Raw genomic sequence first — 103,464 nt, forward strand, 5'->3', positions numbered from 1 at the left:
ATCTTCTCTATATCATCATGTTTATCATCTGCTCCATCTTTACCTTATTCTCTGTCATTTTGCTTGTGGGCTTCCTCCTCCCGCCCCGGTCCTCTATCTCTTCCTACACTTCTACCCTCTCAAATGCTTGAAAAGGATTCCGACTCAGATGGAGATCAACCCTGGGTTATGATGGTTACATTCAACGATGCACCTCTCTCAAGAAACGCCCGTTGTTTGTGAAATCAACATTGAAGAAGCCACCGCTCGCAAATTCGGTTTGATTGATCTCCTTCGTTGTGTGAGTTGGGAAAAGATGATCCATTTTGGTGGCGATGTCTATCCTATGCATGTGCTCAATTTCTATGCTAGTGTGACAGAATTGGAATTCAACCCTCTGTCTCTCGTTGTCACCGCATTCCATCTTTGGCCGTCTCTCCACATAGTGGTTACCCCCCCATGTCATTGGTAGATTATTAGGGGTCCCTGTCACCGGTGTGCCCATGCTTGAGCCGGAGTCTGACTACTCACTTCGATAGAACCAACTCCAACAAGTGTTAGGTTGTCCCACCACTCGACTTCGTTGGTCCAAAGATGGCGGTCTTCACTCGACAAGCATACTCACTCCCTTGTGGATCTTGCACAATATTTTCCTGCGCAACTTATACCCTCGCGTTGAAAATACAATTGAGTTATCGTCCCATCAATATGATTTGGTGGCTTAAGGCATTCCGATGTGTTACCAACACTTATCCTTTAATACATCGTCTTGTCGACGTCTCCAAAGTCTAAGAAGTGTCTCGGCTTTGGACATCTCATATAACATCTCACTTTTGAGTGTCAGCTTTGTGCCAGTCTTCCCCGTTTGATTCTAGCCAAGACTTTTGGAGACTCCAATCTGGCCAACATGCTCAAACCGGTCGCCGGCCCCTCCATTCCGCCTCAACCTCCTTCCTCCCCGTCAGATAAGGAGGCCCCAGATGCTCAGGTGCCTCCCCTTGACGACCTTGACTAGGAGTTCGACATTAAGGCTCGCTTGTCCGATCTTGAGCACCAACAGCAGGCCTTTGGCGAGCAACAACATCGGATTCTCCAATCACAGGAGCATTTATAATAGTCTACTGTCTGGATTGAATCTCGTTTGAAGAAGATTCAACAATATCTCCAGTGTCTCGTTCAGTCCTGCAGCCCTATGGCCCCCTCGCCTGACGCCAGCCCCGTTACCTGGGGTAACCTCGATGATGCTTAGGTCTCGCTTGTATCTCTTAGGTAGTTAACTTGTTCTTTATGTGTTGTAGTATGTTGTTTGTCTGTTTGATTCATGTCCATGAATGATTGACTCTCATTTTGTAATCTAGACAGTTATGTATGTTCTTAATAGTAAAATCTTTTGCTTTTATCTCATGTGATTATGCTCGTTCATTTGCATATCCTTTATATTGTTTTGCACACATTTGTATTTTACTACCATGAGTCATTGAGTAATATCTTTATGTGTCGTTTATCATGCCATGCTTATGTTTTATAGTTATATCATTTTTAACATGTTTCTATTTGCTTCCACCATGCATTTTGCTCTGATAGTCATAATTATTGCTTGCATGTTTATTTTTCCCTTATGCTTATTAGTATAACTTATGTCGATATTGGGTTGATTATGCCCTTTGTCAAATACTGACAAAAAGTGGGAGAATATTGTTTCCACCCATGTGTACTGTTCCAATTGAATCTTACAAGTACACCATTCAGGGGAAGCAAAGGAAGCAATACCTAAGGGGGAGCAAAGTAGTTAGAATCTTAGGTTTTTATTTTTAAACACTTTTGTAAGATTCTAATCGGGTGTAAGTGTGTTGGTCATTTTGGGAATGTTTCCCAGTCTATTTGGTCTAGATTAGGTTTTATTTTTTACTTGACAAACAGGTTGATTGTTAGTTCCACATTTTGTCAATACCAAGACTTAAGTTGTATGTTGGACCGATTTACAATTGAAGACATGTGAAGACCTTGGTAAAACCACTCAACCTCAAGCATGTTGACAAAACGCTCATAATATGTGTGCATAAAACCTAAAAGGTAATGAGATCACCTAGACCATTCCCCAACACTTAGATGATTGTTAGTTCGACCCATATTGGTAAATACCTCGACCCAATCATTCATCGAAGCTTTTGGGAATTCGAAATGGTCATAAAGGGTATTTTGATAATTTGACCACCCTTAGACAATCACCCACCCTTGGTGAGTGTTTGGGGATCTTATGTAGGCCAGATACACTAAATCCTTGAATCGTTTAATCACCGGACTTCTCGAGAGCTCAAATTGATCCAAAATGGCTAAAAGGGTATTTTGATAATTTTACCCACTTAGATCATGATCTAGCCTTTGGTGAAAGTTTGGGGACCTTCTATTTAGTGAGATCTACAAAATCCCCAAACAGTTTGCAAATCGAAGCTTCCGGAAGCAAGTTATGATCAAAATGACCCAAAAAGGGCATTTTTGTAATTTACCTGACGCCACCAGGTTGTTCATCAAGAGCTCTGGCAGCAAGTGGCTTTCTCTACCTACGGGTGAGTACTCTAACGGTCCAAAAAATTCAAAATATGACCATTGGAGCACCTGGCGCCACCGGTAGGTAATTTTTGTGATTCAAAGGCCTTTAAAACTTGCTTCCATCTCTCATTCATTGGAAAATCTTCTCAAGCCAAGGAAGGTCCAAACTTATGTTTAACCCATCTTCAACCTAAGCCTTCCCTAGTTTGACCCACTTCATCTCTTTACCCTAACCTTGCACACATATTGGAACACAATGGAGCTTGTAGCATCCTTTTGAAGCAAGGAGTAGAAGTGATGAAGAAGGAATCATCAAGGACATGAAGAACTCAATCAACACATTGGAAGATCGATCAAGTTGAGTCAAGTCCTTGTAAGTTTGTTTTCATTTTACCTTCATTATCTAAAAGGTCTTGGTTCCTAGTCTAAACCAAGCTCTTGGGAAGAGTTGATGACTCTACTCAAGATAACTAGGTTGTGGATTTCTTAGGAACAAAATCCACAAGTTTGAGGAAGCAGTATTCTTCTCAAACCATAGGTTTAGATTTAGCCTAGTGAAAAATTTGAGTTATAAGGTTTTGAGGTGAACCATAAACCTCATTTGTTAGTGGAACCCAAAACCCTAGAATAGGGTACTTGGTAGTGGATGCAGGCAAGTTACCGAACCACTATAAACCTTGCTTCTTCTTTACGATTATGCTCTCTGCTATATTTTGAATGAATGACATGAATGCCATGATTTGCATATCAAATGTTTGATAAAATGTCTACATCATTTTTTAGAGTTGTATGCTTTGTCATGAATGATTTAAGTTGAGCTTATGCATCTCTACGTATTTATTTGCTTTAGCATAATCTTGAGACTTAGGTTAGCTTCTTGGGTGGTGAAATTATTTTGGTATTTTGATCTCATCAATTAACTATCTAGATAATCTAGGAGAAATAAAAGGATTTTTATTTTTACTATTCACCCCCCCTCTAGGTTTAGACATGGTGCAAAGCCCGAAATTTCATCAATAATGTTCCACTACATGTACATCTAAGTATTTTAAAGTTCAAGAGTGAAAAACAACAACATTCTACGTGGACATGAGAATAATAATGTCATATTAACTACACATTGATATGTAAAATGCTTACTTAAGGAAGGAACTATTAAGTACTATTTTCGTCATTTTCTTTTTAATTTTTTAAATGTGTGAATATATTACAATGTATCCAACTAATTAAATATGGAAGATTATATCTGATTGTTTATTTGAACTTTAAAATTTCAGTTGAATACGTAAAAAAGTAAATGATATGTACCTAAATAATTTTAATTCATTTATTCTAATAATTGAATATTATGTATATATATATTTTTTATTAATGACTATTATTACTGTATTAATTTACAAATCCTTTCTACTAGCAATGTTTAAAATTTTGGGTAAATTTCACGACGGACCTTATGGCAATTGAGGCATTTTGATCAATTTTGTGGAAATATGTCAAAATAAAATATTACAGTTCAATTATACATAAAGATAGATAAAATGGCGAGGATATGATACTAGAACTAGTGCCAGTGGATACAATAAAGGAATGATTGTGAATTGTATTATTTGGGTTCAATTACACAAATATGAATACCTCGGTGAAGATGTGTCTCATGGAATTAGTACCGGATGGATAAAGTGAAGGAGCAGTTGTAAATTCTAAATGAAAGAATTTACAAGACAACATTAATGTTAGACATGATTTATGCAATTTTGTGTTTTACTAACATGTTCATAAAACAAGAATATTTTAGATGGATGGGTGGTAAGACTAGGAAAGAAAAAAAAAATTAGACAAGGAATACCTAGGGGATGTCCAAGAGTTGAACAAAACATACTGTCGACATGAAGTAGCAAAGGAGGGAAGACTGACCGAGATAGGACTGTACAGATGCTCCTGCACTTGAGTCCGCTTCATGCGTGCTTTGTGTGATTAAGTTTTAAGATAGTGGATTACCCATCTTCTCTGGGGTTGCTATCAATATGAAGGTTTTGAGTCTATAAGGAACAAGTTCCATTATTGAGGGACGAGACTTGGACAACATTGTAGATTATAGGAAAACTTAGTAGTGCGATATGATTCTAGATCTAATAAGTTATTTTGATGAAACGTATATAGAGGAGAGTATTTAGCGAGGAAAATCAATTTGAAGGTAAGTCTGCGAGCCTTGCTAATCAGTTAAGAAAAACATTGTTGTAGTGTTTGCTAAAGGAAACACTATTTGGCCAGTCAATGAATGTGATAAAATAAGCTGAAATAGTGCCAGAGGTTTGAGTAGTCAGTGTCTTGGGGATACGACAATCAAGGTAAAACAATCAGTGAAGCTAGAAATAATGTCTTGGAACGTAAGAGTATGGGTAATAGTTGGGATGCCAGCTAACTTAGTTGGTAAAGTCTTCGGGTGATGAAACTGAAAGTCACAGAACTCGTTGAAAACAGGGTTACCAATTAATAAAAAGAAGAAGAAGAAGAAGAAGAAGAGGAAAAGAAGAAGAAAAAGAGTATGGGTAATGGCGTAAAAAGGATTATCGTAAAACAGATAGTAAGGAAATGGAAAGGGTGATGGGGTTTGCTTTCAGAAAGATTGTTCATGCAGATGGTTCAATTTTTAGATTTGTATTAGCTTTCAACTAAAAAAGCAGTCACTTCAAAGCTTTCTAGTTTGGTCAGCTACCATGAGATCTGGGACTTTGGTTTCAAAATAGATTCAATGATTCGAAGAGAAGATAAACAAACCTCGTTGGATCATTCTCGGTTAGATTTTGCTATGCCATGTTTGATCATTTCCGTCTTACCACGTTTCCATTTCCATCCATTGGGTTTTCCAGAATTCCTTCCAAAGTGTATTGCTGCTTTAAGCAATTTTGATGGTTTACCATCTTATCACTGTTAGAAAGATTATAGTTGACCTTTGGCTCTATGTGTAAAGCCACTAGATAAACTATCACTAACCCTATGATTATTTCACTTTAATGACTAGTGTCCTGGAGATGGCAATGCCAACCTCCAGCTCTAGAGATAGGGGTCCTTTGGAGAATGGTTCTGTTTGCTGTTTGTTGTGGTCCTTGGAAAGGGCTGAATATGATCATGCAAGTTGGAGCTGCTACCAGCCATCCATGTGAGGCCTACCAAGCCCCAGACTGCTGTTATTTTCTCTCTCAACCATCATTCCTCGGGGTTTTTGGGAAAGGTAAACTTTCGTTAGGCAGGACAATGACCCATCATCGTATGAAAATCTTTTGTCTTGAAATTTACAATTTAGTTATTATGGTTTGTTTCAAAATAAAATGGCCCTGATTAGTCAAAGGCCCCCTCTTACAAGATTGTTTTATGCTATATGCCTCTATGATACGATCAAAATCAACATGGAGACCACACTGGAAGTACTGACTGAAACCTGTGGCAGACTACTTGAAACCCATTGTGGTGAGATGGTATGGGTATGGCCAACTGGAAATACGAGTATGGTTGTGCAGTCTGGAGAGTTGTTTGCAATGGCACATGGCTATTTGCATATTACTCCCCATAACCTGTAATTATAGTCTATTCACGCAATAATAATTACGTATGAAGTACAAAATCTTACTCTTAGTGTTTCAACAACCTTGTACAGTTTTAATTTTTTGAGTCTTGAGCTGATTGAATCAATCAACTGAGCTCAAACTACACGATTTTTTATGGACAGTTGAAGCAAACTCTTAGCTATAAATGCAGTATTATCGTGGATCATCATCATCATCGTTAAAGCCTATCCCAAACATTTGGTGTTGAGTGAATGAATCTTGTCCCTCATTTATCATCAGAGCTCCCTGTCCCAAAAATTATCACTTAAATGAAAATTTAAATACAAGATATAACAGAAAAATAATGACAGTCCCCAAGCATTCTGTTACATGCAAGAGGGAATGAAGAAAATGCTAAAGGTGACGAATTTCTTTAACTTGTCCTACAATTTCTGGAGGAAATGTCTTTTTACAGTTTCTATATTCATGACTCATAGATAGAAAAGAAAAGTGACAAAATTACAAGTCCACTAGAAATTTTAGTTCTGCTTTTGGGAATAGAACTTACTAGCAGTCACAATTCTAGTGATGCTGAAAGCTCCAAGATCCCCCCGACTCCTTATTGCCTCCTTTTCTCAAACCGGAAAGTTCGTTCAATTAGATATTCCTGAAAAAAAGCAGTAGCTTCCACCATTATGGAATTTCCATGATATTGTGAATGCTTAACACCTCGCCGCCTCAATTTTCTCTGAAGTCACAAAAATTAGGAAATACTCATTCAGAACAGGGGAAACTTGTTTCTTTGTCATCATCATCATGAAAGGTTAATGAAACTAAGGTATGAATCCTCGAAAGGGTTTCTTATTATGAATTCTCAGCTTAGTAGAGGGAATCTTCTACCCTGTATACCACATCCGCACTGTAATCCTACCCTGCTCCCTGCTTCTGGTTATCAAATATCCAGTTTCTGATGATGCTCCCACTTCCTGGCTCTTCTGTTAACTAAGGTTCTTCGTGATATTCATCTCGGCATTACTTAGGAAAACTTCCAGTTCACTGCCATCCCATATATGTAGTCTACAATATAACTTTCAACATGCATGTACTAAAATCCAGCTTACCTGCTCCATGTATTACTAATACATACTTTTGCTAACATTTCTTTAACATCTGGCATCCCATTAGGCTGTAATAAAACCTTGTTTATCATCTTCATGGCGGATAAAGAATTCCCTGGTGTTAAAGGCCTATATTCTGGTCAGTCTTGGTGCTTTACTCATGAACTGGGGATATAACTAAAATTCCTTGCTATGTCACATTTTTTGCCATTCGCTGGATAATGCCCTAACTTGCAACATTCTAGCATTACCATTCGGTCAAGGCAAACGAATTATCTTTTAATGGAATAATATTGAACACCGTGCAGCTTTCAGAGCTTCTTCCTAATTCCGCATGCACTTTTTGTTTTGGGACTTCTTCTGCAAGTGTAAACACAGAAGGGATTAGATTATGGCCGTGGCTGGTGCAAACAACATAACATTGTAAGCAAGATGACAGGATTTGAACTTATTTGGCATTACATCTCTAGGCTCCTTTATCTTCCTGGTCTCCTCATAAATTCTCATATGTGCATATCATTGATCAGTCTTCATGAAAAAAGAAAAAACTCCAAAACCAATCTATACTGCAAGAGTATCAATACTGAATCCTTGGTAGCTGGTTTGTACGATTTTATGGATCAACTTTGATGTATAACATAGCCTGAGAGGTCACTATTTAAAAATGTATTTCAATGTCAATCTAGAACCCCAAGAACATTACTGTAAGACAAGCATCAGTGGCTCTGAGAAACCAATTTGGTCACATCAGTACTGCGCAAGTATACAAAAAACACTGGATGGTGATCAAAGATATCACAAATGATCCTTACACAAGGCACACTCCAACTTGTGCAACTTATCCATGAAAAGTGTGAGTTATGTTACACTTCATCGGAATCACTAAAGGTGGTTGTTTTAAAGGGAATACCTTTCACAATTAGTATTCAGAAAAGTATTGGGCTTTAATCATCATTCATCAAAATGCCTTTTTTCTCAGATTTGAATGCAAAAGAACTTATGGTAAACAGTAAATAAAATAACTTATACTAAAGTGATCCTCATAGTTCTTGAAAAAAGGATCATTATAGTACTTCAAACTATCACTGTACCTGTGATGATGCAGTTTACACAAACTAGGGATAAGTTGCATCTAGTGGGATATTTCACATGTGCGAGTTACCTTTCATGTATCTATTGATATCCATCCATAATGTTTGATGTGTTTGCATGGTTGTGTGAACAATAGTCTCTAGTAGATGATTCTATTGACTAGTTCCATCGATCTTGTTTTGATCTTTTGTAACTTTCATTCTTCCTCTCTTTAAGGATTTTTTTTGGTTTGTTACACCATCAGAATTAGTCAGAGCGATCCTTATTTGGTTGCTAGGGAATTTCAATTCACTTTATTGTTAAATGAACTGAAGTATTTCTTTTAATTAAATGAAGTCATTCTGGCAGCATACTTTTGATGGTTGATTACTATCATCAGTAGGAGAATAACATATACTTCAGAGCTTTGTCCAGGATGACCTTGCAACTCATTTTCCCTAGATATGGAAAGAAATATTGTATTGAACCATCTAGAGTACTTGCTTATGTTGCTTGTTTTCACCAAAAACATGTGCATTAGCTCTAGTTTATTTCACTTGCATACCTTAAGATAAGTGGTGGCAACAGGCCTGCCCATTGGACTGTGAGCAGCAAAAAAATATAAAAAAGTATGTATTTATATCCTGAAACATCTAGGAATAGGTAGGCCTGAAGTGAGATTGTCACTCTTAGTAGATGATTCCTAGAATTGTAAGCAAGTGAATACTCATGAATAAACTAAAACCCAAATCAAATGTCAATGTTCCAAAGTTCATGATTGCCACACAGTTGTTCATTTATTCCATTAAAAGATAGTTCGTTTGTCTTGGCCGAATGGGAAGCTGGAATGTTGCAATACTAAGCATTCTGTTCTTACCAGAAGTGGTTTGTTTGTCTTGGCCGAATAGGAAGCTGGAATGTTGCAATGCTAAGCATTCTGTTCTTACCAGAAGTGGTTTGATTCAATCAGTCAAAAAAGCTTTATCCCAATTACTTGGTCAGCAACATAAACTGATACCTGGTAGATATTTCTGCACTTCATGACCACATATTGGGAATGGTAGTTTAGTATTTCTAATTGAGAGCAAATTATTTTTTGGATGGATGTCTTTCTGTTGGGTGGTTGAGAATGACAAATTCCTTTTAGCCATTGACTTGTATTGCTGTTCCAAAGCCTTGTGATATTTTGGCTTGATGTTGTAAGGTAAGAACCACCACTTGCTTAGCTAACTCTTCAAAACTTAGTTTTTGCAGGCTACATTGAAGAGTGGCCATTTATTCAATCCTCTCTCTCTCAATCTACCAAATTTGTACATATATTACAGGTATCATCATTGACAGTGTTAGATGAAGAAATCTGATGATGACAACATCATATAGATTGGAGAAATTTGTTTCCTTGACACATCCACCATGATTCAATATTTGACTTGTCACACTTACCCATCAATCATCACAAGATCCTACACTAATAGGTTTCGGTTCCAACCTTTGCCTTAACTTACTTTTTTCCATTCCTATGTCTCTGTAGTTTTTTCCCAAAAGGGGAACCAAGGGAAGATTATGAAAATTCCTTCTAAAATTGCAGTTCACGAAACTCCTCTTAAGTCCAAGAAATGTTGATGCCTATAAATGTCTCAGAAAAATACCCATTGCTTGTGTTTAAAACTACCTACCACTTTTGGCTCAATCAAGTCTGAAATTTGGTTCAGCTTAATCACATTAAGCATATCCCTTACTTGATGCCAGTAAGTTTTGGCCCCAGCCAAGCAGCGTTGACTCAGAAATCCTGCATCAGTTTGCTGCTTTCAGGCTATTAAGCAAGGTTGATATGAAAGCACAACAGACAGGAATTTGCAACTCTATAGAAATTTTCTTTTTTCATCCATGGTGTAAATATCGGCATACATGCATAGGACTTTTACCTGAAGATACTGTCAGTGAACTCTTCTGGATGCAGACTATAGTTATCAGCCCCAGAGATCAACAATCAGGTACAAACATTTTCCATAACCAACTAGCAGGTGGAATTTAGTTAAATGTTGCTATAGGGAGTTAATTACATGTTGGTTTAGCAATAAATAAAAGTTAATCATTTCATTCGTACATGCTACATACCAGACAAGGGCTTGCCTAGGCTATAAAGTGAATAAGATAGACACTTTCCATGCCTTAATCTTCATGCCATGAGTGAGACAACAAAGAAAAATTAATAGGTTTGGTTCATACACACCCCACATGCTAGCTAATTACAATATAAATTTCCCAGGCCCTAATTTCTAAATACAGAAGGACATGATCTTATGGAGGTTTGAACTGGTATTGATATTAGGGTATGAATAAATGTATCACAATATTTCGCCGTATTCTTTTCATCTTGAACATGATGGCAGGAAGGCGATATCCCATTGCTAACTCCATATTAGGAAATCATTAAGCTATTAGTATTCATCTAGAACAGTAGTAAACAAATAATAAGAATAGGTTATTTCATACATTTATTAAAAGTAAAAATGGATTAACATCAAATCATAATTTATTTACAACAAATGTGATGTTTGTCAATAATTGTAAGTAATTCTGCTACAATAATTGAAATATGATATCTAAAACATTTACTTTGATGTATATATGACTACAACTAGTGGGCCTCACATGTCAATTTATTATTTAAGTGCATCTCAATAAAATAAAGAGATGTACCAGTCTGCTGTATTAATGGTTGTTATGGTACTATATCCATAACAAGGTTGTGATTCATATGATGCCTCTAAATCAGTTGAAATAAGATCACCAGGAAGTAGTATTTTCAGAAACATTTTATTGTTACAAAAATGTTCAATATTTATGTTTAGCGATAATTGGTTAATTGGTTTCATGTTAGTAGTTGTGTACCTTTTTGACATTCCTTATTAGTCCTTTTTCCCCTTTCTTAATCTATTTGAGAAGTTACTGTTTTCTAGTCATGTGTTTGTATTATATAACAATTATTTTAATGGTCCATTTTTAATTACTGACTACTGAAAGGATAATCTATAATCTGACATATTTACCAGAACTACAACAAAATTTCATAATCATACATGTCTAGCATGGACATAGTGATGGAATCGGTTATTTGGTACCACCTAGGAAATCTTCTAGGAAAAAATTAGACAATTTAATCCTCCAACCTAAGTGCTTTCCCCCTATCTTTCACCTTACTTTTTAGTGTCTATCAAGAAGAACACCATATCGTATAGTTGGAATCATCTAGTGCAGGGGCAACTTGGTTGTAGCCAAGCCCAACCCATTATTTTGACCAGCCAACTTAAGACCAAATCAACCTGAGGCGAGGCTTGAGGTCCTCATCTGATACCTAACCTTAGCTATGCAACATGCAATCCAAGCCCAACTTGGATCAAGTCTGGTTGGCCACAATTCTCAATCATACGATAAAATAAGAGAATTGGGATGAAAGGAGATCTGGGGCTGTGGTCGTGGTGGTAGTTGAGATGGGGGTTTTGGGAGGGTGGGAGGAGAGGTTGGGTGCACTTTATTGGGGGTTGGAACACAGAATTGTAGAGCACCGGTGGTGAATGGTGATTGGCCAATACTGTGTCAGATTTTTTATTAACCGAAACATTCAATCGATACCATATTTTAAATCCCTAGGCTTCCTTTAGTAATTATATATAATAGAGGCTTGGCTCAGGTCGGTCGGATAGGCCAAGACCTTGACCCAACTTTTGGGCAAGCTCAAAAATCTCAGCCAGAGCCCAATGTGAGATCTAAAAACTCTAGCCCAAGCCTTGCCCATTGTGTGGTTGAGCTTATCCAAGTTGCACCTCTATCATTTAATTAGGTCAACATTTGTTATATATAGGTTATGTTGGGTAAGATAGCCATTGAATTGTGAACAATCCCTGTGCATGTAGTCCACATATGACTTTGCTGTTTATAGACCACAGATATAGTAACTCTCCGCATGATCATACTTAAATTTCATTATTATTGCAGAACAAACTTTTCAGAAGAAAACTGAGCAGTAATTGAAAGAATACCTTGACTTCTGAAGTTGGATTCGATTGTTGATAGTGTTCCTCTTTTGATTTGTTGTATCGTTCGGTCACTGATTTCATGCTGATAATGGTAAAAGGTAAACACTATCAGCTTTGTTTTTTTTTTTTTTTTGATTTCATCATGAATGTTTCATGGTACATGGAACACATAATTGTCATGCCATCGTAATACAGAAAACAGAAGTCATAAAAAACTGATCAAAATATCCAAAAATAATTGAGTGCACCAAAATATCCAAATAGTTCATTCAAGTCCTTTCCTGAATGCTTTCAATTGTAGCATACTGGTCAGCAGGTGCCATCTAGCTTAGTTGATAAAGTCTATGGGTGATGATACCATAGATCTGGATTCAAGTCCCACCACTACTGAGTGACTGATCTGATTAAAAAGAAGGCTTACCGATCTTAGAAAAATAAGAAACTGTAGCATACTGGTCTTTCTGCTGCATTTGTAAGAATGTTGTTTCATGCAAGAAGTTGACAATTACCTCTTATTTCAGCCGAGTGTCCACCATTAGTTATTTTTTGAGATCAAATTTGAAATCCTAGATCTGAAAGGGACAGATCCTGACTCATTTTTTCATGTTGTCAAATTTCAAATATGTTTGATTCACATAAAAAACTGTCTACACTAAGAGGTGCAACAAGTGTCGTACACTATTTCCATTAATGGAACAGACAAAATTTTCAGAGTCAAAATGAGAATTTATCTTTATTAGCAAGGTTTGCATGGTGCTTGGGATTTTGTTGGATTAAAGCAAATACATTAAACATGTTGTTTCGTTGAAGTATAAGCGCAAGTACTATAATATTTGCTAATCTTGTCAGTCCAGTCCCAAAAAAATACATAGACATTGGTTGTCTGATACTTCTACCCAGGCCCTGTTTCCTTCTTCATTGTCTTGTTCTTTCCGCAGCCCTAGTTTAGTAGCCTCCTGTCCCTGCCAGTGCAGGTTACCACTTAACACTACGTTGATTCCGTACAAGATAGCTTAAAGTTGTCAATAGGGGAATATATTCAACTTTGATCAGACTGTTGCCTTCCAATTCTTTAACCGTTTTTGGTCTTTTCCCCTAGTGCTAATTAGCCAAATGGTGTATTTTTTTGGAATTCTGAACGTATCAAATTGCCAAAACATCTAAGCAGCAAATGAATCTTGGGAAATCAAAAGCATAAGAATTTAGACAAGATCAACTAAGAAGGGGATACATTATTGTTTGTTATAGTGGTGGACTATGGTCGAGCTAATTGTCACGGTATTGTTGCGCAACTTAGGAATTTTCCATTCACCAACTCTTAGGGAATCTAGAGAGTTTTGGAAAGTCATCAAAAGTAATGTTGTTAAATAGCAAATGCGACCAACATATGCTGTTCGCATATTGCATATGTGCTGGCATATGCTGCAAGAAAAAAAATATGCCATCGCACACAAAAATATGCCATTGCATATTGGCATATAGCATAATTTGGGGTATGCAACTGTAGCATATGCCAATGTGCAACTGCATTTGACAACACTGGTCAAAAGCTCTACAAGGTGATAGTAAAGTATATAATATTCTAGAAGAGTCGAGAGGATTCTTGGACTGTCTAGATTTACATATTATATATTCCATTCACTTAGATCTCTTCCATTTTATCTATTTTGTCTGAATCCTCCTTTTCTTCTGAACAAAGAAAGGGGAAGGGTCTTTTTTGGTGGATCTTTATTTTATATCTATCATGGGAAAAATTTAGAATAGGAATGCTCCAGAGTAGGTCTAGGATAATTATGTGTTGGGAAGATTCTGAAAAATGTAATTAATAATAGAGTTTTTCTCTTTTAGAAAAATCTTCCCTTACTCCGTGTAATCTTATCTCTTGGGATTGCCCAAGCTTGAAGAGTATGAGTATAGCTTCCAAGGTTAAACTCTGAGTTTGTGAGTTCATTTGAGTAGGCGGGCGCTTTGCTGAGTTGAGGGAACTCCTAAGATTCTTGGGTATGCCTTATTTGGTTTGCATTAGGGAGTTAGTTCAAGTGCCTCACAAACGCTATGTAACGAGGGGCTAGGTGAATGGCATTTGGTATCAGAGCCAGTTCAAAAGTACCTAGTCAATAGGAAAGCCATCTTCATAGTAAGTTCCATCAAGGATAAGGTTTAGGGAGCTTGATTTAGAGGTTGGCCAGTACTAAGGGGAGTTGGTATCATAGTCGGTTTAGAGTAACCTAGTTAAGAGGAAGACTTTCCTCAAAGGAAGTGAAATTAAGGTTTAGTTTCAAAGGAGCCTGATTTAGAGAAATGCCAACCCCAAGGGGAATTGGTATCGGGACCATCTTTAAATAGGAAGTTGATTAAGAGGAAGGCTATTTTTTAAGGTTGTTGGTGCACAATCTTCGAAGGAAGTTAACAGCTAGTTTACACGTAAGAGGAAAACAAAACTAGGAAAACAAGGTGGATAAGTAGGTCAGGGTAGGGAAGGGCTAATGGGGGCTCAAGGAGGTAACAAGATAATAAAAATGATACCTAGCATGCATGTTTAGTTCAGCGAGTAATGGACGAACCTTGTAAGCGACTCATAGGGACACATGTTGTCCCCAAGACTAAGAAGGAAAGGTGAATGGGTTGGTTGGACTAGGCGAGGAGCCGAGGACCAAGGAGGTGATATAACAAATGCAATGATGCACTACATGCACCCGATATGGGTGATGGATGGGGGATCCAAGGACGTGATTTGGAGAAGCAAGATATTGTGGAGCGATATGACAAGGACATCAATACATTTAGGTTTGGGAGTATGTCATGGTCCTGTTGTAGTACTTGGGAACATGCACCAAATCTTAGGGAAATCCCATTAAGTCTTGGAAGGCTCTAAAAGATGGTAGAAAAATGTAGAATATTATGAAAAAGTTTAAAAGAGTCGTAGAATCTCGGGGCTTCTCTAATGTATTGTTAGATTTGTATAATCTTGTAAAACGTAAGAATAATCATGATTATGGATGTATTTTTAGATTTGTAGTCTTGTAAAAAGTAAGAATAATCAGGAGTATGGAAGTTTTAGAGTAGGTCTCGGATAATTATTTTTTATGAAGATTATGAAAAATGTGATGTGTGGTTTTGAAGAAAATTCTCCTGTACTTTGATGTAAGGAAGAGAAGTTTTCATTTGGAATCATCCCCTTTGAAATCATCTGGTTCAAAGATTATGAGTAAAGCTTCCTGAAATGAAACCAGTTTATGAGAAATCTTGTGTCAGTGAGTTGGGGGAACAACTACAACTCTTTGAGTAAGTTTGACTTGGGTTCAATAGTGGCCTACCACATAAGGTCAAGCATGGCTGGAGCTTGGAAGTCAATAGATCATTAAGATTAGTTGGTTAAACCGTCAAAGAACTCTTCTTCTCAAAGAGATTTAAACAAAGATCTATAAATGGTCCTTTGAAGGGGTCATGGCTGAGGCATAGTTTCAGTTTTGCCGAGCTTGGAGTGTCCTGACCAAAGATGAAGGTCTGAAAAAGAGCGTCAGCCTTGGCTTAAGAGCATCTCTTCTCTAGTTTTTCTCTTGCTCGAGCTGCTCAAAAGTGATACATCAACAAGATCTTTCGCTCATCGACTGCGACTATTTTTTCATATTTATAAAAATTATCTTTTTTGTTGTTAATGTTGGTATAGGATGACTTCTATATATATATATATATATATATATTGAGGAAAGGGGTTCTGGACTTGTAGGCCTGAGTAGCAGGGGCCGAGGTAACTGGGTGGCCAAGGATACCTCACAAACCACACATAGCAGGTAAGCAGGGATAAATCCCTGTGGGTGGTCAAGGAGAGGGGATTGAACTCAAGACCTCTCGTTTTTTAGAAGGATGCCTTAGCCACTGTGCCCTACGAGGGACTTCAATATTTGGTCCAAGGCATAGATGATGATGGTGAATATGCTCTTTTATCGTTGAAAATGAACCTTATAATTACATGTGGTGTTTATCTCGAGACTTTGTCGCTGCTACTCAGGTGCCGTGTGACATTAGAAACCTGGATATCAAATCCTGAAGTCCGAGTTATCATCCTTCATGCTCTCAATAATCACACGTTCCTCTCCTTCATTCCTTCATTGTAGTCACGCCCTACTAACTACTTTCATTGATTGTCATTCGTGTAGTACAGATGAATTATCCTCTGAATGGCTTTAATAATTTTATAGGCAGATATATGTACTTAATCTGGTTTGTAAACATGTCACCTCGAGATTTGCACTAAGCAAGGTGATAGAAAATCCCAAGCAAAGAGATATGGCAAAAGAAGTGCCGTACTGCAGGATGGGAGTAATCCTTGATTCAGGAACTATCAATTCTTGCCCAGGGGCTGGACAAGGGTGTTCGATCAACTCCTTGGGGGTATTGAATGCCTGCTGGGATACAACTGTCATGATCATTTAAAGGTATAACCAATAATGAAAATCCAGTGAATGGATAATGAGGAATTCTTGTGATCATGGAATCAATCTAGGGAGAGACATCAAAAGGAAATTGCTAAATAGAGGTCAAGCTAAGGAACACTATATACATGAGAAGGGAGTTGTTAGTTTAAGGGGACTTTTGGGATCTGTTTACTAACTTAATTTTCGCAAGTGTCTAGGGTAGGAATCAAACTGGTGCTCGGTGGTGATGTCAGAATCAGCATAAGATTCGAGGAAAGTTCATAACTAGTTGGTGATCTCGATGTGTGATTGATAGACAGAAAAATCACTTCACAATAATTCAAGAGAGATTCCACCTCATGAGTTATGATGCCATAGATCTTCAGTCAACTACATTTATAATTGGTTCATTTCCATACTATTACACTATTGATCATGAATGAATTTCATCACCATGCTTTGGCTTATGAAGATGGGGCCTTCATTGATGTATCAACTAATATCACTGCTTAACTAATGATTTGGCTTCTATCCCTTTGCTTCTCATGTACTTCCATCCAACTTTAGTCATGGAAGGTCAATACTCACCCAATCATCACACTTACCATCCATTTGTTCACTTGCTATGATTCCATTTCATCAAAACCAAAATTTGCTTATAATTCATGAAGCCAACCCAACTCCCTTTGGCATGCTGTTTTGAGGAAGAATTAATTGCACTGGAACATGATATAATATATCGGATCTCACTCATCAGTCTAAAAAAAATGGGCATTGTTATTATTTATTTATTTATTGTTTACTATTGCACTCTGTTCGAGAAGGCACCAAACGTCGGCCAATGAAAGTGCTTGTTTATTTTGTACATAAATAGTAGTCTCTGAGGAAAAGAAAAATTAACTTCTCAACTAATCTCTGTGAATTTGTTGCTCCCACTGATTCCTTGCAACCCAATTCCCTATCACCTCTCTTTCCCATGTTGTAGTCATTTTTGTCCTAATTTGTTGGCCCAGCAGTAGTAAATTTTCATCACATTACCACAACAAGCACTTTTCAATAAGCAAAAGGCCCATAATAAATAAAATGATTTACTAAAGGCTGGGCTCTATGGGCTTATGTCGGTGAAACCTAAACAATATACTGCAACTCTCGCATAAAATGGTTGGGACACCCAATAGCCCATGTAAGTAGGTCCAGGCGACAGACGTTGCCAAGGTTCCTAAAGATTGTGCCCTAACTGCCTAGGTTGATTGCAACAACGCCACCCTGTGTCTGAATTTTGTGTTGGGTACCTATGATGGCCGCAACTCCAACACCGAAATGTGGGATTGGTTGCACTTAATATTAGTTCTATTTCTTATTGATTGAATTATTGAGGGATGATAGAAAACGTATCGTCATCCTTGATGACCAGATCCTTTTGTTAAGGGTGCTGCTCCTACTCTTAAACCTCGTTCTAATCACTTCAGAACACGATCCTTCTCCAAATCTTGCTCCCAAAATGTTGGATTCCTTTTCTCTATGAAAAATTGTGTTTCATCTACCTTGCTAACTGTTTTTCTTTACAATAAATTGTTAAAGATATATTAAACACTTACCATTAATAAGCAATAGAATCAATCAAAAACAGTTTTGTTATAATTAGCTGGAAGTTGAGAGATCAACGTAGAGGAACAATATTGGTTAATGTAGGCTATAAGGCTCTGTCTACACATAACGTAGATAAATATAATTAATTTATTTTCTTGGAGACATTATGATTATTATTATTATTAGTAGTAGTAGTAGTAGTATTATTATTATTTATGACCGGGATGTCTGGACCTGTAGACTTGAATAGCGGGGGCGAGGCAACTCGCCTCTAAGAGCGCCATATTTTGCCCAAATCCCTTAGCTACATGTAATAACCTCCAAACAATACATAACATATAAGCCTAGATAAATCTCTTTGGGTAGTCAAAGAGGGGACTTAAACTCGAGACCTCTCCCTTTTAGGAGGGAGGCCCTGAACATTACTTCCAACACTCGTTGCTTGACATTATTATTGTAATAAAGAGAGAATTATGTTGTCTTAGCACAAAATAGAATAAGTGATGATGAAGTATGGAAAATAAATGACTGAAATTTTGTTTCTAAAAATTCAACAATTTAAAATATTACCAAGAGTAAAAAGCAACTAGGGATTGAGTATTATAACATCACTTTGGATCTAACAAAAACGTGTGGCCTACTTGCCCACCTCACTATATATGTATATATATATATATACTAGGGAGTCTTTGTTTAGCTTACGAGCAGTCCATCCGAGAGAATGATTAGCTCCATGCATCATCTCCTGCTTTGATGGGTATGGAAGCCATCTTGCCAACTTTCCGTCGTTACAAAATAACTTTTGCCTTGGATAACACAAACCAACTTTTCTCCTTTTTCAGCTTGTTAAAGTTTTAAGTTTGATAGAGCCTTTCATTTTTATTAAGGTCTGTATGATTGCGTGTAGAAAATGAGAGGAAAAATGATTTCCTCTAGAAAATGCAATTTTTCAAGTGTGTACTAAGATTATTCATTTTTCTGGAATTTAATTTATTGTCCAAAGCGCTTTTCCATCTTTGGAGGGAAAATGTTTCCCAAAAATGATTTTCTCACCTTCTAATGTTGTCAACTCTAGTCCAAAAACTAAAAATTAACTCTCCTTTTGATATTTTCCTTGGTGCAGTCATACATTAGAGTTAATTTTCCTTCGGAGTTCATTGATTTTCCGATAAATTCATATTCACTTGAAAATGAATTCCCTGTAATCGTACAGATCCTAAAAGATGAAATTAAGGGAAAGCTGTACCAAGAAACTGTACAAAACAGTTTCCAAAATTCTAAATGCAATAGAATCAAGCCCATAGCTCAAATGTGTGACTAAATATAAACTTAATCTCAACTTGGAAGTATTGGTTTCCTTCTCTTTTTCTTTTGTTTTCCATTTTTACTATCAGTAAATTTGGGCAACTTCTCCTATGCAATAAAATCCCTACCAAATGCAAAATCCTCAACATGTACACTTCTAAGTTCAGGAAAATTAATTTTTACATTATTTTAGCTCTCGAATCCAAGAGGGGTAAAATTCTTTAACAGCTTAGGGACAAGGTAACATTAACAAACATTTAAGGCTACTTCATGATGGTAGGAGAGGTTCCCACAAAGGCATTGGTTGAGAAATGTCACAAAGTAAAAAAAGAAATTCCGGGAATCCCAAATTAAATATTTTTTTTTCTAATCAATAAAGGACGCGGGTTGCATATAGTTGTTAGTTGGTGCAAAAACTCCACCACCTCTTTGACAATGTAAAATACATATTCTCGTTGATATATTCTAAATATATCATTTTCCATCACAAATTACCATGTGGGATGAGATACAATGACAAGGATACAATATATCTCATGCATCTTGATACAATGAATCTTATTCTCTAACACTCTTAAATATGAATCCTGATCGTATATTTTATCCTATTAGACTTAGCTTTGGACAAAGTGGAATAAAATTCGTTTAGCTGACCCAAATCCAATCCACCACCCCCTAACATTTTTTGTTGTTGTTGTTGTTGTAATATCCTTACAAACAAAAAGAAATTTAGAAATCTAATATAAACTCAAATTTCAACTTTCCATATGTTTTCCCTCAAAGAAGCATCTGATGACACCATTAATATAACACAAGGGCCGTGAATTTCTGACGCCCCTCTGACACATGCCCCCTGATGCAGCATTGGTTAAAACAATAGATTTTTTACCTTAGGATACACAATTGTACATCCCCATAAATATGTGCAGTATGTATCATGAAGTGAAGAATCTATGATTCTAACCACATGCCATGTCAGGGGGGTGTAGGGGCGTGTGTCAAAGAGGGGAGTCAGAAAATCATTATTCATAACATAATCAGCAATTATTCTTCAATTACTTTTAATGGTGAGGCAGAAGAGATCCATGTAATCCTCAATGGTCTGACCATTGTGGCATGAGGCTTGCCCTCAACTTGTGGTTTCCCTAATATGAAGATAAAAAAATAAAAAATAGTTGTTAACATCAAAATGCCCTTAACAATGCTTTCAATTGAAATTTTCAATCCTCCTAAGTTTTGAATCTTCCCCTAAAATTAGACATGCTAAACACTAATCTAAACCCTAGATGATTTCACACAAACTAACTAAAAATAAAGATCTAGGGTTTCCAATTGTGATCAGGGTCACGTAATTGTGAATTTAAGGCATATAGGTGCATGATAGAGTGCGAACGCATGCAAATGACAAAGAGAGAAGCAAGTTTACATCAAAGGGTCACAAATGGTAGACAATGATAGCTAGCACGCAGTACCATGCAATGCATGTTGTCTATCTTAAATACTAAACCAAAATTTCAAACACAGACATAAAATATCTACCTCTCTCATTTTTCATGAAAATCAATATTACATTTTCAAGAAAATAGAACAATAGAAGTAGAACAATAAGAAGCTGATATAATACGAAAATTAAACCATAACAGATATGAACAATGTCCTGTTTGGATTTTCATTTCAGTGCAAGAAAAAACAAATAGAAAATAATATTTTCTACGAAGAAGCTCCAAAGCTTCACCAAAAATTAAAAAACAAGGTTCTAGATGTTTGATCGTCAAGGACAAAAGCTAAAATCAAGAAATAATAAAGACAGAGAATCGTGAATTCTATTGACCTGGTGCTGGAGAAATCATAGAGCTTTCCAGTGCTGGAGAAGATCATCAAACCTACTTCCGCATCACATAGGATTGCTAACTCTTTGGCCTTCTTCAGCAATCCGTTCCTTCGCTTCGAGAAAGTTACTTGCCTGCTTGTCGAGTTATCGATTCTTCGGATCACGATCTTACCTCTCCCCATACCTAGCTCTTCAGATTCTAGGGTTTCAGAGAGATAGATATAGAGAGAGAGAGAGAGAGAGAGAGAGAGAGAGAGAGAGAGAGAGAGAGAGAGAGAAGAAATCAGATAAATCCGCGATAAATGGAGAACATTTCGAAAAAAAAATGAAGATCATAGAGGAGAGATCGGATAATATTAGAGGAGATTTGGAAAAAAAAACACTTACTTAGTGCAAGTGAAGCTTTAATGGAGGATAATGAGAGTTTCTTCCTGAGACGAGATTCGATGTTTTGGTTTACCAGAAATGTTTCAGTTCCTGGTGTCTTTTTTTCCCTCACATAAGTCTAACATATATACTACTTTATAAGGAAAGCTTAGTAGAGTATGTTTTAGGAAACTTGAGCGGTTTTGTGTTCCAAAACCACTTTCTGATTCTACTAACTGGCTATTAAAGGTGGACAAATACGCAGAGTTCGTACCACCAGTTTGGAGATTCCGCTTTTGAAGAATTTGGTAGTTGAATTGCCACTAGTTTCTTTAAATGGCAAATATATCCTCGGTCCCTTGAATATTGGTTCCATGAACTTTCGACCTATGAAAGTTCATAGTTCAAACCATCTCTTGATTCCTAGAGATAAAAAATTAACATGATTGTTAATTTCAATGGATTTCAACATTTTTATCTTTATTTTATAAGCCTGCTGAATCAATGAAAAAAAATGGGTTTCAATTCCTTCATAAAAAATAAAAACAAAATATTCAAATTCAACGTAGGAGGGTAGAGAAAGGAAGATATGAGAGGACCTAGGGATTACTTGAAGAAGATCTCAAGAAAATAATTAAAATCCAAGAAAATGTAAATTTATCTCAAAAAAAACAATTCTTCTTCAGAACATATGGTCAATTTACTTAGAGAAGTATTCAATATAATTAAAGAATAGGATACCCGGCACTAACCTATTATGACTAATCTTTGGCGCTAATACATATTGGAGCTTTGTGATACATAGCGATTGTGATAGTTTAGTTCCCAATCTGAAAACATCATCAACTCTTTCTTTATTACTTTTGCCAATTGGTAGTAAAATTGGTCCCTTGACCTTATATGATAGAGAATTTATGATTTTTTAGAGAATTTTGTGACTATATCCCTAAATAACCAAAGTCTATCATTTGTCTTTCCTCATACATAAATCTATTCCTCATTATTAATTATTACGTATGGATCCAAGGTATGAGAGGTGGGCATGGTGGTGTGCATACAACAATACTATCAATTTAATGTAATATCCATATCATCATTTATGATGACATGGAACTGTGACTAGGCATGCATGTGATGTTAAGTCGACAAACTTGGCATGTTTGTGTTGTGCCATGTGATGTAAGGTCAATTTTGAAGATTCACCAAAATCACACATCCCTCTTGGTCCACGTAAATCGAATGACATCTGCCTAGCTTTTTACTTGATTTTAGATCTTATGTGTAGCTATGCATACATGCCTATTGGGGTCAACGACGAGTGGTATCGAACCTAATTTACCTCTCAAATGTATATATTTGTGCAAGGGGCCAAGGGCCAAGAAGTCAATTCTGGGAATAGGATGCATAGGTCATTACAACAAAAACTAAAGGCAGAATAGTAATTTGGATTCTACCGCTTTTTCAACCTTTAAGCAATCGCGTCCGTTAACTCGTCGGTAACCTGACATTTAAATTAAATGGGAAATGACTCTAAGTCCACGTGTCAAATATAATTAGTGGGATCCAAGCCCAAGAAGAAGAAAAAAAAAAAATGGAAACAAAAAAGGGTTTTGTTTTATTTAAGGTTTCTAAATAAGGCAATGGGAGGATCGCCCACAAAAATCAAAATAAAAAGGCCATCTTCTCCCATGATAAGTTGGTTCAACTCGGAACTGTCAACCATCAACCCATAGAAAAATCTTAAATAATATGATATTTTAATTATAATATATGTATTAAACCCTTTTCAACACTTAAAAGAAACATATAATATCTATATATATATTCAAAACATCGCTCCTATTCTTTGGAGAAAATGTAGAAAATAAATGAACTTGTTCTTCCTTCAATGTTGTTTATTTATAAATGATTTTGTTATTTTAATTCAAAGTACTATGATTCAAATGATTGTAATTGCACCTTACAAGGTTTTTTTTTCCTTACTTTGGTCACGTGATCGACGACTTGAATCATTACGTAGTGAAACCATTACTATTTGTCTGATCATTTACATCACACAATAGTAATATACTTAATATAAACACATTAGGACCTAAAGTGTTATTCCATAAACCATGGTTAATTTTAACAAGGGATGAGTGTTATATTGTGTTGGTTTTTTAATTCATCAAAAGACTACAATTTTGAAAAGAGGGTAATGGATTCTTAGAAAATATTAACTCAGATAAAATGACAAAAAATCAACCATAATTACTAGTAAAAGAATAAAAAAGTTGATTAAGTTATTAAAATAGCTAGATCACCTTTGATTAAACAAATTGTCTATGGTAGACGATACCTTTCTTCAAGGTTGTTGTTACAACTAATTACCGATTTTCCTTTCTACTATCATATAACTTAAGATACGTGCGCATTGGATGCCCATCCATTCAAGATCCAACCACGAGGTCCACCATTTGTCGCAATCATCGAACAACCCCATACCTTATGCCGTCGGATATGGTGCGCATCGTGCAGGTCCACAAATATATTTTATTACAGATTACATAATTAAATAATATATATTAAGAGACTTAGAGAGAGAGAATATTATGACTTTAATGATGCAGCACCGCAAACTGTAATGAAAGACGAGCATTAGCATTATAAGCCATTATAATGTCTCATAATGCCACTAATTTAGGTTCATTACATCAACGACTAGTAGATCGTAACATTTGTTACATTGAGGTCTGCTATTTTCATTGGGAATATTGTAGTCGAGGATCCTCATTGTGGATAACATTCTAGTAACGCTGTTATAACGGCCATTATATAATATTATAAAAGCCAATATTAATCATGGTATGATGTTATAATGGATTTTATTAAACCATGAAGGCCTTTGCAAAATACTTACAAGAACCAAAAATGATTAAAAAAATGTGGATATCTTTTTTACTCGGATTTCATAATAGGTTCGATTAGATACGCACAGAAGGATTAAATTACCTTTCATATATGTTAAGAAAAATAACCTAAGCTTTACAGAAGATTGGAACAAAACACACACACGCATCAAATATGTAGTTTGTGTTTGGTTGTACTAATTAAAAGCATTTTGTATAACAATTAGTTTTTTATTCTTTATTGAATCAGTATAGCTCGTTAAGGGAATTATAAGGCACGTGTCAAGACTTGACTGCCTGACAAGCACGTGAAGGACACAGTAACCCTACGCCAAGCGAGGGAACTCTTCACTCACTTTTATCGAGCTTAGACCAATGCCCAACAGTAGTACAGCATACACGCGTGTGTGAGTCTTACCATGGCCAAAAGGAGTAAGTCACTAGGAAAGCACGTATTACTAAACATTATCTACATCTCGGTTTAAGAGTCACTTAGGGAGCTCAATTAATTAGTTTATCAAGTTATATCTAATATATATTCCTAGGCTTTTAAAATTTGGCATCCTAAAGTCCAGACCACTGGGTGGTTCTCAAGATCCATAAATGGAAGAATCACAAGGATCATCAAATGGCTTGGATTATGGGTAGACAGGCTACCGATGCTAAGGTGTATTTTCGCCATCTCAAGATTGGTCAAAGCCATGCGATCAAGATTTGGAAGATCAAACTAATTTTGATCTTAACTGCAAATTTTTGTGTATGTGAATATCCTTGTGAAGTTCACTTAGTAATTTGGTCGAACACATATTGGGTACTTAACTAAACATCTGATACGCTACACCTTTCAAGACCTTATTTTATAATGGCAATAAAGGGTAATCCAACTAATAGTAACAAATGCAAAGAAGATAAACAACTACACAAAAAAAAAATAGTAAGAATATAATATTCACAACACGAGATTTTACGTGATTCACTCAAAGGCTACGTCCACGGAAGTATGAACATTGGAGTTCGATTTCACTATGAAGAAAATGAGAAAAATCGATATAAGGAATCCCTTTATCATTTAGATTCACCTTCTTCTAAATCTCAATCTTCCCAAATCTTTCAATCTTTTCTTTCTTGAATTTCTTTCTTTATCTATTTTCTTCTTTAGAAAAGACTTAGACTTGAAGTTAAACTCTTTACAATAAAAGAAAAAAAATCCTTATTAGAAGCACCATATAAATGAGTCACTTACATAAGTTACAAGACCAACCCAAATTACTTAGATCGACCAATACATATACTTGGACTGGGCCTAATTGATTTTTGAGTCATACTTCAACTCAAATAACAAATGGTGGTCCTAGGATTAAGGGGAGATCATAAAATTATTACTTATTCAATTGTAATAATATAATTTATATAACTCCAAATAGGAGATTGGCCAAGTGTCAATCAATGATAAATCATAAATATGCTAAGACAAAGAAGAAAAGTAAGCTCCCACTAAATTTCTATTAATTTAACAATGGATATGCCTCTTTACTTGGTCATCTCACTTTGAATGTTAAGTTCTTTGTTGTTATGATGTTAGTTACATAGTAATCAAGATAAGTAAATTTTTATCTTAATCTCTTCGTCTTCTCCCTTTTTGGGAGAAGGAGAGGCATCAATTTGATTTCTCTGACCACATGAACATGATAAATAAACTTTTTGTTGGTATTTGTTGAAGTCTCCATTACTAATTAATACACAAGTTAGGAGAAAATATTTATAGCGCTCTTTTTATAGAAAACACTGATTACACTTTCAACAAATGCCCAATTAATGTTAGTATTAAGTTTAGTCCCACATCAGACGCTCATTGCCTTCTTTCTCTCTTTATAAGTTCTTGAGCCTCTCCATTCATTTTCAATTGTTATTGAGTTGGACCCCAAATTTATCATAGTATCAAGTGGGCATTTCTCTCCTCCACGTCATGTAGTTCATATCTCCAAGTGGTTTAGCCCAATCTGGCCTACATGTGCGAAGGCATGTTGAGTTTAGTCCCACGTCGAACACTTATTGTCTTGTCTCTCTCCTTATAAGCTCATGGGTTTCTCCACTCATTACACATTGATTTTGAGTTCGAGCCCCCAAATTTATCATGGTAATAGAGTAAGCCTTTCTCTCTTTCACGTCACCCAGTTCATATCTCTATGTGCTTTGACCCAATTTGGGCCACACATTGGGGGGGGGGGTCATGTTGAGTTTAGTCCCACATAGGACACTCATTGCCTTGTTTCTCTCCTTATAAGCTCCTGGGCCGCCCACACGTGTAAGGGGGTGGGGGGGGGGGGGGGTTGTTAAGTTTAGTCCCACATCGGACACTCATTGCCTTGTCTCTCTCTCCTTATAAGCTCCTAGGCCATTTCACTCATTGCAAATTAGTTTTGAGTTGGACCCCTAATTTATCAGTTTGGGTGATGACTGTTAACTTGTTAGATATTAGAGAAATCTACACACAAATGTACACGTGTATATATACTAATTCGATTATGATGATTCATGAAAAAACATATGATGTCATTTTTATTAAACACGAAATCCAATTGTTGGGATAGATCTTCGAGCTCAGTAACCCCAATATATGTATGCTATGTGTTGTATCTTTTATCTCAACCATTGTATTAGAGTTTAATCTAACGGTTATGATAAGTTCCTCTTTTGGAATCCTATAAATAATAATTTATGAGATATTATAAAGAATTTAGGGTTTTAATTTCTTCTTCTAGGTTTTTGAGAGAGAGAGGGAAAGGAGTATACAAAGGTTTTAAGGCTTGGGTTTGGGATTAAAATCTGAGTGGTTGTTATTCTTATTATTCTCCTTTGATTTTCTAAGTAAATAATTTGGATTTATTTGTGGATGTAGGCATCGTTGCCAAACCACATGGTGTTCTTTGAAATTTCTTTATTTTCTCCTTGTATTGAACAGGTATCCCCAAAGTCACAACAATATATTTCCTTATATATATGAATCCCAACCATCGGATTTCATATTTGCATACGGATCATGTGCTTTTTCTTGAATTACTGGAACATACACAAGTAAAATGTCGCTCTTCTAATGTTAATAAAATGGAAAGTGCTGAACTGACTTAATTGAGCACTCAGTTCAATGCTGTGCTGACATAGCAGTGCATAGAGAATCGTAGAATTTTTTCCTTGAATCTCAAGGAATGAAATCTATGGTTTCTATGGTTCCTGTGCACTACCACATCAGTGCAATGTTGAACGCAATGTCCAACAAAGTCAATGTAGCATGACTCTAATAAAATAAGTAATGTTGATTATCCATTGTTCCATATGGATGCATACATGGAAGATAAAAATTTCAAGAGGTGAAAAAAAGAAGAAGAGATGGAGACAAAAATCCTTGATCTTTAAGAAGAGAAAAGCTTATGATAACGTACAAAAATGTATGGGATTTAGTATTTATTTTACTAAATAAACATAATATATTGATCTCAAAATTTTACATTTTAATTTATGGGGCATACCCCCAACTTTGACATTAATTTCACTGAAGGAAGATTTAGTAAATCACCAAAGGACTTTTTGACCTGTTGAGAAGAAATTTGGTTGAATCACTTACGAAAGATCAGTGATATAAAAGAGTACTAATTAGCTAACACATCAACTACCAAACTCAATGGGAGTGGAGATGCCGGCGTACACTAATACACTTTTTGATCCATCGTTAGCTAAACTCAAAGTGAGTTAGTTGCTAATTGTTATAGATAGATGTTTTCCTTCTTATAAAAGAAAAAGAAATTCAACAATCATAGTTGATACTAAAAATATCTTATTCTACCAAAAAAACAATTTTTTTCTTTTTATAGATACTTCTAGGTGGGAAATCTGATTGGTAATGTGTTTTCAAAGACGAATAATGCTAAACTGACTAAAAAAACACTTAAAGCACACCACTGACGTGGTGGTGTGGAGGAAACATTTTTTTTTTTTGTTCTTGCGTAAACGAATGAAGCAGGAAACATATTAATGTAAGATAAAACGAAAGTGCCAAAAAAAAAAAAAAATTTGAATTTAAAGATATAAATACTTATAAAATTCTGGGTGATGAGTTGACGCTCTTTTAATGTTACAAGTTAGGTAACTAGAGTAGTGAAGAAATATATAGAATCAGGATCTTATACTCCAAGAGGTTGATTAGTTATGTAACTGATCAAGGTCCCCTGGCAGGCCATAATGGTAATTTTAATTCACGGGATTTAACTATTTTATTAAAGACAACTGATCTGAGTCTCTCTATCGAACAAATGAGTGTGATGAGAGAATATTTCTTAGGAAAATGCTTAAGTAAGATTGAAATTGACATTGTTTCAGACATTGCCGACATGGATGTGTGTACTGATCACCAACAATAGATTTTTTCATAGTGAGAAGCATCTATGATTCTATGCACACCAATGTGTGAAGCGATGTAAATTTCAATGCTACTCCAGCACGATTCTATTTCTTAGGAATTCCAAAATGAAACAGATCCCTAAAAGACAAGCATGGATATCTAGGGAGCCCTTGTTTTTGTTTTCTCGGCCCATCTCATGGTATTGATCGAGGCAATGCACCAAATAAGGTTTGAGGTTAGAAAACTTCTTTAATATTGAAAACCAACACCAAAACTATATTATATAAGATCAATTGAATCCAGTGACTATAATTCACCAACTACTACGATGCCCGGCAAATGGTCGGGTTTGAGCAAGACATAGATGAGTCCTAGCCCAATCCTAAAGACTTACACAGCCCTAACCTCCATCGAGCCTACGTCAGCTGATCCCAAGTCCGATCATAACATGCTTGCTCCAGCTTCAAGTTGATTTTTTGATTTTATATGAAAACCTAGATTCAGATATTTCAAAGTTATTTAGGGTCATTTAATTTTATTTTTCATCAAAATAGTGGTTCAACCTCCATCTGTTGTATTATTATTAAGTCATACATATCCCAACCTCGGTGTAATGGGCTAAATCTTTTTTGACCTAGCCCTTCTTTAATGATCTCAAGATCAACGCTCTGGCACTTTTTTCAGTCGGCAGGCCCAGCAGACCAAATTCACAGCCCACTTCATGTTGACCAGATGATGTGATATATTTTTAGTCGTGCTGGAGTGACCTCAAGCTAGAATCTCATATTGTACTTCTTGATGTGAAAGTTGATAGGAATCATAGGTGTTTTTTCACTTGTATCTCGACGAAAAACATCTATAATTTCTATACACTTTCACGTCAAAAAGTACGACATGAGATTCCAGCCTGAGGTCCCTTCATTATTATTATTATTATTATTATTTATTTTATTTTTTCCTTAATATGCTCTAAAAGAGTGTCATATGGTGTGAAAAAGAGGGATGGGCACTGGGTACATATCTAACTCCCAAAAACACATAAAGTGGCACTAATTTCTCAAGTAAACTCCATAAGCGTGGTACACACAAGCACATAGTGCATTATTAAGCCACTAGTAGGGGGCATCCTCATTAGCAATCACCCGTTTAATTCTTGAAAATTTCATGAACTTTTCGTTTTTTCAATGAAAGTATTATTCCCCGGATTTTTGAAGTATTTTGGATAATTCACAAATTTTAAGTTTGAAAAAATTCAACACATTTTTTACTACTTTTACGAATTTTTATAAAATTCGGTGGAAAAAAATACTATTATAACTTGTTGTATGTTGCAAAGTGTAAATTTGTAAGTTGTGACATATAACACAAATCAACTTTGAAGCGGCCATGCTTCAAAATTTTGGAAGAATCCACATTTTTACGTGACAAAGGTCATTTTTATCTTAAAAAAAATAATGACATGAATCTCTACATTTATTTAAGATTACACCTTAATTTTTCAAATTGATGATTTGTCCCTTGACTTTGGTCTTCTTTTAAAAATCAATGGAATAATATTTCATCATTATCACCACTATCATTATTACCATCACCAATTTCATCATCACCATCACTATCATATGCCGGATTTTTTATTTTCAAAATTTTGAAATGAAACAGATAATACACATATGAAACATATGCCGCATATTTTTCATTTATCGAATTTTTGCAATCTAAAATCGAATAGAATTCGAATTTTTCACGAATCAAATTTTTTCCGTATTCCGTATTGCTAACAAAGCGTGGCATGTACAAGGAAAAATATATTACAAAAATTAGGATTTATGTTTGATTAAATTTTTTATAATTACTCATAAATTACCTAATTTTATTTTATAATTTATTATTATAATAACCTTTTTGTAATTTAAAATAATTAGTAAAGTGATTTAAAATAATATAGTATAAATATATTTTATAATTTTAGAAATTTAATTGATATGGTTAAAGTTATTGTAGGACTGGTTTTATTTAGTAAAAATCTTTTTATAATTCAAAATATTAACTATTGAAAATAACATCACAAAAGAATATTTTTATAAGGGTCCTGTTAAATAAAACCCTTTTCATAATTTTAAAAAAGAACTGTACTCAAGTGACCTCAAACTGACCTAATTTTGCACTTTGCTGATGTGGAGAAACTGGATCGGACCGGTCAATCTGACCAAATTCGACTAAGACCTGTTAGCTTTTATGGTTGAGTCAACCTAAAAATTCCTATTTTATAAAAACCAATTGGCCCACTTGATTCTACCAGTTTAACTAATGACTTGGCCGAGTCTGTAAAAAGATTGGTTCAATTTTTGGGTGAATATAATCAATCTGGTGAATATTTGAGATGTCCCTTGTATTTTGAAATTAATTATATACCCCTTGACCTAAGGTATTCTCTGGTAAACTAATGGAAAATGGTCAAACTTAGAAATATTTTAATTAATGAGCCCATATGGATTATCACATTGGAAAAAAAACATTACAACTCTCTAAAATTCACGTTTAGACCATATTTAACATAAATAAATAAAAAATTAATTTGGGCTTGATCCATGCTTTGAAAGTCGATAACCACTAAATTCTTAAATTTCATATTCAAATCCAAATCCAATGGTAAAAAATTTTTCTTTTTAATTTTTTTTTAAAGTTATTAAAATCTTGTAGTCTACATTCATTCCATGACATTGGATCATGTTTTTGAAGTTGAAGTTACTTGATTTTGAGAAGAAGTAAAAAATACTTACTTAATATTTTATTTTTGAGTTTGATTGGTCAATAATACAGTCAATAACTGATCTGATTTTTAAAAGATTGATAGGCATAGTATCAAAGTTTAGATTTGGTAATGATAAGGGTAGGCTAATCTTTTATATAATAAGTACATTTATTATATCATTAAAAATGCATTTATCATATTAACATTGATTGTTAAAGTATTTATTACAACAAAGACTTTTAATTCAAAATACTAAAATGCTCGTAACATTTATTTTGTAAAAGATTAACATAGTCTTGTCTTTTTTACTAAAAGACAAAACAAATAAATATATTATTGATAAATATAAAAAAAGTATTGGATAATGCTAATGTCCCCATAAAGTATTGGACGTTAGCATGCTCTTTTAATAATATATTATTAAAAAAATATTTATTGTACAAATAACAAAATATCATTTTAATTGAACTTAAATCTTTGGGATTAAATTTTGAATATTGCGATGAAAGAGAACATGAAAGAATCATCTTTTAGCAGCACTACGAGTTTGTGATCAAAGGACTCATCTCTTAATGAATAGTGCAATTAATTTCACTTTTTTTTTAATATGTAAAATTTAATGTAATGAGTTGAGATGATCCCACAACTCATGCAAAAATTTAATGTAAACACAAAATATGATGGTTGGGATTTATACACAAATTCCACATTTGCATAGGTTCTTATGGTGATCTTCGTGTTCTTCTTTTATCGTTTGGCATGTGTTACCTAGGTAGGGGCTTGAAACGGGTTGGGTTTGGGTTTGGGTTATATCTATATGGGAAATGTTCAACACCCAACCATAAAAAACTTCTAACCCCATGTTTACAAGTTGAAAAATCATGAACCGTCCATTTTTTATAAATTATTTGTGATAGGGTTAGAAGTTTTGGAATGGACTGATTTTTGGTGAGGATAATCTCCTCACCATAAAAATCATCCTCACCAAAAATCAGTCTATTCCGAAACTTCTAACCCATGTATGACAAAACATGTTAAACAAATTGTTGGATAAATGATTGTGCCAAACGGGGCCGTAGATATATAAATAAAAAACAAGTCTTTTTCTTTTTCTTTTTATTATGTAGGTCCATATCTTTAAAAATAGACGACTACTGAACTTCCCAAACTTTAAATGTGAGATCTTATTTTATTGTTGATGTGACTCTCTTCCAACCGTGTGCCACAGAGGATCGTGTTCCGGTGTGACCTATCATTAGGACAATTGCGTGTAAAAGAAAGTCTTCACAGTGAAATAAACGACTACTGAACTTCTCATACTTTAAACGTGAGATCTTATTTTATTGTTGATGTGACTCTCTTCCAACCATGTGCCACAAAGGATCGTGTTCCGGTGTGACCTATCATTAGGACAATTGCTTGTAAAAGAAAGTCTTCACAGTGAAATAAACGACTATTGAACTTCCTTTACTTTAAACGTGAGATCTTATTTTATTGTTGATGTGACTCTCTTCCAACCATGTGCCACAGAGGATCATGTTCCAGTGTGACCTATCATTATGACAATTGCGTGTAAAAGAAAGTCTTCACAGTCCCACTCACTCTCTCCACGTTTGTTTTCTTATCATTTACACAATCAACTTTAAAGCAGTTGCGAATTCATAACTGTAGACGTACAATTTGTAACTCAGAAAGTCAAAAATAGGTTTCATATTGAAATCAGTACATATTTGGAAACTTGTAGAAATATGCTTTCCATCTTAGTCGTTTGTTTAATAGACTAAGGCGGTGTTTGTTTGCATTATTTTTCAGTGCTTATTGCAGAAAAAAATTAAATTCAGCACTTTTGTCAAAATAGCGCGTTTGTTTGCTTTATATTTATAGTGCTTATTGCTGAAAATAAGTGAAAAAAATTCAGCACTATTTTGATGCTGAAAAAAAGTGCTGAAGCAGTAAGCACTTCGCTTTTTTCAACACGGACAAGTATGTCCTTTGTTTTTTTGAGCATGGACAAGTATACCCTTATTCTTAAAAGGATATTACCTCTTATATCCCATGGATAAGTATATAAACATCCCACAAATTAATAAACCCACACCATAGTTAAATTATTTTGTCTTATATAGGTTAAAAGTTTTGGAATGAGTTGATCTTTGGTGAGGATGATCTCTACAATGAGGAGATCATCCTCACAAAAAATCAACACATCTTGAAACTTCTAACCCTATCAAAACAAGTTTAAGAACCGTAAATTGTCTTTTTTTTTTTTGAAAATTATTTTTAACGAGTTAGAAATTTCAAAATAGACTGATTTTTGGTGAGGATGATCTCTAGATCATATAGACCATCCTCACTAAAAATTTGCTCATTCCAAAAACTTTTACCCATATAAAACAAAACTAAAAATGGCTATAGTGTGGATTGCCCTTATTAATTCATATGGTGCTTTTATAATTACACATCATTCATTTCCATCGAAAATTATTCATCCAAAATTAAGTTATTTTAAAGTTGATTTCAAATTTTTGTGACTTGTATGACATTATTATTTTTAATTTGAAATTTGTGGGTTTTTATAAATAAAAATTATTATTTATAAATTGAAAATTTGAGTATTATTTATTATTTAAAAATAAATTGTATTTTAATTTTATAAGAAATAATATATTTTATTGTGTTTGATAATAAATAAGCATTTGAAACATGCAAACAATGTATAATATGATTGTAAGGGTAACAAAGATAATTTACCAGTTTCAGCAATGTATAACAAACATGATTCAGCATCTAAATAAACAACTTTTTCAGCACTTAAATTCAGTGCTTATAAGTTTCAGCGCTTAATACTAATCAGCACTTATTTTTTTTCAATTTAACAAACAACACCTAAGATGTTGTAGTAACTTGAAAAATGAAAAATTAGGAGAGTACATGTGGCAACAGATAACTAGAAGAACTTTCAAAATAAAAATCGTTCGAGTTTGGTGGTGAATGGTGATCCCATAATAAAATTCGGAGATTCTCTACCATCTAAATGAGTAAATGATTTCCCACCCTCCCTCTACTTCGTCCACTATTTGTCTATATAACGCATGTTAGTTAAGAAACACATCCTCCATCTCTCTCTCTCTCTCTCACTCACAGTGATACTGCAAGAATAAACAAAGAAAAAAAAGGAGGAAAAATGTCGAATTGCCAGCAACAAGAATACACAAAAAAGGCCTTTGGATGGGCAGCAAGAGATTGTGGTGGAATTCTTGCTCCCTTTAATTTCAATAGAAGGTATATATATATCCATCTCGATATTGTATAATCAGTAATTCATATTCTTTTTTTCTAGTATTTAATGAGAAGAAGAAAACTAATGAGTTTGGTTGGAAATATACGTACTATTGTTCTTTAAATTTGCAGGGCTACGGGCAAAGATGATGTCACGATTAAAGTACTATATTGTGGAATCTGCCACACCGACCTTCACTATATCAAGAACCATTTTGGCATTTCTTCTTATCCTCTAGTCCCTGGGTTAGTAGTTTTTTCTATGCAATTAATCGGTGACTTCCACACTATTCTGGATGACTAAGGAGGGTAGTGTTATAAATTGGGGATGTCTTCAATACACACGATTTCGTGTGATTGGTTAATTCGGAATTTTGTGAAATTCCGAATTAACTTTTATGCGAGCAAAAAAGTTTTTCAAAATTTTTTTTTTTTCTCATACTAAGATCTGTTCTTTACTCAGGCATGAAATCGTGGGTGTAGTGACAGAGTTCGGACACAATGTAACAAAAGTAAAAGTGGGTGATAAAGTGGGCATAGGGTACATGATCGAGTCTTGCCAGAGTTGCGAAAGCTGCTCTAAAAGCCTTGAGAATTACTGCCCTAAAATGATAACAACCTGTAATGGAAAATATGATGATGGAAAGACGGCCTATGGTGGATTCTCTTATATCATAGTAGCTAACGTGCGCTACGTGGTACATATTCCAGACAACCTGCCACTAGATGGGAGCGCACCACTATTGTGCGCCGGAGTTTCAGTGTACAGCCCAATGAAATATTTTGGACTTGTTAGTGAGCCCAGTATGCATTTGGGTGTGGTGGGACTAGGTGGGCTCGGTCATGTGAGTGTGAAGTTCGCCAAGGCCTTTGGAGTGAAGGTTACTGTGATCAGTACCTCTTCCAACAAGGAGGAGGAAGCGAAACGACTCGGTGCTGACTTGTTCTTGGTCAGCCATGATCCCGAGCAAATCAAGGTGACAAAATTTTACTTAAAAAGTTTCTATGTTGAAGAAAGGGTTAGGATTTGCTATCAGCACAAATGAAAGTTTTAAGCTGTTTAAAGAACATAAATACATAAGCATTGGAACATATCATTCCATCTCTCTTAAGGAGTGACCTTGACCCGAAGGTCAGAACCTCCTGGATCCCAAATGATATCATTTGGAATCAATTACTTCTATTTTAATTTTTTTAACATCTATCTTCCAAGCTTCTCGTATCGTGGAACTAATTAGTGAAGGACCTCAGGGTTTCACACATTCTTATGTCGTATATCATCAGAAGTTTTGCATTTTTGAGGATGTATCATGGTATTACCGTCATTTAACAGCTTAAAATTGTAAATTCCCAAAGTCAGATCAAATAAACCTATGACTTTCCTAGTTCCCAAATGATCAGCTCAAACAGGAAATCTTGAAATCCGTTTCTTAGAGCTGTATTTGTAAGTGAAAGGTTTTCTTTGTGTGTGTTTATATGTTATTATTGGGTGGTGTAGGCTGCTATGGGAACGATGGATGGTATCATCGATACAGTCTCTGCTTTTCATCCGATCCTACCATTGATTGATCTACTGAAGTCTCATGGGAAACTGGTTATGGTGGGTGCACCAGACCGACCGCTCGAGCTACCAGTTTTTCCTCTGCTTATGGGTAAGTAAACAACTTTTTTTTTTTTTTTTGTTGAAAATTGGTCTAGATCATTAGTTTTCTAGTGATGGAGGATTCCACCACCACAAGTTTTAGCAACAGTTTGGTACCTCTATAGTCTAGAAATTTTATCTTGAAGTGTTTGATTTAACTTTTATTAATGAGTCGTGATAATCTGATTTACCCACGTGTCATACTCAATTGACACCGCTGACGTGACAGGCTTGGAAATTGTAGATGTGTTTTTCTCGGGATACAAAAATGTGTCTTTTATGGGAAACCGTATTTCTATATCCCGAGGAGAGCAGATCTACAATTCCCGAGTCTGTCACGTCAGGGGTGTCGATTGAGTATGCCATGTGGGTAAATCAGATTATCATGATTCTTTATTAATATACTATACTAAGGGTACAGAATTAGGAAAATATATTAATTTGTGGCAAATGTGGTAAGCAAAAAAGTGTGTTTGATTTGGCAGGAAGAAAAATTGTTGCGGGAAGTTGTATTGGGGGAATGAAAGAGATGCAAGAAATGATTGATTTCGCAGGGAAGCACAATATTACAGCAGACATTGAGGTTGTTTCATTGGACCATCTCAATGTTGCTTTCGAACGACTTGCAAAGGGTGACGTTAAATATCGATTTGTTGTCGACGTGGCAAATACCTTGAGTACCGCTCAGCCTTAATGCCAATCCATGTTTTTCTTAATCAATATCACCCTTACGTACAGCTTACACCTTTAGGAACACAATAGCCTAATAATATGAGGTTTAAGTTGAGAAGAAATAAGAGTTCCTACTTATGATCTTTCAGTTGATGTGTATATTAAAAGATGTTATGTATCAAACGCTGTTTGAGGTTAGAAAATCCATGGTGATGATTTTATATCGATAATGGGTTGTAATCTTTCTGTATGAATTCGGCTCATTTATCAATCCACTACTGTGTACTTTACACTACGTTTAATTTTAGAGAAAATTACTGAATAGACCCACTGGAATAATATGCTTTCACACTCTGCTAACGTGGAGGTGGTGTATGGAACCATAGATGCTTTTTATTGAGATATGAGTGAAAAGTAAGTCACTTATGCCTTTAGGGCACACACTAAAAACCCCCCAACTGTAAATATCATTAGGAAAGCTTAATGATCACTGTAAGACATGTTTTATTTTTAATTTTCCCTTCTATTTTAGCTTTCAATTTGACTAACATCTAATGTCATTTGAAGTTTGGGAAGTTGTTTTTCCCCTAATGTGTAATAGGTAATCCTATTATTAACTGAGATCAATAATTTGGTGACAGAGAATAGACCCATATCTAAGTTATGGCTCGAACATTTAGAAAAGTCCTTCATCTCTAAAACGATTCTTGTAAGTAGTTTACTTCAAGTAGATTCAAGAGTTTCTTTTTTTTCTTTTTTTCTTTTCTTCTTACGATTCAATTTATTTTAATTTCTTTTTAAAGATATGAACTTCACTTGGATTATAAAAAAATAAAATAAGAAATACTTATTTTCTTGAGAATTCCAAATGGTTCATCGAGACATAAAACCTGACAACATCTTTCCCACCAAATCAGGCAAGATGAAACTGGCTGATTTTGGATTGTCCAAGAGAATTCCAAATGGTAACGATGTAGTTTTTTTTTTTTTTTTTTTTTTCTTGAATTAATTTGTTGAGAAAAATTGAGATAAGAAATACTTCCTTTCTTTATTATTATTATTATTATTATTAAAATTTTGACACAGGTCAGAGCATATGTGGTTATACTGGTACTCCGGCCTACGTTGCTCCTGAAGTTTTGGTTGGAAAAGATTCAAATAAGGTGGATATTTGGAGTGCTGGTGTTATCCTCCATGCTCTCTTAACTGGTCACCTCCCATTTGAGCAAGACTCTTGGGAAGCACTTTTTGAGGCAATCAAGGAAGAAAAGCTGGATTTCAACAGTGGGGTGTGGGAATCAGTATCTGTACCTGCTCGAGATCTAATGAAAAGAATGCTAACCAAAGATGTTTCAAGAAGGATAACTGCAGTCGAAGTACCAAGTAAGCTTAATTTGGATATGTTCCTCTTTTTTTCTTCTACTTGTTTGTCTTGTTTTTCCGTTCTTTAACCACCATATCTTTATTCACATCCAATTGAGTACTATTTCAGGACATCCATGGATTTTAATCACTCGGTACTGTCAAATGAAGAAGTTATCTATCAAAATTCTAATCTTAAAAAAAATAGAATATAAAAAAAAAGAGGAAGAAAAAAAAAAAATCAAAAGGAAACCCATGAAGTAAAAAAATCGGTGAAGTCAAGGTGAAAAAGGCTACCAATTATTAATGATTGGTGTGAAGCTGCTTTGGTATGTTTTGAAGAGAAGGCCGCCCAATCCTTGAAAGTTGGTGTGTTACATCTTTATCAAGGATTTTAATATCATTTTCCTAAGTCATTGTTTGGGGAGGAGGGGGGGGGGGGGGAGCGTAAGGGTAGAATAGGGTAACTCCGCCTATGTAATGTTTTCTTTACACCACATTGCCGGTCCCAAGCCCAGATAAAAGAGGAGGGCCCAATGCATTTGGGGGCAACCTTAGAAGAGGGGTTTGATGTTTAATTTACATGCATTAGAAATGTTTGTATAATTTAGATGTTTCTTCATCATCTTACTCGAAGATAATGAATCTGCTTGTCCTTGTCCATTTCAGTTAGAAATTTTGCTCATCATTCTTGACCGATAGAACTGCTCTGTTGTTTTATTTCATGGTAATCTTCACTACTGATCAAAATATAACTGCATGTTATCTTGACAGTGGTTACTTAGTTGTCTTAGGATTAGATAGGAGCTATTCTCAAGACATCAACTGACCTGTTAAGTGAGCAAGTGATCGTTAAACTGGTTTTCCATCTCTATATGATACATATATGTATGTCAACATATTTAACCATTAACAATGTTGTTTTAATGGGGATGTTGTGAGTAGTTGACTGGTAGTGGTAGAGGAGAAATATTTTAGAAAATGGATAACTAAAAGATGTACAAATATGATTTTTTTTTAATCAAGTGTAATGGCATTTCATTCAATCCCAGAAGAAAAATGGAGGTTGTGAGGACCTAACAGGAAAGAAAATTACTTAGGGAGCCTTCAAACACGACCCCATTAAGGACCTAGAAACTGTCAATTGTTGCCTCTTTTGTGACTGCAGGCCTCACTACCTTCCTAAAGTTGTTAAGTTCAACACTGGTTTTTGATTTTATATGGTTGTGACCGATCTGTATTTGTAAAAGCATTTTCCCATTCTATTTATACTTTTTTTTTTTTCCGTTCAACAATGAGTTCTTTGGATGGGTAACCCAAGATATTGGGGATAAGGCTTTGATGATGATGAGTCCATAACATGTAGAAAAGAAAAAAGCCATCTAATTTCACATTTCATAAGTGTAACAGAAACCAATAAATATTATTTTAGCAAAACTCTCTTAAAGATTGCAACACGTGCACCAGTGCTATAAGTTATAGCAAAGACATGACAACAATAACTAAAAATCAATGGAGGAAGTTTTAGAGGAACCAGAGCAACTAACAGATTTGCTGTACGAGCTCCCACTTGAACCATCAATAGGGGCTTGGTTTAGACGTTCTAAAACCAAAGATCTTCGTCGGTGTAACTTTATCGACAATGTGCATGCTTCTAGAATGACAGGAACCTGTTGAGAAGTTCAAATCACAACAGGGATTATATTATGGTAATCAATGTCAAAGAAGATTGAGAACACAAACAAAAGTATTTGCTATTTATATAAAATAAGAAAATGCAGGTCTTAAGATGCTGGTATTGAAAGGGTAGATATTAGAACTTGAATAAAAAGAGGGGGGAAATTCAACTTTTTTAGGACTTAGCAATGTAGGTAATTGACGAATTCAAGAGTAAGGCTATCATTTATGGTACCTGTGTATTAATCTGGGCCACTTTATGAACATGAAGAAGGCCAACCATATCCTGATAGCCGGTGAGGAGTTTCGCCAACTCCTTATCCTCATCTGATTTGAGAAGTTAACACAATTACAGATTACCTTTGAGACGTTTTCAAGAGAAACAAATGCAAATTTGAATGCAAAGACTGGAAAGTACCTGGGACTGCTCTTACAGAAAGCAAGGTGTCTGCCATGTGCTGCAATCTCTTAGATAAAGATGGTGAAAGAAGAGAAGGTGGAAAAGTTATCATAGCAACTGCATTTGAAGATCGTATAAGGCTTTTCAGAGATCTGATGAAGGACAGCATATCCCATTCCTAGAATAATAATGAGTTGACAGTGCCCGTTAATTTAGCCAAAAAAAAAAAAGAGGGGGTTAAAAACTAAAAAGGGAGTACCAAAGACTAGTTCCACTCTCAAGGAACCTGTTTAACATGTAAAGTTCACTTTAAAGAAAAGAAAATGTTCTAATTTAACGATTAGGAGGTGCCGGAGAGGTCATGGATTTATTGGGGTGCCTAGACAATATTCCAAGAGTTTCTAATGGGGAGGACTTGAGGTGTTAGAGCACTAATAGTAAAAGTATTTTTTCTGTTCAAGACTTTTACAATGATCTTATTAAGAGTGGGGACACTACCTTCTCCCATATCGCAGTGTGGGGTCCAAGGGTACCTTCGAAGGTGGCATTCTTTATGTAGACAGCTATCCAAAATAAGATTCTTACACTGGATCATCTGAGGAAGAGGGGTTTTTGTGGGCAGAATGTTTTTTGTATGTTCATGCATGGCGAGGGGACGTTGAAACATTTGCTAGTCCACTGTGAGGTGGCTAAGGAGGTGTGGGCTAATTTTCTTGCTCGTTTTGCTGCGGAGTGTTGTCTTCAAGGTTCCGTGAGAGGCGTGTTGATTGAATGGTCTCAACTGGGGGGCAAGTTTTTGCTTGTTGAAGTGGTTGTTGTGGATTCTCACCCTTCTTGCAGTCGCTTGGGGCATTTGGAACACAAGAATATTTTTAAGGAAAGTAGAGATCTATTCAAGACATTTTCTTGGAGCTTATGGGTTTATTGTTCTTTTGGTGCAAGATCTTCAAAGAGTTTCAAGTGATCTTTTTTGAAGACTTTCTAGTTCGTTGGGAAGATGTTTGTAACCTTCCAGTCTCTTAGTATCCTCTTCTTTTTTTTATTTGTTCTTTTTCTTTTTGTTGTTTTCTCCTTGGTTGGTCATCACTACCTTCCCTTAATTATAAAAAAAAAAAAAAATTCTAATTTAAAAAGAAAGAATGTTTTTTTATAACTGAAGCTGATCGATGGGAACACATTTTTTTTCAAGCTTTAACATCTCTTGGATATGTAAGGTAAGTGAAATTGAGAAGCATCATAAACTAGAAAACATATATGGATGTAATGGAAACTGACCATGTCAAAATATCCACATTGTGGAGCGCAGAATGACTGTATGGCAATACGGCCTGCACATCCAATGTTGCCATCAATTCTGGAAATGAAATTGAAGGAAAAATAATGAATAATTGACTAAATGAATAATTAACAGATACTGGTATTGGAAATAATTTAGTTGTTATTTTAGTTCTAGTTGTTTTCTGGTAATAGCTTTTTTACTTATTTCTTATATGTAAGGGCAATTTTATCTTTTGACTCTTTTATTATTATAAATTCATGCCAAGTTCTCAGATTGAAACTTGACAATTACTTTTCTACAATTCTTCTTAGTATCAGAGCCTTAAAGGACCCATCGACCCCCTCTTGGGTTCCCCTATTCGATTCTTAGGATCTTGACGTTTCTTCTCTTCTCTTCTCTTTCTCCCTTCTTTAATACCTCTAGATCTTGAGACCTAATAACCTAGCAGCAACTTCGTTAGAAGGTCTCCCCTTCAGGAATTTTTTTTTCTTTGATTCTTTTTTTTTTATCGATAAAATTAAATTCCTTTAATCACATGTTGCGATAGGGATTTTATCTGTTTTTCACATGCTGCAATAGCTTCTTGCATTGTGTTTTTTTTTTTTTTTGCCCTACTATCGAGTTTTTCTAACTTTCATAGGCTGTTTGGTTAAATTTCTACCCTACAATAGGGTTGCTCCCCTTGCTGCTGTGAAGCCCTGCAACAACAACTAGGCTGTATGTTTGATTGTGTGAATCCCTGCGACAACACCTAGGGTATTTTTTGGGGGGCTTGCGGTAGCAGTTAGGTTGAGTTCTGTGGCCTTCAACAGTAACTAGACAGTTCTTTTTGACTTGGGACAGCACCTGGGTGGTCTGTGTGGCTTGCAACAACAACTAGAGAGGTATTGGGGGCTTGCGACTGCAACTAGGGAGTATTCTAGGCTTGCGACATCAACTTGGATGGTCTTTGTGGCTTACGACAACAATAGACTATTATTGGGTGGCCTGCGACAGTAGCATAATTTTTTTTTGACTGCCTACAACTGGGCTGGTGGTTGTTTGGTAGTCTGCACAACACCATAGCCGTGTTTGGTGGTCTGCAACGCCAGTTTGAAGGATTGTAACAACACAAACCTATTGTTGTTGGGAGATTTTCAGCCCCTATTGGAACATTTTTCAGCTCAATGACAATGATAGGGGTGCCATTAGGAGCCTATTGAAAACTTTTTTGTCCATCAACAACAACAAAGGTGCTGTTGGGAAGGCCTGCAACAACAATAGATTGTTGTCCGGTGACCTGCAACCACAAGAAAGGTTTTCTTGGCGACCTGCAATCAGATTGGGTTCAGATTTGGTTGCCTATGAGTATTTTTGGTCCTCGTTTGGTGATCTGCGACTGTGTTTATGGACTAAGAGTTGTGTTGTTTGGGCTTTTTGTAGTCTTTCTACACTTGATTATTGGTTTTCCTTTTATCTATTTGTCGTTGAGAGTTATGATATCATATCAGTCTTGATCTCAGTTCGTAAAACTCTATTGGGGAAGAAGAGGCAAATCTGAGTGGCTTTTGGGTACTTTTACTACTCGTTGTGGCCGTAGTCTTGGTCGAGGGAGTAGTTTTATTTGCCATCTTTGTGGGAAGACAATCCATGAGAAGATCCGATCTTTCCGTTCTATCCTCATTTGTTGAGTTGCACTGCCACTCCTTTGTTGCGGCATTCTATTCCCCGTGCTGCCACTGTGGATTCCTCACCTATTTCCACCATTGTCTCTTCTAATGCTATTGATTTACAATAGCTTTAGACCTAGATTGCCACTTCTATTTGTGATTAGATCCGTACTCAGTTATCTTCGACTGTGGCCTCAGGTATATCTTTCGCATTTCATGTCACCCAGTCTGGTCCAGATCCCTTGACATGGGTTATTGATTCTGGTGCCTCTAATCACATGATCGGTAAGTCTAGTCATTTCACTTCATCTATTTTTCCTGATACTCATAGGGAGGTTCGCCTTGTTGATGGGTCCCTTATACCTATTCACAGCAATGGTATTATCCCCTTATCATTTGTTATTTCTCTTGACTATGTGCTCCATGTTTTTCACTTATCTCTTAACCTTTTGTTTGTGAGTAATCTTACCAAATCTCTAAATTGCTTTGTAACATTTTTTTCCTACTCATTGTACTTTTTAGGACCTAACTTCGAAAAAGATTTTTGGCAAGGGGTATGAGAGGGATGGACTGTACCTATTTGGACCTCTGCAAACTGCTGCTCCAGCCTTTGTGTTATCCTCTTCTGGAAGTCATATTTTTTCTTCTCAATCCTTAGATTTGTGACATGCTCACTTAAGACATATTAATTTTTAGTACTTATGTTCTTTATTTCTTACTTTAAAAAATTCTAATAGTGAACCTAAGTTTCAGTATTCTGTGTGAGCTCTCCGAACATACTCGTATTTCATATATCCCTCGCATGCATCGACTTAATATTATGTTTGATTTAGTTCATTCTGATGTATGGGAGCATTCCCCTATTATTGTTTTTACGGGTCATTGATATTATGTTACATTTATTGATGACAATTCTCATTGTATTTGGGTCTACTTGATGCGATCTAAGTCTAAAATGCTTCCTATTTTTGTTAACTTTCTTAAAATGATTCAGATGTAATACAACATCACTATTAAAGCTCTTCGATTTGATAATGGAGACAAATATATTTATGATGGTATTCGCTCTCACCTTCATGAGCATAGTATGCTTCACCAGTTAACCTGCCCCTACACCCCTGAGCAAAACGGGGTGGCAGAACGCAAGAACCGTCACCTTATAAACATTGTCCGATGCCTTCTTCGAGGCATACATGTTCCTAAGTTATATTGGAACGTGGCGGTCCTCACTACGACTTTTCTTCTTAACTGTGTTCCAAGTTGTACCTTAGGGGGATAGGTGCATCTTCATGTTCTTCGCCCTGATAGCACCATTTTCCCAATTACACCTAGAGTTTTTTAATGCATTTGCTTTGTTCAGGATTGTACCCCTTATCACACGAAATTATATGACAAAGTCATTCGGTGTGTTTTCTTGGGCTACTTATCCATGTCAAAGGGGTATCGTTGTTATGATCATATTCCTCATCGTGTCATACATTCTATGGATGTCACTTTTTGTGAAAATGTACTCTACTTTCGTGCCACATCTTCTTTTCAGGACTCTTCTTATGCTCCTTCTCCTATAGAGAAGCCTTCTCCAATCCTCGATCCAACATCACCAACACTTCAAATTTACTCTCGTCACCCTTGCCCCTTTCCAACCTTGCCAACCTCCTCCTTCGACCCAGGTATATTATCTCTTACCCCTGCTCTTATCCCATTTGTTTCTGACTCTCACTTACCTATTGCATTTCGCAAAGGTAAGCGGGGGTGTGTTACTGATCATCCAATTGTCCAGTTTGTTTCCTATCAGGGACTCTTTCCTTTTTATCAAGCCTATCTTGTTGCTATTGCCTCTATTAATGTTCCCTAGTCTGTTTCAGAAGTTTTACAAGATCCTCAATGGACTGCAGTCATGACTACTGAGATGGATGCTTTGCAAAAGAATCATACATGAGAGTTTGTTCCCCTTCCATCTTGGGAGCGAACTATTGGTTGTAAATGAGTTTTCAACGTCAAGTATATAACGGATGGCATTGTTGATCGATACAAAGCTCGTCTAGTTGCTAAGGGATTTATGCTAACTCTAGGAAAGGATTTTAGTGTTATCTTTGCTCATGTAGTTAAACTTTCTACTATTTGCTTTCTTATCCCGTTAGCTGCATATCACTTGTGGCCTCTTCACTAATTCAATGTGAAGAATGTTTTTTTGAATGGTGATCTGATTGAGGTTATCTATATGAGCCCCTCTCCTGGGTTTCGTTTTTAGGGGAGTATTCTAGGAAAATATGTCGATTTCTCAAATCTTTGTATAGCCTAAAGTAGTCCCTACAAGTCTGATTTCAACGTTTTTCTGAGGTTATTTTATCTATGGAGTTCTCCAAATGCCATTAAGATCATTCTTGCTTTGTTCGTCAAGGATTGGTTGGCCGTAACACCATTGTTATGATTTATGTGAATGATATTATCTTGACTGGAGATGATGCACAATGGATTGACAAGGTAAAAATGTTATTGTGTTGTACTTTTAAGGTTAAGGACTTGGGTCCCCTCAAGTACTTCTTGAGGATAGAAGTAGACCGTTCTTGCCATGGTATTTCGTTATCTTAGTGTAATACACATTGAATCTTCTTCAGGACACTGGGATGCTTGATTGTCGTCCTGCTTCCTCCCCTATGGATCAGAATCATCGTCTCCATGTTGACTCTAGTGATTTTTTATCGGATCATTCTTCTTATAAGAGACTTGTAAGTCGTCTAATTTATCTGACTAACACTAGACAAGACTTGTCCTTTACGGCAGTATGGTCAGTCAGTTCATACATACTCCGGGTACTTCTCATCTTGATCTTGTTTATCGTATTCTTTGCTACTTGAAATCACGTCCTGGTTTTGGACTTTTCTACTCTTTCACTACTTAGCTGTATTTGTCTTGCTTTACAGATGTTGATTATACTAGTTCCCTCACAGATAGAAAATCTACCTCTGGTTTCTGTACTTTTTATGGTGATAAACTTATCTCGTGGAAAAGTAAGAAACAGAATGTGATTTCTCGTTCTTCTGCTAAAGCTGAGTATCGTGCTATGGCCCTTGGCACATGTAAGCTAATTTTGCTTCAATCTTTACTAATAGAGTTGAAATTTCCTATTTCTAGTTCTTCTACTTTGTTCTATGACAACAAATTTGCTATCATGCTTGCTTCTACCTTAGTTTTTTACGAAAGAACTAAACATATTGAGGTTGATATTTATTTTCTCAGAGAGAAAGTTCGATCTGGTGATCTTCAGACAGTCTTCGTCCCTTCTTCAGATTAACTTGCCGACATACTTACGAAGTCTGTTGGACCTTCAATCACTAATTCTCATATTGTCAAGTTAGGTTTAATTGATATATTCGCCCCAACTTGAGGGGGAGTATTGTAAATAATCTAGTTGTTATTTTAGTTCTAGTTGTTTTCTAGTAATAGCTTTTTTACTTATTTCTCATATGTAAGGGCAGTTTTGTCTTTCGACTCTTTTATTATTATTATAAATTCTTACCAAACTCTCAGATTGAGACTTGACAATTACTTTTCTACAATTATTTTAGTAGTCCAAACACTGCCTCACACATACATAAAATACTTTAATTAAACCAAGTAAAAAAGTGTCATCGACAAATTGCATATAAGAGATCACCAAGGCCCCATCATCTTTCCCCAAGGCCTTGATCAATATATCAAAAGGGAAAGGACATAAATTCCCCCCAAAAAATAGTTTTCAGCTCACAACACCATGATCCTATAGTTCATGGTGTTTTGAGCCATGCTGATGTAAGCAAAACACTTGTGATGTTTAAAAATAAGCTCAACCGCCAAGATTGTGTAATCAACAAACTTAAATCCCACATGACCACATTAAAATGATAGCAAGTTATTTAATGGCATGATTATTTGCATCTGCAAGTATGCAAGTGATGAATTGCATATTTAGATATCTGAGCAAGAAAGCATGCAACAAACCTTGGAAGTTGAGATAAAAATGTAGAACAACTATCACGAAAAATGCCAAGATTTGTGGAGTCTTGAATGCTAATACAATCAATGCACTGTGGACTAAGTAATTTCCTCTCCAGGGGCTTCCGCAAGTCAAATTCATTGCAGTATTCCTTCCTTGGATCTGCACAACCATAACGTGTTAGACCCTTCCATCTTTGCAGTCATCCCTGCTTTAATACTTCATAACCTACAACATGCTTTATTTTAAAGAACAAAAAATAAGTAAACAAAGTAAAGGATTTAGAACAGTATAAATGATGCAATTGACATAAACAATAATGACTAGAAATAGTTTCTTCAGTCACGAAGTCCATGCTGTTGTAATCATTTCAGTCACAATCACATTCAGTCCCGGTATAAAATATCCCAACATACATCAGATTGTTTATTGTTTATTCTTAATTGGAATTTGGAAATGTTAACGTCCGTTACAATACAACGAAAATTTAAATTTTAGTTTCTGACAAGCTCAGCAGTATACTGGTATGTAATAACAAGAGTTGCAAGGAAGCTAATCACTTATGTTACTAAAAACTTTTGAACAAGGGAAGGAACAAGTTCATAAATTAAATTAGAGAATGGAAACAAAATATGTTATAGCACTTTTACCAGGATTCCTCTGATGAGATCTACTAAAATCAAGTTTTAGTTAACCTCCTGATGCGTCCCCTACTGCCCCTATGCCTCAACTATGCTTTAACACTTATGGTAAACTTTGGGCAAATTAGTCAAAGTGGGGAGACAATTACGAATCTTAGATTTCTTACGGCAAAAACTTCCTAAATAAATGCTTATCTGGATAGCAGAATCAGATGTATTCCACAGAAAACTTAAGAGAGAGCTCTTCTAAACAAATGATTCCACAAAAACTTAAGTAAACCTGTGTGCATATAATGGATCGCACAAGGTATACCAGGAATAGTGCAAACGTTTTGCAGGTCATGATATTTAAGATTTCTGATTGAAGTTGGGTTCAACAACCATGCACAGCGCTATACAGACACCGGTATGAAATACCAGGAATACAACTCTTCATTTCCCGAAGTATAGGACAAGGATACAAATACTTGCATTCTATCAAATATTGTGCTTTAATTTTAGTTTTTTTTTCTTCTAAGCTAAGTATCAATTTCTAATATTGTTTGTGCGGATTCGGATGTGCTGGGCATATTTAAGGGCACGGGTATCACAGGTTGTTTACATTTATACATAGGCAAGTATTAGTTCACGTCAGATTTTCAACTACAAGCATGTTTTCTGAGACGATATGATATTAATGATAATCTTTCACTAGGCTTCTCCAAAATTCAAATGCAATAGATAAGCAGTCCAAATATAAAAAAGTTAAGGCTTTTTTACCAAATTCTCAACGAAGTGTTCATACACAGAGATTTTTTTATTTATCTCATAGGACATAACAAGATTAATACCAAAAACATGGAACTTAAGTAAACAATATTACCTCTATGATTCTCAAAATTCTGCTGATTTTCACCAAAATATTTCTTGTACTGCCAAGCAATCCTCAACCCCTTTTCCTGCAACTCCACAAAACCCATTTTTTCTATTAAAAATTCTTATTAATTACTCAAAAACAAGAGAAAATAGAGAGAAAGAAAGAGCAGAAGTGGAGAACCTTTTCTGAGTCAGTATTGAGCCCTTTCTCATCCTTGGAGGAAACTGGACTAGGCAAAGTACCCAGAAATGATCTGGGGTCTCTCGAAGGGCTAGCATAGAGAAGGGATTGGTGGTGAACCAGTCCTTGCGACATGAAATTCCTCAACAAGAGCAGATGGTGTGGCGCTTCTGCATCCTCCATCACCATTACTAAGCTTCCTAAAGGAAACCCACCCCCTAAAATCTCTAGAAATTGAAAAAAAATTAAAAATTGTTATAAAAAAAAAAAAAAACTGGTTGCAGCGGAAGTTAACAGAAGGAAGATTGGAGTTTTGGGTAAGTGAGAGAGGGATTACTGTCAAGGTCAGGGATTCCAGAGGAGACGAAGGTGGTTCCGTTGGGTCCGTGCTTCACGCCAGGGATCTGAGCCAAGGGTGCGCCCGGTAGGCTGCGAGAGAAGCTACTCGTCTTGCTCTTCATGGCAGCCATGGCTGCTAATTCTAAAGAGACATAAGTCGAGAGCTTCTATGTATTTTATAGTTTATACAGACATACGCCTTTATCTTTTAGTGATAATTGAGATAGCCCCCTGTGTTTTCAAAATGATGATACACCCCTTGACCTCGGTCTTCTATAATAGATCCATAAAAAGAACGATTCAACTGCTAGTCTTCAACCTGTACCAAAAAAAAAAAAAAAAAACCTTTTCCAAACTAGTCATCTTCAAGTTGTTTCAACCTGGTAAATTATTTTTAATTTGTTGAACCTCATCTTCAATTGATGGTTTTCAACCTTGCCTTAATTTTTTGCTGAAGTTTCTGACAGTCATTTAGATGACAAATGGAGCTCTCTGTATAGACTTAGGTATTGGGTCGTGTGTGTTATCACACCTTGTTAGCAATTCGGAATATGGCAAAAATTTGAGTTCTATTCAATTTTGGAATGCGAAAGTTTGATAAAACATTTGATAAACGGCAAATATGCATGAAGTTAACGGTGATGGTAGTGATAATGAGGGTGTTGATGTTATTTTTCATTGATTTATAAAAGAAAATTAAAATTAAGGGCAAATCATTAGTTTTAAAAATTAAAGTAATGTCTCAAATAAATGTTGAAGGGTGTGTCGTTATTTCTGGAAAGATAAAAAAGGGGACGCTTGTCACTTGAAAGGGTGGGTTTCTCTTGAGAATTTTTTTAACCAAATAGTATTTTATATTTAAAATACATGAATTATTTTGAATAATTCAATAATTTAGAAGAATAATGCTTTTTTCGGAAGAAATAAAAAATTCTCAAATTAAACTAAGGATTGCTAACAAGGGGAAAAAACTTTTAAGCGGGTATCACGCCCTCTCCATTGGATTACATGTGGCATTTCCAAGGAAGTATTCCAATTTTGGCGGAAATGTAAGGGCGTGAAATAAACTCAAAATGTCGCGTGTCTTCTAACGACCACAGTTCCTTAAAATTTTTGAAGAGCCTGCCCACTAACAAGGTGCTCACATTCACATTTCTATGGGAGAAAATGTTATGTGAATCCTTTTTAACGGAGAAGCGGGCCAGAATTCATCCTTATTTAAATACAAAAGAGAGAGTCCCTCAGGATTCAGGAATTCGGAAAGTCCCACTATGAAATACTACGAATTTTTTTTTCTATTCGCGATTTTTCTTTTTAACTGAATGCATCCAAAGATGCGTGTACAGTTCCTGTGGCGTGCAATTTTGTTCTAATCAAATTCTTAGTTCTTGGGACAAGTAATTTCAAAAGAAATGCTGATTGATTGATTATGGCCATCTGTATAGGTTAATTTTTAAGCTAAAAGCAATACGAATAAATAAATAATATTGCTAATTACAAGTAAAATATACCAAGAGGGGATCCAACTTCTTTAATTTAGAGAAATTCTTGAATACTAAGCTATCAATAACAAGTTTTGATTTTTCAAAGATGAGAAACTTGCAGTTGTAATAGTTATTTATACAGGAATTACAACAGAACCAGTAATTAAAACCGCAGGCTGTGCTTGGCAATCCTACAAAATCCTTTCAAGTCGTCATATCAGTGGCTTTTCTGATGCCGAAAGAGCGAAGGTTTGGTCAGTCCTCATCTTCTTGCAAGTTTGGACCACAGGTAGACCATGAAGAAACAAAATAGTGCAAACAAGACCACATGGAAGACGTGGTTCGAGCCCTGCTGGATGATGCTTTTGTTCAACCTCCTCATATTGTTCTTCACCCCTGCCTGAGCTTTGATCAGTGTCATTTGCTGTTTTAAGAATCAGAAGCACCAACTGTGTCAAAAGGCAACCCAGCTTTCCTTAATCAAGAAGAGGAGTTATTAGTAAACTAGCACATAATACACTATCGATCGTCATTATCATCAACAAAACCTGATCCCAAAAATTTAGGGTTGGGCAAACAATTATTGTTCCTCAATTCAATTATGTCTAAAGCCATACCTTATATTAATTCTTGTTTTTTCATATCTGCTCTAAATCACTCAATCCACATTCTTTTTGGTCTTCCTCTCATTCTTTTACAAGCTTCCTAACTGGATTTGTAGCTGGCTTTTGTTGCACACACATACGCAACCCATCTCAACCGACTTTCCCCTAGTTTATGACCTATTGAGGCTAATCATAATTTTTATTTATTTTTTTAAGGTGTTCATTTGAAATTCTTCCACTAATCCATCTCCGCTACATCCATTCTATGAACCCAGAGACTATAGATATACATATTTCATTGTCAGTAACTCCATATATAAGTCGGCGTGCTTACAATTCAATATCCAATATTTCATGTCTCTTAGATGACTACTTCCAAAGTAGATATATTCTTTGACGTGTGTGTAGAACAATCAGGCTCAAAAATCTCCCTAGGCTTGGTTAAATTACATGAAGAATCATCGTACATTATTTAGAATAACTTATTTTAACTAGACATATTATGATTATGGCATGAACCATTGATTTCTCCAATCAGAGTGAAAAAATTCCAAACATAAAAACAATTAAAACAATCCATTAGTAAAGAATATGTTTCAAAATCTTGAAACCATAAGACATACGCCGGTTTATTGCATCAACAGAAAAGATGCATAAAGTTGGAAGATTACCAGCTGAGTGATAAAGTCATTTTGAAATTTTGCTTCTGATTCAATTTCTTGAGCTACCTGCAATGCCACTCTTGAATAAGAACTTGTAGAACAGAATAAATAGAAAGAGGAGTCACTCTAATAGGAGTGATAAGCTAAGATATTCACAAGAGCTGTACTAACTATTAGAACAATATTTATTTCATTAAGTTCCCAAGTAATCACATGTACTACATCAAAAAATCCCAACCAATAAACAATAATGGAGAAACCAACAGAAAACAAATTGTTCCCTGTTGACAGAAGCAGAGCCACTCAACTATAGGAAGTTTAATCAATGTGCATGAAAAAAAAATTATTTACCTGCAATACCTCAATGAATTTCCCATATTCTTTTTTTTTTTTTTTTTTTTTAATAACGAAGGGTATCCGGGCCAGCTTGCGTGCATCCTGACTAGTCTCTACACCCCGCACCCAGGCTATGGCTAGTGCCTGCTTGGTCCAAGCCAGTGTGTGGCCACCACAGGAATATAGTTGGGATTCGAACTTCAGACCAACTAGCGAGCAAACCTAATGATACCCAAGTCTACCACTCAACCATCCCTGCGATGGTTAATTTACTATATTCTTCCCAGTTAAATTAAGACATTCTTAATTATAAAGGCATTAAATATGTCTGATGAGACTCTTTCTGAATTATTAAACAAAGACTTCGACTCATTATCAAATATATAACTACTACTTAGGTCAAAATTATATGAGAGAGAGGGGGAGACAGAGAAGGGTGAATCACAATGTGAACTTTGCATGTTATACTGAAGAAGATCAATCAAAGACGTAGCCCATAAAGGATGAACTTCATAAATCTCTGTGTTTGCATTTTCTTCTTTGTTTTGCATTGCGTGTTTGCAATTTCTTGTCAATTTTCGCCACAATTTAACATATTGAAATGATCATCTCCAATTAGGTTTACCAAAATTTACTAAAACAAATACGCTTAAGATCTCATCAAAAATAAAATTCACAGAAATTTTTGTTGTGGTTAGCAAAGCATAAGCTGCCTTCACAGAAGAGGGTTTTATATCTTTAAACCCAACAATTATACTGTCTAAAAGATTTAGTAGGTTTTCAAGTCTTGCAATTGTAAAGATTGTTGTGTTTAGTAAAACAAATTACCAATTGAAACGCTCCATAGATTGTATTTTAAAAGACTTCGCAAGAATTTCCCAAATTCCACATCCATCGAAACTCCAAATTGAATCAATTTTTCAATGAAATATACATCGAGTCCGCCCGATTCAATCAGAGTAATAAAATTAAGCAAAAAATAAGATTAAAATGTAAAAAAAATTACGCTTTTGAGTCGGGTTATCTTTCGATGGAGTCCAGTGATCTCTTCGTCCAGATCACCGTGCATCGGATCGATCCGCAACTGGATTTCATCTGAATTAGAAATAGCTCTCGTGCTAAGGCCCTCTCTGCAATAACCAATTACGAAAGGAAACAAAATCGATTTTCAGGGGAAAAACAAGAAAAATAAAAATTCAATCGATTCGTCAATTCTGCTATTTTAGTAGAGAAATCCAATACCTTGATCTGTAAGGAGCCGAACCATACAGGTCACCTCTCTGAGAATTCGCCATCAAAGGAGAATCAAAAGAAAACTTCAAAATGCCAAAAGAGATCGTATCACACAACCCTTACTTTACGAACCGAAATATGACTGTTACCGTAACAGTGTTACGACCCCAAAAGAGAGATATGCTCACATTTCACGTATTTTTTGGTATATTGGTTTTGTCTGTATCATTTCGTATTTAAGCCAACAAAATAAAGCCACCAAAGATAAATAGAATATTATTAACACCTAGGAATTTTTATTACATTGATAGGGTTTGGATCAAAATGTGTGTGAGAGAGAGATTGTTCATCTCCTGAATAAAAGTCAAATAAGACATACTTTAATACCGTTGCTAAAATTTTTTTTAATAAAGATCAATTAAAGATTTCATGACCATATTTAGTTGCTCAAATGTATTTTGTGGGAGTAATTTAAATTGTATTATTTTTCCGTATAAAGATTATTATTGTAAGAACCAAAATCATTCTTGATTAGTCCCATACATTTTCGCTACGGATGCAACTTGTTACAGGCTAATGATGCAAACTTCAACATTTTTCCCAATTCTAATTTGTATGAATTAACGTTTGAAGTACAACGAAACTTTAATTTATAAGAACTAAGATTTGGATTGTAGCACACCTCACATTTGTACGAACTAATGTTCACAACTCTAGTAGTTGTAGTTTTTTCCTAGAAAAAGTCTTGAAAGTATACTGGGAAGTCCTCATTTAATCATCCTATTGGGATCATCTAAATCTTTTAGTGTGAGTAGTACACATTTTCTTCTTAGCTTATGTGTTCTCGAGACTAGATTATTGTTTTATGGAGATGACATAATCCCAATGATCAGCTCCAATGCCGCCCTTGACCCAAGTTTGGGTCGAGTTTGGGCTTAAGTATGTCTAAATACTTGAGAGCCTAATTTATACTTAGGTTGGGCCCGGATTGATGCCTTGAGTTAAGTTATAATTGTAAATTTTGTTCTGATTTTAGAGTCCCATTTTTATATACTCGGTAAAATATTTGCAAGGAAAATATGAAAAATTTACAGGTAACCAACAAATATACATATCTAGATTTCCAAGAAAAATGTTTCCCTAGAAAATTGTATATATCAATGGGAGAAATATATTTTCCCTCCATGTTAGTTGGTGTACATTTGTCACTGTTTACAAATAATAGTTAAACATTCCAGCGAAATCAAGCCTTCAGGTTTTAAGTTCATGCAAAATCTTAGGATGCTCCGTTTGGAAGCAGTTTGATGTGTTTTTGCAATATGAGTAGTAAAATAAATTTTAATATTTTCTAAAGAAAAGAATTGTATTTCTATAAGATCTTTCCATCAATCAAACATTTCAAGGCATACATTATTTCCACCTATCTCAAATATTCTCTTTTTACAGCATTAACATGGCACTTGTCAAAGAAAACTCCATCTTAGGAAGGTGTCGAGCGGATACATCATCAATTATTCAATTACCCAGAGCCTTCAGCTATTCCAAAGGAGTGATGATGAGCGCACATGTAGAACTTAGATATGTTCTTTTGTTATTGCATGTTACCTGGAGAGAATTATTTTGATAGTTGTGGATGTGAAAATTCAAAATATATTTCGAGATTTGTAGCTTCTTGAATTTTAAATACTTTATTAGCTCTCAACTATTCTTCTATCCAAAAAATGGTGATGATTCTTTAAGAGAAAGAATAAGAGAATTGTGATTTGATTTTGTTTCATAATCTTGTGTGAAATAAAAACACTACAAAATGTGCGGTGCAAGAAATTGGGAATTGGCTGATAACTTTTGGAGGTGAAGGGAAGACAACACGTGTGAAACTAAAAGGTTTTAGTTGTGAAACCTCTGTGTTGGTTTCAAAGCTGTCATTGGTTTTTTTCTTTCTTACGCCTTAACCAACAAAAAAGTGAAGGTTAGTCAACTCTTCTCCAACACCATCCATCAATCTAGAGCAATAAAAAACTAACCGACATGAAAAACATCTGATCTTAATCTATAGAGGGGAAATATATTTTCTAATACATAATCTTGTGTGAAATAAAAATAAATCCAAAAACTATTTCATATTCTTGATTTTTTGGGATTCAACCTAATCCACCGACCTGAAGTGGTTCAAACTCATTGAGCCAAGTTATGGTAGGAGATACTGTAGATGCAAGAATTCGCTCTACACTTTTCCTCTCTTTCAGATCGGGTGGATCTGCAAATTAGTCAACTCCGACGATCAAGTTATACAAGTTGATCAATTGTAATTTAGTTTTGAGAGAAGAAGAATTCGAACCTCTTTTACCTATAATTCTCTTCCTTTTATAAGCATTAAACTTGATCGTTTTCTATGTCATTTTTTGAAATGACCTAAGGCAGTTAGCTCACTCCCTGACATGTCAGCTACAGGGATTGTTGCAACTGCCTTGTCACTTCTGGAATAATCAGAGTTGATCTGACATGATGTGAGTTGTTAGAGCTGTCCATCAATGGCACATCTGTCATATCCGTCTTTCCAACCTATATTGTCATTGTCTGGACTACTTAATTAGTCGGTGGCACAGGTCTGAGTTGGACATCCGTGCATCCGACAAGTTTAATTAACTAAGCCAAAGTTGCAGCTTATCCAAGCTTAAAATCATTAATTTCGGACTTCACTCAAGCCATGTGTCCATGCTTAAGAATTTCCCCCACAGATACCAAGTTCAAACCATCCTAGGGTGTCTCCCTAAGACATTACCTTAATATAGTCGGATACATTGTCCCCGACCTGAAGTGGCTCCAACTCATTGAGCCATAGTCATGGTAGGAGATACCAAGTTCAAACCATCCTAGGGTGTCTCCCTAAGACACTACCTTAATATAGTCGGATACATTGCCAGTACCCAATCCCAAGATGACACATGACATCATCTTAGGCCATCCCTCTACAGTAGATGTGTTGAATCTAATTGATAATTAATTATTGGGAGATGCATTGTACACAAATAACCAAATTAGGAGTCACATGATTAGTTTCAAGTTAAATTAATAACAATCTTTGAGGATTGTCGAGTGAATTCTAATAGGGATATTAGGATATTTTGGTGTTTGGGAGTGCTGCGCAAGAAATAAAAAAGAAATTGGAAATGTAATTTCTTAAGTTATTGAATGGTTCTCATGTCAACTAATGAAAATGTTAATATGTTTCTTGTTTAATGTGCTCTTTTCTTTCTTCCAATTTCATTGTAATTAAGGGTTTATATGGGATTTTGACTATCACAAGAATGATTATAAATGTTATTATTTATAAAGTAAAGCAAAGTGTAGGTCCCACTCCAACAATAGTTATGAGGATAAACGTCACATCCAACTATAATTTTGGAGTAGGGTCCACACTATATATTCCATTTCTTTTAATTCTTCATCAATTTTATTGTCTTTTATTATTTCTCATCTTTTCATTTTTAATAATATCCCTCTAATTTTATTTTTTTTATTTTAGATTTTAAATTTTATTATTTTATTATTGTACTTCTTTTAATTTTATTGTCTTTTTTCTACTCCTTTTCAATAATGACGCTTCAATTTTACCATCTTTCTCCTTTTGACCTATTTTATTACATTTTATCTTCTTTAAAGTGAAGTTAACAAAAATGATTTAAAGACCATTACTCATGAGATTCAGAAATAATCTCTTGATTTTATTTTATAAATTGATGAAAAATATTGGAATGACACAAGGTATTTAGTGCGATTCTCACAAATCGGACATGACATAACTATTAGATATATTTTCTCATGATACGAATAAAAATCATTTACGATTATATAAACATGTCCACGTCAGAATTGTGAGAACCACAGTATCCACGTCACCAATAGTGAACCCTTGGCCGAAGATAGTCGCGTGTGGCGTTTGGCTGTCTTTTTCAAACTTTATGTAAGGGCATCTTTTACCCCAAAACAAATTGGATCAGAAAGTCGGTAGCCGTTCTAGTTGTGATTCATTGCGGTAGTATATGCAGCCTAATCTTGACTTTGATCTTTTGACAGTCAACAAAAATCGCATGGACTTGTTTATTAAGAAGCGACGTCTCACTGCTAACATTCAAACATTGAAGAATTGAATCTCAAGCTGAGTTGACTCGTTTTACAAGCTGATTTAACCGATTTAATTCGGACTGATTTCTTCCTATTCTTTATGAATTTTTACACCAATCCCAAAATTACAAATTCAAAAATAAAACAAAAAATAAAAATCTTTAAAAAATAATGTAAAGCTGACTTATCAAACAGGAGGACGAGCGCTTGAAGACGGCTCGCCATCGTCAGGTTTGGCTCCTATACAATCAAACGGCGACTTAACGGAACCTTCCGTTTTCTTTGGGGACCTAACAGAAGATGTACGCCACAAAAATGGCGGAGCCATGGAGAACATCCAACGGTCTGACTTCGCCGCCCCGTCCAACCTCTCGAACTGATAGTTCTTCCCTCGACTGCTCCCTTCACCGCCGTTCCGGTAACCACGGCGAGAACTCCAACGGGAAACTGATCCTTGTCCAGTCGGTAAAGTGACACAACTCGTCGTGCGGTTCAACTTACTTTCAACAATCTTCTTCCTCACCTCTTCCGGCAACTTTAAAGTAAATCTCTCACAGTTTTCTCCCGGTTGAACCAGCGAATGCCCCGTCGAGTGCGAACGAGGGAATCTTCCGAAGATTCTTGGTCTCGTAGATCTTGATCTCACCGGACGATTCTGGATTGGAATCTGAGTAGGGTTTATAACATCAGGTACTTGTGAATCTTTGTTCTGATCTTCGATCACACGGACCGAAACTTGATGTTGCAGATCGTTGACCTCCGATGAAACAATCTCATTTTGCGATCTGATGTCAGAATCCGGGGGTTGTGCGATGGCGATGATACTGGTTTCTTCGCCGGGAACCGGTATGAGATTTGCACGACAGACGGGACAGGTTGTGTGAGAAGACAACCAAGCATCGATACACTCAGGATGGAAGACATGATCACATTTGGGTAACAGTCGAAGTGTTTCGTCGTCTTCAAACTCGTTTAAGCACACAGCGCATTCTAGCGTTCCCTTCCCTATCTTGAGCCCTTTAACAACTGAGTAGATAAAGGTAGGAAAAGTCTCGATCACGGCTGGATCGAGGCCGCGCACGGCCCTACGCGACCGTCCGCGACCGAATGTTTGGCGTACGCTTCCGTCTGATTGAGTTTGAGAGCACTGACGGATGTAGATCGAGAAGAAACCCATGAAGATGAAGGCGCCTATAAGCACGGCTATAGTGACACCCATTGAAGGTTTAAAGCTCGAATTGTTTCCGAACGGGTTCTGTGTCGACGTATCATTGAAGTATTGTGCAGCAGCGTAATTAGGGTTTGCTGGCAATAGGAGGAGAGAGCAGACGAAGGTGATGATTTCATTTGTTGTTGGTGCAGGGTAACCGTACACGTGGAGGATGGGACGGCTGTAATGATTGTTGTTCTTCGCCTTCTTCATTAGCTACAAAATTGCAGATCATACCTTTAGTTGCTTCTGAGAATTTTTCATGTACGAAAGGACTGTAAAGCAGAAGCAAAATATAAGAGAGGCGTGTGAAGATTGCTTATGACTTTATGGGGTTTATGATACAAGCATTTAGTCATCATTTCTTGCCTAACACGAGATGTGAATTCTTATTATTAGCGGTTTTTACATTGTAAGATAAATAAAGTTGCTATTGCTGCGATGTACTGGATAATTTTATTAAATCTTCTAGATTCTGCTCTTCTGTGGACACGGTCGTGCGTCCTTTCGTGACAGATTAATCATTAAATACTGGAAAATGCTGAAATGACACAAATCATTTACTGCGATTCTTACAAGTCTGACGTGGGATGTACATATAACTATAGATGTGTTTACTCGCGATACGAGTAAAAACCATCTACTGTTATGTATGCATGTCCACGTTAGAATTGTGAGAATCACAGTAAATCCTTTGTGTCACTCCAGCACGTCTCATAAATACTACAGCATTAAAAGCCACGTGTCACGTTCCTCACATTCAATCCTTGTAATTGACCAATCAATTTTTTTGGGGTCCAGAAGGTACATCCCTAATCATTTTGATGGATTATTTCCATCCGTTTGATTTAAACATTTCCAAATATTATTAGGACAAATAATAGGCGGCTAAAACTACACCACGTGGCACTTTAATGCTCATGTCAAGACTTCAGAGTATCGTTAAAAAGCATGCGTTCACACGGAACTTTCTATAAAAATCGTTCTTGGAAAAATATTTGAAATTCCCATACTAATTTCCTTTCTCTTGTAACCTTCATTATAACCGAACAGAAACGATCCATATAAATTGATATATGTATTCACGAACCCAACCCTATATATATCTACAACGTGTTTTATCTTTTGTAACTAATTTTTTTGAATTTGGTTGATTTTTTACGAGGATAATCTCTATGATAAGAAATTCATTCTCGCCAAAAATTAGTTTAATCCAAAAATTTTAACCTCATAAAAAATAATTTATAAAAAATGAACAATCCATGATTCTTCAACTCATAAATACGATGTTAAAAATTTCATATTGAACTGATTTTAGGAGATCATCCTTACTAAAAATCAGTTCAATTCGAAATTTTTAACTTACATAAAACAAAACACGTTGTAGATATATGAGTAGATATGTGTGTACACGGATCCTGATCCATATATATATATATATATATGAGGGCGGTTCAAGGGCCATATGAGAAAACATATGAAAAAACTTTCGTTTTTCAAAATAAGAGTTAGAGATTTTGGATTGAGCTGATTTTTTGCAAGGATGGTCACTATGATGAAAAGATCATCCTCATAAAAAATCAGCTCAATCAGAAACTTCTAAATCCATCAAAAGTGATTTACAAATTAGTGATAAAAATTGGTAAAAAATCGACGGTCCACATTCTAAATCACTTTTAATGGGGTTAGAAGTTTCAGATTGGACTGATTTTTTTTTTTTTGATGATCTTCCCATCATAGAGATCATCCTTACAAAAAATCAGCTCAATCTAAAATTTCTAACCCATATTTTAAAATTTTATTAAAAACAAAAGTTTTTACATATGTTTTCTCATATGGCCCTTGAACCTGACCCTATATATATATATATATATGGTGCCACACATTTTTTGTAAATTACTTTTGATGGGGTTACAAGTTTTGGAATAGGCTGATTTTTTGTGAGGATGATCTCTATGGTGAAGAGATCATCCTCACCAAAAATCAGCTCATTTTGAAACTTCTAACCCAAGTTTATAAGTTAAAGAATCGTGGACCATCCAATTTTTGTAAATCATTTTTGATGGGTTAGAAATTTTGGAATAGGCTGATTTTTGGTGAGGATGATCTCATCATAGAGATCATCCTCACAAAAAATTAGCTAATTACAAAGCTTTTAACCCATATTTAAAAAAATGCGTGGCACCATAATGGGGCTACTGAATTGTTCCCATATATATATAAGAGCGGATCAAGGGACATATGTAAAAATAATAGTTATTCAAAATATGGGTTAGAGATTTTGGATTGAACTATTTTTTGTGAGGATGGTCTCCACGATGAAAAGATCATCCATATAAAAAATCAGTTCAATCTAAAATTTGTAAGTCCATCAAAAGTGATTTATAAATTATTAATAAAAAAATTGACGATCCACATTCTAAATTACTTTTGATGGAGTTAGAAGTTTCAGATTTGACTAATTGTTTTTTTAGGATGATCTTCTCATCATAGAGATCATCCTCACAAAAAATCAGATCAATCTAAAATCTCTAATTTATATTTTAAATTTATTATTATTTTTACATATGTCCCATGATCCATCCTCATATACATATATGTATATATGGAAAACGAGAAGACACGGATAAGTATTCCGCTACGTCCTTGCCTACGTAATTGGGGAGAGATAATTAGATCTAAGCGTGTGTACGAGGCGTTCTTATCCAACAACCAAGTAGTGGACCCATGATGTTCCACGTGTCAATCTCTCATTGAACGGTTCAAACTTTGGACAACGTAGTAAAAATGGCACTGGATGTTGATGGGAGGCCGCAATCAGTGTAGACTTGTAGATGGCTTAGAAATACGCCATGAAGCAACCAAACTATTGTTTATGTCACGAATCATAGTCAATCTTTTGACCTTTTAAGGCATCCACCGGCTACTACCTACTTTTATCATGAAGTTTTTCCTTTATATTTTATTTTGGGCAAATTATACCTTACCCCCTGTGCTTTGGCATAATTCCATGATGACTAACATTTTGACAATTCTACTTACCTCACCTTTCACCTATGTTGTTAAAGTTCATTGCTATTTCACAAATAAAATGATTTATTTTTACATGGATAATTTTTATTTATGAAAGAGAATAATATTTTAAAAAGAGTAAAATGATCTCCATGAAAAGTAAAAATCTTTTTTTAACTGTTTGGATATGGCAAGTAGAATGAGGGTAAGTGAACCATTAGATAATTATAGGGGAGGTAAGTGTAATTATCAAACATCTGTCAACATGAAATTATGTCAATTCAATGGGGTCAAAGTATAATTTTCCTTTTTTTTTTTTTTCTTGCAAATACTCCTCAAAATAATATCATCTTTGAGTTTATTTTTTATTATTTCCTCTAGAATTAGTCATATGGAATAAGTTTATAGAGCTACTATTGACACCCCAACTTTTACTTATTACACCCTAATTTCTTAGACAATTTATCACACCTTAATTAAATATTAAAATACACCATTCAAACATTACTAAAGTTTGATTCAAGTTATTATTTCAACATCACATTGCATTATAACACATTCAAACAACTTCAACAATTGTTTACAATTAGAATTAGACTCATATAAAATTCTAAATCAATTAAGTAAAATTGTAAGAGAGAGAGAGAGTTTCTACTCATATTACTTATTCTAAACCATTGATTTATTTTTTAATTGGGTGTAATAAGTAAGAGTTGGGGTGCCAATAGTAGCTTTCTAAGTTTATGATAATATTTTATGATTAAGGTAAGCTTGCAAAACATCATGCAGATATATTTGTTTATGAGTCATGATAATCTGACTACCTCACGTGGTATACTCAATTGACTCTCTTGAAATGACAAGGTCGGGAATCGTAGATTTGTACGCCTCGGAATACATGATTCCCTCAGGATACACATTTTTATGGAGAAGTGCAGTTTTTTGTATCCTGAGGTGTACAATCTAGGATTTTCGATCTTGTCACGCCAGGAGAGTCGATTGAGTGTGCCACGTGAGGTAGTAAGATTATCATGATTCTTTATTTATATAATTTTTTTATGATATTCCTATAAATTAAATGTTTCAGTACAAAAAATGCGTACATTAAATATATATAACTGTGTTCAGTAGCCAACGTTAGAGACCCAAAATAGAGCCAATGCATTTGTCATATCTGGCTAATTTTTTAAAAATTGGACTGTTTTAGTTATTTATTTATTTATTTATGGGGATGACCTCTATGCCAAGAAGATCATCCTCACGAAAAAAATCAGTTCAATTCAAAACTTTTAAACCATATAAGACAAATTTTAATTCCCTAATGTTAACTGTCGAGCGTTGTCAATACATATATAACTCTTAAAACTAAAAAGAAAATAACACATAATATTAATTAGGTAACAATAACTTGAGGACATCGAAAGCCGAACCTCTATAGCACACAATTCCTATCGCAACCCTATAACACACTTTAAACGGTTGGAAGAGTGCCACATCAAAGATAAAATTATATCGCACACTTAAAATCTGAGGGATATCAGTAGCTGTTCATTTTGAAAGACATGGATCTGAATTAAAAAATTTGTTTTTTTTTTTTAATAAATTAGAACCAAATCATAATTTCAAGAGGTTGAGATATTAATTTAAAAAAATATATATCTCTCAACCATTTAAACCATATAAGACAAATTTTAATTCCCTAATGTTAACTGTCGAGCGTTGTCAATACATATATAACTCTTAAAACTAAAAAGAAAATAACACATAATATTAATTAGGTAACAATAACTTGAGGACATCGAAAGCCGAACCTCTATAGCACACAATTCCTATCGCAACCCTATAACACACTTTAAACGGTTGGAAGAGTGCCACATCAAAGATAAAATTATATCGCACACTTAAAATCTGAGGGATATCAGTAGCTGTTCATTTTGAAAGACATGGATCTGAATTAAAAAACTTGTTTTTTTTTTTTAATAAATTAGAACCAAATCATAATTTCAAGAGGTTGAGATATTAATTTAAAAAAATATATATCTCTCAACCATTTAAAGTGTGCCACAAGGTTGTTACATGAATCATGTGCTATAGAGGATTTGCTTCCTAGGACATGTAAATTGCACATCGATTCATCTGAATCATGATCAATGACTTTTAAGAGTTTGATTTTTATCATAATGAAAAAATGGTTGAATCTAAATGGTCTAATCTTGTGGTGAAATTAAATTTCATAGCCAATATTTGGGTGATCAAGCAATATGATTTTTTATATTAGAGGAATGCATGTACCATGCACCTTTTACTTTAATAATTGCATTATTTTTATTTTTTTTATTTTTTATTTTTTTTTGAAGATTATGTAGTAATTCCTTGGGTACACTTCCCTCGATTTTTGAGTCAGGAACACTTGTCTTTTCCAATTTTTTTATATTATCAGTAGACCTTTTTCAAGTACTTGACGTCTAATAATATATCATTATCTTCAAGGATCTAAATAGATCAATCCCTTCTAATTAATTCAATTCTAGGATGAGGTTAATTATGAAAAATCATATTCCAAGATACATTTTTATTTCAAATGATCTTATTTAACCAAGATCTTGGATTACGCATAATCTTGAGGTGACACATGACATCTTATAACTAAAAGTAAATTTTTTATTGTGCAATTACTACGTCACCATTTATAAATCATTCTAATCATAAAGCTCTAGATAAAATCAAATGGAGGAATATAAGGCCCATTTAGCATAGCCCAAATCATTCTGATAAAGCGTTGAGATTGGTGATGATGATGATGAGGACAACAACAATGCTTTTAATTGTAAAAAACAAAGAGCAAAGGGCAATAGAATAAGATTTATTCATATTAAATAAAGAACTTTCCTAAACTAAAGGGATTTAAACAAATCACTAAAGTATGAGAAAAATATATAATTAAATTTAGTGATCAGTATTCTTAAAATAGGATATGTTTTAAACACATGCGTCATGGTTCCTTACATCTTGGGGTTGTAAATATCAAAGTTTCACCCATTGTAGTATTTTTTTTTTTCTTACCAATTGTTGATGCTAATACAATGTGAAGAAAACAATCCAAATTTAACTGACCAAGGGGTTGAATTGGTGTCAAATTTGTTTCAAGATGGGCCGAAGTCATCAAATTAATGAAGAATGAGAGAAATTCAATGGCCCTAAGCTATCGAATTTGGGGAACATCAAGAACTTTGACAGTTCTACACTGTCAAAATTCAGTTTCTAGAATGTGAGGGCCTTAGCCCATTGAATTTTTCTGTGAAATCTTCCATTTTTCACATGGTGTAAGTGGTAGTAAAAAAGATTTATACATGTTTCTCATGATATTTTGCATGGATTAAATATATCATGATCAATTCCTCACGTAAAAAAAAAAAAGGGCAATTATTTCACCTTGAAATCCAATAGTGAGGTTTTGAGTAAGTTTTCAAAGAATCTTCTTCTACAGGAAGAAGTGCTTCATTGATATAATAATTTGTCCATTACATTGATTATTTTTCTAGTGATCAATATAATTTTCGAGTGATTGATCAGAATCTGGGTATCCATTATGAAAAGCCTCAGACGTTGGTTGAGGTCAATTTCTTTAGGTTTTGAAAACTGACTCACAGTATTTTGATGAATCCAACAACAAATCTTCTTTAAGAGATGGTTAAAAAAAAGGAGACATTTTAAGATGCATTTGTCTGAAATATCAAACAACTCTCCAAACCATAGCATACTTCTTCAACAATAATTAAAAACCTAAAAATTACTGATATCATTTCTAGTAATTATAAGTATTTTGTTGGAAAATTTTTGGTCAAGAGGTTATACGCACAACCATAGATGATGCATGCTGGTGGACTAAGTTTCAATTTTCAGGGAAGAACACTCTTAATAGTAAAAGTGATTTATCGAAACCTCTAACTCTATCAAAAGTGATTTACAAATTAACGATCCACAATTCTTCAATTTGTAAATTACTTTTGATGGGGTCAAAAGTTTTAGAATGAGTTAATTTTTTGTGAGGATGATCTCTATGGTGAGGAGATCATCCTCACAAAAAAATAAAAAAAAAGCAACTATAGATTTTTTTTCATTTGCTGTTGAAACTGACCTATATATATATATATATATATATATATATATATATATATATGGACAGAGGGACCAAATAGAGCATGGACTAAGGTTCAAATTTGAGCCATGTGGACTACCATATTGGTCCAAGTGACACTTTATCCCTCTTAATTGAGTTTGAAAAAAAATATTTTTTTGGATTAGATATTGAGTTTGAAAATGGATAGGTATTGAACTCTCAAATGTAAAATATATATCCAATGTAAAAAAAGATCTATTTTTCTATTTTGTTTTAAGAACGTTTATAAAATTTCATGCTCTACATACAAGTGGCACATGATGGTGGTTTTGGATGTGATGTTGTCATGTGGTCCATAGAGATAGATGGTCCTTTGGTCCATATATATATATATATATATATATATATATATATATATATATATAGGGAGGGTCCCGTTCGGCACCCTAAGTTTTACCACACACTTTAACAAACGCGTTTTGTCCTACATGGGTTAGAAGTTTCGGAATGAGCTGATTTTTTGTGAGGATGATCTCTATGGTGAGGAGATCATCCTCACCAAAAATTAGCTCATTCCAAAACTTCTAACCCATGTAGGACAAAAAACATTTGTTAAAGTGTGTGGTAAAACTTAGGGTGCTAAACATTTCCCATATAGGGAAATGTTCAGCACCAAACATTTTGGCAAAACATGGGTTAGAAGTTTCGGAATGAGCTGATTTTTTGTGAGGATGATCTCTATGGTGAGGAGATCATCCTCACCAAAAATCAGCCCATTCCAAAACTTCTAACCCATGTAGGACAAAAAACATTTGTTAAAGTGTGTGGTAAAACTTAGGGTGCTAAACATTTCCCATATAGGGAAATGTTCAGCACCAAACATTTTGGCAAAACATGGGTTAGAAGTTTTGGAATGGGCTGATTTTTGGCGAGGATGATCTTTACGGTGAGGAGATCATCATCACCAAAAATCAGCCCATTCTAAAACTTCTAACCCCATCAAAAATTATTTACAAAAAATGAACGGTCCACGATTTTTCAACTTGTAAACATGGGGCTAGAAGTTTTGGAATGGGCTGATTTTTGGTGAGGATTATCTCCTCACTGTAGAGATCATCCTCACCAAAAATCAACCCATTTCAAAATTGAGGAGATCATCCTCACAAAAAATCAGCCCATTCCAAAACTTTTAACCCATGTAGGACAAAAATGGTTGGCTAAAATGTTGGCCAAAATGTTTGGTGCTGAACGGGACCCATATATATATAATGACTTATCGTGGGTATCCCTACCCTTCGGGTGAGACTAATCTCATGGTCACGCATCGCCCCTTGAAAGTCCTATGTGTCATTTGTTGAGTCGAGGGTCAACCAGACCTGGAGGGTGGCCCCAAGGAATTCTTTGCTTTGTGAGGTTTCAAATTCTTCAGCCACCCTTTGTGAGGAGAGCTTATCTAGGCTCAACTTGTCACTAGGCCCCTGACGTTCAACAACTAACGTTTGTCTTATATGGGTTAAAAGTTTTGGAATTGGCTAATTTTTTTGTAAGGATGATTTCTATAGTGAAGTGATCTCATCATAGGAAATCAGCCCATTTCGAAAATTCTAATTCCATCAAAAGTAATTTACAAGTTGAAGAATTATGAATCATTGATTTTTACCGTTATTTGTAATCCAATTTTAATAGGATTAAAAGTTTCAAAAAATCAGCTCATTTTGAAATTTTTAACCCATATGGGACAAAGCATTAGCTGCCAAACGGGACCCTATATATATTATCATAGAATTATAATATCTTATTTCAATTAAGGATAACTTTATATGATATTATTTTAATAAAATTGAGTTAAAAAAAAGAAAAAATAGGAATCATGATTATCTGACTATCAAACGTGACAAACTCAATCGACTATCCTGATGTGACAAGTTCAAGAATCGTAGATCTATGCTCCTCGAGATACACAGCTGCATTTTCTCATAAAAATATGTATCTCGTGGGAACCATGTATCCCAAGGAGCTCAGATATGCAATTCCTAATTTAGTAGATATATCACTTCTGTTATTATCCCCCAAAAGTTACTTAATTTACACAACATTAATGCCCAAGTATTTTTTGTACATGGGGGTACCGGGAATTGTCTCAAAGTTGCACTAAATTCATCCAAGAGTATGGTGTGGTGTGTCAACTAAAGATGCACTCAAATATTAATTTTGCTTAATTTATAACAAATTTCAAACGATTTGGGGAGTGGAAACAAGCCAAGCTATTCAATAGTGATTCAGAGTCTTGTCTTCTCCATCGATTTTGATTTCTTCTCCCAACCAAACCAAGGCCCCATGTGGGTGAGGCGCAGAATCACTCTTTTAAATATGTATAAGTGGTTTTCCTCTGCCGCGGTTTCCAAAGGATCCTCACTTCACTGCACTGCAGTGCAGCAGATCTTTGGTGAGGACTCCTGCCTATCATTGCATGACACGTGTATAATTAAAATAACTTTTTTTTTTTTTTCTAATCTCAAATTACGTCCCATGCACGGCGTTGAGGCATACGGCCAACATAGGAGCAAAAGGACAAATGTTGGAAGTCCAGTCTGATTCATCAAATCAAAATTTTGTCTCTTTTTACAATTAATTAATGTGAGGGAACAATGATATTCTGTATATGGATGTACATAAAAAGAAGAATGTTGGCCGCTTATTGAGAATTTGAGTAAAGAGATAGAAATTTGTGAGTCTTGGTCAACCAGTGACCCAAAATTTGTTCAGTATAGAATGGTGATTCAATTGCTGCCATTAATATATGGAAGGTGCCAACTTAGCTGAGATGGTGAAGACTTGTAGTCCAAAGATTTTATGATGGAAGTAATAATAATTAACAATAACAAAATACTTACTAATGAGATGGTCTAAAGTCAAAATATTATCAAAAACTAGCTCAAATGAAAAAAACGCCTTAGATGATACTCGAACGCCCCAAATAACTGAAGCAGACAAATATCATCTGCATAAAAAATGACTTTATCGAAGACGGACTGTTCATATTTTTCATCAAAATCATGTATATATCCTCAATCAAAAGGTTAAAAAGACGGTCGGCCAATTAATATGTCTAAATTTAAAAAGAATAAAATTCAGATCAGTGTTTTGATGAGATTATTAATTTTAAGATTGACTTAATAAATATCTTGATAATAGTATTCATTTGATAAATTATGTCTTAGTTGATTTTGGTATAATTTTTATGTCTAAGCACATAATTATACCAAAAATCAGTATGATCAGACAAATTCATTCAAGTCTTAATAAAATGTAAGTTTTCATTTTTAACAATAATCTCAATAAGATATAAAATAAAAAAATCTGAATTCGGGAAAAAATTTCATGTATATAAAAATCTTGTTTTGAGGGGATTTATTTTCTCACAATTTTTGTTTTTTTAAAAACCATTTCTATTCAATAATATTGATCACTTGAAAATATTTCAAATGCTAAACTAATAATTTTCGCAAAACAATATAAAAAAGGACAAGCAATTTTTAATTGTAGGCTTCTATTGTAATATGTGACTAATATTGAGTGGAACACGTATATAGAGAAAGCGGATTGAAGTCGGAGCGGAACGACAACATTTACTTTTTGAGATGTAATTTACTATTTTATTGTCAGGGACGATTAATAGGTTGGGGATGCGGGGACAACGCTCACGATATACGATACAAGGGTATTATTAGAATTTTTAAATATTTATTGTACGGTCAAGATTTACTATAAATTCATATGATATAATCATAATTTGACATATAGTGAAAATTCAGCCTTTGTTTCTGTGGATGTAGTTATGCCGTCGAATCACGTTAAATTTATGTGTTCATATTTCTTTCTTATTTATTTTTTTTTTCTTTCGTACTATTTATCATAATTGCCGCACGTAGCACAACAACTTCAAATTAGATTGATTATCTTTCGAGTTTCGACGACATAGATTTGTAGTCATTAGAAGACATCATGGAAAGGGGTTTAATAAAGACAACCTTTTAACTTGATTTGATTAGTAGCTTTTAAGGTTTAAAAGAGACTTAAGAGGGTTCAATTCATTGTAGCTTAACTCTTATGTTTCTCAAAAACTTGATAAGTAGGCACTCTACTCGTCAAAATCTAGATTTATTCTATTCGGTGAGATCTCCCGAAGAGTGAAAGAGAGAGGTTCAACGCATCTAATCGTTATAAGCATATTTCAAGACAGAGACATTGCATAATTGTTGAAACACACCATCTATTCCTTAACCCAGCCAAAACGCTACCCATGTGGTGCGCCTACCAATAGAGAATGTCTAGCCCATTAGATATGGACCAAACTAAGCAACGTCACGCGCTACGTATGTTTTACATGATTATGCATACAATGTTATAACAAAAAAATAATTAAAATATATAATACATCACTATTTTTAATTAAGATGGAGATTAAATTCTTATTATGATGAAAAGTAACATTAAACAATTTTGAAAGATGTATGAATTTTTATTTTTTTACAAAGTCCAAAAATCAATCCAAACCCTCCAAGGTTGGGTTTGGGCTTAAATAACCTAACTTCGATGAGGGTTTAGGATTGGTATAAGGTGCAATCCACCCGTTTAGGATTGCATTAGTGCTCATCCAAACCCAACAAGAGCCCACTAATTGATACATAGGTTCTACTAAACCAAAAATGTGGAGGGTCTATATCATCATATTTAACGTCATCAATAATTAGATATGTGTTCATGACCAGCATCTCATTACCTCAATTGAAAAAAATCTTCTTTCGTGGCATGTTTGACAAGTGTTCTTTGGTCTTCTTTGATTACTCAAGCTAATAAAGAGTGGGTGTCTGTAATTTTATTCCAATGTCCAAGTAAATTATCAAATCAACCTGATTTAGACTTTGATCAGAGAAAACATTTTGAACTGAAGCAAACGTTGAAAATGAGGCCAATTCCGTCATTTGCATTGTCTCTCATTAAAGACCAATATCGAAGGATGTGTCATCAGTAGGGCTGCAACTCAAATGGGTTAGACCAGGTTGGACATCAACCCACACTTGACAAACACCAATCTATGCCCACAATGAACCCGACCTATGACATGAAATGCTCAACCCAAGTTGGGTTGGCTCATTCCTCATTAATATATGTTAGATAATTTAGAAATGATAATGACATATATACAGATAAGTAATATGTACAAAATTATAAGATTTACAATTTTTTTGTCCTAAAAATATATTTCAAAGTTGATATACATGAACTTATAAGCAAATGTTAAGAAAATTATGATGATAATTCACTAAAGTTTGAAATGTGAATTTTGAATGAAAACCATATATATTAAGTTCGAGTTGAGACAAATTGGGCTTCTCAATGTCTATATCGGAACCCCACCCGATTTGATTTGATCAAAATTTGTTCAACCCGTACTCGGACCTGACTTGAACCCATCAGGTTCGGTTTTGGCCTGCCCAAGTTGCAGCCCTAGTCATCAGTGGTTCTTCAAATACACATCCCAAAATAAATGGTGTGGTTATAAAAACTTCAAATGATGTGAGTTTATAATAGGAGTTACATGTAGCTTACTTATACTAGACAGAGTCCAAAGACTAATCTGAGTCACAAAAGTCGGCCATGTTGAATCAACTCGAGGACTGAAGAAAAAACACACGAGATTTTGATTCGTAAACTCGAAATTAATTTAACAGAGTTGGGATAAAGGTTCTTAGGAAAATCCTTAGGGGACTTTATTTTTCACTATGATTCTCAGTGCATTGATGTGCCATAGATGTCTTTCATCCAGATATTAGTAACAAGCATCTATGGTTATGTGGCCACCTCCACATTAGAAATGTGAGAATCACAGTAAAACCCTGTGTCACCCCAGCATTACTCATGTTCTTAAGATATGCAAATAATCTTTCCCGTTTGATTTTGTATTTAGACAGTCTAGATCGTGTGTTTTTACATGATTCATTTTTCTCAAATATAATTCCCACAATGTTTTTTTAACCTAAAAAAAATAAATAAAATACTCACATATTTGATTTTTTGTCTTTTAAAAACAAAAAAAGCAACAAAGCTCTACTTTGCATTGCATCTCCCTCGATTTTTTTTTTTTTTTCCGTTAATTAAAATGAAATTCATCATTGCCATGGGGTCTCCTACCAAATTTGTCATTTATTTGTTGTTACCAATTTCACACGCAACTAATAAAAGACAATTGTATCAACTTTCAGGGATCATTTTGGAGGAAAATTTAAATTGTGGTCAGTTGCATAGTAAGATAAAAAAAACATGTGAGCAATCTTTACAAAGGACATTCTTTTGTCCCTAAAAGAATGGAATGATATGACATTAACATGTCCCATGCATAGTAATTTTTTGCTGACATTGCCACAACCGTTTGATATGTGGCGTACAAGTCAATATCAATAGAGAGAAAATTTCTCTCTGATTCCCACACGTCCTCTGTCCTGAGATTTTAAGCTTAAGATTTCGAATCTTAAAAGAGGGACCCACATGATTACCACATCAACAATCTAACATCACAAGTCTTTTAGATTTCATGAAAAAAAAATTCGAATGCTTTTTTTTTACTTAACTTCATCCAAGGTGTTAAAAATGCACATTTACTGAGCACCTAAATTTAAAATTAAAATTTAACATTTAATAATAACTTATTTATTATTTTTTATTTGTATTTTTTAAATTCATAAATTTCGTCCTTTACAATCCTGTGACATCGAATCATGTTTTTGAATGATGTAAGGCAATGCAATAAGGGAAATTCAATTTTTTCATTGAGGGTAGGAGAGAGAAATTTTATTCTTTTTAGCCGCATGTCAAACAGCTGTGACGCTATGAGAAAAAAAAAACACTCATCCCATGCATGAAGTCTTGGACGTTAGTTTTCTGACATGAAACCAAAGCAAGTTTCATTTGGATTATATATGGACTAACATATGGCCCAAATGACACTTCAACTTGTTAGGATTGATAATTTATTCTACCTTTAGGAAGAAATAAAAAAAACATGAAAATACATGTTTTACTTGATTAAAGACTTTGAAAAAGGATGATTACTGAACTCCAAAATTAGAAATGCATTAATCAACCCGATCATGTTTTTGGAAAATAATTCATGTAAAAAAGATGTGATCCCAATGATGCATGTGTTTTTTGTAAAGGTTATTCCAATTTTTTCATGAGAAAATAACTTTCTCTTATAAAATTCTTTTGTTTGCTTGGAAGAAAAATAATTGGCTAGGCAAGAGAAATTAGTGCTAAGTAATTAGTAGATGAAACCGTGAAAGCAGGTTATAAAGTCAAAAATTTTAATATTAAAATGAATAATTTGAATAGAAATTAATTTATATGTACATGTCCCAGTTCTTTAAGCCATGACTTAAGTGGGGATCCCATTCACACGAGGCGGAGATTTGTCTTCATTTTGTCTTAAGCGATGAGTTGTGATTAGGACGTCAACTTTAATTTGATAGATTGAAGAGACAAAGGACATGTTCACACTTCCATTATTGACAATGGGGCCCATTTATGGATTCCTGATGGAATTCAGGATTGCGGGTATACATTTTCAAGAAAAAAAAATTCTTAAAATTTTTTTCTTGAGAAAATAGATTTGTTAGAAAACATTTGTCCATATTTGAATGCAATTGGAGAAATATCACCAATAGAGTTAGTTTCTTGGAAATTGTGTAGGGGAATATTTTCCAAACAAAATATGAGAAAATCATTTTTTCAAGAGATACACTCATCAATTTTTCTTTGTACAATCATACCGAATCTTCTCGATGATATTGTTGGAAAGATGACAAAATCCAAGGACCATGCATGGGACCATTGATTTTGTTTCATTCATTTTACGGCTCTTATCGACCTTTTGAGTTCCCTTTAAAACGCATAAATAAATTTTGGGTCTAGATTCATATAAACCATTTCTTATACTTTTGATAGTACCCTTTTTTTGAAGATAAATAAAAGTTAAATATATTTAGATTTTTTTTTTTTTTGAAAGATCAATATGACTAAGGCAAATTCAGACTAGCTACAATCGAAGAATCGGGACACCACAAGTCTCTTGATAAATAACAAAGACAAGGTTGTTAAAGAACAACTCACAATTTAATTCAGTACTACCTAAATTATTCTGATAGGAAGCAATCATGTCGACAGTCTTATTGACCTCTCTAAAGCATCTTGTTGTAATTAAATTCTTAAAAAAATTGTACTTCTCATTCAAATCTCTAAAACCACAACTTTTTATCAACTTACCTTCAACATCAAAGCCCTCTCCAAAAAAGACTTGAGTTGGTAGAAACTAATTGTGTTTTTATTTTTTATTTTTTCATTTAAATTTGTTTAATGCCACAAGTTTTACATCGACCATCACTAGTATATATAAGTGGTTTTCCTATATATGGATTGATTTGATAATTTATTTGTTAAAATACAATTAATATTACTGTAGACGTAAATGTACGACAAGCTGTCCACTGGTGTCTTGTGATTCCTCAAGATACAGCAATGCCCCCATGTGAGTGCCCCCATGTGAGTGATGAGGGGATGGGACAGCCAATACATCCCAAGTTGGCTCAAGAGAATAAGGACCGGTTGAGATACATGTTATCAAAGTTGTGGTGGCAATTGTGTGTGCCTCAAACGAAGACCCCTACAATGGGGCACTGCATGGATAAGGTGGATAAAAAAGTCTTGAAAATGCAAACAGGCATCCACATCATACACTTGACAGAAAGCAACTATTAGACTGGGCCATATTCTAATAAGACGAAGAAATAATGAAAGTCAAAGACAATAATAAGTTAAGAGAGTTCAATTTAAAATGAAGACATAAAACTTTAAAAATCATATCTATCATTTTGTCAAATTATCAATTGATTTAATCGACAAAATCATGTTGTCAGAACTGACTACATTACTAGGGGTTAGAGGACATGATTGATATTATTATGAGAAGTTAACAATTTGGATAATGATAGACAATCTATTCTCATATTTATCAAATCCAATTGAACCAATTTTGGATGGTTAAACACATTAAATTTTGAATCAACTCAAACTTGATGAAAATATTAAAATTTAAAATTGTCTTAAAGAACTAATTAAGTTGTTACGAATGTGTCAATGGGTTGGTTCTAGTTAAGTTCCTAAGAAAATTAGAACAATAACCATTTTTTATTTTTTATTCTAATTCTTGTCAATTTCAATTGAAAAGTAAGTGGAGTAGGAATCAAAATCGGAATCACCAAGAATTATGGGTATCCATCGGTTCCAATTATTAAGAATTGAATGAGAAAAAAAATGTTTCAAAATCATTATAATTTTTTTCTTCTAAAAATTAATATATTATCTACCAAGTATCAACTTAATTATAATTTGTTCCTCTAAAAATATGATTTAATGATTTTTTTCTTAAAAATTAAAATTCAACTTCTTTTTAAGTAATAAACTTTAAAAATTAAAGAAGGACCACTTAGCTAAGTGGTAAGACCTTGTGGAGATTGGTCCCAAGGTCTTAGGTTCAAATTCCTTCTTACGCTAATCATTAACTCCACCTAGTAAAAAAAATAAAATTAATTAATTTTAAAAAGAGATGACTTATTTTAAGTTTCAAATACTAATAGATGTCCATTGGTAAAAATCTAATGATTTTTGTTCTTATCAGTTCCATTATATATTAGATTTGACTCTAATCGATTCCATTAAAAAGAAAATTAAAACCTAGGTTTTCGATTTGGGTTGAATTCCGGGTAGATGGGTACCCATTAACACCCCTAGAATTATGATGAAAAGAAAGATTACTGACAAACAAAGAAACCAGAGAGTTGATCGAGGAGGAAAGATAAGGGAGACAAAGGATGTCTTTTCCATGGAGAAAGGTTAATGATATAACGTTATTATAATATATTAAGAACTGATGCAGAAGTTGGTGTTAAACACAAAAGATAACACAAATCTAGGGAAAAAAATAGTGTTGCTTTTGCTTACGGGGTTTTACTTTACATGGATTCCCTCTGGCACATGTCCGACATCCAAACGAAGCTGCGCATTCTGACTTGTTGCTGCCTCGCTCTCTCTCTCTTTCTCTCTCCCTTATTTGTTTTATTTTTTTTATTTATTTTTCTTTGTCAGACTTTTGAAATCTCTCTCTCATTATCGGGTTTTACGTCGAAAAGTCATTATTACCAAATGAAACGAAGAATGCAGATCCTCTGCCACGCTTTCGGACCTTTATTTTAAAATTTGTCGGATTGATTTGGAAATTGTGCCTAGTTTGATGCAATTCGATTCTACTTTGAGTTGACCCGGATCAATAACTCAATCGAGTCACCTAATTAAACTAATAGAAATAAAACTAAAAGCATCCACAACAGAAAATTCTGCACCTACCCTTGTTGGATTTATTCTCCAACAAGTCCATTAATCTTTCCTTTACAAGATGCCTCTAAGTATAAAAATTCCTTCTCCTCTCCTCATTAGACACGTGCCACTTTGAGTTTTATATAACTTAGAGATTTGAAGATAGAAGTTGGGAGATTCAATATTTTTTTTTTAAATGTTTTCTCTTGGGAGGGACCATGCATGGTTGGGTCAGAATATCTCCCAAGAAAACAAATTAACTCTAATTAAATGTGGTACTAATGACTCATAAAAAATAAAAAAAAAAACACACACACACGATCCTAATCATTTAAATATAAAATTGAGATGTGTGTTTTTGAGATATATATTTTAACGACATAAAATACATCTCCAATAAAGACAACTAGGGTGGGAAAATTTCTCAAGGTAGTTTATGGGATGTAGATAATCCTATTAATATTGTACTAAATACATTGAGTACAAAGATGTGTGCAAAGGTCGCAATCCAAAATTAGAAAGGTTGTTGGCCATTAGAATATGACATGTAGAGATAAGAGAGAATCCCTTGCTTTTAAGAGAAAAGATCGGAGACTAATTTTTTCTTAAATTGGCGAAGGATCTATAAATAAGACCTCAGATAAGGGAAAATGTACGCAATTTCCATTACTCACGATATTACTTTGCATAATTATTCACTAACTCTGGCATCAGAGAGTTTCCTTAACAGGGTTAGAGCATTCAAGATTGATACAAACTTGTTCAAGGGCCTTAGGAGGAACTAATAATCCCCACACACATGCAAATCTCAATCACTGAATTTCATGTTTACATAGTTAAGATCAATTTTTTTTCTCACAAGTCATTGTGATTGGTCTAATTTTTAGGTTTAAATTTTAGAGTTTATTCAATAGATATAAAATAAAACAGGAATTTACCAAATGATTATAAAGTTTTTAAAAATATATTGACAAGTACTTCTAAAAATATTTTCTCAAATCGGTAAACTTATCTATTAAGAACTACAATTTTTGAAAATGACATTTACTCATTGATCACAATTTTCTCTTACACATTAATGAAAATTGTCTTAAATGTTATATTCTCCAACCTTTGAAAATCCTTGACTTTTCTTCCTAGAAGTCATCTTCAAGCTCTACAACTTATATGATAAATTATTTTAACCTATTAAATCTTATCTTCAATTGACCGTTTTTAACCTTATCTTAATTGCCTAGCCTTGTCTTAATCCCTTGTAGAAAACCTTGATTTTTCTATTTGAAATTCTCTCATTGTATGCTTCAATTTACACCCCATTCTTCAACTTATAACAAAAAACTATTCATCTTCACCTTCCACCACCTATGATAATAATTTTAATATTCTATTAGACTTCATTTGCAATCCATCATTTTCAAGGGAGTGTCTAACTAAAAAATTAGGGTAAAAAACCAACTCATAATCTAGCAAATTTTTGGAAACCTCATCTTCAACATATATATAAGGACATTTAAATTATTTTTCACAATTTAGGGGCATGGAGATAATTTCAAATGAAGGCAATAAAAAATGTGTTGATTTAAAAAAAAAAAAAAAAAGACTACGCATCTTGAATCTAGTAGATAATTAATCAATTTCTCTTGTATGATTTGATATAATATCGAATAAAAAACAAATAAATAGTAGAAAAATGAAAGGATGAAGGGACATAATTCTTGTTAATTCTCTATATAAGGTAGAATTTATTGTATTATTATTGAATCTAACATCAGAACATAGTATTTATAAACTCTTAACATCATGAACAGATTTACAATTGGGGCATTTGTCCTCACAAGAATTTCAAAATCAAAGGATATATACGCTATTATGACAAAAAAACAATGATGGATAAAAAAAATATGTCACTATTGTCCCCATATTTTTTTCATTCTTATATGCCCCCACTAAAAAAAAAATTCACTCTTAGTTGCCCCCATACAAAAAAAATAAAAATAAAAATAAAATCATTCTCAGTTTTCTCCCGCGTGGACGAAATCAAGGCTCAGCCCCTGCCTAAATATGATATCATAACAAGTCAATTCAATGATTTGACATGACCATACATTACGACTCGCTGATTTCACTTATGAGTCCCTTATAAATTTCAACTCGACGAGTTTCGAGTTAAACAGTTCCACTGTCGAGTCTTTGGGTTTTAGTACCCAGCTTCAGACAGTCAATCAGTTCCACTGACTGGACACGTGGTGTGTGAGTTTCTGAAGGACAACTCACGGGAGTAGAGGTTCTGCTCTACTAAACAGAATCAGAAACAAATACAGAGCCCACCCTAGAAATTATCAACTAAAGCCCGTTTTTTAATTATATAATATTTGCAAAAAAAAAAAAAAAATTTTAAGGGGAAAAACTGAAGTGTTGGACACAAATACCGGGATGAATGTACACCCACCTTTCAGCCACTTCACCAACCTATTGATTAAAAATCTCACCAATCAACAATCAATCTGATTTGCAAAGGAGTAGAAACTGGGGCGTCTCTCTCTCTCTCTCTCTCACTCACACACACACACACACGCATACATTTGATCAGTCTCACGTGCAATTTTCTGTAGATTTGTGGTCGTGTTTATGTGAGCTTCGTGATAAGATAAGAGTTTCTCAATTTCCATTTGAAGGAAGGAAGAAATCTATTTTCCATTAGAGAGAGAGAGATGACATTAGAAGCAGCAATTTACCCAGAAGACTTGTTTAGCTATAGTTGCAAAGATTTGCACTCCATTGGAGAAATTTGGAGCCATGATTTTGGTTTAGTAGAAGAAGAAAACAAAGCTTCTACTCTCTATTCAAATTGTCACTTTTCTTCAATGGTGAAGGAACAATGCACCAATTCCTCATCGGAAAATTACACCGGAGGATTCCCGCCGACGGAAGCATCAACGACTACTTCCGGTAATCGCCGAAAGAGACAACGGACTAAAAGGTGCAAAAACAAAGAAGAAGTGGAGACTCAAAGAATGACCCACATTGCCGTCGAACGCAATCGCCGGAAACAAATGAATGACTACCTCTCCGTCCTTCGATCATTGATGCCAGCTTCTTACGTTCAAAGGGTCAGTCTCTATCTCTCTCAATCCAAAATCTCCTAATTATCTAATAAACATTAATATTTTTAACTCCAATTTTGGGAATTTTTTTTTATAACTGTAATCAGGGTGACCAAGCATCCATCATTGGGGGAGCAATTAATTACGTGAAAGAATTAGAACAGCTTCTCCAATCTTTGGAGGCTCAAAAGCGAATTAAACAACAATCCGACGGCGAATTCTCATCCCTTTTTGCCGAATTCTTCACACTCCCTCAGTACACAGAGACGAACCAATCTGTGGGCGATAACAGGTCGGGAATCGCAGACATTGAAGTGACAATGGTTGAGAATCACGCAAACCTTAAAGTACTCTCAAGGAGACGACCAAAGCAACTGTTGAAGATGTTAGCTGGGTTTCAAACCCTACGACTTACGATTCTCCATCTCAACGTTACAACCGTTGATCAGATGGTCCTCTATTCCTTCAGTGTTAAGGTTAGATTTTACTCTAATTATTTATTTTTTCCTCGAAGGAGGAGGAATGTCAATCCGGGATTTCACAAAATCTCCCAGGCCATGTGTATCGAGGGCATTTCAAATTTACAAAATTACCCTCTTTAAGTTTCGTGTGATTGCTTGAAGAGGATTCCTAAATTCCGTATTGACTTTTCTGTGAGAAAAAAAGATATTTGTGCTCTCTTCCCTTCCCAATCCTTGAGTCTTGTGGTGAAAATTATAGTGATAAAGCCAGGTATCAGTTTTGATGTGGCAAAGAACATTAAATGTCTCAACTCTTAACATTGCGTGACAAAAAAAAATATCTTATAAGGGTTTTTTTGTTTCCTTCCTTTTATTTGCTAGAAAAATCTATTTCCCAAGTTTATTTTGCCTTTATCAGAGAATTATGTGCTGCAAAAATGGGATTTGCTCGTATCAAATTGGGGGTTGAAACAAATTTTCTCACGTTGATTGGGTTCTAGTTTCGATCAATTTTCAATAATTCGATTTTCGCTTATAATAGAGGATAAAGTTCCTGATCTTATTAAAAAAAAAAAAATGGGTCATTTATATACAAGGCAACAAGAATAAGCAACATAGTTTTCTTGTTTATTTTTGGACAGGTTGAGGAAGAGTGCCAGCTTACAACAGTGGACGGAATCGCCAATGCTGTTTATGAGATTCTAGGTAGAATTTTAGAGGAGGCCTCATTGAGTTCAGAACCCTGAGTTTCCATGTAATAATTGCTCCTATCTTTCTCCCCTCATATCTGGTTAAGAAGCTCTGTTTCTTTTGGATTTTATTGAAACTCTGTACTTTAAATGTTTTAATGCAACCCCTATATTTATATTTATATTTTTTTATGTGTGAATGTGAACTGATCTTAAGTCTCAGCAGTTCATGAATCTAGCTCATTTACCCCACTTGACCAACTTCAGTCCATGAATCTAGCTCATTTACTCCACTTGACCAACTTCTAGACGGGAAACAGCCCCAAGTTTATGCAAATCCAATTATAAAAATTCTTTGATACAAGTACTTTTTTTATTTATTGATCGATTAGATGATGGGATTCATGCTGCTGACCCAATTCCCATAGAATGAGTTAGTGGATACAAGTAGTAAAATCGATCATAGATGGATTTCCCTTTTATTTGAAGTATTGAATACACCCATAATTTCGAGTTTCATGATAATGTTTCCAAGAGACATGTCTGAGTCAGGCCATCCCAAATTCCCAATATGATCTAATGGGATGAACACTTATGATTCAAAATCTATAAAATTAGAAACTGATCAAATCATACATCACAATACACATCGCCTTTTAATTCTTTAAGAGATGTATCTAAAAGATTCTTGATATATATAACTAGGAACGTCATGGATGAAATTGTGCATGCTCAGTTGCTAGACAACTATTTGCTAAGGCACCCCCATGGGGGAGCAGATCCTCTGTAACGCGATTCTCCTGCTGCCCTCTGTAGTGTGTATCAACATTTGAGGGTGTGCCATGTCATCAAGATGATTGCATCCAATTGTTTAAATATAGGAGTTTGGTGACCGTCCATTTTCAATGACTTGATTAAGGCAAAAAAGAAAAAAAAAAGATTTTTTTAGATAATTGCATGTGCATGTATAAACTATAAATATTAAAATTTAAAACGCTTCTTGCTCTATATTAAAGAACCAGGTTTGCCTCCTTGCATGAGCCTTGGAACTAGATTAATTAACATTTTTTTTTTTTTTGAGTTTCCTCCTAGAATAATAAGTCATATTTTACATGGCTCCCTATACTTACAAGAATTAGAGTTGCTTGCTTATACCTTTCACCTTGATTTAATCTTGCATGAGCAGCTAAAATTTTATAAAAAAATGAGCCAAGTATATCAAGTATGCCTCATTATTCATGGTAAGGAAGTTAAAAAAGAAAAGAAAACGGTAGAAAGGTAAAAGCATTCATACTTTCTACAAAAATCTTGAGTACAATTATTTCAACTTTTATCATAAGATATGTTAAAAGCTTTTTGGGCTAAATGTTTTGTTTTTTATATCTACTTTTCACTGGCAATATTACTTTCAGAATCGATTTTCTATGTCCAGAGTGAAAATTCTCATTCCAAAAATATTTGGGCTCTGGATGAAAACCAAATAAGCTCTAAAAATATCAATCCTTATAATAATTCATGCACTGAATGCAAACTAAAAAAGGGAAAAAGAGGTCATGGTCATTGTCAAAAAAATGGCTATCATCTTATGTTCCTAATCATCCGACCAATATCTGACTTTTGGATTGATCAACAATTGTTCCAAGCAATCATACACTATAAAGATTAAGTGAACCTACCATTATTATCTTTAGTTTATCGTTTACTGGATCAAAGTAATATGAAAGTTTGTCGTGGTTTTAAAAGAACGAAAATGATATTAAAAATGACATAAATTGAGATGGTGTGAGCATTTTGTCTAAGAAACGACGGAGTGAGATAAGAAAACCTTACCAAGGGTTGGCAACCTGACCAAAATGGGAACAAAACTCGGCTTGGTTGGATCGATTTTGACACTTATACGTAAGGGTATGTAGACGTACATGATCTCCAGCATACATGTGTTATCTTGAGAGGAATTGCAAAAGTGGGCATGGGACTCAAGTGCAATGCGATCCTAGAGAGTCAGAAAGATATGAGGTTCATGCCACTTAAATAAAAGATCTGTCATCACAATCAGAATTTACAATAGAAATACAAGCCTTCATCCTAAACATTGGATCGGGGCTCTTTAAGAGAAATTCCATCAAGAGCACAGCCAAAAATACATAACTGAACATAATTATCAGAAGAGGATTAGTACAATCCCCAAAGATCATGGTAAGCATCACTAGCCCAAGTGTATTGGATGAAAACTAGTAGGAAAAGATGAAGGTGAGGATTAAATCTATAAATAAATGTACAAATTTAATTGTTTAGATCCATTTAATTCCAAATCTATTTTATATACTACATTTATTTATGAATCAATGTCTGTCTAACTGGTAAGAGAGGATTTGACTCTGCCAAGTTGGATCAGATTGACTGGTTCAAAACCAGACTTGGCAGGTACCAATCCGTTTAAATCCTCTTCTTTAAACCATTTTCCCTAACACATAACTTGTACACTGGGTCATAGGCTCAAAGATAGACCAACATTACAATTTAGAGCTAAAACTTTGAGCGAACTCGAATGAGTTTTGATCGAATAGTTTAGCTTGACTAGTAATACATCAACATGAATGGAACGATATTTGATTATATATCATCATTTGAATTGATATATCGCATAAGAAGCACTTTGGTCCAAGGTGAAGCTTTAAAAAGACTAGAGAACCATCCAAAACATTTTTTTATTGTGAGATAAATCATTTAGACACTCCATACTTTTCTCTCTTTAATTTTTTAATGGGTTCTCTTGTCATACATATAAAGGATAGATTAAGCTGATACCCGAACCATTCCAAGTCTTGAAGAAAAAGTCATTTTTTTTTATATTTTCAGAAGTTTGATTATTATAAGGAACTTGTCTTCTGGTTGCATCCCTGGCCGGCAAAAAGAAAGAATATGTGATGGAAACAAGCAAGGTTCACTTGGTCAAAACTCAAAGCATGCAAGCAACTAGGTTTTTTTAATTCAAATATCATAAGCTATATTTATATCAGCCTATGCCGACAATCACCTAACATCCAAACTGTTATATGGTTCTCAAGATTGACAAGATACGTACCACAATAATTATCTAAATCGATCTAGACCGCTGGGCCTGACAGTATTGTTTTCCTTAAAATAAACTTTATATGAGGCCAACAACAGAATGTCTAATTCAATATAGAGGGGCTGCCTATAAAGACTTTTTAAAAGTAAAATAGAAAAAAAAAAAGACCCAAGGTTATTAAATACCATAGATTTAAACTCATTGAGTCGATCCAAAATCCATCCGAGTCAACTTGAAAATGTACCAAACCAAATCAGAAACTCAACTGAGTTTTTGGAATATATATATATATATATATATATAGGGAAATGTTCAGCAACAAACATTTTTCAAAACATGGGTTAGAGATTTTGTAATGGGCTGATTTTTGGTGAGGATGATCTCTACGGTGAGGAGATCATCATCACCAAAAATCAGCCCATTCCAAAACTTCTAACCCCATCAAAAATGGTTTACAAAAAATGGACGGTCCACAATTTTTCAACTTGTAAACTGGGGCTAGAAGTTTTGGAATGGGCTGATTTTTGGTGAAGGTGATCTCCTCACCGTAGAGATCATCCTCACCAAAAATCAGCCCATTCCAAAACCTCTAACCCATGTTTTGAAAAATGTTTTGCCAAAATGTTTGTTGCTGAACGGGACCCATATATATATATATATATATAACATTTTTGTGGAGAATAATTTTTTTTTTTCTTTTTAATTTTAAAATATTTAAATCTATTTTTATATTTTATAAATATAATATATATTTATTTAACTTTTTATTTTAGATCGATAAGCTTATTTTTAATGAGATGATTAACCAATGATAGTGGGAATTAAACCCAGGTTTGTGGCATCATCACCCATAGACTTTACCATCTAACCTAGTTGGCACCTTTCATTTGACTTATCCAAGCAGTTTTCGACTCGATAGACATTCGTGCCAAGTCAAGTTCTAAAACCATACGTCAAATACACAATTTAGGACCAAAGTTTTTTTTTTTTTTTGAGTTTTATCTCCTTGACAATAAATGTGTTTCCCACTCAAAGTAGAATTAACAATTTCATCCACAAACATTATGAAGGGTATGCCACTCTTGCATTGCCTGGATGGTTTTGACCAATGTAGGCTTTTATACAAGATGGAACCATTTTTTATGTGGCAAGTTTCAGGCCAATAGCATATATATATATATATATATATTATATATATATATATATATATATATATATATATGGGTCCCTATCCGTGGCCAACAGTTTGGCAAACATTTTGGCAAACACTTTTTCAAAACATGGGTTAGAGGTCTTGGAATGGGCTGATTTTTGGTGAGGATGATCTCTACGGTGAGGAGATCATCCTCACCAAAAATCAGCTCATTCCAAAACTTCTAGCCCCATTTTACAAGTTGAAAAATCGTGAACCGTCCATTTTTTGTAAACCATTTTTGATGAGGTTAGAAGTTTTGGAATGGGCTGATTTTTGGTGATGATGATCTCCTCACCATAGAGATCATCCTCACAAAAAATCAGCCCATGCCAAGACCTCTAACCCATGTTTTGAAAAATGTGTTTGCCAAAATGTTTTGCCAAACTGTTGGCCATTGATCGCTACCCTATATATATATATGTGGGTAGCGTTCAATGGCCAACAGTTTGGCAAACATTTTGGCAAACACATTTTTCAAAACATGGGTTAGAGGTCTTGGAATGGGCTGATTTTTGGTGAGGATGATCTCTTCGGTGAGGAGATCATCCTCACCAAAAATCAGCCCATTCCAAAACTTCTAACCCCATCAAAAATGGTTTACAAAAAATGGACGGTTCACGGTTTTTCAACTTGTAAATTGGGGCTAGAAGTTTTGGAATGAGCTGATTTTTGGTGAGGATGATCTCCTCACCGTAGGGATCATCCTCACCAAAAATCAGCCCATTCCAAGACCTCTAACCCATGTTTTGAAAAAGTGTTTGCCAAAATGTTTGCCAAACTGTTGGCCATTGAATGGGACCCAATATATATATATTTTGAGGGATGTCATTCATAGGGGAAAAATTTAATATAATGATGAAGGTGAACATGCATGCTGATGATGAGGGGAGGTGAAGGTCACTGTTCAAGAGGACCACGTATCAGACTGAAGATTTGGATTGGAACCTCGACCGTGCACATGGAAAAAAGAAAAGTTGACTGTCTAGAACGAGGATGGACTAGCCATAAGAAATAAATGGATCGGAAGAATTATATCTAAGTACACATTCTGCTGGTTAGTAGGTTTAACTCTATAGGGCAACTTGGCTTTTGGATATAACAAATTGCTCTTAATCTAACCCGTGTATTTAAACTTCAACCAAAGGTTAAATGTTCTTCTCTACAAAGACAGGCAAAAAATCAATATAGATGAAAGAAAAAAGGACTATACACTAACAAGGTCATTATGTAAATCGATTACGAAAATAAATCACAACAAACACAACATATGAACAACATATGACATGGTAAACTACTAAAATGTGCAGAGTACCAATTACGGAAGTAATCTTGACTAAATTTCACTAATGAAAATGGACAGTCTTTAAACTAATATTGGTTCTTTCCTTGTAAAGGTACCTGTGGATTCACTCTCCACACATCAAAGAAGGTTGGCCATAATCAACAGAAGATAAAAAACAGTTGTGAAGCTTATAATTTTTCCCCTTTAAGAAATTTCAAGAGTTTTGAAACTTTTTAAAACAGTAGAAATTTACAAGCTTCCACACAAGGTCTAAATAGAAAATTTGTATCCATCCATCCATATCTAGGAATGAAACAAATAGATAATTCAATGAAATGAACATATAGCAAGTAAACAATGCTTTTTTGATGACTCAATAAAATAGGCGTGAAAGATTAATAGGGACAGGATCAGAATCCTATGATGATATCCTATGCTAATGTATTCAGAGCTTATGCCTGCTTTATGAAAGATTAACAGGGGCAGGGGGCATTCGTATTTCATTGTCAGAGGTGACATTGTTGGAAATATGAAAGATGAATCATAACCAACACATGGCATAGATTGGTTTATTGGGAAAATAAATATTTCTAACAAAAGCAGCTTCTTCTCTCCTCAAGACTTCTATCAAACCTTGTATTTTACATTTAAGATAAATTTTATGAGAAAATATGAAGATTACATCACAGGTTCGTGTTTTGAAACGTAAACACATACAACGTTACATGGATTTGAGAGTTTCTTAGTCCTCCTTAGGAACCTGAAACTGCCCATTAACCATCCAGAATTATTTCAACATAGACGAAAGGTGAGAGAGTTCCTTTTGAACCGATCACGTTTACCATCCGAAGGGGGATCTCAATTTTCTAGAGATAACCCAAGATATCCAAGTTTTGCAAGATATCTCACATAATAGAATAAAGATAGAAGAAAAATTAAGGGCCTCACATATCACAAAGGAAGAATTGAGTCCCGGTACGGGCTATATCTTGAAGGCAAGAACTTGCCGCCACTTGAGCAAGACCTCTTCATTGAAACAGATCGTGTGTGAAGTGATCCCCCCTTAGAAGAACCACCACTACCCATCAATTTAAAGATGCTCGAACTTCCATCCACGCGCTTTGCAGTCATCCCTATATTAGATTTCTTGTCTCTGGCTAATTCAGTTTCTGAACTCTCTTCTTCAATTTCTACTGGAAGAAAATTAGCCAGAGAGAAACAGAACATCGAAGCAACCGTAGACGAATCCATCGAAACCGACCTCCTAACTGGCTGTCTCCCATCCTCCAAAACCCGCTGTCTCTCAGCCAAATCATCGAACACCTGAAGCTCGCAATCTGAGAGAGGAAAAGGTGTACCCACCTTTACATCCCTTGTTTCATTCTGTAATTCCCTCTCTTCTTCAACTCCAATCCCATCTTCTCCACTCAAATCCCTCCCCAAACCACCATCACCCCCAGAATTCTCAGCATGGGTCTCCTCCCCCGAACCCAAATTATTCAAATTCGACTCCGATACAGTCGAATTCGACACAACAGCATTGGAGACGACGATAGGGGCACGACACAGAGGGCAATTAGTATGAGAGCGCAACCAAGTATCGATACAGGGGAGATGAAACGCGTGGCTACACTTGGGAAGAAGTCGAAGAGACTCTTCTTCTTGAAACTCATTGAGACAAACCGAACACTCTGTCCCTTCAATTAAACCATCTTCCTTGTTATACTTACAGATGGTGATGGAGTTGATGATGGACTGTTGGAGACCAACGGTTCTGATGAACCAGATGGGGTGGTCCACCACTGGTCCATGATCTTCATCAAGAAAATCTTGATGGGTATCGTTAGGTTCTGGTGGAGGTGAAGGTGTGATTGAACGATTGAAAAATGAACAATATTTGGCAAAAATGGCATAGTAACTGATGACAAGAAAACAACTACTAAGGACAACGATTATAATGATCACAAGGGGTGAGAGTTGATGATGGTTTGGTGAAGGAGGTGGAGATAGCAAATATAAGGGATCAGAACGGCCACATGAGAAGAAACAGCTAGTTTCAGTTTCGTTTAATTCAGAGAGACTCGAAATCGAAAGTATACTTCGAAACGCCATTAAGAAAGAAAGACAGAAAGAAAACGGAGGAATAACACACAGATAGAGAGAGAGAGAGAGTCAAACGCCGTCTAACAGATAAAACATATCAAATCTTGGATTGTTGAAAGTCTTGAAGGTGATGGAAAGAGATGTTGTTGGACTTTTCTAATGTCCAACGACGTTGATACAAAACGGTGTGATGAAGCAATCTGCGGCTCTACACTCATATGGGATCCATTTGGAGTGGATATCTATTTATTTCAGCCGTCTATTGGATGTTCTACGTCCAACGGCGTTGGATATGGGAATTTTCCTTTTTTTCAACTTTGACTTTTGCTTTCAACTTGCGTTTCATCCTTCAATCTCAACGCCACAGTTGGTTCAAATTCTTTGAACAATTCACGAATTATACATAAATTTTTCACCGAACTACTACTGGCACCCCAACTTTACTTGTTACATCCAGTTAAAATTAAAAAAATAAATCGATGCTGTCTCTCTCACACTCTATTTAAAAATAGGTTTCTAGATGCTGGATTTAGGATTTTACATAAGCCTAATCCTGTTTGTAAACAACCTCTGAATGTTAGGTAATGACTTGAATCAAGCTTTTGTAACGCTTAATCTAATTTTTTTAAATTTGAGTGTGATAAATAATTTAAGAAATTGGGGTGTAATAATTAATAGTTGGGATTTCAATAATAATTCTCTATTTTTATATAAGGGAAAAGTTGACAATTTCTTTAAAATTATAAAAATAAATATTGAACGATCGTTAAAGAGTCATTTTTGACAAAGTACGAAAAAAATCCCTTGTCAAACGACAGTACACGCGCTGTTATTCAAATTAACATAAAAACATAACACTTTAAGAGTCATTTTTGACAAATTACCTAAATACCCCAATGAAAAATGGTGATACAAGTGATGTTATTTAAGTTAACATGAAAAACCTATACTTGAATAGGAGATTTTTTAGGTTAGCATGAAAAATCTACCATTCCAATGTAAGTTTTTCAAAAACCTATCATTCAAATGTAATTTTTCAAGTTTAATTTTTTTTAGTAGTAATTTGACTTTTAATGTACATCAAATTTGATGTATTGTATACTTGACAATGGATACTTGTTAAGTATGATACAATGCAACAAATTCAATGCCCATTAAATATGAAACTTAACATGTGTATGATACCTGAGAATCGAATCAATCTGAACCAAACTAAGGTCAGTTTGGATTGGTTCGGTTATAAGCTATATTCTAATGGTGGTGGCTATGATGATCTTGAGTCTTAATTTTTATTTTTTGATATCGCGGGTATCCTCACCCTTCGGGTGGGACTAAACCCACGGTCACACACACCACCTCCTCGGAAAGTCCTACGTGCAACAGGTTGAGTTAAGGGTCAATTGTCATGGAGGGTGGCCCCAAGGAATTCACATCTTCGTGGGGTCTCTACTTGCCACTATGCCAACCTCTTGGGGTTATCTTGAGTCTTAAATTAGTTATACGAAAAAAAAAAAAATTGAACAAAGATTTGTTAACATGATTTGTTGCATTATCTGAAAACTACATCCCTAGGCATTTAAGAGCCGAGTTACTACTCCAAAAAATTAAACTTGAATGTTAGGTTTTTCATGCTAACTTGAAAAATCTACCATTCAAGTGTAGTTTGTCATGTTAACTTGAATAACAACACTTGTACTGTCGTTTTTCTTTCAGTCTTTTTGGTAATTTATCAAAAATGACTCTTGAAGTGTAGTTTTCATAATAATTTGAATAACAAAGATCGTTCAAAGTTTGTTTTTGTAATTTTGAAAAAAAATTTAACTTTTAATAAAAAAATAATAGTTAATTTAGATTCTTTTTTTAATTTCCTGAATTTTTAATTATTTGTAATTTATTTATTTTTTAAATTAAAAAAAATGTATTAAAAGAAAGAATAAAACACATAGATCCTTATTCATTTTTTCTAATATTTTTTCTATCCCAATCTCCTATTGTAATATCTTCCTTGTTCTCCCCTTACGCTTCAGAAAATTGTGAATCATCATGTAAGCCAAGATTATGGATCAACATGTAAGTTTTTCACTTTTTATACATTCTTTATATCTTTTTCTCTTAAATTATTTTGAAAGAAACCATGTGAAAAATTTCACTCAAAATTATGTGTGAGTGCCTGTGCTTTTGTTTTTACAAAACTATTAATAATGTCATTAACTTGTAAGAAAATTTCATGCTGTTCATAGTTTTAAATTTGTTATATGTTATTTTAGATTACAATAATGAAAATGCTTGACAAACCCTGTGTAGTATCCAAGTATTCTTAGTTTCTTGAAGAACCTTATAAAATTTCAATTATACTCTAGGCTTATGCTTTGCAAAATTTTTATTTATATCTCAATTCTCAAGTCAATAATGTGGCTCATAGTTAAATCAAATATTTAAAATTACATAAACAAAGTGGATAAATACATTGTCATCATAATGTTGGTAGCATTTAAACTTTTTTTTTCCTTGATACCCCTCACAATTATTGAGATGATCCAATAGTCGAGTTTGACCTTTTACAATCGTCAAGGTTAACGATTTAAGCGATCAATCTAAACAATTTGAATCATTGATCTCTGTTTATTGAGTTTGACGTTGTATAGGAGTGAGTGAATTTAGAAAAAGAAGGTGCCACTTAACTATGTGGTAAAGGCTTAAGGAGATTTGATCCCATGACTAAGGTTTATATCTGGTTGAACTCAGCTTCATTTACATTAAGAACTAGTCCCTTGTTTGCTTTGCAAAAAATACAAAAAAATAAAAATTGAGAATTAAGAAATAATTTTTTTACTAACTAGTAACTAGGCTATTAAGCTACTTTACCCAAAAGTTGGGTGTATTTAGAAAGAAATCCCTATCGTAGCATCCGATTTTCCTAATGTATCCAAGTAAAAGGTCAGGATCCCTTGACTAATGAAATATAAATCAAGAAATTGCACGAAATTTGTACAGTTAAAACATGAAATCCAACTAATAGATTTATCATATAGATACATACCCTTGCTAAAGGCACCTAGCAATTTAACTAGGGCATCCAAACCATAGTCAATTTTTTTTTTTTTGTCCCATATACAGATCATCCTAAAAAAAATTCAATACATTCTATAACTTTTAACCCAAATAAGAGAAAAACATCAATATATGGTGTGGGAGCCTTACCATGAATCTGGGTGCCTTTAACACGGACTAGATACATACCTTAAAGATAAAAATAAGAGTCGTGCTAAGTAACATTGAAATGTACACCACCGTGGGGGACACACATCCATGTCAGAAATGACTCCTAAGATGTACATTAGAATGTTACTTCACCATAATACTAAAAATAAAATGGCTTACATTTTAAAAGTGGAAATTTGGTATTTTTTTTAAGAATTCAAATAATGTGCACCTTGGGTGGAGGAATGAAACTCTCCTCCCACACTTCATTACATGTCAGGTGTGCTACAATCCAAGGAAATTTTGAAAATGAGATATTTTAGACTTTTATTTATTAGAGTATAACTTACGTGACATGTGTAATATATACATAGCGTGATATGTGTGTATATATAGCTAGCAGGTGTGTGGGTGTGGGTGCGGGTGCGGGGACTCCACCCTTGGTGCTTATTTTTTCTTTTTGTTTAAAGTAAGAATAATAATATTCTAACTAGAAAGTCTTCACTCTATTCATGGACACGGAACCATATCTATTTGATCGGAATACACAGATAAATTCTCATAAAAGATGTGCATACAATTTATCCCAAGGAAATAGATCTATGATTTTATGTTCGTAACACGGCAGCCGTGTGAAGGCTTTCTGATTAGAATATGAGCACTCTTTTCTTTGATGAGTCTTTTTTGAGTGGTGATTAAAATTCCAACTCCGTGGCATATCTTTATGGGTGAAGAGGTCAATAAATCACACTATTTGACTTATGATATATGGGTCAATAAATCACACCTTAAAGGGTAATAAATAAATTTTGGAAATTAAATTTTTTACGGAAAATACCCTTAAAAAATCTGTTATTACCGATGTGTATTTATTGCACTTGAGTCGTGCTAGAATGACCTCAGCGCTGACACAGAGGGAGACATCTTGGTGATGTGGAAATGCCCATATATGTATTTCTTCGAGATACAAGTAAAACGCATCTATAGATATATGCATGCCATCACATCAAAATGTCCCCGCCCCGGAGGTCGGAGGTCGGAGGTCACACCAACATTAATCGTTACTTGCACTTTAACATGTGGCCTGCATGAGGGCATTTTAAGTTCCACTGTGATTCTCACTGTGATGATGTGATAATCATAGATGTGTTTTCTCAAGACAGAAGTAAAAAGAATTTGGAAACGTGTGCACCTCCATAAAATCCCAATGTCACCCCAACATCACTCTTATTATATAAAGAAATTTCTTCAATATTTTACAAGTGTTTCTATTTACAAGTTTATATCCTTCATAATTTTCTTCATATCATTTCATCTCAAAATTTCCCTTTTTCGTTACATTGAAGCTGCAAAAATGTTTTTTGATTATTCAGTATTTAACTTTATGAAGAACACTTGATCTTACCCAATTTGATTAAAAAATTGTTTTAATTTGATTAGTTGAATCAGTTGGCAAAGTATCTGTTTAACAGGAACCAAAATGCCATTATTCTATCCTCAGTTGGGTCTAAAAAGAATTGGAATCGATTTTGATTTTACCATATGGACACAGCAGATACTCGAACAACATTTTTTAACTAATATGAGGGGAAAACTGAATTTTTGATGTAAAGTTGAACTCAACATAACTCATTCCTTATCATTGTTGATCAATTGAAACCTTAATAACCAAACCAACTACACATCAGAATTTGATTGAATTACATCATGTTATGAAAAGTTCAACTTCTGCTCTTTGTAATTGCCTTCTTTTATTTTTAATATAGCTAGTTTGGGGCTTTGCCTTAATCCTAGACCTTTGATACAGGTACCCCCCAAATTTTATGCCTTAATTAAGGGTATTTCTTGAAAGAAAATCTTTACCAACAACATTTTTTACTCATTGAGGATTTCTTTATCATGGGCTTCATAAATCCGCCTAGGGGCTCTGGACTTAAATCCAACCTTTGCTCCATATATTTGATACTCGAATAGTTGTAATTTAAAAGTTGAAGCCTTAATTTGTTAGTAAATAACCTACTAAATATTAGTTTGGATAATTTTGTGATAACTGTCTCGTATTCTAAAGATTAATGCAGGGAACAAAATGATTTTAACTCCCATAATAGCGTTTTAGGAAGGAAAACTAACTTACAGAACCTACGAATAAGGAAGATAATTTGCTATCTACCTTAAAGTTGTCAATGGTGTGTAATTTAAACTTCTCTTTAGTCTTTTAAGTTTTGAAAATGATTGCAGATATGGTGGAAAATGCAGCAGCTGTAGAAAATGATTGCCAATGGATCAGGTTCGGCAGTTCAGATCAGATCATGGTTTATCTGGGAAGATCCGCAACTGATCCAATACTTACTGGATCCGGGTTCTTTCTGAAATCAGTATTTCATTAGATGTCCAATAATACTTGGATCTGATAAAATTCGATTCTATAAAAATACATATCACTTATCTAAACAACGTATATAAATAAAATAAATTTTATACTCTTCTCAGGTGTCATCAGGTTGGGACACGATTGATAAAAAAAATGATCCATTAGGTATGTCAAATTGGATCCCTATTGCTAAATATGTTTGGTTACATGGTTGAATATTAGGCCAACTTTATTTTAATTTCAAACCTTACTTATCTGACTTAGGGATAAGGCTTTTCTTAGAGAAAAAGATTTGATGATGACGACCACTGCGATGATGATTTCTTGAGGGTTGGCACATTCAATTTGTCTTAGTTTTTTTTTCCTTTTTCTTCGATAAGCGGGTATCCCTGGAGATAGGGGGATCATGCCTGTACCTGGGCTTTTCCTAGCTCATAGACATGGTCTTGTCCATGGAATTAGTTCGGAGGGACGTGCAACGCCCGCACATCACACACACTAGGTAAGTGAAGGTACCCCTTGCGACTGGCTTTTGAAGAATTAATGCTCATACTAGATATCAAATTCGCGAGCTACAAACATTGACCACTTATTGGTTCGAAATTACCATTAGACAATCTCTCAGAGGTGATTGGACTTTGTTAGAACTTACAAAAATAAGTAATTTGACTAATTATATATGTAAAATAAAATCAAAATTTGCAGATTTATTTTGAATTAAAAAAAATAAAAAACTACTTATTTTAATAAAATACCATCCAATGACATTTGAAGATGATAGAATATATGGATCGGTGCCCATCTCGAATATTGTTAAAGAATAATGATTTTTCGACTCCCTCCCCCGTCTAACATGCTGCCCCACACTCTAATGATGTGGCATGTGCTAGAAACATAAATTTTTCATCAAGATACACAACTGTATATATTTATGGGGATGTGCTGTTGTATTTCTCAAGGAAAAATCTATGCTTCTAAGAAATGCCACATCAAGAGAGTATGTCGAGGGGGGTTAGAAAATCATGACTTATATTGTTAAATTCCATAGAATAAAAAATCAACCTAAAACATGCTAGAGTCTAGATCATATGCACCTAAGGTGGAGAATTGAAATCCCTCTCACACCTCCCCTTAATATCATGTAAGCCACAATCCAACACAATTTTAAAAAAGAGATATTTTAAGCGTCAATCCCATGGATTGTGGCTAACGTGACATGTATTGAAGTGTGAGAGGAGGGTTTCAATCCTCCACATGATTTTTAAACTTGGTATCGCGTCTCGTCTCGTTTAGCTCCGATACCGAGTCGTCTCGGATGAATTTTTTGATACGTTTGAGACGTCTCATGAGATAACTCGAAAAATTATACGTGAGATATAAAACTCGATCAAAAAAATGACTTTGTGAGTTAATCTCGTTTAATTCCGATATCAAGTTAACTCGAGCGATACGTCTCAATATCGAACGAGTTTAAAAATCATGATCCTCCACCCTAGGCAGATAGGATCCAACTCAACATGCTATACACCAACCCATTTAAGGTTTCATAATAATAATAAATATTATTGTTGTTTTTGTTTTTTGTCCTCATCTTTCTTCTCTCCATAATTTTACTGAACTGAATTAGATGTTAATTATTTAATCCAAATCACATGAACAACATGTATCTGGAAAAAAAAAAGTGTCAATTATTACCCAAGGACGGCTTTTATTTTGGGTTTATTTATAACTTAATTTTGTATATTTCTTCAAAACGAAATTATACACGTGTTGCTTGCTAGCATATCTAAAAATAAAATAAAATAAAATAAAACTTTAAAATAGTCAAAGCCCCTTAAATTACACATGGATATTAAAATAAGTTTATCCATTCTAGAAAGACCTGGTACATACTACAACCTTTAGTTTTCAAATTAAAGGTAGAAAGGATGTTCAAAGTTTGGCAGATTGGGCTAATGGGGTTGTTTTCTATTTACAATGTGTTTCAATTTGCTTCTTCTTTATTAAATTGCTTCCAAAACTACACTCCAAAATACATGCTTTCAATATTGACTTATGGCGTTGTAATGATCGTTTGACGTGCCACTTGCTTGGAAGATGATACGTGTATATAGCAGCATATCTGTCATTTATCCTCATCCATGTTCCTTAATCCTACCCTTAGATGGTCTTCGGGATTTGCTTGGTTCAAATCTCAAGGCACATGATGGATTTGGACAAAGTAACGACTACGACTACATGGGATGATGTTGAAATGCTTTTGTTGTATTGCAAAAGTGAATAAAAGCTTTTGACAAGGTATCAAATTTTGATGTCAGTATCTTACAACTTTTCAAAAAGGGCAAAAAGAAAACGGAAATTTTTTAGATTCTTTGGATATAACTCTTTTTCTTGGAGAAATAGTGAATAGATTGTAGAAATGAGAGAGAGAGAGAGAGATTATGATATTATTTTGTTGAAACTTTATAAAATAATAAGACAAGCATGAAAACAACTTTTTTTCGATCATTAATAATTAGTAGGTGAGGGGTTTTGAACTTAGATTGTGGTTTTAAGATTCAAATTAATCTTTAACTAACTTACAAACCTAGTACTTATAAGAGATGCATCATATTATGATGTATAAGATACATTGTATTATTGTCAATGTAACTCATAATTAAAAGAAGGTTGAGATGGTGATTGGGAATAAAATATTTAGTAATATCTATTAAAACATTCTAAATTAGGAATTATAAATAATTAGTATATCTATATTAGGTTAGTTTCTAATATCTTGTTTGATATAATCTTTATAAATATCCTAATAGGGTTCATGTAATATTCATCTAAGAATTCTTAATAAATCAGATTTTCTACAGTACTTCCATGAAAATGTTAATGAGGCACCAGACTATAATAATTTCATATTTCATATATAGAGTTAGAGGTGTCAATGGATAATCAAAAATTCGAATCCTATTCGAATTCAAATTTAAAAAAAAAAAAGATATTATTCGAAAATTTTGGATAACAAATTCTAATTCGAATAGTTTTATATATTTGAATATTTATCGGATATAGATTCAAAGATAACATTTCAAATCCGATTCGAAATAATATATAATATATATTATTTATTTGATTTATTAATTATATACATAATATAATATATATAATAGGTTTTTTTAATAATGAAAAATCAATTGGATAAGAAAAAAAATGAGTTTTTTTTAATTTACAAATTATTCAAATTCTAATAAGATATTATCTGATATCCGATAAGATAATCGGATTCGAATTCAAATTCGAATATCATATAAAAATTTTGGATTTGAATTCAGATATTGTTGTATCCGAACCAATAAGCATCTGTTGACAACCCTATATAGAGTGGGTGTTCTTCAACCCTCATAATATCTAATTAAGGGCTGGGTTTGACCAAAATGATTAACACTATTATCTATCTATCTATCTATCTATCTATCTATATATAGGGTAGTGTTCAATGGCTAACTTTTTGGCAAAACATTTTTCAAAACATGAGTTATAAGTTTTGGAATGGGCTGATTTTTGGTGAGGATGATCTCTACGGTGAGGAGATCATCCTCACCAAAAATCAGCTCATTCCAAAACTTCTAACCCATGTTTACAAATTGAAAAATCGTGGACCGTCCATTTTTTGTAAACTATTTTTGATGAGGTTAGAAGTTTTGGAATGAGCTGAGTTTTGGTGATGATGATCTCCTCACCGTAGAGATCATCCTCACCAAAAATCAGTCCGTTCCAAAACTTCTAATTCATGTTTTGAAAAATGTTTTGAAAAATGTTTTGCCAAAAAGTTAGCCATTGAACGGGACCCTTATATATATATATATAGGGGTCCCGTTCAATGGCTAACTTTTTGGCAAAACATATATAATATATATATATATATATATATATATTATATATATATATATATATATATATATATATATATATATATATAGGGGGGCGTTCAATGGCCAACTTTTTGGCAAAACATTTTTCAAAACATGAGTTAGAGGTTTTGGAATGGGCTGATTTTTGATGAGGATGATCTCTACGGTGAGGAGATCATCCTCACCAAAAATCAGCCCATTCCAAAACTTCTAACCCATATTTACAAGCTAAAAAATCGTGGACCGTCCATTTTTTGTAAACTGTTTTTTATGGGGTTAGAAGTTTTGGAATGGGCTGATTTTTTGTGAGGATGATCTCCTCACTGTAGAGATCATCCTCACCAAAAATCAGCTCATTCCAAAACCTCTAACCTATGTTTTGAAAAATGTTTTGCCAAAAAATTTGCTAAAAAGTTTGCCATTGATCGCTATATATATATATATATATATATATATAGGGTCAGGTTCAAGGGCCATATGAGAAAAGATATAAGAAAACTTTCGACGGTTAATATAATTTTAAAATATGGGTTAGAAATTTTGGATTGAGCTGATTTTTTGTGAGGATGATCTCTATGATGAGAAGATCATTCAAAAAAAAAAAAAAATCAGCCCAATCTGAAACTTCTAACCCCCATTAAAAGTGATTTAGAATGTGGACCGTCGATTTTTTACCAATTTTTATCACTAATTTGTAAATCACTTTTGATGGATTTAGAAGTTTCTGATTGAGCTGATTTTTTGTGAGGATGATCTTCTCATCATAGTGACCATCCTTGCAAAAAATCAGCTCAATCCAAAACCTCTAACCCTTATTTTGAAAAATGAAAGTTTTCTTATATGTTTTCTCATATGGCCCTTGAACCTGACCCATATATATATATATATATATATATATATATGTGGGTAGTGATCAAGGGCAAACTTTTTAGCAAACTTTTTGGCAAAACATTTTTCAAAACATAGGTTAGAGGTTTTGGAATGGGCTGATTTTTGGTGAGGATGATCTCTATAGTGAGGAGATCATCCTCACAAAAAATCAGCCCATTCCAAAACTTCTAACCCCATCAAAAACAGTTTACAAAAAATGGACGGTCCACGATTTTTTAGCTTGTAAATATGGGTTAGAAGTTTTGGAATGGGCTGATTTTTGGTGAGGATGATCTCCTCACCGTAGAGATCATCCTCACCAAAAATCAGCCCATTCCAAAACCTCTAACTCATGTTTTGAAAAATGTTTTGCCAAAAAGTTGGCCATTGAACGCCCCCCTATATATATATATATGGGAAATGTTCAGCACCCTAAGTTTTACCACACACTTTAACAAACGTTTTTTGTCCTACATGGGTTAGAAGTTTTGGAATGGGCTGATTTTTGGTGAGAATGATCTCTATGATTAGAAGATCATCCTCCCCAAAAATCAGCCCATTCCGAAATGTTTAGCCCCATGTTTACAAGTTGAAAAATCGTGGACCGTCCATTTTTTGTAAATCATTTTTGATGGGGTTAGAAGTTTTGGAATGAGCTGATTTTTGGTAAGGATGATCTCCTCACCATAGAGATCATCCTCATAAAAAATCAGCCAATTCCGAAACTTCTAACCCATGTAGGACAAAACGCGTTTGTTAAAATGTGTGGTAAAACTTAGGGTGCCGAACGTGACCCTATATATATATATATATATATAGGGAAATGTTCAGCACCCTAAGTTTTACCACACACTTTAACAAACGTTTTTTTGTCTTACATGGGTTAGAAGTTTTGGAATGAGTTGATTTTTGATGAGGATGATCTCTATGATTAGAAGATCATCCTCCCCAAAAATCAGCTCATTCCGAAATGTTTAGCACATGTTTACACGTTGAAAAATCGTGGATCGTCCATTTTTTGTAAATCAATTTTGATGGGGTTAGAAGTTTTGGAATGAGCTGATTTTTGGTGAGGATGATCTCCTCACCATAGAGATCATCCTCACCAAAAATCAGCTCATTCCGAAACTTCTAACCCATGTAAGACAAAATGCGTTTGTTAAAGTGTGTGGTAAAACTTAGGGTGCCGAACGGGACCCATATATATATATATATATATGGGAATGTTCAGCACCCTAAGTTTTACCACACACTTTAACAAACGTTTTTTGTCCTACATGGGTTAGAAGTTTTGGAATGAGCTGATTTTTGGTGAGGATGATCTCTATGATTAGAAGATCATCCTCCCCAAAAATCAGCCCATTCCGAAATGTTTAGCCCCATGTTTACACGTTGAAAAATCTTGGACCGTCCATTTTTTGTAAATCAATTTTGATGGGGTTAGAAGTTTTGGAATGAGCTGATTGTTGGTGAGGATGATCTCCTCACCATAGAGATCATCCTCACCAAAAATCAGCTCATTCCGAAACTTCTAACCCATGTAAGACAAAACGCGTTTGTTAAAGTGTGTGGTAAAACTAAGGGTGGCGAACGGGACCCTATATATATATATATATATATATATATGGGGGGCGTTCAATAGCCAACTTTTTGGCAAACTTTTTGGCAAAACATTTTTCAAAACATGAGTTAGAGGTTTTGGAATGGGCTGATTTTTGGTGAGGATGATCTCTACGGTGAGGAGATCATCCTCACCAAAAATCAGCCCATTCCAAAACCTCTAACCTATGTTTTGAAAAATGTTTTGCCAAAAAGTTTGCTAAAAAGTTTGCCCTTGATCGCTACCCTATATATATATATATATATATATATATATATATATAGGGTCACGATCCTAAGACTCATATTGCGACTCACATTGCGACACACCGTTTTGTCTTATATGGGCAAAAATGTTTGGAATGAGCTGATTTTTTGTGAGGATGATCTCTGTGATGAGGGGATCATCCTGGCAAAAAATCATCCCATTCCAAAACTTCTATCCCCATCAAAATTGATTTACAAAAATTGGACGGTCTATAATTTTTCAACAAAAATTGGACGGTCTAGAAGTTTCATAATGAGCTGATTTTTGGCAAGGATGATCTCCTCACCATAGAGATCATCCTCACTAAAAATCAGCCCTTTCCAAATATTTTTGCCCATATAAGACAAAACGGTGTGTCGCAATATGAGTCTTCGGAACGCTGTTCATATATATATAGGGGTCCCGTTCAATGGCTAACTTTTCGGCAAAACATTTTTCAAAACATGAGTTAGAAGTTTTGGAATGGGCTGATTTTTGGTGAGGATGATCTCTATGGTGAGGAGATCATCCTCACCAAAAATCAGCCCATTCCAAAACTTTTAACCCATGTAGGACAAAACACGTTTGGTAAAGCGTAGGGTAAAGTGTAGGGTGTTGAACATTTCCCTGTGTATATGGGTCATGTTCGGCGCCCTACAATGTAACAAACAATTTGGCAAACATTTTGGAGCCGTCGGATATATAAAGATCGGATGGACGAGATTCACTTAAACACAATTTAACGTATAATTTAAAAGTTTTAAGTTAATTACAGTGCCATCCTTCTACTTTCCAATAATTAGTGCGTCATCCCTCTCTCTTTAAAATCCAAAAAAAAAAAAAAGTGTGTGTGAACTCTCTCATTCTCTCTCTTGACGGAACTCGATAGAACTCTCTCTCTCACTCTCTCAAACCCTCTCGCTCTCAACAAAATTCAAGAGAACCCTCTCTCTCACTCTCTCATTCTCGATCGAATTGAAACCCTCTCACTCTCACTCTCTCATTCTCGCTCTCGAGTTTTGTCGAAGAGCGAGAGTGAGATAAGGGGTTCTATCGAGTTCTGTCCAGAGAGAGTAAGAGAGAGGGTTCTATCGAGTTCAGTTGAGAGAGAGAGAATGAGAGAGTTCTCACTCTCTGTTTTTTTTTTTTTTTAAAGAGAGAGGGAGGACGCACTAATTATTGAAAAGTAGAAGGATGGTGTTTTAATTAATTTAAAACTTTTAAATTATACGTTAAATCATGTTTAAGTGAATCTCGTCTGTCCGATCACTATATATCCGACGGCTCCAAAATGTTTGCCAAATTGTTTGTTACGTTGTAGGGCGCTGAACGGGACCATATATATATAGGGTCCCGTTCGCCACCCTTAGTTTTAACACACACTTTAACAAATGCGTTTTGTCTTACATAGGTTAGAAGTTTCGGAATGAGCTGATTTTTGGTGAGGATGATCTCTATGGTGAGGAGATCATCCTCACCAAAAATCAGCTCATTCCAAAACTTCTAACCCCATCAAAAATGGTTTACAAAAAATGGACGGTCCACGATTTTTCAACGTGTAAACATGGGGCTAAACATTTCGGAATGGGCTGATTTTTGGGGAGGATGATATTTTAATCATAGAGATCATCCTCACCAAAAATCAGCCCATTCCAAAACTTCTAACCCATGTAGGACAAAAAACGTTTGTTAAAGTGTGTGGTAAAACTAAGGGTGCTGAACATTTCCCATATATATATATAGGGAAATGTTCAGCACCCTTAGTTTTACCACACACTTTAACAAACGTTTTTTGTCCTACATTGGTTAGAAGTTTTGGAATGGGCTGATTTTTGGTGAGGATGATCTCTATGATTAGAAGATCATCCTCCCCAAAAATCAGCCCATTCCGAAATGTTTAGCCCCATGTTTACACGTTGAAAAATCGTGGACCGTCCATTTTTTGTAAATCAATTTTGATGGGGTTAGAAGTTTTGGAATGAGCTGATTTTTGGTGAGGATGATCTCCTCACCATAGAGATCATCCTCACCAAAAATCAGCTCATTCCGAAACTTCTAACCCATGTAAGACAAAACGCGTTTGTTAAAGTGTGTGGTAAAACTAAGGGTGGCGAACGGGACCCATATATATATATATATGGGAAATGTTCAGCACCCTTAGTTTTACCACACACTTTAACAAACGTTTTTTGTCCTACATGGGTTAGAAGTTTTGGAATGTGCTGATTTTTGGTGAGGATGATCTCTATGATTAAAATATCATCCTCCCCAAAAATCAGCCCATTCCGAAATGTTTAGCCCCATGTTTACACGTTGAAAAATCGTGGACCGTCCATTTTTTGTAAACCATT

The 103,464-nt window shown here is 34.6% G+C and overlaps 5 protein-coding genes, 1 long non-coding RNA gene and 1 pseudogene across 10 annotated transcripts in view; 3 read left to right on the plus strand and 4 right to left on the minus strand.

The window, feature by feature from the left end:
• LOC147402689 (uncharacterized) overlaps positions 1 to 12,576 on the plus strand; it is a 22,529-nt gene extending 9,953 nt beyond the window's left edge. For 3 of the 5 annotated variants that reach the window (XR_015177321.1, XR_015177318.1, XR_015177320.1), the window contains exons 3-4: positions 7,501 to 10,257; positions 12,263 to 12,576. This is a non-coding gene — a long non-coding RNA (uncharacterized LOC147402689). The remainder of the gene's footprint in view (positions 1 to 7,500; positions 10,258 to 12,262) is intronic. The other 2 variants (XR_015177322.1, XR_015177323.1) reach the window with 1 other exon arrangement.
• Positions 12,577 to 34,950: 22,374 nt separating this feature from the next.
• On the plus strand, positions 34,951 to 37,737 carry LOC147402690 (putative mannitol dehydrogenase). Its single transcript, XM_086438022.1, has 5 exons — positions 34,951 to 35,131; positions 35,261 to 35,374; positions 35,592 to 36,105; positions 36,627 to 36,780; positions 37,256 to 37,737. Exons 1-5 carry the CDS (start codon positions 35,034 to 35,036, stop codon positions 37,462 to 37,464), a joined length of 1,089 nt encoding a protein of 362 aa, XP_086294148.1. The 5' UTR covers positions 34,951 to 35,033; the 3' UTR covers positions 37,465 to 37,737.
• Positions 37,738 to 40,167: 2,430 nt separating this feature from the next.
• On the minus strand, positions 40,168 to 49,955 carry ELO1 (Paxneb protein-like protein). Its single transcript, XM_086438021.1, has 8 exons — positions 49,800 to 49,955; positions 49,463 to 49,689; positions 49,289 to 49,364; positions 47,791 to 47,947; positions 42,157 to 42,235; positions 40,900 to 41,059; positions 40,717 to 40,808; positions 40,168 to 40,474 (listed from the first exon to the last, which is right to left on the minus strand). Exons 1-8 carry the CDS (start codon positions 49,930 to 49,932, stop codon positions 40,307 to 40,309), a joined length of 1,092 nt encoding a protein of 363 aa, XP_086294147.1. The 5' UTR covers positions 49,933 to 49,955; the 3' UTR covers positions 40,168 to 40,306.
• A 1,354-nt stretch (positions 49,956 to 51,309) lies between these two features.
• LOC147402692 (bet1-like protein At4g14600) lies at positions 51,310 to 54,321 on the minus strand. The gene is made up of 4 exons (XM_086438023.1): positions 54,131 to 54,321; positions 53,895 to 54,018; positions 52,562 to 52,618; positions 51,310 to 51,709 (listed from the first exon to the last, which is right to left on the minus strand). The coding sequence occupies exons 1-4, from the start codon at positions 54,181 to 54,183 to the stop codon at positions 51,548 to 51,550; spliced, it is 396 nt and encodes a 131-aa protein (XP_086294149.1). The 5' UTR covers positions 54,184 to 54,321; the 3' UTR covers positions 51,310 to 51,547.
• A 3,914-nt stretch (positions 54,322 to 58,235) lies between these two features.
• On the minus strand, positions 58,236 to 59,827 carry LOC147402693 (E3 ubiquitin-protein ligase ATL31 pseudogene; annotated as a pseudogene).
• Positions 59,828 to 79,454: 19,627 nt separating this feature from the next.
• LOC147402694 (transcription factor bHLH94-like) lies at positions 79,455 to 81,452 on the plus strand. The gene is made up of 3 exons (XM_086438024.1): positions 79,455 to 80,126; positions 80,228 to 80,596; positions 81,223 to 81,452. The coding sequence occupies exons 1-3, from the start codon at positions 79,728 to 79,730 to the stop codon at positions 81,325 to 81,327; spliced, it is 873 nt and encodes a 290-aa protein (XP_086294150.1). The 5' UTR covers positions 79,455 to 79,727; the 3' UTR covers positions 81,328 to 81,452.
• Positions 81,453 to 87,454: 6,002 nt separating this feature from the next.
• LOC147402695 (RING-H2 finger protein ATL52-like) lies at positions 87,455 to 89,041 on the minus strand. Its single transcript, XM_086438025.1, has one exon. It carries the CDS (start codon positions 88,930 to 88,932, stop codon positions 87,772 to 87,774), a length of 1,161 nt encoding a protein of 386 aa, XP_086294151.1. The 5' UTR covers positions 88,933 to 89,041; the 3' UTR covers positions 87,455 to 87,771.
• Positions 89,042 to 103,464: the final 14,423 nt, after the last annotated feature.

Source organism: Akebia trifoliata, chromosome 4 (genome assembly GCF_017979445.1).
Source record: "Akebia trifoliata isolate Shusen 1 chromosome 4, ASM1797944v1, whole genome shotgun sequence".
In the NCBI taxonomy this organism is placed as follows: Eukaryota; Viridiplantae; Streptophyta; class Magnoliopsida; order Ranunculales; family Lardizabalaceae; genus Akebia; species Akebia trifoliata.

Excerpts from the sequence above, each read along its gene's own strand:
- LOC147402690 (XM_086438022.1), top strand. The coding sequence starts at position 35,034 with ATGTCGAATTGCCAGCAACAAGAATACACAAAAAAGGCCTTTGGATGG. Across the intron at positions 35,375-35,591 it reads TCTTATCCTCTAGTCCCTGG|GCATGAAATCGTGGGTGTAG; the intron begins GTTAGTAGTTTT and ends TTCTTTACTCAG. Across the intron at positions 36,106-36,626 it reads ATGATCCCGAGCAAATCAAG|GCTGCTATGGGAACGATGGA; the intron begins GTGACAAAATTT and ends TGGGTGGTGTAG.
- ELO1 (XM_086438021.1), bottom strand. The coding sequence starts at position 49,932 with ATGGCTGCCATGAAGAGCAAGACGAGTAGCTTCTCTCGCAGCCTACCG. Across the intron at positions 49,690-49,799 it reads TGGAATCCCTGACCTTGACA|AGATTTTAGGGGGTGGGTTT; the intron begins GTAATCCCTCTC and ends TTCAATTTCTAG. Across the intron at positions 49,365-49,462 it reads TCAATACTGACTCAGAAAAG|GAAAAGGGGTTGAGGATTGC; the intron begins GTTCTCCACTTC and ends GTGGAGTTGCAG.
- LOC147402692 (XM_086438023.1), bottom strand. The coding sequence starts at position 54,183 with ATGGCGAATTCTCAGAGAGGTGACCTGTATGGTTCGGCTCCTTACAGA. Across the intron at positions 54,019-54,130 it reads TCGGCTCCTTACAGATCAAG|AGAGGGCCTTAGCACGAGAG; the intron begins GTATTGGATTTC and ends TGGTTATTGCAG. Across the intron at positions 51,710-52,561 it reads ATGACTTTATCACTCAGCTG|CAAATGACACTGATCAAAGC; the intron begins GTAATCTTCCAA and ends TTCTTAAAACAG.
- LOC147402694 (XM_086438024.1), top strand. The coding sequence starts at position 79,728 with ATGACATTAGAAGCAGCAATTTACCCAGAAGACTTGTTTAGCTATAGT. Across the intron at positions 80,127-80,227 it reads CAGCTTCTTACGTTCAAAGG|GGTGACCAAGCATCCATCAT; the intron begins GTCAGTCTCTAT and ends AACTGTAATCAG. Across the intron at positions 80,597-81,222 it reads TCTATTCCTTCAGTGTTAAG|GTTGAGGAAGAGTGCCAGCT; the intron begins GTTAGATTTTAC and ends ATTTTTGGACAG.
- LOC147402695 (XM_086438025.1), bottom strand. The coding sequence starts at position 88,932 with ATGGCGTTTCGAAGTATACTTTCGATTTCGAGTCTCTCTGAATTAAAC.